Raw genomic sequence first — 144,179 nt, 5'->3', positions numbered from 1 at the left:
AGTCGTGTGCTTACTACTTCCCAAACACATGCATCTTCGTTTAAACCAGTGGGCAACCTCCGGATCTGAAAAGTGAAGCCAATGCGAAAGTGCCTGCTTCACTTTTCAGATCCGGAGTGCCTTAAACTTGCATTCTTTCTAGTGGCCAGCAGGAGGCGACTGCTCTGGTTGCAAAAATAAGTCTGATTTTATAGAAGTCTATGAGAAAATGATCCTACTCCTCACTTGATTCCTCAGTAAACATTGTAAAGATGAGTTTATGGTCTTAATCCCTCATTTAGTAAATTATGGTCCCATTTAGAGTCAAATAGACCATAAAGCAGGGTATGCTTTAGGGCGTGGTTACCTTGTGATTGACAGGTCGCTATCACGGCGTTGTCCGGTCTTGGAGTTGTCCTTGTTTTCGACTTATAACTTTAACCCTTTCACAGTGTGTTTTCAGCTCATGAAAGTTAATTGTAATAATTGTTTTGCTACATTCTGGTAGCAAAAAAAACCAAGATGCAACGACCAAAAACCAAGATGGCCAAAATGCCGAACTCGAGGCTTCAAAACAGCAGTCCACAAACCAATGGGCGATGTCACGGTGACTACATCCACTTCTTATATACAGTCTATGGCTAAGCCTTACTATTTAAAACACCACTTCATCAAGACTTTTCTGTGTTTTGGAATTCTTCGTTCACCGTGGAGGCATGCAAGAAAAACGTTTTCTTCAAGAATCCAAGATAACAGGAGGATTAAATGAAATGCAAATTGTCATTTTGGGGCTGACGTATTCCTTTGAATATGAATTTTGGATGTGAAAACCAAGGCAGCTTGTAGATTTTCAGACTAATACCTTTTTTGAAGGAAAAATCTTGAAAGCTGAGGTTCAAAGTTAATTCCTGACCTTGGGAAGTTGAGAAACCACCACAAGGTCAATTTAGAAGCTGTTCTGATGCTTTTGATCATATCACATGACCTACAGAAGCAGAAATCTACACTGCTGTCCAGTGTATCAAAGGGGATCCTTTCTTTTTCTGGTGTACAAACTTGGATTCAACTGTCCTGACTCTTTTACTGACTGAGACTTCATGATTTTGCTTGAGGTAGACCTGTAGTTAGTCAAATCAAATTAAGGAAGCTATAATTCCAGTGTGCAAGTACTCCTTGTATTGCAATATTGATTTGTAATATCCACTGAGATTTTGTGGATGAGTGCACTACTGCTCTAACTAAATGATGGCAATAACACAGTAAGTGTTTCTACATAAAAAGGAGTGCATTAAGAGGATAATGTAGTGGTTTGGGTGAATGACAAAACCTTTTTGAAAAAAAAAAGAAAAAAGTTTTGAATGGATAATGAGGGGAGCTACACGTTTGTATTTTGAGCTGTTATTTAATGTGGGTTAAGAATACATGATTGCATGTGTGATCTCACTTGAGTGCTTTGGAGAGACTATGGAGATTTGTATACAAGTGCAACTCTGTCTTTTTCTTTAGCTGACCACTGGGGTTCGCTGTCATCTGCTGCCCCCCAGTGTTCAACATTAGAAATAACATCAGCTCGTTGGTGTGATTTTCAATACTATCATATACTGTTGTATTAGCTACTTTAACCTTCACAGTCACAATATCTATTTTTTTTTACATAGGTCGATACAGGATCTTTGTCTTGAAGTGTTTCAATGATCTTTTGACCGCTGACTCATCATCAAAATGGAGAAGATGGCAATAAAATATCAGTGAACATTTCTAAAGGAAAAGTCACATTATGTGTAGATAGAAAAAAAATAGTCATAACAACAATTAGAGTTTGTTTTTTCACTTTATCGCTATAAGAAAGGCAGTGCTGGCATCATGAGGAAATAAAAACAAACAGCAAACAAATGTGATGGTTGGACATACAAAGAAACATTTCCATAAACATATAACGTAAACACGGCTAGACCTCAATCTACTCAACATGTTGGTTTAACACAAAGCAAATACAATGATCCAACTAATTGTGAAGTTTCAGAATGTTTTAAGTGAACATCAGAAAGAACAGAAAGTGCTGTTTGTTGCTGTTTAAGTTTAGTTTAACTGGTTCTTATAGTCTAATGAGTCTTTAAACCGGTCTATAACAAGGCTGGTATATGACAGTGAACATGCTGCTCTCAACCACAATGAGGGAAACAAGACAAGCGGTTACCTAACCCTAACCTAAATCTCTCAGATTTCCCCCTACAGTTGGAAATGAAAACGACTGAGTGAATAAATCTGAGCACTCAGACAACCTTTAAACAAAGATCACTTAACTACTCATGAGGCAGGTCTTGTCAGTGGAGCCAACTATCCCATTTGGTCCATTAAGCCAGTAGGGCAGCAGCAAAATATTGATTAATAATAAATATATCACTTTTTTTCATTCATAATTACTCATTTAGTCTACCTGAGTGCTGACTGACATCATCAAAAAACTTAACAGGTGTTAAATTTACAATGATGTAAAACAGAAAAACATCAAATTCTCATATTTTGAGAAACCGGAACCAGCCATGTTTTGTCTTGATAAATCACCACCAAACTGACAAACTGCATTATGGGAATGTCACAGCATTGTGTAGAATCAGCATTTCCTCCAACCCATACAAACACATTGATCATTTGTTCCTTCCCTCTAATAAGGCGTTTCCTAAGTTAGTGCCCCTAATGGTGACAGGAGATCAATACGTCCTCATACCTAAACGTAACGGTAGCAGTTTTAAACACGTGGTTAACGTTGTGAAGCGGTCACAGTTTGGTTAGGTTTAGGAAACAAAACTACTTGGTTAGGTTTAGGTAAAAATAAGCATGTTTTCTATGTAACTTATGTTACGTACGTAAGTTAAAATAACTCAACGTTGACTTTTTCACATGGGACACAAACAGCGGTCTCATGAGTCAACGTGGACTTTGTTGCTCTTTGAATTACGTCACCTGACTTCTTCCTTTGCTCCCGTCATCATTACTACGGCCTCTAGAGGTCGCCGCCTAACAATATAAGCAAACATGGGTCGTAATAAGCTGCTTGTACAAACGACCTATGGGGTCATTTTGTAGTATAGTTGTAGACAACAGGGCACTGATTTTGGCGTATGCTGGTTTAAGTTGTGCTTGGTCTAACTAGCTCCAAAGATATATTGTACTGTTAAAAATGTGTTTAACTATGTTAAATGGTCACAGCATAATGAAAGCAGCAGACTGGTGTATCAAACTTCCTTTGCTAAGGCAGGGAAATATAGCAATGAACTGTCTGTACCTATACAGTACACATATATAGCTGACTTAAGATGTATTAGAAATACATGCAAATTTTCAGAATGCATGGAATGTGGTGTTAAAATGATCAGTGTGGTGTATTCTTGATACGTATAAAACACAAACACACCCCTCATGTTTCTAACCCTAACCTTAACCCTTTACCCCACCCTACCTCTCATTCTCCCTCCTCCCTCTCCTTTCCCCCCCACTAAAACACCCCAGGAATTAGTCGGTAAGGCACAGCGTCGGTGTAGCGCTTCCAGTCCTTGCCGTACTTGCTGCCGCAGCGGTGCTCGTCGCGCACGCAGCGGTGGACCAGCAGGATGGTCATGTAAATGATGTAGAAGTACGGGAGTATGTGGCCGAAGCCACAGGCGGCGCAGTAGGCCAGCGAACCCATCAGGTCACCGGTGTAGTTGAGGTGCCGGGCCACTCCCCAGAAGCCTGAGGTCATGAGCTTGCTGCGGTGCATGCCACCATCGGCGGAGCGGTACGAGCACTCGATGTACGCCGGCTTCCGGCCCCAGATGGAGCAGGCGCCCTCGGTGCGCCGGAACAGGTCCTTCTGGTGGTTGGTGGAGCGGAAGATGTAATAGCCGACCAGGCCGAATGTGAGGACGGCCAGGGCGTGGGCGTTGGAGAGCTGGACTGGGTGGTACACCAGGTACAGACCCTGGAGAGACAACAACACATTTTATACTATTGCTTAATATAACGGATTATTTGAATGTCCGGAGTGAGAGCTAGAGTGTCACAGGATGTGTTAACACACATGTATGTGTTTGTTACCTGCAGTGTGTAGAGGTATGGCAGCCAGACACAGTCTCCCCAGCCCAGATACCATCCAAAGTGGTCATGGCAGATATCGATGGTCTTCAGGTACCAAGCCTCGTTCCAGAAGAAGTCCAACACATAAATGGCCTATAAGAAAGCACAAAAGACCTTCATTATTATGACTCAACGAGCAGTGTTTAAAAAAAGAATGATGGTCTCACATTTCACTCAAACTGCAGCTTCAGAGTCGAGAAGTTTAAACTTAATGATGAACACTTATGTTTAATAGGGCTGTATAATATAATAGACTTGTTACACTGGCCTCCACTCGCCCCGTTTTCTGTAGTTGTGTGATCATCTCTTGCCTCTCTTCTGTATATTTTCTGCATCTAATTAGAATATGCTCCACTATCTCTTTTTTGTGAAACTCATGGACCTGTTGGATATTTTCCAACATAAAGAAAAGTGTACTGTTAAGGTTGTTGTATCCAGTTCTCAATCTGGTGTTACTCGCTCTTTCCTGTTTGTCCCCCTACTTCTTACTATTCCTGTTTTATTTTGGATTGAGTGAAGATGTCAGCTTTCTAGGGTTATACGTCATTTAGGTAAAATAATCGAAAGGAAAAATGAGACACGAGAAAGTTGAGTTTCACATTACTCTCCAGATATGTTTCCATTCTGCAGCACTTTTGCATCCACAGGATCAGTACATTGGTTTAAAATACATCTTTATTACACCTCACCTGCAGTACGTTGACCAGGATCATGGAGTTGGTGACATGGCCGTACAGTTCTTGCTGCTTGGCCATGTAGGACAGATTGATGAGAGTCCAGGCTACGATGCCGGGCCGACCGTTGAAGAAGAGCTTGAAGTCAAACCACTTGCCAATGCGTGGGTTGAACTCGATGCCCATCATGTAGTTGTAGAAGACGTTCCCTGTGAACTTGCTGCAGAAAAAGAAAGGAGGGGGGAGAAAACAAGTTGATACTAATACCTACTACATAACTAGTTTACCTTTAAGATATTAAAAGCAGACATGGAAAACATTTTTGTTGTAGAAATCTGCTCCAACAACGTGTGCATCAGTACCCACCAGTCTTCAGAGTTCGTGGGGAAGAAGTAGGCCTTTATGAAAGCAAAGCTGGATACGGAGTAGCCCAGTATGTTTGTACACCACATCAGGGGGATCCAGTTGTCGAAGATGATGGTGGGAGAAAACCAGTGGAAATAGTGGGCATTTGCATACCACAGAGCATGAGTGATCAGCCAACACTGCAGCCCGTTGATCTCATACTTGTTAATCAGGCCTGCAATAGTGAACGGGGAGACAACATGGGGAGAGGTTGGATTAGAGATACTCTCTGGTTTGATAATGACTGAGAAATAAGTGTTATAAATAGGAACCATTGAAGGTATGTGTGTTAATTACCAGCAGGAGTTCGTGCTCCGTCCTGCACTCCACCAACATAGCCAGGGATAAACTTATGAGTAACATCAGGAACACACATGTACAGGAACACCTGAGGGACAAAACAACCTGTTTTAACATTTGCCAAGATCCCTCTCCGTTAAGCAAGAGCTTAAAGCTCAAATTCTCCCGCTTTCCTCTTCTTCTTCTTCTTCTTCTTACCTGGAAGGCCACCCAGATGACGTATATCTTGGCAGCTGACCAGGTGAAGGAGGGTGCCCGGGCCCAGATGGAGAGCAGCGTGGTCTCTCCTTGGTACAGCTCAAGCAGAGGCTGGCTGACGGAGCACTGGTACTGATCGCAGGCCATCACGAAGTAGAAGACAATGAAGGGCGCAAAGCAAAGGAGGCCAATCACGCTGCTCAGGGAGAACCAGTCCACCTCCCTGAGAATCAATCACATATGTATACACATACAGTATGAGAGCAGTTGAACATGATTGAGGATATCACGTATTTTATGGAAAAATACATTATTCACATGAACTCACAACTCATATTTCTCTAAATCTATACTGTGTGAGGTCCCAAGGTTTCAAATAGGGATGCACCGATCAAACTTTTTCAGTCCCGATACCGAGTACCGATCCGATACCAGTGTTTAATTAATAAGCTGTATTAAGCTGTATTTCTTATGTTCTTTTATGTGTAAGGCAACATCAGGCTTGATTTAAATATTGCTTTTTAACTCTGTAAAACAAAATGTAACAAATAAATACAGGGTCATACATTTAGTGAATTGTTATTTATCATTAAAATAATAAATTGTACTCCAGCAACTTGGTAAAAAATCTTCAAAATGAACAGGAATTACAATCCAAGTGTGAACCTTTTTAATGCTGCAACAGATTGGTCAAAACTTAAACAGAAATTAAAATGCCAGTATATAATGTATATAGTATATAAACATAGAACTGTATTTTTATTTCTTCTTTTTTACATATGTAACTACAGTGATTGTGTATTGGTTCTGCCAAAATGTGAGTGACATACATTCAATACTGTGCCTGAACGCATCTTGTGTAGTCACATGTGGAGCACTGAAACTGATGCTGCTACTCTCTTAATGTGCCTGCTCACGATACGCCTCTACAGTTACAGTGAACATCTCAACTCTAGTAACAGGAAAAGCACAGGTGTAACTAATTAACGCTGTCCCAGTGAGGCAGCCTGCTGAACACCAGAGCCCTTTAATCAAGGTGATTAGTTACACCTGTTTGTCAAATTAACATGTCCAAAATGAACCCCTGATTTACACCACTAGGTTGTCAGATTAAAAAGGAAAAAAAAACTTCAACCACAAACTTCAAGTGAAGGATGCTGTTTATGCACTATACTGCAATATACAAGCAACTAGTAAGAAACAGGAGAAATACAATATAATGTACAATCTGCCATGCTTGTTAGAGACTGACCTGCTCCAAGGAAACTATGCATTAAACCCTGTGCTGACATCTCTGAGTGGTAACCAACCCAGGGCCTGATATATAGCACCTAGTTCATAAGGACATGAGGTTACCAGTCAATCATCATCACCACCTTTCAGCTGTGTGAGGACACTACCTAGGTTTTCTTTTATTTAGTAAGTAACCACAATGAAATACAGAGCAAAACATTGAAGTTTTGGTTTCTGTTTAGTTTTGTCTTTCTCTCTCTCTTCAGGTATCAAGGCTTCTTTTATGTGTTTGGTGGTGTTGGATTTATTATGTACAAAAGTGCTTACAATAACCTGACTGTTGGATTTGTTATGAATGGAGTGATTGCGAGGAAAGGGAGGAGGCAGGTGCTGTTTTTCTTTTGCAAGGTCAAAGAGAGGAAGGAGCCAGAAGGAGATAACAAAGAAGAAGACATGCAGCAGAAACATCACGTGCCATAAGCTCATGAATATTAATATTGTGTAAACCATGAATAGGCTGGATCAGGGATAGCTCGGGGTTCAGACTTCGCAAACTGACCCATGCACTGTATGTTGTCAGGGACACGTTGATTGGATCCAGATATCTGTAAACTCTTTTATTTTACTTATGCAACATTGATTGTTCGGAATAAATTGTATTATTATGCTTTAACCCGTCTGTTTGGAAAATCTCTTTGTCACACAAGATTAACCAACACGTAACTGGGCCTTGACCTCTCGGAGGTAGAAGGCCAGTTCCTTCAGTGGATAAATAGATGGAGATCATAACATTGTTGAATACAAGTATGACTATGTAGTAATCGGTAATTATGCCATAATCCCAAAGGACCAGATGATATTGAGTCTGCTGAGTCTACCACTTAGCAAGTTGTTCCAATATACTGACAAATACTGCGTCAGAGCTTTAATTGTGTGCAGTAATCTAAGTCATGCCCTTCAATCTCAATTTATGCTTTAACAAGGTTTTTTTGTGAGACTAGATTTGAAGGTGAGCTTAACTTTGTGATGAACTTGTGGTGAAGTATATTAGATGCCAAAATGGCCTTAACATCAACTCACCATGCTCTCCCCCACTGTGCTGGCTGCTCCCCCTGCTCAGATGGTTTCCCATTGGCGCTGTGCTGCTGGTTGCGTTTCCTGGTGGCCTCCATGGCCACTGCACCGTTCATTTCTGGTGAAGGATCAGCAGGTAATCAGGTTAAAATCAGTTATGCAGTGGCACACTGTACTTTGTACACACACCTACAGACCCTTTAAGACAGTGCAACATGCAGTGGCATTCACCAAAGCGCCGGTTGTTGATGCCACGCAAAACCTCCATAATTAATGTTATTAATTACACCTGCAATAACATGTCAGAATGGCTGCTGTGAAAAGCACCTATGGATAGGTAATAGCACCTGGTTATTTTCACCTGGTCTTTGTGTGTGTGTCTCTTTTAACAAAGTGAAAATGTTATGACACATGAAGGCATGTTTAGTTCCTCAAGCCAATCATTTATAAACAGATAATGAGGTAATCAGGTGAACAATATTGCCAAAGCGTCAATTCAATATTAAATAAAAATTAAAAAAAGAACAAAATAAAAACAAAAACATATATATACATATATACAATTCATTAAGCAAATTACAATATATTGATATTCAAAAATAACATGCATGCAAATGGAAGAAAACAATAAAGAAGTAATTCATGTTTGTTCTGTCAATAAAACAAAGAAACAAATAAAAAACAATTAATAACAATATATTGCAATATCAAAGGATAAATGTAAAAAAAAAAAAAACATTAAGTTGAGGAGTAAATAAAAGGCAGAGTGTGAGTTACATCTATTATGTGTTGTTGTTGTTGTGGTTTTCTCTTAAGCTGTGACATGCACTGACATATCCTGCAGCTTCTATGGCGATGACACTATTTTCTCCAAGTAGATGTATTTTATTTTTATTTTAAAAAAATGGATCAGACAGCTGCAGCTGATTCCTCTGCTAGAGTCCTCACTAAGACCAAGAAAGTCTCTCTAAGAGTTTACATTTCATTTTGGTAAAGAATTGTATCCTAATTTCTTCACATGTGCTACATTGTAGCAGGAAATGTCTCTCTCTCTCTCACACACACACACACACACACACACACACACTCTCTCGCTCTCTCTCTTCTGGAGCAAAGGTAATGGCAGGTCTGCCGGTTACACGAACAATGTAACTAACGTGCTGGATGAAAGGACTTGCTGTTGTGTCCAACATGCTCCATTATGAGCTTGTTTTTCAGCAGTTTGACCCACAAACAGAGGACACAGGCTAGTGAAGAGGGAGGGAGGACAACCCACTGTTGCATAACATGAACAAAAACACCATATCTCAGTCTTTTTTTCAATATGTGTCCAATAAAATGAATTTGAGCACTTTCTCTGACTCCAGATTAGCAGTAAACTCGAATAACTGTGGTTAACGTCGTTTTCTACCCTGAACAGTGACAAATAAATAGATACAGAGATGAAGTGACGTTAAAACACACGTTATACCGGATAATAAACCCCGTTACTCACCCGTAGATCACAGAGAGACAGAGAGGGGAGATGCAGGTACAGCTCGTCTCTTCTTTCCTCCTCGGTGGACCAGGTAGGTGGTGGTTATCATGTAACAACTGGACACTAAACTCACCGTCAGGCTCCGCCCATAACGCCACTGCATATTAACATTCAACCAATCAGATCCACGCAGAGGCGGGCCCTGGGAGGTGAGCTGGCCTCTGATTGGCTAATACTAACTGGAGCCACCAGCACCTGACAGATGAACCAGTGGTTGAATGGTGAAGCCAGAGTACAAACAAAGAGCTGGCAACATTATGAAATAGCTGTCATTATTATCTTCGTCGCTGGCCTTTGGCATCCTAGATTTTTTTTTATAGGTATAACTATGATACCAATGATTAATGCACAAAGATATAAACTGCCAACATTTGCTTAGATCAATTTTATCATGGTTATTCTCCTTAATGCATTTAATAGATAATAATAATCAATTTATTCATAGCACTTTTGAAAACAGATGTTATAAAGTGCTTCACAAAACAATAAAAGCAGATAAATAAAGTAAAAAATATGGTACCTGTTAAAACAGAACATTACAGAACATATCGATAATAAGAAAGTGGTAAAATGGTAGAACAAGGTGATAAAAACAAATATATATACTGTACATAAATGTGTATAAATGTACACACGCATACACAAACATATGTATACATACATATATACCCATACACACATGTTCTGTACACATACTTCACCACACATAAGCACATAAAAGAAATGCATCTAGGGACAATGAAAATCCTATTTTATTTTCCATTACAGGATATCATGGTTGTCACAGGTGGATGCAGTGGGCAGTTACCTCTAACTGTCCTTCCTTGACAAGTTATTTACCCTTCATATTTATTTTCCAATATTTTTTTTCAAAACAAAAGTCACTCCATATGCCCTATGCAATGGTTACTAAATGTTAATAGTAAAATCTGTAGCACTTGTGATGAAGTGGTCCTGTGTTTCCAGGTGCATGTACATAAACTAACCACTAGAGAGTGGTACTCAGCTGTGACATAAACAGGCACCAGGTTAAAATGAAAAATGTAACAGCAGCTGTAGGTTGAGTAGACAAAAGTCATGAAATGCTGTACAACCACCACCCCCTGCATATGGGGGGGGGAAGTGCACAGTTGAATTGGATGTCTATTTTCCAGCCTCTTAAAAAAAATCAAACCAATTTAAATGTGGAAAGTTGTGCTAGATCAGGGACTGCACATAACTTGCTCTTCATGTATGATTACAGCATTCTCTGAACTCTGATCATTCTGCTGGAGAACTCATGTTAGTTCTCCCAGCTGGATCTTCATTGTTCCTGATCATTTTTCAAAGCCCTTCGAAGGGGCAGAGCATTTTCTGCAGCCAGCCTCCAACCATCACTTGCTTAATTGTCATGTTTTATCCGCATTGCTCGCAAAACTTGTAGCAAACTGTGCAATACAAGTTGTAGTTTCGCCCACATCATGGGGTTACACATCGAGTTAAAATAACACTGGAAGTGGCGTGACTAAAGCACATAAGTTATGTGACAAAAACTACTTAGTTAGGTTTAGGAAAAGATCAATTTGGTTAGGTTTAGGCAACAAAACTTCTTAGTACAGTTTAGGCAACAAAACCAAATAACCATTTTTCCTTCATTATTATGACTCAACGAGCACTCTTTAAAAAAATAATGATGGTGTCACAATTCACTCAAACTGCAGTTTCATAGTCATCTTCTTAGTTAGGTTTAGGCAACAAAAACTACTTAGTTAGATTTAGGAAAAGATCAACTTGGTTAGATTTATGCAACAAAACTACTCAGTTAGGTTTAGGAAAATATCAATTTGGTTAGGTTAAGGCAACAAAACTACTCAGTTAGGTTTAGGAAAAGATCACCTTGGTTAAGATTAGGCACCAAAACATCTTAGTTAGGTTTAGGAAAAGATCAATTTTCCATCCTGACCTCCTCCCTGTGTGGCGTTTGCTGCTCTTTATACTTCCTGGTTCACAATTATGTGCATTACATACAAACTGATTTCGTAGGATAAATACAAGTATAGTGCAGTAAAGTGCATTACTTTTCGTAGGTATAGCTACAAACGGTGTATGAGAACAGCCTGACAAATAACTGAGTCCCCCTACCTTTGAAATCTAAATTCTGCCTCTGGCCAGCCAACAACAAAGAGCAGAAGAAAACCACCAGGGAGAGAAAATAAAATGACCCACTTCCCACATTTGAATGTTATATCATATCTGAGTCTAAAAAAAAATGATGGAGAGGAGGGAGGAGGAGAGAATCCTGTTTATTTTTCTATCCACTTTTGGAATGTGTTGAAATGTGAACAGTTGATTAGGGCTATTTTCTCTGCTCTACTGGCTCTGATATCAGGAGTGAGGATAAATTCCTGTCTCAATACTTGTGGCTTTTTGTGCCACGTTAGACATTCCACATTCATGTAATCAGCACCAAACACACTCCTTCTGAATCTCTTCAAGACCCTGCTGGTAAGAAATGTATGCTCATTGGACAGTATCCAGACGGTTTTAAGTTTCTTTCAGTAATGTTGGAAGGATACTGCTAATTTTTTAAACTGAGATAAGACAAAAGGTCGTAGTCCTGATTTGGTTCTTCTCCAGGTATACTGGTTTCCTCCTCCTGCAGCATCATCTTGCATCATCAAATGACCTCCATCTTTCTCTGTTACTGTCTTTTCATTACTGCTCTTTCAAACATTCTTCTACGTCTATTAATCCCCTTCCTATTTCCCTCTGCGACTCCCCTTGTTTTTGTTTTCTAGCAGTTTTCTCTAGCTGTCTGTGTTTCTAGTCCTTATTCGGTTTCCCTCTCTTCTTCTCTCTTCTATACTCTTTGATCCGATGCTGTGTTGCTATGCTGTATCCAGACAGTATGATGTATCTGGGCCAAGCAGCAGACAACACTGTTTCACAATGTGTCTGAGACAAAGAGGAGATTTTGTGCTGTTGGTACCTTTTGTTATCTTGTGAAATTTAATGAAAAAATGCACCAGTCTCAAGGAGCTCATTGCTAGCAATCCCAGAATGCAATATGTCGGAATTTATAGATGCAAAAATTAGTGAGACTCTATGTTTCTCAGTGTCCTGCTCTCACTGTTTCTTTATCAAAACACAACAGCAGCCATATTCACAGTTCGCAGTTACTTTGTATTGTCCTAACAGGAAGATCACAGGTTTAACTAATAACATTAAAGTGTCCCCCAGTTGGCCATACTATAGCCAGCATGCCCGATACCGGGGCCGTGGAAGTGGCTATACTAAATAAATCAGTATTAATGCTATTATTTAATGTTATTAATTTATTTATTATTGCAATAAAAAAAGCCCTATTAAAGGTATAGTGTGTAGGATTTGGCGGCATCTGGTGTGGTTGCAGATTGCAACCAACTGAGTACCCCTCCACTCACTCCTCTCTTTCCAAGACTGCGGTAACGTGAGCAGCCGAGTGCAAAACCATGGCAACGCCATTCACCTTGCTCAGAGGCCATCCTTACCATAATAACACTACTTCAGGAGCGACGGAAGTCAGACATCGGCTGGCGGTACCACGGTTTTTGCACTCTGCTGCTCACATTACCGCAGTTTCACAAGCGTGTCGGAGAACTACGGTGGCCTTCAGGTAACGTAAAAAGGTGAAAGGCTCTCTCTAGAGTCAGTGTTTGCTTTGTCCGTTCTGGGCTGCTGTAGAAACATGGCGGTGCAACATGGTGGAGTCTGTGAAGAGGACCCGCTCCCTATGTAGATAGGAAGGGCTCATTCTAAACTAATGTGATAATACACTAATGAAAACATAGTTATGGATATTATATTACATTTCTGCTAATAGATCCCCGAAAAGCTACACACTGATTCGACATGAAGACGTGTTCTCTGCGGGTTGTCAATGCTTTGTGCAGTCAGAGGTAAAAGGTTTGGGTTTAGTAAATTAGTACAGGATGTGTGTGGTGAAAAGTGCAAAATATCTGTATCACAATACAGTTATAGATTTGTAGAATAGTAGTAAATCAGATAAAAATATGTTTTTCGCTTGGATAACAGTACAAATCTTCTTTCTGGAATTTGGGGTCTCTAGTTACATAAAGGTTAAATAAAATAGTGAGGAATGTATAAGGGACATTTTATGTATGGATGTTGGTCAGAACAGAAGCTGTAGAAGGGGATACTATTAAGATAAATTTGTGCACATTATTTTCACTATGCATATACGTCTGTTTTTTTGTGATAAGCAGGACTCTTTTTTCCTCACAGTTCATGGGTTATTCAACAAACTGAATGGGTCGATACAAAAGAATACAATAATATTACCAAGTCCAGGGAGGAAGGTCTGTTTGTGTGTGTGTGTGTGTGTGTGTGCGTGTGTGTGTGTGTGTGTGTGCATGGCACATATGTGGGTGGGGGGGCAGGTTGCTTGACAAATCTTACCCTAATCAGCTCCCCTGGGATACTGCACGTGTGTCTGTATGCATAACAGTGTGTGTATGTACGTATATTCTGAATTTATGAATATTGTGTATACATGTGCTGCCATATTGTGTGCATTGGTGTGTGTGTGTGTGTATGTGTCTCTTTGTTGGTGTTTAAGTGTCTTATGAATACGAGGGCGCTGCTGTATCAGAGACGCAGTGCAACGCGGCTCTTAAATAATTTACTATAAATGAAAGTGAAAAATTAATGAGAGCAGATCTTCTCTCCTGTTGTCCTGATGTAAATGTCCTCCTCCTCCACCATCAGGCATCAGCGTTGTCATCCGACGTTAAAAATCAAGAATCTGCAGGGTTTTTTTTAGGTCTTGCACGTGTCCACGTGTCCCCACATTTTGAATAGACTGTGTTGCCATTCTGTGATCTCACCTCCTCAGAATAGCTGTTAGCATCGAGGCTGAGGTGTTAGAGAGGGAAATGTGAAACGGCCTGCGTACTGACTGAGAGTGTGATGTATGAGGAAAGAATATATCAGATACATTTTACTGCTTTCTGATTTCAGTCGATTTCAGAGAAGCTTTCAGAATTCAATTAAACATTTTCAGTCCTCCGAGGATGTTCCCGGCTAGTTGTCTTTGTTGTGATGTTGCTGTTGTCCTTCCTTTTCACAGGTTCTCTGCCTTCTCCTCTGACTGACCTCTGAGGTTTTCTCAGAAATCTCTACATTATCAGTCAGTCAGTAAAAGTCTTACCCCTGTAACTAGATTGTTCATGGTTCTGAACAATGGAAACACAGAATCACCCAACCTTAATACAACGTCATGTATCAGTAGGACCTGGAACAACAGGATCAATCATATCATGGGAAATTCATATTTACTTGTACAAAAATGAATCTCATGCACTTAAATTTGAACTCAATACATAAATACATGTAAAATAATAATTGGAACATTTCCATGCTCATTAGACATAAATACGTATTCATAGTAATTTTACAAAATACAACACAGGTCACTTTTTATACCGCACGATAAAAAAAATATGTGTTTTATAGAATATAGAGGTAATGTGTGTGAGACCATGTTGACAGGATGTAATGAAACAAAAACACACACCATCTCATGGGACCTTTAAAAAGCAGCCCAGATGAGTCACCTCACAATGATTTATTTAGAGAAATTCCAACAGTGAGGACCTTTAATTACAGCTCAGGATGTTTGGGGAAAAAGTGTGTCATATATAAGCACAGATGACCTGTTTTTTTAATTTAGGGAACCGATGCTACACCGATGTTCGTGTTGGGTTTCGGTAAGGAGAGCAGAACAGAGGATGTTTGGCAGATGAAGAAAGGTTTATTGAGTGATTTGGTACTCATTAATATGCCCTGAATAACTAAGGTAGTGGGAGTACACCATGTTTTGTCTGTCCTCAGCATGTCCTATGTGCTATTAGTGCAATCCTACACATAGCTGAAGAAAAATCTGTCTCAAGTGGCACAATAAAATGCATTTATAGATGTACTGTATTTTCCTTTAATGAGAAGGGAAAGGTCAGAAGTTTAAGGAGGACCATATGTAGCATCCGCCCTTGTCCAAGAACTGACCTGGAAGCGGTGCTGAGTTCATTTCCTTTAACGTAATGAATGGACTGTATAGCTGGTCCTTGTGCCCTTTGGGGCATTCTCATGAAGAAAATTAGACCAACATAATAAGTGAACCAACAAACTGTTTTTAAATGCCTGCAGCCTCAACGGAAACAAGTAATATGCAGTGGCAAAAGTCAGTTAAATTAAAGTCTGTGAAATGTTTCTTTTTCCAGTGTAACCACAATACTGGCAGCTTGATCAAATCTTGAAAAAAAAAAAACATTCAACAATAAAACAACATTATTAGTAACAAACTCTGTGTTCTCATCCATGACACTTCCTGTAGCTGCTTCACAAAATCTTCCCACCATTCAACAATTCTAGTGTTAGAAAGCGTTGACATGTCAGCGATAACCCTGATGAGCTCAGAGAGGAACCACAGGCAAACCTGTGCTGTTTAGAGGCAACTAGGCACAGGTGAGCTCAATCTGCACACAATCAGTGCTCCTACAGGAGGGGAGGAGGAAGAATATTTCTCTGTTTGTCCTGCTACCAGCCAAATCTGTTCCCATGTCTTCACCCAGTGTGTCTAAAATAATTTACTTAATTTGATTAATTTAAAGCGGAAGTTCATCCAAGTCTAAAGTCCCTTTTTGATGGAAATATCTGGTCCATAATTCTGGTTACCTCCTGTTTGATACTTGAGTGTCCCTAGACTTCATCCATTGCCAATTAGGTCACCAAAACATTGAGATATTTCCTTTTCCTTCTTCCCAGATCATGTGTCACACTGTCAGCTAGGGCTGGAACCAGAATACCGGGAGGTTGATAAGTTCTGCTATCATCAATGCTTTTTTTCTCTTTGCGGTCAATTCCGAGACAAGCCCGAGACCTTCAAAAAGTGGTGCTGTGACCAAGACCGATCTTGAGTACTACAGCTCTGCTAGCTGGTGAGCATAGTGGAGCATTCAGCAGCTTAAGAGACAGATATTTCCCTCAGGAGGTGGTGGAGACCAAAAACAGAGCTAAAAGAGAGTGAATATTGGACTTACCTTCGCCAGGTGGCCAGAAACACGACTCCAAATGAATGATAATGTTGCTCCTTAACTGCTGGATGTGTTAATAAACAAATGTTTGCTAACTTGCAACTGGAAAGATGATAATATGTCCGTGTTTTGTTCACAGCTTGTTTATGCTGCCCCCAAGTGGCTAAAAAAAAATCTGTTATTGCGGATTTAAACCTTACAATTGCGTGCATAATGCTGTTTGATACTGTTTTGTTCATGACAAACAATGTTAAACACTGAAATCAAAAGAAGCAGCTGTTGTTGGTCTATTTGTGTTTGTGTGTCTTTCGCACTGACTTGCTCATAATAAAATGACACTTGAAGAGGCTGTGGTTTAATTGCACTGACACAAAGGATAGACTGGTTTGCTTATATATGTCAGGCTGATATTAGCCTCTTTCTAAAAAGCTGGCATCGATCAGTCAGTGTCTATAACCCTCTCTGATATAACTAGTAACACACTGGAAGAGAACATTTATTTTTATGCTAATTTTGGGAGAAAAGAGGACAAAAAAATATTTTCGGAGTGGTAACATTTAAAGATACAGTACTTACTTTAAAGGCATACATTATGTTGGCTGTCATAATTGCAATATAAACACATTTATATCTGAGTGTGCGTGTGTGTGTGTCTGCATCACATAAATATGCACAATAATAACATTATCTTAATTAGAAATATCAAACTTGTTCATCCAAATATCCTTTCTCTCTATTAAAGCATGAGACATGTTCAAATGTTTGCATACGTGTGTGCAGGTGTGTTGCAGATCATGCCAGCGTGTGTGTGTGCATGTGTGTGTTCCTCTGAGAACTGCTCCCTTTGTGTGTGTTTCTGCGAGCATATTGTAAGTGTGTCTGTTCCCGTGTGCATTTGCGTGTGTATTTCTGCGTGTTGTGACGTACGTGTGTGTGTGTTTAGTCTGTGAGATGCGTCAGTAACTGGGGCAGAACTGATTGTTGCTGATGGCTGTAGGCAAGCGCAGACCTACATTCTGCTCCGCCGTACAGAGGAGATGAAGGAGGAGGAGGAGGAGGGGTGCAGAAGGGTAATCAAAATTGGGGTCTCTCCTGTACTCCTCTCGCTCTTTTATCTCCCCTCTTCCGTGGCAACCCCCCTCACTTCTTTTCTTGAGCTTTCCAATCTGTGTTTCCTCCTCTCTCCTCTTCCCCTCCGTACATCTCTTCAGCTTGTCGGCTCTGACACTTGACAGACACAGATACTTACTCAGCACACAGAGAGGACATGTCTCTGGAAACGAGGGAGAGAAAAGCGTGACCAGAAGAGAAAGAAGAAGGAGGGAGAGAGAGAAAATAAGATGAGATCAAATGAATGACATCGATGGAGGGGGAATATAAGAAAAATATTACACCAGTCTCAGTATATTTTGCCTTCCAACACCCCAGGATTATGGGGAAAGACATGCCGCGTTGCTCCAACTGCAGATCATAAATGCACTGCCTTAATGAGCATTTAATACTGTACTGTATCATTTTGTCAGCAGCAGTTAAAATGTACACATTTTCTTCGGTTTAGGATTCAGAATTTGCTTTTTTCTTTGTACTTTTCTACCGAGACTTATTCCAGGCAGTGTAGAAGGAGCTTTGACAGCATCTAGACCTTCATGTTATGCAGTTGGGGGATTTCCTAATACAGTATTTTCCTAGGAAGTTCCCTGGAAAAGCTAGTGTAGGGAATACAGTTATTTTAGTTTCTGTTTAGTTTGTTTTATTGAGTTGGAAGCAGTAGTTCACCTCCTCTAAAATACTAACTGAAACCTTAAAGCCTCGGTTGGTAGTATTGTTTAAATATTTTTTTGTTATATTAAATTACACTATAGTTACTCATTATATCCCGACAACAATCAATAAATCTAATGCTCTGACAAAAACAGAAAAATAAATCCGGTATCTGTGCCTGTCGCAGGACTGTAATAGAGAGGCTAAGTCCCGCCCTTTCCGGTGGACATCATGTGACCTTATTTCGGACAAAATATAAACTGTAGTCAACGGTGAGAGACAAATATTTGTTTGATCCCGTTTGAATTATGCCATGAGTTAAACATATGATGTTTGTCAATTTAAAAGATAATTCTGCAAGTCAATACAGTTGCAGTTTGTCGTAGTATAATTTACTTTTGTGTTTGTTTAGCTATTTTCCACACACAGATGAAATGTCATCTTACCTGATGTGTTTTATCCAGCGACTCTTGGTTTTTATATCATCCAGGAAGAGAAAGAACGAGCGAGACCCGTTGCTCATGTGAGATCCCGGTACGAAACACACAGGCATCGTAGCTTCAGCGATAGAGACGTCACTACGCGACTTGATTACTACGCGTAATCAACAGTTTTACAACAAATTGCGACTTTCTTGTCTTGCAAAATTATATTTTAAATTGACAAACATCATCTGTGTGATTCATGGCTCAGTTCAAACAGGATCAAAAGATTATTTGTCTCCCCCCGTTGACTACCGTTCATATTTTTTCCGTTATAGTGTCCCATATGGTGGTCCACTAAGCCTGTCAAATCATTTCATTCGGGCTGAATGTAATGATTGGATGGTATACCTGTCTGTCTACCTGTGTGCACTCTGCCTATGCATTCATTGTGCATCACCGGAGTCTTATTTAGATTATATCAGATCATATTTGTTGTTGACGTTCATAATGAAAATTTTGGGGGAGTGGCTTTGGAGGGAGGTCTGAAGGGATGGGCTGTCATGGTGACTTTCTCACTAGATTTAGGGACTTTTGGAGTTAGTGCTGCTAGCTACCTTTACTGGAAAAAGGTTGGTAACTCTGGACTGGGTTTTTTGGTTGGATCATTTTTAATGTCTAGTCTAATCTTGCTGGTTACTCCAATGTTACCTAACCGTACCCAAGCTTTAAGGTATGGGGAGGTTAGGTATCTAAAACACTTAGTTAACGTTAGAGAGAGATTGTGGTTATGGTTTAATAAAAAGGAAAACTGAAACAGGTCTCTTGCAAGAAGATCTGACTTGCTACACACCCACATCCTGACTCTCCGTACCGCTACATGAAAGGGTCACTTTCTGCATTGGCAGTGGATGTTGGCAGTGGATGTAAAGCATGAGGTGCGGTTCCTACAGTAGGATACTGAGCTGTGATTAGAATCACAAGTTGCTTCTTTTCATTTGCCAACAGGAAGAGTTGAATCAACAAAATGTTTGGGACTGTATACTGTGTTCATGGTGTGTCCATTTTATATTACTTTGCTTGATCCAATTGAGGAACCAAAGTTGTGACTATCCAGTCACCAGTCAAAGTCACATACAAAAATAAAAGACTATGGGAGGTTAAATGTGGTTTTGAAAATCTGCTTTTTGTGATTACATATTGCTGACAAATACTGCAGTAGCAAGGGTCACTGCCGGTCTTAGATCATCTTTGGCCAAAACAAAACAAAAACTCCTTATTAGTTGTCTTTCAAAAGAACTTCCAGTTGATAATTAAATCAGCAACTCCCCCGATGACGCCGACACATATTGCTGCACACTGTTGTGTTGAGAACTGCTCACATCTGCTTTCAGTAGGCAACATCAGTTGCTCAAGTTCTGCTGCTTCCTCTCAAAAGAAACGCCTAGCCAGCAGATTCTACTGTCAGCTGACATCTGACCCCTGACCCCACCCAGGGACACGGATCTGAGTCCACCACAACACACAGCTTGAACCTGCTTTCACTCCAAAATGCATTGAGTTATGACATGAATTCTAAAAATATTAAACGAGAACTCCATCTCAGATTTTTCTAATGCTTGAATGGTTTGTTTACATAATGGATGCATCTGGATGTGACTCAGCCTCTTTTATTGGACGTACATCTTTTGAAACAGAAACATGTTCATCCCACACTGACTCTATATAAGCTCAGCTTTGTTATTATGTGATTCATTGCAGCATCTGAATCATCTAAATGTCATTTTAAAACCCACTCACTAATCTACCATGCAATTTTACCAAAATGCTCCCTTTTTCTTATTTTATTTCTCATACTCATATTTACATAATCAGACCTCCACTTTAAGATGGAAGCGGACAAATATTTTGATGCCACAATGATGGAAATGTAGAATAGAAACATTCATACTGTACGACCTGTCAATGTTTGAGAGACTGAAAGTTTGACCATCTAAGAAATACCAAAAAAGGGCACATTGCGTTGCGTTGCGTTGTGTTGCGTTGCGTTGCGTTGCGTTATGCTACACTACTTACGCTACATTACGCACGCTACGCTACACTACGCTACACTACGCTACACTACGCTACACTATGCTGCGCGTTGCACATTACACATTGCGCTACACTGTGCGTTACGCGTTAGGCGTTAAATGTTACACGTTATGTTTTACATGTTTCGTGTTATGTTACGGTAAATGTTACATTACATTATGTTACGCTATGTTACGTGTTACATTACGCGTTATGTTACGTTACGCGTTACGGTACATTACATTACCTAACCTAAGTAGCCCACTTAACTACATAACAAACATACTTATTTTAACCCAAACCATAATCTTTTCCTAAATCTTACCAAGTAATTATGTTGCTTAAACGTAACAAAGTTGTTTCCAAGGGCTCAGGAAGAGCGCCAGGCATTGAAACCATTTTTAGATAGCAACCAAACGGTGGAATTTTAACTTCCGGGTCCGTCATGTGATGCCATTGGGCCCAAAAATACTTTTTCCCATAGACTTACATTGGGACCGAGACGTCTGTAAATCAATGTATTTTGAGGTAAATCAACTTTGCAGTACGAACACTTGAATAAACCCTTAGTTAAATCATTAGGTCCTAAAATAGCCAAGTACAGATATTTCCTTAGGCATAATGAACTGACGTTCATGTGAGTGAGCAGAGACCTAGTGGTTGGGAGGCGGGGTTAAAGGAAACGCTAGTGAACTTGCTCTTTGGGCCCCATGGATGAGGAAGATCACTGTAAAATAATTGTATACCCGGCAGTCAAACTTTCAAGAAGAAATTAAAATATACAGATACATGAATTGTGTAGAAAAAGATGTGCCTATCATGCATAGTGTAAATTGGTCACAGATATCTGAACATGAAATCAAACCCTGAATGTTTGAACACCACAACAGTGACGATGACAAAAAAAACAGTTGGTGGTAGATTTTTGCTTAGACTTGTTGGATTTTAAGTCCAATACCAAGAGAATAACAGATGAGAAAATGTAATCAGAGTTTTCATTTGTATGAAGAGAAACAAACAGGCCTGTCTGGCCCTCCAGTAGCTGTGTGTGAGACACCTTTAAATAGAAACCAGGTCCACAGTTAGGAATGCAGTAAAACCTTGTCAAATTGATTTAACCTGGCTGGAATCTGTCACTTCACCGTACACAGCTGTTAATACACACGGACTGTTTTCATGACTCTTTGAAGTGTGTTTAACTTCAACGCTGATCGGACCATTTTCAGGAAAAGGCCTCGTGGGAGATAAATGAGAGCCAAAGGAGGATTTTGTTGCGACTGGACACGCGCTCTTCAGTCTTCTTGCCAAGTCCAAGGGAACCGGTAAATCCGCCGGGTGTTACGGTGGCTGCAGAGTGTGTGAACCAACTGTACACAGGAAGGGTTAGGCTACGACAAGAAAAGCACTGGCTGTGTGATATCTATTACATCCTTCCCTCTGTCAAGGTCACCACAGAGGGCCATCGGAGCCACATGAATGCTCACAAACATATAGAGTGCACATATGGTGTTCACACACACATACGAGATGCTCACTGGGGCGTGTTCTCTCCTGTATCCATATGATGTCTCTCTCAGGATGCGGAAAATTTGGCATGAGTTTAGAGATTAGCATGTGTGTGTCGTCACCTGCTCACTATAGATACAAGGACTACTAAATGGTAATAAATGTCTCAGTTCTTTAGGGATATTAAAGAAAAAACAAGTTGGACTTGCATTTTTTAAATGTTTCTACTTCTTTCGAAGAGTTCATGACTTCCGGGGTTAATTTCCGCTCGACACAAAGGCTTTTCCAATAAAAATATAATATTGAAGACACCACATTCTGAAATCATCATGAGATTATCATGTGACAATAACATCACACTGCCTGAAACCGATACAAGAGAAAGATCCCATCTACCACACTCCATTGATGTGTAATTCCCGAGCACTTCTCCCTGACATGATCCATCTGCAGTCACAGGAATATCCAGGGCTCTGTGACCTTTCACCTTTGAACCATCACTCTAGTTGCTTCCAGTATCGTGTTACTTGAGTGCTCTGTAAGTACAGTAGCCTAAATGTTGCATACAGACACAAAATACCTGCACTTTTACTCCAGATTTATGTAGAAACGCAACTGTGTACTTCCCATTATTCACTTTTTTATCCAAACCAAATATTATTATCTAAATGATGATGTTTAAAGCAGGAGCTCTGTTCAGGAGGAGGGACAGTGAAAACAGATCCACATTGGGCAACCCACACTGGAAGGATTTCTACCCATGCAGCCAAGAACTGCTTCGAGAAACATGTTTGTAGTTAGTTGAGGCTTTTAAAGAATTGCATAACTTTCTACACTACAGGCATGGTGATATTAATGGGAGTTATTATGAGACTTATGACCACAGTCCACTAAATATCTTTTCTCAGGGTCATCCATGAAATTCTTCATAGCAAAATCAGTAAAAACAAATGGTCATAAAAACATGCATTTGTCATATAAAAGACATGCAGATTCTACGTGTTTTAAAGTGGCAATACTAAATTTTTTTATAATAACAAAGTCTCAAATGACAACGTGACGATATGAAAGGGGTCTGGGGCCTGAATGTGCAGCTCCCCTCTGCTTTACAGAGCTTTATAGCAGGTTTCAGCTCACTGTTTTCCTTGCAGGTTTAAGCCTAGGTCAATGCAGTTTTTGTGACATACTGTAACTGTTTTATATTAGAAACATCTTGTGTGTTGAATTCACTCCGTGTTAACTTCAACATTCTGCAGTCCAACAAACACAACTTCTGCCAGAGCCCTGTTTGCATTAGAGTGAATTTAGGGGGTAGCTATCGTCTCATATTGATACAGGAAATAGTGAGAATAGCTGACAGGAGCCAATAGCTATCTCACAAGATATAACTTACCACGGGAGTTGCAAAGGGGGGTACCAGACTGTTGTGCTTCTGCTAAGGATAATATAGGTAAGCACTGAAAAATGGCATTTCTGCATGCTTAAAGAGAGTGAGGTTTTCATACCAACTGATTGAAAAGTTATAATGTCAAAATACCCAATGTAGAGTTCAACTAATCAAAGTAATTGGAAAATAGATTGGAATCCAAAGATTAAAGGGAGCAATGTGCAACATTTTGTTGGATCTATTAGCAGTAATAGAATATAATATTCTTAACTATGTTTTCATTAGTGTATAATCACTTCATTGAATCTCTATAATCAGTTTTAATTAGCTTAGAATGAGCCCTTCATATCTACATAGGGAGCAGGTCTACCATGTTTCTACAGTAGCCCAGAACGGACAAAGCAAACAATGACTCTAGAGAGAGCCTTTCACGTTTTTACGTCACCTGAAGGCCACAGTACTTCTCCTATATGCTTGTGAAACTGCGGTAACGTGAGCCACAGAGTGCAAAACCGTGGTACTGCCAGCCGCCGTCTGACTTTCGTGTTATTATGGTCAGGATGGCCTCTGATCGACTCGGCGGCCCACGTTAACGCAGTCTTGGAAAGCAAGGAGTGAGCAGAGGGGTACTCAGCTGGTTGCAATCTGCAACCACAGCACTAGATGTCGACAAATCCTACACACTGGTCCTTTAAGTGTGTCCTGTGGTTACATTTCATTATATTTTGTTTCATGGTGAGGGGCTGGGTAAGTTAAAAACTCTATATAGAAGGAGATTTGTGAATTTATCAACACCAAAAATGTCCTCAGTTTGCTGTGTTGCATCCCAACTCGCTGCCATATGAATCTTATTAAACTGTTTTCAATAAGCCAGGCAGATTATGCCTTATAGGAAGTCAATACCACCTAATTTGTAAAGAATGATCCTATAATAGCACCTCAAATAAGAAAGTCATATTTTTAAAAGTGATTAATCAGGGTCATCAGGACACATTCCTACACACACACACACACACACACACACACACACACACACACACTGTCCTGGTCGCTAAATCTATTTGACATTCACCCCCCTGCTGAATTTTTCTCTGGTGGTCTACACAGTGTGTGTGTGTGTGTGTGTGTGTCTGCGCGTGCGTGTGGCCATGTGACAGGTCCGTCCAGGGTTTGTCCAGCCTCCTGTTTTTTTTTTTTGGGGGGCTCCTTTTGCAGTTTGCATGGATCGTGTTACTGGCTGCTCTCCGCGCACCGCTGAGCCCACTACCACCACCACCACCACCTCCTCTGCGCCAATCACAGCCTTGCCTGCACTTCACCTACGCGCACGTGCACGCAGACACGGACCCCCGACACACACACGGCGATCAGTCGCTCCGGTTCTCCTCCGCTGCTGCCTTCACATGCGACTCCACGCCGACTCCGCAGCGTAGCTCTGGCTGCGCCAAGATGAGCGGTCCTCCCGGTGCCATCTGAACGTCTCACCGCCTCACTGACCCAGAGACAGAGAGACAGAGAGAGAGAGACAGAGAGACACAGAGAGAGAGAGAGAGAGAGAGAGAGAGACCATCGTTCCTCTCACAGTCACAACCCATCCTCCTCCGTTCGTTTGGAAGAGACCGCAGCGCAAAGATCTTTTCTTTTTTTCCACCCTCTGTTTCCTCCTCCTCCTCCTCCTCTTCTTCTTATTACTGCATCCCTCCGTTATTGTCGCTCTCTCGGTTTTAAAAGGAGAAAACCGGAGAGCCCGGCTGTGATTTTGTGGAAATACATTTTTTTTTTCCTGCTGAGTGTTGGTAGCGCGCAGTCGGTGCGCGCTTTTAGCAAATTCCGGTGAATGGTGGATTTGGCAAACATGGAGACCGTGGAGAAGGAATGCGGGGCCCTCGGGGGTCTGTTCCAGGCGATAGTCAACGACATGAAGGTAAATAAAAGATTGTTCTTTTCACATTTCAATGGATCTGTGCAGTTAAACACATGTGCTCCCACTATACAGCCTAATAATCAGAATGGAGCTCTCGGTTTCAAATACAATATCTGGACACCTCCAGGCTGCTAATAAAACGGGATTTTGATTGTAGACCTATTTAATATTAACATGGAGAGATGGCACCGTTATACAGACTAGTGATGCTGCAGCCCAGTATAGGTTGTCGGTGCAAAACCCCCCATCCTCCTCCTCCTCCTCCTCCTCCTCTTCCTCAGAATACTGGCTGCGCATGTAAACGTCGATGCATCCATTATCGGACATGCTTGATGTGACGCTCATCCACCTTTCCCCCCTGCAAAAAAACAGGACTGCCACACACACACACACACACACAACAGCTGTGTTCACAAAGGTTTCTCAATGCGTCTGGCACATTTTGCTACGATAAATATGGATTGTGTGTGGATTTGAATAGCCTGCAGCCTATATAAGAGCACTGGGGCCCTTATAAAAGCTGTCTGGTGCCTAAATGAAGCAGGAACTCCATCCACCTCGATGGGTTTATGGAGCAAATAGGCACATTAGAGAGGCCTTTTGGATGTGTGTCCGATAATGGAGCCATATGTTGGTTAGTTAGGCTACAGCTTGGACACATTCCATTACACATGTGAACCTGGGTGCATCATCATCATCATCATCATCATCATCATCATCATCATCATCACCATCTCCATCGTGTTGTATGAGGAAAAAGATGAAGACATGATGAGCATTGCATATTCTCGCCTTTTTTCAGTGGTTACTGTGTGTCTCCATGAGAGTGCAGCGTCATTGATTTTCTGTCAGGCTGATCTGGCAGCAAAACATGAAGGCGTGAGAAGCCGTGCAGCCGTCAGACACCCAGCCTCCCAGCCTGCCTGCCTGCCTGTCTGTCTGTATGTCTGATCAGTCTGTCCGTCAGCCCAGTGGTTCTGCAGCTTGATGGCACTAACAGTGGCTGCTGCCAGGCTTCAGTGGTTCAGTACCCACCCATGCACCCAGCATGCTGCTGCTGCACGATGCTTTGGATGAAAGCACCCATCAATTGGTGCACGGCAGCCTCCAGTCTCTGTCAATATGTCTGCCTGTCAGACAGACGCCCATATGCAGCTCTGCATGCCTCTTCTGTCTGCTCGTCATTCTCTCCTCTCTTTCTCTCTCTTTGTCTCTCCCATTCTAAATATCAAGGCTGTTCTCTTCCACACTATGCATGTTTGTTTGACCCCAAATGGTAGAGGTCACAGCCAGCGCTTCACTTTTATTGCTCCATAAGGAGAGCTTATTGGCTTTCTGTTGTGCAGTGAGACGTGTGGGTGTAGGAGAAAGTGATACACACAAGTATGATCCTGGATATCAAGTCAATGCTAATCCAACACATGATACATGGATCAAAGAATATCTCCAATAGTTCAATTTAATTCAGCATTTCAAGTGCATGGTGGAATGACTGAATAAACAAATTAATGTGGGTAATTTAAAGGGGTATTCCAGTGATTTACTATTTCACCTCCATCGAGTTTGGGAACTGAATAAAGCACGATTTAAAAAAAAAAGAATGGTCAATATTGAAGCAGCGGAGGCCAAGATGACTGATTCTTAGTCCCTAGTGTGGGGTCAAGCTCCAAAACCACTGGATCCTACATTTCCCACAATGCACCCATGATAAAATCTTTTGTTAAACCATCTTTCAGACTCCCCCAGTTTGTAATAGGGATGCACCGATACCGATACCAGATCGGATATCGGGCCGATACTGACTCAAATAGCTGGATCGGATATCGGTGACAATGGGGCCGATCTATTCAATTCAATTCTATGTTTATATACTATATACATTATATACTGGAATTTTAATTCCTGTTCAAGTTTTGACCAATTTGTTGCTGCATTAAAACGGTTTACACTTAAATTAGAATTCCTGTTAATTTTGAAGATTTTTTACCAAATTGCAGGTGTATGATTTACTATTTTAATAATAAATACAAATTCAATAAATTTATATTCATGTATTTGTTATATTTTGTTATACAAAGTTAGTCAAGCCTGTAGTTGCCTTACACATAAAAGAATGATCCCAGTTACTTCCACACCCTACATTTAGTTGGTTGCAATCTGTAACCTCACCGCTAGATGCCACTAAATCGTACACACTGCACCTTTAAGAGTTGAAGCAATTTCCAAGCCAAATTGTCTAACCTTCCATAGTTCCAGATTCCAAATTGTTTTGGAGGATTTGCTGCCTCCCTGCTCACTCGGGGAAATTGTGAAGGGAGTTTTCTGACATTACAAGAAATCAGTTTATCCTAAAATTACACGATAGGAGTGATTTATTGTGGTGTAACACCAAATTAAAATGTCTAAATTAAGTCTAAATGAATGGCAGGTTCTGTAGCATGGGTGTCAGGCTTATTGTCTACAGAGCCTGGACTGTAGACACGGCAGTGATGAATTTAAAAGCATTTCCCATCCTCTGATAGGACATTAGCAGTTCCCACTACAAAGGCCATTCATCTGTGCTTTGGAGGGGATTCTTCTGAGAGCTGTAGAACGGGACGCACCAACCATGCAGATCATAATTTAAGGCAGTTTCAAGGGTCCCTGCTAATGGGAAATCATTATTCCACCAAATGCAACCATTTGGAGACGATAACAGACTTGTTACAATGTTCATCCCTCTGAAAACCATTCGGGTTGGTTGCATAGCAACATCAGCACCTATGACACAGCATCTGTACTGTTCCTTAACAGAGTACAGCACGTAGGTATAAAGTGAGAGGTATTGCAGCACAGTGAGATGTCAGTGAGTTGCTTGAGCACGTGTTTCTATTGGGACAGTGAGTTACATCTCCATTGGTTCTTGTCAGATGACCCCATAACACGCAGTGGTGGTCTTTTCTTATTAGTAGTAATATTTTGGATAGGTAAGATTTTGCATGGAGACCATAGACTCTAGATAAGAGGCGGACGTAGTCACCGTCGTTGGTTTGTGGACTGCGGTTTTGAAACCTCGAGTTCTGCATTTTTGGCTGTTGCCATCTTGTTTTTTTGCAACCAGAAGTTACACAAGGGGGTAGAGCAACCGAACAATGGATATGACATTTTTAGGCGACCAATTCACTTTCATGAACTGAAAACAAACTGTGAAAGGGTTAAAATTTCTAAGACGAAAACACGGTTGTGTCTAGAAAGTAACCCACAAGTTGCGAAACTCTTGCAAGATGGTTGAGGTTAGGCATTGACCTCGAATGGTTAAGTGTAGTATTAGGTCGTCGGGCAGCGAGTCTGGCTTGAGTTTTTGCAACTTGTGGGTTACCTTCTAGACACGACCAGAAAACGTGGACAACTCCCACACCGGACTACGCCGTGGTAGTGACCTGTCAATCACAATGTAGCCAAGCTCTAAGGCATAACCTGCTTTATGGTCTATTTGACTCTAAATGGAACCATAATTTACTAAATGAGCATCATGCTGTATTGAAGAAGACTTGAAACAAGCGGTTGAGACCATAAACTCATATTTACTATGTTTAATGAGGTAATAAATCAAATGAAAAGTAGCCTCATTTTCTCATAGACTTCTATACAATCAGACTTCTTTTTGCAACCAAAGGAGTCGCCCCGTGCTGGCTATTAGATAGAATGCGAGTTTAAGGCATTGGCTTCACTTTTCAGACCCTGGAGGTCGCCCTCTGTTGTAGACATGGCTGAATTGCCCCCCGGGCTACAGAGCAGTATGGTGTCACACTGTTGTTTGAAGAAAGCTGTGGTTTCTGCTGACACTTTGACTTTCTCAGAATTAGCATTGTCATGGCTAGGCCTTCTCAAAATAAGTCTGCTCAATTGAATACATTTCATAGACAGAAACATCAAGAACAATACCACCACCACCTTGCACTTCTCTTGTTCTCTCAGGCACTGATGCTCAAACACAAACACACACAATACAGAACAAGGCTGGGTAATCAATGTTCAAGGAATACCACTTTAAAGGCATCTCCTTGTTTTCTCCTTTTCTTACACAGTCTCTGTCTTCATCTATTATTCATTTGGTTCCTAATGGTCCTCTTGTTTATGTCATCTCGCTCACTCTGATATATGTGGGTCACTACAACCTGGGCCAAAAACCACTACTGGCCTGTCTCGATTCCTGAATCCCCGAGGAGGCACTGAGTGAGCATCAGTGAGAGGATGTTGAGACTCATTGAGTCATCAGCCCACTTTGACTCAACAGGAAACAATGTGGCTTTAATCAGTGTTTATCAAAGAGAAGCCATTTGTCAAGAGGAACAAATGGATTAATAGTTTTTTCTTCATTGGTTCTGGGAAACAGGCTGGTTTTGACAGCTTTGGTTATTAAGTGGATGCAAGACTCGGGCAGTGACACAGTAACTGCAGAGGAGACATCTTTAAAATACCAATGCAGGCCTTCTGCCAATGCAGCTGTTCTACATGGTCCTTGTTCAGATGCACTATGTACACGTAAAGACCACTAAAGGAATGCAGAGCATGCGGGATTGATTTGTTGCTGTATACAAATGACTAGATTAGTGATGTGACTGTTCAAATATCTATCATCCAAACTGTTATTAAACTCTATAGGTCTTAGTTGGAGTTTCCATTTAGTCGCAAGTTTCATTTTTATGTAAATTGCATGCAAGTAAGGTAAGTAAATAAAGTAAATAAAATTGAAACAATGATTTGATTGACTGATGAGTCAATTGACCGAAAATTAACGAGGCAACTATTTTGGTAATCGATGAATCATTTTGATTAGTCATTTTTTTCAAGCAAAATGCTACTAACACTCACTGGTTGCAGTTGCTCAAATGGGATCATCAGAGTCAGACTCTGATGAAGACGCAGTTGGCGTCGAAATGTTAGTATTTAATAAAGTTGTGTGCCTTAAATCCGTGTGCTCCAGTATGCTTTGGAACTGCTCTCTGAAGTCTCTCCTGTCAACAGCCAACTACAGATGTCTGGTAAACAGACTTCTTTCTAACTCTATATTCCCAGATTTTCCTTCGCACTTGAGTAGACTCAAGTGAAATCACTTGAGGCAATTTGTCAGATTTTGCTCAGCTCCCTCTGGAGCCACACAAAGCTTTATATCGCTTTATACAGAAAGGATCTACTTCCAAACACCTGAATTTACAAGATTCAGCAAGAACTATCAATATACTGTAATATCAAGACCAGTTTTGCCCTGTAGGTGGGATGCAGGTCAGCCAGCTATAATGCAACATTCAGTTGGAGTCGTACCTTTGTCTTGAGTTTGTGGACAACCTCTGTAGCCAGTCTGCCATCCTAAGTTTATTATATGGTTTCATCTTTGTTAATGGACCTGATACTGTACTTGGTGGTTTTAGGTGTCATGCGTGCTCACATTCCCGACAAGAGCCAAGCTAAACTCTTGCTGTCTGCCAATGTCAGCAGATTAAATTCATGCTGTTTAGAAAGCACTTTTTCTTCCTCTTTCTGCATCATCTTCCTCTTCCTCCTCCTGCTCCTCCCGGGGTCCTCCCTTCCTCTTTCTATCCTCAGCAGAACCTCCACCCAAAGCAACCCGTTACTCTTTGTGTGTCTGCTTTATGTGTATAATCTGTGTGTGTGTGTGTGTGTGTGTGTGCATGCTATATGCAAATTAGCTTTGGTCTCTTTTGTGTTGCATAAACCTGAATAATGGTGTACAGTCACGATAACAAAACATAAAGTAATAGTTGGTGGTTCTGATTTTTACATGTCTTTAAAAATGAGGATGTTTAGTATTTGAAATATACAATACAGTGTGAAACCTTCCCATATGCTCATTATTGCAGATTGTGTGTATGTGTGTGTGTGTGTGTGTGTGTAAGGGCATTATGTTGTTGTCTGCCAATGTGCATCCCTGGAGGCTATGTCTCGCAACTTTCTAGTGAATTACACACACACACGCCCACGCACACTCACAGGTCACAGAGGGGTAATATGATGAGACACAGAGGTCATGTTCACGGTCAGCTGGCTATATGGACCAGTGCTTACTGGCCACATGGAATATTTAGTTGACAGTCGCAGTACGATGGAATAAAGAAGAATACATTTTTTTTTTTTTCACCTTGTTAGTCCTGTTGCGTTTTGCATATTATTAGCTCATGCATTTGTGCTTAGTCCTAAAATGCTGCGTACAATATATAAAAAAAGGATGTAGTTAGATACACATAAAATATACAATGCTTTGTCCAGCATCACTGTTATTTTTCATGTAATCCCTTACCATTACATCCTCTTTTTTTAGGGGTGGTGGACAGTGGATGTTCGGGGGTAGATAAAGCACTGTGTGTCAAGTTGTTATAGTCTTTAATAAGAAATGAAAATTAATTAATAAATGAATTTGTCAATTAAAATAAATTGTGAAAGTGTATCAGGGCCTAGAACACGCTGATATAAGTTTGTGTTTTCACTTCAGTTCTGGAAACATCATCAGTATCAACCTCAAAGAGTACATGCACATGCAAACATGCAAATGCAAATCTGTTATATTGCAGTTATGTAGGCAACCACTTATTTTCCAAAAAAATTCCATTTATATAGACTCGCATACAGCCATAGAATTATACATGTAGTATCAGTTGAAATCTGAAACATATATATGTTTATATTTTCCTACATACTTATATTGTAACCTATATTAAGTGGTGTGAAGAACATTATGCTAAGTCGTGCTATGTTATGCTTTACATTTCATATAATTGTAAACTGAATCCATTTTGTAGATTGTTGTTCTGTTGAGTTTTGAAGACATTATTTTTAGCTCTGGGAATTTGTGATATGACATGTATAGACTCAATTAATGGCTAAATTAAAAATAGTTAGTTGCAGCCCTACTTTCAAACATGAGAATAGTGTCAGCAGACCGAGACGGTTTCCCTAAAATCAAAAAGGCCCAACATACTTTTGTTTCCATTCTGGAATTCAGTAGAATTACTGCTTTATGTTATTGTATATGTTCACTGATTGATTCATAGAAAGGACTGCTATAAAACTGTGGGATACAAGGATTTCAACAATTCCATGAACACATATCAGCCATAAATCGAGGCCTTGTTTTGCTTTGAAGAAGACTTGTTTCCGTGCAGAGATGCTTCCTCGTGCAGAGTTAAGTCCTCAGCTCAGTTCTGGTGGGAACCAGGAAGAGGCTGCGGCTTGTGTTGGCCAGCCACATCTGCTTTGCTTATATTCTCTGGCCATGACCATGCTTCACACCGCAGCGTGTGTAGTCTACCACATAACACCAAACATACACAAATCCTCACATGTGCATGTGTCTCTACAGCCTTGTAGCAGTGCTTTCATGTAGATGACTGCCTTGTGGCAGGACTTGTGTTAAATGTTGGCTTTAAAATGACTGTATATGACGAGGTCAATTCCAAAAACACTGGTGCTGGAGTGTCCTGGTGGATGAGTGGTTAAGACTCCTACCCCCATGCCTGGAAAGTCTCTGCTTCGATTCCAGCCAGAGATCTTTGTTGAATGTCATACCCCTCTCAACCCATCATTTCCTGTCTATGTCAACTATCTGTCTAAGAAAGGCAAAATGCCAAAACATTTTCTAAAACGTTTTTGGTCTTGTAGATTGAAAGGTATTAAAGTAATTTACCTACTGTGTGTATTCAGACCACTAACCCCACTGGCAGCGAGCTCTCTTTAAGCTTTCTTTATGGCTGGATGTACTCCAGGAGATGTGAGCACGGACAGTGGATGTGCAGGTGGTTCTGTTTTTACTGCTTCAAGTGTCTGCACCGGCAGATGTGTTCACACATGTGCAGTCGGCATTTTGGTCAGTGCGTTCAGTCCGTCTTCAATTTTGGGCTGCAAGTGAGTGGATGGGGTCGACCCATTCTCGTGAATGCGATATTTCAGGAACGCCTGGAGGGAATTTCTTCAGATTTGGCACAAACGTCCACTTGACCTAAAGGAAGAACTGATTAGATTTTAGGGGTCAAAGGTCAAGGTCACGGAGACCTTACTTCCGGCCCATTCTTGTGAAAGTGATATCTCAGGAATGAATGGAGGGAATTGTATTAAATCTGACACATACATCTTGTTCGACTCAGAGATGATCTGATTAGATTTTGGTGATTAAAGGTCAACGTCATTGTGACCTCACAAAACACATTTTTGGCCATAACTCAAGAATTCATATGCTAAATATGATAATTTCACACAGATTTCTAATAGGAAAAAAGGATGAAGTGATGACATTTTGGACAGACATGGATGTAACTTGACTGGTTGGTAGAGGCATACAACCACAAGGTTGTAATTCTAGTTTTATCATTTAATCAACTAATAATTTGGTCTACGAAATGTCAATGAAAATGCCAATTACAATGTCCTAAAGCCCAAGCTGACATATTCAAACTATTTGTTTTGTTCGAACAGTCCAAAGTTCAACGTCAAGTATCATAGAGGGTTAAGAAATCCAGCAAATATTCATTTTTGGAAGCTGGAGCCAGGTATGTTTTTGGCATTTTTGCTTAAAATATGACTTACACAATTAATTGATGATAAGTGGCACCTATTTCTATAGATTTGCAGTTCAGTAGCACCTGGCATTCAGGCCATAAAGGTCACATTTAGTCTCAACAGAGCAAACCTTTTGCTTGATGCCCTCAAAATCTACAGTCTGACAAACTCCATGTGAGTTTTCACGCTATCGTACAGGCTTCACAGCTGTACAGTTGCCCTGGTTGTCACATTACTCTGGAGTTTACAAATATGTACCTACAAGTTATCCAAACAACAATGTAGAAAATGAGACTCAATACTCGCTGTATAATGCGTTAAAAGCCTTCATTTTGCAATCGATTCTAAGAATGTTGAATTCTGTTTTTCTACAACTTGGGAACAAAATCCCGTCAGTGTGAGTCTTGTCTGTCTCCTCATTAAAGTAGTAAGCTGGAAACAACATCAACAGACCAGGAGAAGTGGAAGTAAACTGGTCAGTATCGTCACAGAGATGGCCCATTGTTTTCCAGCCCTTTAAAAGCCTGCGACAATTATGTCCTATGACTGTGGGTCATGCTGCAGAACTGAAGATGCTCTGTGGAAGCATATCATTAGTCCAATCTGTGGTGTGTTTGTGTCTGTGTGGTCCAGGGAACTTCCCACCGCAACGCTGTCGTAAAACAGAGACCCGGGGTGCGTGTTGGTGGAAAGACAGAGGAAAAAAACAGAGACTGTTCTCTCGTTCTTGTGGCTCTTGTATGTCCATGCAGCCTTAGTTCCGTCAGACCAATTGGTCCTTTTCACAGCAGACAGTTTGACTTGTCATGAGTACAGTTGTTACTAATAACATTAACCGTGACTTAGTTCTATTGTCAGGCAGCATGTACACTACCAGAAACCAAATCAGCTAAATAAAATTCAGCTATCAATCATTTTTTATTTTGACATGTCTTCCACCAAAAATGACTGTTCCTCCAGAAACTGTTGTTTTTTTGCAGAGAAGCAAAGTCAGACAGATGGATTCAAGGGGGGGAGCTTATTTTGCTGGACATTCATAGGACAACGCATGAAAAATAACAAAATAACTTTTTGCAAGATGTCATACGAACCGTTGTATGAGAATATGTTGCTCAGTCATGCCCTATCAGAATGTGACCCAGTCGTTTGTGAATCCTTGCGGAATTACTGGTGGTGGACGTTTGGTGATGTAGTGACTTATTGCATAGTTTGCATGGTACTGTAGCTGGCGAGCCAACCAGTAACATGCTAGCTAGTTGATACCACACTAGAACTAGCCAGCCACAAATGCCCGACAAGCCAGCTGGCCTTGTTTACTGCAAGCCAGCTAGATTGGTTGCTAAACAGACAATTGGTAGTTGGTTGGTAGTGTGTCACAGCTTATATGATAGCTAGTTTGCAATTGTCAACTGCACAAATTTGAGAGTGAAATTTAATCTATGCAAAAACACTGCACAGATTTGCTTCATTCCCCTTAGCAATTACCCTTATCACAGCAACATCCATTTAAATGAATTGATTTCGGCCTGACATTTCGCTACTATAAGAGCTGCGGTTTTGGGATCTTAGGATATTTTGACTCTGACATCCATGTATCTCAATAATTTATTCAGCAACTTCATATTGAAGGCGAACATTGGATGAAAAAGATGTAAGACAAGGTGAAGAAGGAATCTAGTTTGTGGAGAAGCTGATTTATAAAGTCACAGAAGAAGCAGAAGCGAGTTGAGGGCAGGTTTTGTGTGTGTCTTGCAGCTTAAGGGGAAATCATCTCATTGGCATGCACAGTTTTGTTTTTAAATGACTCAGATGACCTTGAAACTTCCTCATTGCGAAAAACAATCATGTAAAAATATTCAGTTCAGTTTCATAAATAAAAGGTGCCGAAGTGCGAGCCGAATCACAGGATGACTAAAGGAGCATCTCCCTCGTTAGAACTCGTTAAAATCTCCGTGGTCGTCAGGGCCCTGGGGCTCGTTAGCGCCGGTAGAGATGAATGAGGAGGACTGGTTCGTGGGAGGCGTGGAGGCTGCTGGGAGCCTGCCAAGACAGCCCCTCTCACTGAGCCCTTTGTCAGGCCTGTCAAAGCCTTCTCATCACACTCAGCTGTTCACTGTAAAACACACTGATCATTATGAACAGGCCAGAGACACAGAATAACAATGACTATGGCAAATCAATATTCTCTTGTTCATTTCAAAAAGAAACTACTGAATGAACACAAAGTTCTCTTCATGCTCTAAATATCACATCTTCATTTTAGAGAGAGATATGTTTGATTTAACTCTGTATGTTGCATGATTGCGGTATCAGACTTCAGATTGAGTTAATTTATCAGCATATGCAATTCAATGCTCATTTCGTCTTTCATGCCAGAAGCTGCAGAGTCGAGTAGAATGGTACAGCTGTAGAGAAATTACAGTGCAGCATCTGCATTCAGCCATAAAGACGCTCCGCCCCTCCTCTCCATCAGCACTGACAGCCTCTTCATCTCACAGCATACTGTAGCTGCTGCTGTGCAGCTCTGCCTTGCTTCCTGTCATGTGTTTATATGCTTTACATTAGAACATCTTCTAATGCATTGCACGGTAGCCAAGGATAACCCAACATTAGCAAAATATTGACATTATGCAACAGTAAATTCATATCAAAGCTACGGTTGGTAGTGCTGTTTAAATACATAAATGTTTTGTTATTTGTTGAAATTCTCTTTACATCCCAACAGCAATCAATGAATCAAACGCTCTGACAAAAAAAGAAAAAAAATCTGTGACTGTCGTAGGACTGTAATAAACCCGTTCAATCATTTCATCCAATCTTCAAGTCATGGTGCCACACCCATCTACACACCTGCCTCCATTTCCCTCATCTGCTCAGCAATCACCTGGCCTTCCCCGCTCACTTCCTCACCTGCATGTCATCATCTAATCAGTCACTCACTATCAGTTCACTTCCTTTGTTCCTTTGTCGGTTCATCATTGCTACGCAGTTCCTTGTTGCCTGCCTGCTGTCCTGTCTGCCTGTTATCTGTCTGCCGGATCCACTGCCATTTGGACTTTGAGCACTGTAAGTCTTTTGAAATTATATCACTGAATTCGTCCTGCTGCTTCGTCATCTGTCTGCATTTGGGCCCAAACCTGTTTCCCAAACTGTCAGTTTGATTAAAGTGGTGAGACCGAACCGAAACAGCTAAGTTGCAGGTCGCAAAACCAACACATTCTCACTCCCAACTTGTCAAATACCGCCGCTTGGTCAGTGCCCGTCGACATCTTAGACCAATGCACAGGGTACCCTTCTTGCGTTAATTTTGGACGAACCATGGACGGTGTGTCAATATACGCTCGTTACATGCATAGCGTCCTTTCAAAATAAACATTTTCACAGGAAGGTTGAAAGTCTTGTGTTTGTTTGACCCATCCTTCACCACTCCCGCCCGCCCTGAACGGACTCTCATGCAATTAATACTACGTCACTTGCTCCGACCATCAAATAACGCTGCGGGTGGGTTTACATTGGAGTTGGTTGAAAGCCAGGTTCATCATGTACTGTTGCTAAATCCGTGCTTTGGTTTCCGATGCCAAAGGGCACTGACCAAACGGCGGTATTTGACAAGTTGGGAGTGAGAACGGGTTTGCAAAACCAAAACAATGAGCTAAAAATTGCTCCACAGAGCTGAGGGGAACCACAGAGTCGGTTGAAAGTTCTCTGTGGGTTCGGAATTTACGAGCGACCCCGTACACATTGCACATAATCATTTGATTTATTGGTAATATAAAAGCATTAACAAGTGCAGCTTTAATGTTTTTTCCTTTGATTTGAATTCTTCCTGGTTTGAAACTAATATTCCAGTCCACAACACAGGCTAATGCTGGAGTTCAACAGTAACTCTTCTAAAGCCACAAATTGTTGCAACCTTTATTAAAATAGGCTCAACTAATGATATACTTCCTCATATGTCTTTATGTCTAACTTTAACCAAATTTGCTCACAGTGTTGAGATTTTGGGACCAACTCGGTCTCATCTGTTTGGCTTTCATCAGGTCAGCCATCAAAGTCAAGTTCTCTCTCTGCTCCTTATCTCTACATTCGTATCTCTGTAAGCGCTGAGGGTCACAGTAACGGTTGCCGTCACTTACTCTAAGTGGTCTGACGGACGCACCTTCAGCGAGCATCAACAGCCCTTTCACGCGATTGGAGCGGTGCAGATAATAATGATTTTCAGCCCAACAAAGGAGGGGGAAGAAAAAGCTAAGTGACATCTTTATACCTATAAGAGCCCTTGATGATGGACGGCTGCTTGTGAACATACCGTCCAATGACAGATAATGTTCCCGCATCGGCCTTGTCTTTTATCAGTGTGCTGTCTGTCCTGTATGTAAATTTCTCTCTGCATTACATAATTCATGCCTGAATATTTACGACAAACTGGAGGCATGGAGAATTTACCAGGCAGGTAGCATTATGGGAAGTGTAGTATCTAGTGTTTTTGGAGTTCAACACATGCTAGGGACCAAAGTGATGATATCTCAGCCTCTCCTGCTTTGGCTTTGACCTTTTTTTTCTCTTTGATTCCATTTTTGCAACGTTGCAACTTAATGGAAGTGCAAAACTAAATTGCTGGAGTACTCTTTTCCATAAACCGCTTCTCTAAGTTGCAGCCACGATCCTAGTTCAATTTGGGTCAAAATCCAAATGATTGTAGTAGCGTCTGAAACTAATGCTACTATCTTTTCCTCCTCATCTCTCATCTTTCATGCCTGCTGTGATACAGTAGCATGACACGCAGCAACTGATTAAGCGTGTACATTCATGGCAACCCCCCCCAGTCTGCCGTATTGTTTTTCCCAAAACGTGGCGCAGACATCCCATTGGGCAGATGTTTCACTGATAGGGCGTCTATGATCCCTGGCCTTGCCGCGCAGAGACACAACAACACACAGATGGTTTCCTTTTCCCCCTCATCACTGTGTTTAGATTGGAATTAGCTGCTGCACTTCATCAATTATGCAGCGAGGCAGCCTCTGTCTGCTCATCTGCATGCTGATCCCTTTCCCTTTGATACAAAGTGCCAGCCGATGTGCTGGGAGAAGTGTTTTACTCAGCATGGTGGAGGAAAACATGACTCCACTTATCTTACATGATGCTTTTTTGGTTGCATGTTAGTTCTTCTTCAGCTACTTTTTTTTTTAATCGATCTTCTCTATGATGTTTTGTACACCCACTGTCCAATTTCTGAACGTTACATGCATTACGTTACATGCGTTACAGTCTTTTAAAAGTATACTTCCATCTTCACAGGAAACAACTTGGTTAGGTTTAGGAAAAGGTCGTGGTTTGAGTTAGAATAACTACCGAAGTGGAGTTACTTAAGTAGGAAAAGTTACGTGACAAATAAGTCAACGTTGACTCCTGGTTTCATACGGGACATGAACAGCGATCTCCTGGGCGGAAGTCTGGTATTTTTTGACCCACCCATCCACTCCGACCTCCTCCCTACGTGGCGTTTGGCACTTTTTACACTTGGGTCATGATTACGTGGATTACATACAAATAGATTTTGTGGGATATACACAAATTACAGTGCATTACTTTTTGTAGGTATAGCTACAAACAGTGTATGAGCGCAGCCTGGTACAGTAAGTGAATCTAATACACTGTAATGGTGCAGTTGACTATAGAGCAGAGCAGACAAAAGACACCATTCTGTCTGGGAGACGTGCTGATAGATAATATGTAGTATTTTCCTCTGTGGGTTATACATCCTTTATAAAAAAATGAGTGTGATCCTCCCAGCCTGTCGATTATGCATATGAAGCACTGTGAAATTAGCCCCTTTTGTTTGGTTCTTGCATTTCTCTTTTAACGTGTGAATTGGCTCGATTATACAACAAAAAAATCGGGCTAATCCTCACATCCCTCTCTGCCTGCCTCCACCCCGTCCTCTCTCTCCCCTCTGTCTCTCTTGCTGGATTTCCTCTGTTTTTCTGTCTTGCTGTGGGGGAAACAAAGGGAACAAAAGAACGAGAGGAGACAGTAAGCTTCTCATCCACTGTAGTGGACTGGTGGAGTGGAGCTCTCAATGGAGTGCTGGGCAGACTGGGTGGACTGGTGGTGCTCTGAGAACTAGGCCAGAGGACTGTTGACAGCACCCCAGAGTCCAGAGTCAGGACCAGATGAAACGGAGGATTACCGGAAGAAAGACCGTCAGGGGAAAAGGGAAAAATTAGTCAATATATTGCTCGGTATCAGGGATGAGGGATTATTATGGGAGGGATAGGGGAAGATGGAAGGGTCCCAGTACACTGTTGGATTTAAGACAGGGATCAAGTGGAGGGTAAAGCACAGTTTACTGACTTTTATTTGTATACACACACAAAAAGACAAAGTTTGAACCTGATTGTATAGAATTTCAATTCGCACCCATTTTCTCAGTCATAACTCCATTAAATCAGAAAATTGTCATATACATACTGATTGCAGATAAACGTCCATAAATCTGCTTGGAAATCATGTAAAACTGACAATCCCCGTAACTGATCAGATCTTACCTCATAATCATCATGTTTAGATGTTTTCTTCAGTATCAGAAGTAATCAAGTTAATCGTTGTCTGTACAGTCCTGGTTACAGTGCAAACAGAAACTGCTAGTAGCGATTGCAGTATGACTTTTCTTGGTGCAGATTCTACAAAATGCAAACAAACATAGTAGTCCGATAAGACTGAATTGCCAATTTGTGTTAACTTCATTCATTTAGCTGACTGTGTTGAAGTTGGCTGATTTTGTGTTGTGTGGAGTTTTTATTTTATTGTGTTTGGCCCGTGGCCGGAGGCCTTATGTTTTTGGGTTGTCTGTTCGTCCGTATGTACGTACGTACGTACGTCCCATTCTCGTGATCGCGATATCTCAGGAACGCCTTATGGGAATTTCTTCAAATTTGGCACAAATGTCCACTTGGACTCGAGAATGAACTGATTATATTTTGGTGGTCATTGGTCAAGGTCACTATGACCTCACAAAACACGTTTTTGGCCATAATAGTTGTGACTATTTCACACAAATGTCTTTAATAGGATAAAATGATGAAGTGATGACAATTAAGACAGACGTGGATGTAAACTGTAACTTGACTTTCTAGTCTTCAGTATTGAAAGTAACCCAAGTGATTGTTCTCTGTACGCATCTGGTTACAGTGCAAACAAAAACTGCTGGTAGCAAATGCAGCATTACTTTTCTTGCCGTGGATTCCCCAAAATGCAGACAAACATAGTAGCTTTCTGTTCTCTTCATTCATTTAGCCTGAAACTGTGTTCATCTTAGCCGATTTCTTGTTGGGAATTTTTCGTTTTGTTTTGCCCTAACCTATCCGTAGCGAGTGACACATCTGATATCCTTTTCTGCGGTAACGGTTGCGTGTTGACTTACAGCTGTGTCAATCTCATGCATGCTTGTTCCATCTTTATGCCTCCACGCCGGCGACAGCCATGGCCGGAAGCATTATGTTTTGGGGTTTTCCGTCCATCTCATCACTTGGACTCAAGGATGAACTGATTAGAATTTGGTGGTCAAAGGTCACTGTGACATCAAAACATGTTGTGGGCCATAACAAAAAAATTCACATGCTAATTATGACAATTTCACACAATTGTCTAACCGGATCAAATTATGTAGTGTTGACGTTTTGGACAGACATGCATATAAACTACAGCGTCACTGGTTGGTGGAGGCCTACAACCACAAAGCCATAATTCCAGTTCATGGATGTAGCTAAGTGCGAAGATGACGTCCCATTCTCGATCCTGCCTATTAAACTCTGATTGGTTTCTCCAACTGGCAGAAACAGCAGCCAATGAGCACAACACCATTTCTATTTCAATCACTTCGGCCGTCTGGCGCTCATTTGTCGCCCACAGGAAACTCATTGTCTCCATGGCAACATTAAACTTCTTGTTAATGTCATGCAAAGCATGGTGGTTTCCCTGTTGGCAGAGTGGAGTGACAAAATTCATTAAAAATGTTCTTTTTTGGTTTCACACTATCGATCCATTTTTATACATCATTAAAGCCCATAAAGCTTAAAGACTTCTTACTGTATATCGCTGGAACACTGACACTCCAGTCAATCCATTCATATACAGATATCTACTGTATAACTGTTTACTGTAAAACAATTTAAAATTGCATTAAACATCTTTCCATAAGAACTGTACTAGATCTATAGTACCACTGACAACTTATTCTGAAATGTCAGTGTTGTAGTACTCAAGATCAGTCTTGGTCCCGAGACCGGTCTCAAGACCACTTTTTGAAGGTCTCGGTCTCGTCTAGGAATCACATTTTTACTCCGTCTTGTCTCGGTCTCAGACAAAGAGGATTTTTATTTCAAGACCAGTCAAGACCACAACTGCTGGGCTATCTTTAAATTGTTATTATATGGCAATAAAAGAGGTGAATGAGGAGAAATCTGTGGGTGTTTTAATGGGAATATGGATATTTCAGATCAATTTGACGAGTCTCTGTGGTGTGCATGTTTCACATTTTATCGTGAGTGCGTCATGCAGCGTGGGACTATAGTCTGGTCTTGGTCTTGACTCGGTCTTACCCTGCCTTGGACTTGGTTGTAACTCGATCGCACCCTGCCCTGGACTTAGTCTTGACTTGGTCTCAAGCCCTCAAAGTTTTGGTCTTGTCTCGGTCTTGATACACTCTGGTTTTGGTCATTACTTGTTCTTGGTTTAGGTGGTCTTGCCTACAACACTGTTAAATGTACACAATATGGCGGCATTCCCTACTAAGACATGTAGTCAGTGACTATGCCATAAGTATGTAAATAATGGAAGTGAAAAGCAAGTAAACAGTTAAAGGGTTCCATTGCTGATTGCCAGTGATCATTAGCTGGGAGTCAGAGCTTATAAACTTTTTTATTTGACACCACTAAGGGTGGAGAGCAGCAGGGACAGAGGAACGAAGGAGTAATGGAGGAAAGGAAATGAAATCTATCAATCCAAGATAGTTATGTGAAGATCAGCGACTGTCACTGGAAGAAAAGAAGGAAGGAAGAACGGAGGGAGGGGGAGTCTTAAACAGTTTCAGGGGTTAGGACTAAAGTTACAGCTGGACTTTAAGTGTTGATGCTGCCAGGCGCCTCATACATCCTACGGTTGGATCCATCGTGCTGTCCAAATGCACTTTGCTGCTTGCCTTTATGGTTGTTTAAGTTTTAGTTTCTTGGGTGAAATGGAAGCCAGATCTCAGGAGTGATTGGTTATCGCTCTAAAATTGTCAAAGCTCTCTGATTTCGCCACCTTCAGTGTTGTTTCATGCTGACAGAGGCAGCGATAAAGAAAGGGGAAGGAAGGAAGGGAGGGTATAAAGGAAGAAGGAAAGGTGAAGTATCAAGGTGAAGTGTACAACGCTGGAAATTTCCCCTGATATTATCCCATAAATGTAAGACAAAAACATTGTGCACCCTTAGCTACAACACACTGAGTGCTTAGAGAGTGATATGGAAAAGTAGGGCAGGAAGAAGTTGGATATATTTTTAGTTGTGATATGTTTACACAGGGATAAATCGGGTAGTATGTGTGTGTGTGTGTGTGTGTGTGTGTGAGCGTAGGAGGTAATCATGCATGCCCCGCTGACTTTTTTGGTGACACAGGAAATGGTGATGTAATAGTATACAATCCAAAAGCTCTTTCTCACACTCGCTGTCTCCTGCTCTGTGTCTGTCTCTCACACGCTGATGATGTATTTGCCCCTCGGCCACCGTGATGTTCCAAGTCCTACAATCATGTGAGCGCAGTGGTTCTGGTCGCGGTCTTTGAGCTCTCTGGTCGAGACAAACACACACTCACGGACACATTTATGGAGCGTGGAGCTCGCTGGCTGAGAGTTTTGTGACCTCCTTAAAACGCAAAACTGATTTCAGAAGAATTCACGAATCAGATCTTTGACCTTGAACAGACAGGCTTTGTAAGATTATTCCCCAGTTTCACCACACGGACCTTTAAAGTTTCATCAAAGAAAAGTATCTAATGTATAATAACTATGTTTTTGTTGTGCACCAGAGCTGCAACCCTGTCTCCCACACAATTACGTTCCCATAAAGCCAAACTGCATCCTCAATTACGTTTTGAGGGAAACATATTTTTTCCTGGAATACAGTTGTAGTTTTAAACACGTGGTTAACGTTATTTAAGTTAGACGTAAATTTAAAATAAGTCAACACTGACTTTTGGTTTCCTCGGACACAAACAGCAGTCTCCTGGGTGAAAGTCCTGTGTTTCTTTGACCCACCCATCCACCCTCACTTAAAGTCTGCATAGGGAGGATGGGTGAGTCTAAAAACATCAGACTTTCACCAAGGAGACGGCTGTTTGTGTCCCATGTAAAACCAGAAGTCAACAATGATTTATAATTAATATAACTTCCGTACTTAACACAACTTCTGTACTTATTTTAACTCAAACCACGACCTTTTCCTAAACCTAACCAAGAATTTCAAACCGTTATACGTAAGCTATAAGCTTCCGAAACCTAAACAAGTAGTTTTGTTGTATAATAATAACACAACAACCGATTTTTCACCCAGGAGACCGCTGTTCGTGTCCCGTGTGAAACAAGAAGTCAGCGTTGACTTATTTGTCGCGTAACTTCCATACTTAAGTATCTCCACTTCCATACTTGTTTTAACCCCAAACCATGACCTTTTCCTAAACCTAACGAAGTATTTCAGTTATTGTTATTGTTGTGATTCTGCAATATTACCAACATGTAAGGGACAGCAAGCCGGTCTTTAATGTGAAATAAACCCAGGCAGGGCGATGCAGATTCCCGTCTGAAGGGGTTTATTTCACAACAACGACCCGCTCGCTGTACATTATCCCACTTATTACACGGCTACTTACTTAAGAAATCAATAATTTGACACAAAAATGGTCCGCCAGAGTCTGACATCAGAACTGCACCCATAGCAACGGTCTGTTATACATAGCAACGGTATGTTATAAAGAAATAACAGACCGTAGAATGACGAGATTGACCAATCAGAATCAAGTATTCAACATAGCTGTGTAATATTTACACTACTGTACAGTACACCAATGCCTATACACATTCAGAGTGCTGCTGCATTTATTCTCTACTCAAACATTAAAGTGAGTTTAGCATGTGACTGTTAACTTCAAAGTCAAAGTGAAATGTTTCAGGTAGTCATCTATTAATGTACTGTACCTCAGCAGAATACTAACACAGTGTGTGTGTGTGTGGGGGGGGGAGACCTGCATGGTAAGGAACAGGAAGCAATCACACACATACTCAATCATCACTTGGTCACTTGCCACCAGGCTCTTTTGGATTGAAATGCCCGAAATATGCTAATGAGAATTAAGGCTGCTCGTGTATGTCTGTGTATGAGCGTGTGTGCGTGTGTGTGTGTGTGTGTGTGTAGGGCACTTCAAACAGCCTGTAAGGGGAGGGAGCAGGGTGAATGTGTGAGTGTGTGTGAGCGTGTGTGGATGGTGGAGGGGGTAGCTTTTGGTACCAAGGGGAAATAGGACTGAGATTTCAGACCAAATTAAACCACATCAAACAGGCCAGATCAAAGAGTATACAGCCCTTACTGTCTGTGCCAGTCTGACATCACGACAGGATGCCCCACCCCCCCAGCTCACACACACACACACACACACACACACACACACACACACACACACACACACACTTCCTTCCTACTGTCCTCCTTCGCTTTCATTTGTCGTTATTCTCTGCATTTCCTTAAGTTTCATTTTTTCATATTGGCAGATTTCCCGTATCTTTCTGTTCCTGTATATGGATACCATTCATACTGATATAAATACAACCCCCCCACCCCCCCAATGCACACAATTCACAGGCATTTAACAGGGTTATAGGTTAACCTGGATCAAGTATAATGTAATATGTGCTGAGGCTGGGGGCGCGTGATAGAGCACTCATCCAGTCTACAGGCGGGGTGGGAGGATGGGGGAGCAGCATCCATTAGAGACGCAGCTTCATCCTGGCTGCTCTACTCAGAGCCTTTGATGCTGCCTGATGCCAGTGTGGCTGTCAAGTCATCGGTGTATATATGTGTGTGTGTGTGTGTGTCTTGGTGGATGGATTAGGTAGCTGCGTAGGGAGGACAGGTGGGGTAGCTGCTGTTTTGGGGGATAAAGGTGGAGAAAGGGTGAAAAAGGGGGCGATACAGGGTACCGATGGAGCAGGGAGGGGTGTGTGTGTGTGTCTGTGTGTCTGTGTGTGGGGGGTGGTACTGTGGAAAGATAATAGGGAATTGGATTGATGACAGAAGCCGAAAAGGGTAAAAAGATATGTTATAAGAACAAAGACAGGGATCTGCAGTAATGTATTTATTATGTGTCTGTTTTAATTAGATTAATAAAAAGAGAAAAATGAAAAAAGACAGAATATTTCCTCATCTAAATACTGATTATTGTAATTATTATTATTCAGTATTGAGCCATTAACTGTTCAGTGCAATTACAATTTTTACTTAAGTAAAAGTTAGAGCTGTCAAAGTTAACATGATAATGCAAATTTGTTCATTTTCACTAATTTCTTTAACGCATTAACGCAACTTGCGATTTTTAGTATGTAGTGGGCTCAGTTTTAGAGATAGAGTAAAGATACTGGTATCATATGAGACTAGCAAACCTAAGGAATCCATTGGTAGCAACCACCATCATACTAGCTTATCGCAAAGGGTGCTAAATAACGCTCCAAACTTACGCTAAATCTTAGTGAGGATCATGGCCATTTTCAAAGGGGTCCCTTGACCTCTGACCTCAAGATATGTGAATGAAAATGGGTTCTATGGGTACCCACGAGTCTCCCCTTTACAGACATGCCCACTTTATGATAATCACATGCAGTATGGGCAAGTCATAGTCAAGTCAGCACACTGACACACTGACAGCTCTTGTTGCCTGTTGGGCTGCAAGAGCTGTCATGTTTGCCATATCTTTTATGCTAAATGCAGTACCTGTGAGGGTTTCTTGACAATATTTGTCATTGTTTTGTGTTAATTGATTTCCAATATAAAAATATACATACATTTGCATAAAGCAGTATATTTACCCATTCCCATGTTGATGAGAGTATTAAATACTTGGCAAATATCCCAATTAAGGCATTTTGAACAGATGGAAAAATTGGCAATTATTTGAAATTAATTGCAATTAAATATTTTAACCGATTGACCGCCCAAGAAAAAGTTAAAAAAAATTAGCAAAATATACTATAATTATCAAGACTCATAATAGTATTTTCATAGTGCTGTATTGTTATACTGTACATTATTATATTGTCTTATTACTGCTGCCTTAACATATAAGCAGTATTTACATGTAGCAACTGGATGTGATAGAGCACATTTTTATGGCTGTGACTTATCGATCTGTTGTTTCATTTTTCAATGAATCACTCCACGGTCTGTGGATAAAATGTCAGAGAAAAGTGAAAAATGCCAATCACACTTTTCCAGAGCCCATGGGTGACATTATGAAATCGCTTGTTCAGTCTGACCAGCTGTCCTAGAAAAACCCCAAAGCTATTTCATTTTTAATGAAAAACAGAAAAGCATCAAATCCTCTCATTTAAGAAGGTGGAACCAGAGAATGACATTTTTGCTAATAGATCCCTCAGAGACCTCTAAAATTAGTAGTTTGGGTCTAATATGGTTTATCCACAAAAAGGTTCAATGACCTCATTAAAAAAATCCTAAAATTACATCTACTTCTTCTCCCTCATTGGAGAATCCAGAATTGAAACTGCTGAACACAAGATGTCTCCTGTTTCACGGTATAGTCCATTTCAGTTTGTATTTGCACTGGAGGCTTCAAGTTTCCACATCACATTTGTATAAGTTGCATGTTGAGCCGTGATTGGTTCCAAATCGTGCTCGGACGTACTCATCTTAAACTGAGATTTAAGGTGAGCACAGAGAAACTTTCCACCTTCAGCAGGTAAACCTGCCTAAATGTGCCTTCTAGTGTCAAATTCTGCACACACATCATTCTGCACAGTAAAGCTCAAACATCAAGTAACAAGAACAAAAACAAACTTTTTCATTGGAGGGGGACTGTTGATCAACTAATCAATCAACTGATTGATCTAATTGACTACAGTAACGGTTCAGCTCTACAGATTTAAACTACTTTACAGTATTTACTCTTTGGCAGTTCCATCTATAACAATGCATCATATTGTAATGAAATCTTAATCTGCAAATTAACTAATAAATTCAGCTGTCAGATCAATGTAGTGGAGTAAAAAGGACATTGTTTGCCTCTGAACCGAGTAGGATAAAGAGAAGTATAAAGTAGCATAACTGGAAAATCTCATATAAAGTATAAAGTATTGTACTTAAACAGTACTTGGTGCCCGTCCGGAACACATGCCCATTAGGAGCGGGCTGATTGCTTGGCCCCTGGAATTGCTGCTTGCAGCGTTGTCGAGTAGCTCATTGCTCCTTGACTGCAGGAAATTGAAGAAGAGTTTGATTGTAACGTTAGTATATCAGCATCCAGCTGCAAGAGTAAACTGCAATCAATGAGCCGCGGCCTGTAAAGGTCCGCTGCAGACGACATGCTCGACTCAGTGCGCAGAATACTAATATTGAACGTATCACATTTCCGAATTGCACTAAATTTGACACTGCACGTTCTTGGGTCCCCAGCAATACACCCGCCAAGTCTAAACTAGATTGGATGAGCGGTTGTTGAGATATGCAAAGGACACTCACACACATACAGCTAGACAGACAGAGATTCCTTGCTTTATATTTAGATATATCTCTCTCTGCTGGCACTCGCTGTAAAGTGCAGAGTGAGTTGGGGGCATTCCTGATACGTTAAATGTATCAATATGTAATAACTGTCGATATTAATGTATATTTTTGTCTGTGTGTTGCCAGTGCTCCTATCCTGTGTGGGAGGACTTCAGCGCCAAGGCCACCAAGCTGCATTCCCAGCTCCGGTAAGTTACTTTGACAACATAACAAAATAAAACAATTACTACATAAATAGTCCTTCCAAAATGTTACACGGCTTTTTGACTATTGAGCAAAAATAACCATTTTATGCTAAATTGGATGAAAGAATTTTGGCAAAAGAAAATCAGACTGCCTGTATCAGATTTTTTTCTGTTGGCTGATATTGATGCCAATATAGACATAAATGTTTGCCTAAAGGAGAAAAGCATTACATCATGTAAATGCAGTAATGTCATGGGTTTTTCCTCTTTGAATTATATACAAATTATGGGATGCATGGCTGCTTTTAATGTGACTTCAATTACAAAAAACTAAATTGAAAAAAATATGTTTCCAAATAAATAATGCAAAAAAAAATATGTTTGTTACCGTAGATGTGGGCAGGGTTACCATCTACAGAGGTGTATAACACAGATATCAACGTAGCAACATGCATGCATTTTCAAATGAATTGACCAAATCAAATATGCCATCGTTACATTTCCAGTGCAAAATCTGACCATTGAAAATGCAAATTATAGTTACAAAACCATTTTATCTGACGTAATGAATGTTTTCTGTTCATCTAGAACCACTGTTCTGGCTGCTGTGGCCTTCCTGGATGCCTTTCAGAAGGTGGCAGACATGGCGACCAACACCAGAGGTAGGACAGCAGCTGTGTGTGTGTGTGTGTGTGTGATTGTGCATGTCAAAGAGAGCTATAATCTGTGTGCATCGGTATGTGTCCCTTTGCCAGTGCTGTGGTGTGTTTTGGTCCTCTGAAGCGCCCTCCACATGGCAGCACTATTAGGAATCTCATTATGTTGTTGAGATATTATCAACCAGCTAAATTCTCCTTTTACTGATGAAAGTGTTTCCAGCTGCCTGAAAGTACACGTTGTCCCAAACTTCAAAGCAGTGGCGCTACATTGTTTACAGAGGCAAAAAAAATTACGGAAGTATCTGGGAGAGGTCAATAAAAGCTATTTGTGTAGCAGGATATATTTTGTTAGACTTCCGGATGCAATAGGGCGATCATTTTTCCATTCTGTGTTGTAAACAACATACTATGGGTTATTTGAGGCGGATACCAGTGGTTTTTGGTAGATGCGGCTGTTTGTGGACAGTTTTTGCTAGTCTATCATATGTTTAAATTTGATTTAAATGTGTGAAGTATAAAACTCCTGATTTATGTCTTTCTATCAGAGTTGAATTATTATCAGGATTCTATGCTTTTAACCTGTGGTTGATGTTTTGGGACACTCATAGTTAATTTCTCACTACCTAGCTAAGTTTGTGTAAAGTCTCAGTTACCATTATAAAATCTTTTCATCTTCTTAAAACTGCACAGCTCTTTCATTTTAATTCAGATATATTGTACGTATTTTTATAGTTTTTTCATTGCAATTTTTATTCAGATATTTTATACATATTTATATAGTATTTTCTTATAATTTTATTGTTTTTATTTAGCGAATGCAAAGTCCTTGAGCCATGCAGTTGCCTCCTGGTCTGCTGTATGGAGGGTGTCTAACCCTCCTTTTAGACTGTGGAGCGGGCAAGCTTCAATGATGTGTTCCATTGTTTGCACCTCTCCACAGGCACACAATGGGCTTGGGCTACTGCCCCATTTGTGAAGGCTGGCCAAGCAGGGGCCATGTCCGGACCTGAATCTATTAAGAGTTGACCACTGTATCCTTGGCAGGTTGGTGCCAGGGACCTGTTGGGTGGGGGCTGACACCAGATGTTTGTTTGGGACATCCTTGGACTCCCATTCCTTTTCCCAAGCTGATTGGGTGGTGAAGTCGGCTGGTGGGGTATTCTTCCATATCGGTCGTCTAGATGGAAGACGGGCAGTGGGTGGGTTGAAGATGTCTGCATGGATTGGTAGATGGGGAGAGTCTTCGACCTTTTGAAGCATCCTTTAAGTAGATGCTACTCGCCGGATATGTGGGGGGGTTATATTGGATAGGACAGGGAGCCAGGGGAGTGGTGTTGAACGAATAGTCCCGCTTATGATTCGCATGGTTGTGTTGAGCTGGGTGTCCACATGGTGTGTATGGGGTGACCTGGACCAAACAGGGGCACAGTATTCTGCTGCAGAGTAAGCAAGGGCCAGTGCCGAGGTGCGCAATGTGGGGGCTGCTGCCCCCCATTTTGAGCCAGCGAGCTTACAGAGCAGGTTGTTTCTAGTCTTCACCTTAGCTGCCGTTCCTTTCAGGTGTTCCTTGAAGGATAGGGTCCTGTCAAGTGTCACTCCCAGGTAAGTTGGGTTGAGGGCGTGCTTCAGCTTAAGTCCGCTGAGTTGGATATTTAGCTCTGAAGCAGCTTTTGCGTTGTTGAGGTGGAATACACTGGAGACTGTTTTAGCGGGGCTTGGTTTTAGGCGCCAGGTTTTGCAGTACTGGTCCAGCTTTGCGAGGTCTTCCGTGAGCACCTGTTCCAGAGAGTCAAAGTCTGGTGCTTGGGTTGCCAGACAGATGTCATCAGCGTAGATGAATTTACGGGATTTAGTGGTGGGTAGATCATTTGTGTAAAGGTTAAACAGGGTTGGGGCGAGGACTGACCCTTGTGGGAGCCCGTTTGACTGTTTTCTCCATGCACTCTTATTCTGTCCAAGGTGAACTCTGAACCTCCGGTTAGTTAGCAGAGTTTTAATTGTTGCTGTTGCCCAGGCAGGGAGTGCTTTTGTGAGTTTTAGCAGGAGGCCTTTGTGCCAAACAGTATCGTAGGCAGCTGTGAGGTCGAGGAATACTGTTCCTGTCTTCAGTTTGCGCTCGAAACCATTTTCGATGAAGGTGGTTAGGGCCAGTACTTGTTCTCCTGTGCTGCGGCCCTTGCGGAAACCGACCTGGTCTACGCAAAGAATCTCTTCTACTCCTGGAGATATGCGTTGTAATATAAGGCGTTCTAGGATTTTGAAAGGGACGCAGAGTAGAGAGATTGGGCGGTAGCTTGCTGGTAGTTTGTGGTCTTTACCAGGTTTTGGTATGGCAATTACTTTTGCTGACCGCCATTTCTTTGGGATTGAGTTTGACTGTATTATCCTGGTATAGAATTGGGTCAGCCAGGTTAGAGCTCGGGGGCCCAGATGTTTCATGAACTCTGGAGAGATGTTATCATATCCTGCTGCCTTTCCACATTTCAGGCCCTGCAGGACTTTCTCCAGTTCAGCGACCTCAAAAGGCTCAGGGTTGCTTTCCTCTCTGAGCTTTTTTCTGTGTGCCTTTAGCTCAGTTGTAATTGATCTTCTGGTGTTTTTGTCTTGGGCTGCTTTTGCAATAGTCAGTAGGTGGGACGCAACTTGATTGGGTGTGACAGGTGGTCGGCTTTGGGTAGGTGGTTTCTGTGCAGCTCCAAGGCGGCGGATGAGGCTCCAGCATTTTCTGCTTGAGCGGGTGAAATTCTGGTCTGCTACAGTCTCCTCCCATTTTTTCCGCCGAGCTGTAGATAGTGATTCAATGAGATGGTCTGCCATCTCGGGGTCCCCTGATGTTTTGTAGGCTTGTAGGAGGGCAGCACTTTCTCCGTCCAGGCATGGGACATAGAGGGGTCGGTAGCCTCGTGGAATTGCTGTGTGGGTAGCTTTGTAGATGGCGCTGCAAAAGCGATTGTATGCTTCATCTACAGTGATGGTTTGGAGTGGGATGGTGACGATACTCCGGTCCAGAGTTTCACTGAATTTCGTCCAGTTGGCTTTTCGGAAGTTCCAACGCATCTTCCTTGGGCTGTTTATGATTGGGAGTTGTAGGCCAATGTGTATAAGTGAGGGCCGGTGTTGGCTGTGTGGAAAGTCGTCAAGGATGAGGGTCTGTGCAGGATAGGGGGTTCCATTCAAAGAGCTGACCCAGCACAGGTCAGGGGAGTAGTCCTTATTCCACCTGGCTGAGTGGAATGTTCCTCTTTGTTTGGGGTCATGAATCAGAACAAGGTCGTTTCTGGATGCCCAGGCTGAAAGTGCCTCACCATCACCATCTACTGCTGGGTATCCCCAGTCTGGGTGGTGGCAGTTAAAGTCCCCCACATAGATGGCAGGGTGGGGGAAAGTGGGTAGGACTTGCTGATCCCAGTTGGCACTCGGGGGCTTGTATACATTAACGATGTGAAAACCGCCAATGGTTATGGTTTCAGAGAAATTGATTGTTGTCAAATGGTTAGCTTCAACTATGTCAGAGCGCACATAGGTGGCAAGTCCGTGTTTGGTATGGGGCGTGTAGCACAGAAGATCAAAGCCATTGATGGAGTAGCGGCCTGCTTCCTCTGTGCCAACGTGAGTCTCTTGGAGGCAGATAACGTCAATGGAATGTTGGGAAGCGAGGACTTCGATGAGGCTCCGCTTGGCTGCAGACAGGCCTTCAACATTAAGTTGAATATTGTAATTTTCTTCTATACAGCTTTCATTTTAATTCAGATATATTGTACATATTTTTATATTTTTTTCATTGCAATTTTATTCAGATATTTTATATATATTTATATAGAATTGTCTCGTAATTTTATTATGATTTTCTTCCATTCAACTTTCATTTAATTTCCGATATATTTTACATATTTTTATAGTATTTTTTTCATTTTTTCATTGCAATTTTCTTCTATACAGCTTTCATTTTAATTCAGATATATTGTACATATTTTTATCTTATTTTTTTGTATTTTTATTGTAATTTTCTCCTATTCTATATTAATATTTCTTGATTTTTGTACTTGGCTGTTTTTTAGCAAGTTGCTTCATTTCTAGATACATAAATTGATCATAATTAAGCTATCATGACATTCTGGCAATGTTTTGTTGTCGTTTTATACCCCCCTATTGCGTACACATCCTGTATTGTTTGATCATTTGAATGCAAGTTGCATTACACTCCGTTAGCTGACAAACTCACTGAACTTTATAGAATTATGGTCAATGGATTCTGTTTTGTGTTTTTGGCTTGACACTCGATATTCCCTGCGTAGGCTTAAATCTGGCCGCTAGTTTTAATAGAGAGTGGGCTGAGAGCTGAGAGGGTCAGACAAACACTCGCCGCCCACTGATGGCCATCTGAATACTATAGTAGCGCTGAGAGAAGACACCACTGTGGATGTAACACAGGGGATGTCTCCTCCTGTTGCGACTTATTAGGTGCAGCTGGCAGACAGTGTGTGTGATGCCGATGTGTGTGTGCGGCCCCAGGTGGGATCCTACAGAGGAGGATACAGGAAGACTGCTCGTACTGCTTTTACAGGCCAGACAGGAAATCACCAAAGCTCCGTCAGCTCATTTACACGTGCCGCCTCCGAGAGAGAGGCAAAAAATATAACATAAATGATGTTGGCACGAAGACGCAGGCTGTGCATCAGAGGCTCTTTGTACTTTCTGTACTGATGAGTCACTCCTGCTGGAGTCCATTCGTCACATTGCCGTACAATCGCTGCTCTTTCTCAGTGTGTGATGTTCTCTAATAGATTTGTTAAATAGATGGAGGCTGAAGACGGCACCAATAATGACGTTCTCTGTCTTCCTGCCATCCGCTATATCAATGTGCCACTTATTACAGCGTGCGTGTATGCGTGTGTGAATGAAGCCCAAAGGGTACTGATGATCCTGTGCTCCGCTTGTACCGACGCTCCCATTTATGAGCCTGCATGCGTTGGTTGTTTCCATTCAGCGTGACAGCCGACTGTTATGTGAACTGAAGTGTTTTCATCAGCTGGGTGGAAATTAAAAAAAAAAATGTCTCCCCTTATACATTTTTATACACTGATCAGCCATGACATTAACAACATTATGACCACTGACAGGTGAAGTGAATAATTGATTATCTCGTTACAATGGCACCTGGCAGGGAGGGGGGGGGGTATATTAGGCAGCAAGTGAACATTTTGTCCTTGAAGTTGATGTGTTGGAAGCAGAACAAATGGGCAAGCATAAGGATGTGAGTGACTTTGACAAGTGCCAAACTGTGATGGCTAGACAACTGGGTCAGAGCATCTCCAAAACTGCAGCTCTTGTGGGATGTTCCCAGTCTGCAGTGGTCAGGACCTACCAAAAGTGGTCCGGGGAAGGAAAACCGGTGAACCGGGTCAGACCCAAGGATCCCTGATGCACGTGGGGAGCGAAGGCTGGCCCGTGTTGTCCGATCCATTAGAAAAGCTGTAGCTCAAATTGCTGAAAAGGTTAATGCTGGTTCTGATAGAAAGGTGTCAGAACACACAGCGCATCGCAGTTTGTGGTGTATGGGGCTGCATAGCCGCAGACCGGTCAGGGCGCCCATGCTGTCCTAATGTTATGGCTGATCGGAGTATATATACATGTAGTATTTACTTAAACTCTTTTCTGTATGATTATTCAAAATGCTGTACAAGTGGTATCACACATATTGAACAAAGCTTTATTCTACATCACATAGTGTGTCAGGTGGCCAATGGGAAATAGTACAAAAGTGCGATTTGTGCTTTCATCCTGCTGGATCGTGGCCATGCTTTGTTTTCTGCTGGTTCCCTAATGTTTAGGCACCAGTTGTTCTCTCAAGCTGATAAAGTTAAAGAAGGCAGCATTGAGGGTGAGAGAAACACGTTTTTCTTGTGTTTCTGATGGTGTGTGAGAGAGAGAGAGAGAGAGAGAGAGAGAGAGAGAGATAACGTTAGAGAACAGACTGTTTAAAGAGGCTCATTGGTATTCTCTGGGAAAGCAACAGTATACGACAGCATATACATTTATGTGTGTTTGTAATTGTAATGGTAATCATACAGTAAAGTACCTGTAATCAATCCAGGATATTAAGAGAGATTTAGCAAGTGGGTAAAATCCAGCAGGAGGAAATGTGCAAGTGTTTGTGAATTCCCTGGTGAGCGGTGAATTTGAGTGCACTTTCAGATGTGTTCTCCACTCCCCTCTTATAGCCCAAACATTCACTTTCCCCAGGGCGGACTCGCTCTATATGTGTGTGTGTGTGTGTGTGTGTGTGTGTGTGTGTGTGACAGCATACCACAGTAAAATGGAAGCACATAAACAAACACACAACACGCCTCTGATTCCCTGATGTGGGTTGATGGAAGCCCTGTGTGTGTCATGTGTGTTCTTCATCCTTCAGCTTCTGTATCAGTGAGGAGACACATACACAGACACACTCAGGCATAGACACACATACAGCTTTATTTGTTCGTTCTATGCTAAGTGATTTATTGTCTCTTTCCTTCATGATGGAATCAGTTTGAGAAATGTCTGCTAAGAAGCTGAAACCACATTTAAGAGTGCGTCCATATTCGGCTGCTGTTTATTGGCCTTACTGGCCTTCTTGATGAGTCATGATTGAGTTAGACCACAGACTCTGTTTTGTCTCTCTGCTCAGATGATCTTGTATTAATCTGAAACAGGCACATTCATAATGAAAACACAGACATTTTAGCTTCGGTTGAAGTTTGTTTGACCATTTGAGAGCAGATCAGTCAGACTGAGATCTTGCAGTTTGTGTGGCTTCGTTCAGCACGACAACGTGACGCATCTGTGATGCAAACAAAGCACAGGGACCGCAGACTAGTGCGTACTGTCTGGATGAAAGACATGTCTTAGATCAGACCTGCAGGTAAAGATATTGAGAAGCAAACCACAGTTTTCCTTTTTAAAGATAACTTTATCAAATTGTTCATTTGTACCACACTAGCCATCTGTTGTGCATTCTTTAGCTGATTTCTATCTGCTACTTTCTGTCACCACCCTCTTCCTTTTCAGTCATGTAAGGGTGGCACAGCAATGACATCCAGCTTATCTTTCAAGGCGTGGACTACATGCCAATCCAATGATGTGTGAGTGATGAATATTTCACAACATCATCGTACACTTTCAGCTTTTCCTTATTTGTCCCTGCATATAACATTTTTAGTAAGAGGTAATTGACTTTCAGACTAAAACAAAGATAGCAGAGCATCCACAGTCCCTCTTCTTGTTGTATATGTACACATATATCAAGTCGAATGAAAGTGTCCACTAGGAAAAAAAACTAACTTTATTGGTGGTCAGCAAGAATGTAACATGTTGCTGCTCAGATAAATATGATATATGAACAAAAATAAGTTACAGGTTTCAGCTAGTTGAGTCAGCACCATGGATAGCCCACGCTCAGAGGTCCTATAGCCATGTGTCTGGTTTTTAAGTGCTGTTTAGGGAAACATGTAGAAATGAATGTCTGTAGAAAAACCGTACCGCTTTCCTGTTTTTACTGTTTAACTCATCAACTCTTCATTCTGTATTCCCATGATGACAATAATGATGCTGTCAGTGATGATGGTGCATCTCGTTATGTCCCCCTCCTCCCTCTGCCTCTCTCTTCATCTCCTCACACTCTCTCTGCAGTAGCAGCAATACAACCTGGGTCAATCCCACGACTCTCACTATGCACAAGGAGCTGTAAAGTGCCACTGTGTGTGTGTGAATGTGTGTGTGTGTGTGTGTGTGTGTGTGTGTGTGTGTGTGTGTGTGTGTGATAAGGATGATGATCTGATGGTACAGAATGTCTGGCGTTTTTTATTGCCTGGCTGCTTTGGAATGCAAGGTTTCATAATGAATATCATAAATCGTATTAATACACACACACACACACACACACACACACACACACACACACACACACACACACACACGCATACATGCTACCATGCATATAGACACAGACAACCCCCCTTCATTATTTAGACTTGTAAAATGGCAGTTGGTAAGAAGAGGTATACCATCTGAGGGTCTATTCTCCGGCACAGATTCTGTTGTATTTTAAACATGGATTGAAATAATTAAATTCAGGGACCTTGATCAGAGCATGTCCAAAAGGGTACTCGGACAACAAAAACGACAACAAATTAACAGTTAATATTAACCATTACTACGAGTTTCCCCAGTGAAAGTTTGTAACACATGTTATAGCTGTTTCTGACACTTCTCCAGCTTTACCGTGGAAGCATTGTCAAATAATGCTTATTAGGACATGATCACCCCTCTAACCTCTAATGTTTTATCTGTAACACAATGGCAACAGACATCGACTGCATTTTTAAGGATAAAATGAGAATGAAAGGTTTTGCAGCTAAGGTCATGGCCACCCTGGGGAAAGTAAATCTGACAACACTGTTGACTACTGGTGACAGCAACTTGCATTCTCAGGTCATCTTCCAAACACTTCAAAGAAATGCATAAGCCAAGTGCTCAGTCCATTTTATGTTAGGTAAATCTTGCCCATTCTCTCTTGTCAAATACGTCAGCATGGTCAGTGGTCCTAAGATTCAAACTATGACACTTTACATGGCTGGTCAAATGACGTGGGACTTTCACCCAGGAGACCGGAAGTCACTTGCATAAGTTAAGTTATGTAACGTACTTAACTTGCATAAAAAACATACTTATTTTAACCCAAAACATGATCTCATCCTAAACCTAACCAAGCAGCCTAACCAAGCCTAAATCTAACAAAGTTGTTTTCTATGAACATGAGCCACTGACCAAGCTGCTGTATTTGATGTCTTGGGAGTGAGAACGTGTCGAAAGGTCAAAAGACACTGCTCACAAACTCTTTAGGCAAGGAGAACATGTTTATTAAAATCCATTTGGGCATATTGATGTTGTCTTCTCTGTCCACCTTCAAATGCCAAAACAAGGAAAACAGATACATCTCTTACTCTTCCCCCTCTTTCGTAATCAAAGATGGACTAGGTTTAAAATAGTGATTTGATTGTAGCTCAGTAATGCTACTTTTTAGCAAGATGCACTGTGATGACAATCAGATCCCCATTCAGTGATTACAGAGCCATCTGACTAAAGTACAGTCAATGACAACACCTGTATTGTGCAACTGACTATTGTCTTTCATTTGCATTTCATCCAGTCTTTAGAGCGTTTTAGAAAAGCACAAGTCTTTGGGTGTAAAAACTTCACGTTTGTGCTTAAGAACGCCCAAATCTAAGAGTGCTTCACTGGATTACATGCAGACACGTTGCTCCATAGATTTATAGTTTTCTGGCTGATGATGCCAAACAGACTGGCACTGTCTTGATACTTTTTCTATTGCACCCTATACACTTGGTGTGAAATGATCTCCAACTGAACATAAAATGAAGAAGAGTGATTGTTTTTCTACTAAACAAGAAGTGGGCAGAAACAACTGCAGATGGTGGAGTGGAGAGAAACTAGGCTGGAAAACTCATTTCCAACATGTTTATCTTCTTCAGTGAAGCCAAAGGAAGGGAGCTGGGGGGCAGGAAGCAGTGAAGTTTATGGGAAATGTGGTCTTGATTTTGAGAAACATTACCACTAATAATACTGCTGGTGTGACAAAGAGGCAGCCAGCGAGCCCGGCCGTGGTCTCATGCATTTACAGTCATTTTACCATTTTTTAATCTGAGAACGGTTTATTTGTGTTTTAAACTGCTGCACACAGCACATTTAAAAGTTGACAAAAAGAAGAAGAGCACACTGATTTCCTGTAAGTAGAGAACCTCAGATTTGAGGCACAGTGGAGCTGTGTGGAGAAGGATAGTTAATGTGTTTAAATGGCAGTGAAATGATGCAGAGCAACAGTTGAGGATTGTTCCAGACCTCCGAGGAATGGATGGAGGACTGTATGAAGAGACAGAGAGAGTCCGTGCTTGAGAGAGAATTGAGTGTAGCGAGTAATAAAGACAGAAAACGGACAGAGGACTGTTGTGAGGAATTGAGAGGGAGTCTTCAACGGCAGGCCTGTGCCGTCACTGTGGATACGAGCATCAGCTAAGTCTGTGGCTTTATTCAGAAGCATCCCCACAGCCCTGTCAGATTCATCAACACCATGATTTTGTACTGGACGTTGTTAAACACTATTAACTGTATAAAGTGGACACATTGTACATTTTACATACAGTTTAATTGTAAATGTTTAGGTGGGTTTGGTCAGGTTTGCATTTTGTTACTATGGCAGAGGCTAGATGCTTCAACCATGTGTCCTTTATGTTACGTTACATTAAGTAACCATTTAAGATTTGTTAATCTCTATAAACAGATATTTGAATATGAATGCAGAATCCTTAGGCAACGGGACAAGAGTTTGGAATCGTAAGCGTTCTGGTGTCCGTCTGTAGTCATTTTGTAGTCCTAGATAGTATTGACCAATCACATTTGAGCAGGCTTTGGTTGTGTGCAGGTAAACAGTCCATTTGGAGAGCAAAAGAGGTGGAACGCATTGGCCAAAACACAATCTCGGAACTCACCCGCTATCGTCTGACGGCGATTTAGATTTTTATAGCTTCCTTGCAACCGCAAGGAGGTAATTCTAGTTTAAGCATGTATCTATTACTTTTAGCTAATATTTAAACTTTTTTATTCATCACTTATTTCAACAAATTACTTTTAGTGAGCTAGTTAATTTAGATTTCTCTGCACATATTAGTTTTCAATCATTCTCACTCGCACTGTTGTGTGCAGGTGTTACAGCTGACTCAGTATGTGGATACATAATTGTTAATCAAATTGTAATTTGAGAGACAGAGAAGGTGCGGCGAAATATTGTTGCAGAGGGGGTAAGTGAAAAAAAAAACTATTTAATAACTAAACACAATAAAAGAAACAAAAGTTGCTGCTTGTTTGCCTTTGCTTCAAAGCGTATCTGCTGAGTGTGTGTGTGTGTGTGTGTGTGTGTTCTTCAGTATAATGAAAAAGTATTCAGCACTCCCTCATTAACTAGCTGGCTGCCTGGCAGGCCCGTTCCATGCTGGCTGCACTGATGACTCCCTGGGTGGGAGGAAGAGAGGTAACACTCAGATGTGAGGCCACTTAAGTTAATACAGCTACACACACACACACACACACACACACACACACACACACACATAGTACATACAAACACATACAGCTCAGCAAGAGTGGTTCCCCTTATTCAGCTCGCAGCATGGCACCCCTCCGCAAGGACCACCTGCTTGTTAATACCACTACACACACACACACACACACACACACACACACGCTCACCCCTACACATGCAATTCTGACATGCATGCATAATAGCTCAGAGGCATGTGTGTGTAAACATGTAGGCACTGCACAAGCAATAGTGACCACACACTTACACGCATGCATGTTCCAGCCTGTTGAAATGACATGCAATGGGAACAATGGTTCAGTGCCCTAGAAGAGCATGCGTGAGGTTTATTACTCATTTGTGTTGTGTGATATTTGTCATTTCATACCTCCTGTGTGTGATGTATGCGTGTCTCCCCCTTTTCTCGCTCTGACTCTGACATGGATCTGCCATCCCCTCAGCCAATCACAGACAAGTGGGATCACATTTACGAGCGCGGTTGCCAAGCAACAAGGAGAAAGAGAGAGAGTGAGTGTGTGTGAGAAAGAGAAGGAAGTGGTGGCAGAGAAAAAATAGCCATGTTGTTGCCAAGAGGAGAGGAGAAATGTGAGCAAGATGGCTTAATTGCTTTTCACAGATAGCATGCCATTCACGGTCAACTGGAGATGCATTTGATCTGATACGGGGGGATCATGCAACCAAAGAGGTTGGACTGAGGAATGCAGTCTACATGGCCGGGTTAGTATGAGGATTAGTCAGCTACCGGCCTCACCTTAACCCCACTGAATACATTATCATCTATAATCTATATAATCTAAATCTATAATTTAATTGTCTGCCTTTCTTCAACTTTGTCTCTCTCCGATATCCAGTTGGGCAGTCAGAGAATCAGCCAACAAGCCAACAGTTTAGCTAGATTAGAACCATGTTATTTGGAGATAAATACAAGTGCCATTGTTAACATGTTACTATTGGAAATTGTGTAAAAGTTCCCACATCCCAAGTTGGTCCATTACTATTGCTTGTTTTATTCAACCAACAGTCCAAAACTCAAAGATATTCAGTTTTCTGTCATATATGACAAACAAAAGTATCAAATCCTGAGATTTGAGAAGCACGTTTTCCATTTTTGCTTGAAAAATGACAAAAAGGGTTGATCGATTATCGGTCAGACCTATCTCCACAGCGATGTGTCAGAGCTAAAGAAAGGTCTGGCTGCTAGAGATGCTCCGAAACCATTTTCTTCCTTCCTGATACTGATTCCGATACCTGAACTTACCGATCCGATACCAGCATGATAAAAAAATATATAGTTATTATCATAATTATTTAACAGCTGTTTGCTACTAACCATTTATGGATAGTGGACAGTAGTTGCCCGTGGCAGCCATGAGACATCCAGGGTGACAGCATAGTGAAGGCTGCTGTTTTGGAGCAAAATCATTTTTTTCCGGTTAAACAAGTTTATTTTTTTCTGGGTTAATAAATTATGTTATCGGACGGTGCATAGACTTGCCGATACCCGATGCCGAATTCTGGGCAGTGTTGGACGCATTTCCGATACTGGTAAGGGTATCGGAACAACTCTACTGGCTGCACCCATTATCATTCTGCTATAGGGGGAAGAAAACAATTTAGCTTTGACCTCCACTAGTTAAGGTCAGGCACTGACCTCAAATAGTTAAGGTTAGGCATTGACTTCCATTGGTTAAGGTTAGGCATTGACCTCAAATGATTCTTCTTTCTTTCTTCTTAGTCCTCTTGACCCCCTTGGGAGCATAGGGCGTCCACCATGGATCTCCACCTCACTCTCTTCTGTGCAGTGGTCTTTGCTTCTTGCCAGGAGGTCCAGATCTTGTCTTGAATGATTAAGGTCAGGCATTGACCTCCAATAGTTAAGGTTAAGATAGATCGTTGGGCAGCGAGTCTCGCAAGAGGTTTTGCAGCTCTCAGATCAGATTTTGCATTTTGTGTGTTACTTTCTAAACACGACCTATGTAGATATGAAGGGCTCATTTTAAGCTAACAAAAACCCAACTATTTTTAGTTTCACGGTGATTATACACTAAAGAAAACAGTTATAAATATTATATTCCATTTCTGCCAATCCCCTAAATACTAGACTTCAATTCTCTTCCATCTTTCTTTCTTTCTTTCTTCTTTCTTTCCTCTCTGTAAGTAGGCCATGGCTGAGAGGCCTGTTGTTGTGGAAGGATACAAAAAACAACATTATTGTCTTTAATTAAGCCTCGACCACAGTGTTCATCTATTACCCTCCTATCATCCCTCCTCCTCTTTCTCTCTCTCCCTCCTCCATGGAGCTTTTCTCTCACTCAACTCTTCATTGCTTCCTCTCCCCTCGTCGTTCACCCCGAATGCCACTCCTCTCTCCCCTCCTCTCTTGTTCCCCTCTGCTCCATCTTACTTCCCAACACGTTTCTCCCATCAAATCCTGCCTCCCATCATTCCCATTCCTCCTTCCCTCCATGCCTCTCTCTTCTCTGGCAGCTCTCTAAGGACATTTCCTGATGTCACAGTGCACTATTGTCCCAGAGGTCAACAACACAAGACACGCTCTGTCGCACACGCACACACGCACACACACACTCACACACATATGCAGTGCACTCGCTCGGTAAGCATGGGAAGCTGAGCTCAGTGAGTCTTGCTGCTCTGAGGCCAAGTCCTGTCTAATGAGACAAGAGGCTGAAGTGAGGAGTGCATGTACGAGTGTGTGTGTGTGTGTGTGTGTTATGGTGCATAGTCAGTGATGCCCTCCCTAAATGTGCTGTTTACTGCAGCATTGAGTTCTTTTGAAATTTAGATTTTCAGTTTTCTTGGGTGTTATGATTGAAGAGTTGTACTGAATTTGTCAAAAATACTGAAGCAACACTTGCAGAACTTAAACAGAACCGTGTGTGTGTGTGTGTGTGTATGTATGTGTGTGCGCATGTGTGTGCTCAGAGTTAGTGAGAGTTAGGTGTTAATCCGCAGCATTAACAGCCATCAGCCAGGCGTGATAACTGGTGTGGCTGCTGCTGGCTCAGCTGTACGCACACGCACACACCCATGTCCTGCTATCCCTCTGAGGACCCTCCATTGAATACATCTGACTACATTATTCTGTAAACCCCACGCCGCAATCAGAACTACACACCTAATCTCAGCCTTTTCTCGAACCTTAAAGGGATTCTCCACCCATCACTGCATCAGTCATTTGATCTTTTGCTTCACCATCGCGAGGTAAACAGTAGAACTATGCAGTAAAGTAATTATATGAGGAATATATGCTTGCATGTATTTGACATGCACCTCAGGGCCTTGCAGGATGACATTGCATTGCCTTCCAGCAATGCTGGACAACCCTGCATTTTTTGTTGTGTTTCTGCAGCCCATTCACACAAAAAAGCATATAAATATCACGATAACATGCAAGGCGTTTAACGTGCAATAAGTCTGCCTTTCTTGATTTCTGTGTGTCATTTGTATGCAAGGTATTCTGTACTGACTGCAATGTAAACGCATCTGCGTACAAAATGCTATTGTAAGAGTTATTGACGTAGTATAAAAAGCGAGAAAGACCACTTTTGGTGGGCGGGTGGATGGGAAGTTTTGGAAGTTGTCACATGACGATTGTCTCATGTTATTTATTGACATTTGTGACGAGTTTTTTGTAGTTGTGTTACATTGTTTCCATACGTGTTTTACTTAGTTCAATTACTTATTTTAAGCCCAGCCATGATGTTTTCCCTTTCTCTAACTAAGTGGTATTCTTGCCTGAACCAAAGTTAGCGTTTCTTTTACCTAAATCTAACTGCGGGCATTAGTGTGGGGTACAAATGACACGGGAAAAGGCTTAAATGTGTACTTGTGACACGTGGAATGTCCGTGAAATGTCATGGTGTTTATACGCCTTCCCGTGAGACCGGGTTCCACTGCGCCCGCACCTTCCATTGTGTCAACACAGTGGTCTCCTTCAATAGATGAGGGCCATAGCTATTGATTACTTTCATCAATTTGTCTAATGTCTAATTTACATTTACAAGTCCCAGTGAAACGGACGGGCTAGAATGGAGCGCTATACGGAGCTACAGAGGAATGTTGCTTCTCCTTTGTCGCTAAAAGTGTCAGACTGATCGATGGATGGATGTCATGATATTATTGGTTGAAATTGGTTGGCACTAGTAAGCACACGTCATATTTTGTTTTACGGGAAGAAAACATCATTGGATTTTGATATAAAAATAATAGGAAATTTATTTTGTTGTAATTTGTTTTTGCATACATTGTTAAATAGGTACACAATATGACTATAGGGATGTGATCTAAAAGGGTTAAAAGAGGTATTTTTCATTTCATCTAGACTCCATTAATTGTTTTGTCATTGAAATGTTAAAAAGATGTGGAAAATGTCCTCAAGGCCTAAGGTAACGTCTTCAAATGTCTTATTTTGTCTGACCAATAGTCCAAAACCAAAGATATCCAATATACAAAGATCAAATTATCACATGAGAAGCTGGAACCAGCAAATGTTTCAAGCATTTCTTGCTTGACAAATGAGTTTTAGTCGTGATGGCTCAACATTGCCTCTGTGTTCCTGCTCAAAGCCCTGAAGCTACGGAGCAAAATCTGAATATTCTCACATGTTCTTTCCTGATTGTGTCATGTTCGATAAGTAGTGCTTCCATTTGTCCTTCATGAAGCACACGTGTGTCTATTTGCGTACAGGTAGGCACATGTATACTTCACCTTTATCCATTCATTTTTATTTCCCTCTACCCTTCAGCACGTCTCTCTGCTGCGACTCTGCCACTGGGTGCATTGCCATGGCAACAGTGGCACACACAGATGCCAGTGTGTGTTATGTTTTTAGGGCTCTCTGTCTAATGAGCGGTTAGACATTCCTCCGCATGCTAATCATATTCCATTAACAATTATGATATCTTTGGACATGGAAATTCATTCATGACCTTGTGTGATTTAAAAAAAGAAAAACTCAACTCAAGGTCATCATGTGTGATGCAGTTGAAAGCAAGCTCATTGGAGTTGATATCACACCGTTCTAATATAGACACTGTGTATATGTCATCTATGGCAACACATTCTCGCTCCCAACTCGTCAAATACCACCTCTTGGTCAGCGCCCCTCAGCATCGGAGACCGACGTACAAGGTACCCCTCTTGCGTTACTTTTGGACGGACCGGGGACGGCGTGTCAATATACACTCGTTACATGCATAGTAACCTTTCAAAATAAACTTCCTTTTTCACAGGATGTTAGGTTTAGGCAACGCAACCACTTAGTTAGGGTTAGGAAATGGTCATTTAGTTTCACACGGTACATGAACACCAGTCTCCTGGTTAATAATAATAACCCCGCGGTCGGGGTTTACATTGGAGTTAGTTGAAAGCCGTACACGTACTGTTCACGTACTGTCGCTAAAAGGTAATTCCATGTGTCGGTTTCCGATGCCGATGGGCACTTAACCAATGGCGGTATTTGACGAGTTGGGAGTGAGAAGGGATTGTCTCTGTGCACAGGAAGCCTGTTTATTCACTGATGGGAACGCTCCTAACTAGTTAGTCGTTATTTGTTGTGGTGTGTCGACAGTTCTCTTGAAAATCACTGGAGGCTGGAAGTATTGTTAGAGAGAGACTCAGTGAGAGAGACAGACGTTTCCCACAGCTACCTGACCTCCTGCCAGCCAGTCCGCTCAAAACTAAAGTGTTCTCAGGGACACGCTGTCACCTCCTGACTGTGTGTGTGTGTGTGTGTGTGTGTGAGTTAGTGAGAGAGAGAGAGGGCTTACTTGATGTTTCTCTGACTTTGCTGTATGTGTGTCTGTAAAAATGTGTGTTACTGTCGGTATCGTGACCCAGCGCTCTCTCTCATTCTGCTAATTTTCCTCCAATCCGGTTCTCTGTGATGCCTTTATCTGTGGGGGTCAGGAGTGCGCAGAGAGGCAGAGGAGCACACATGATGCTCAGACTACATTACCCACAATGCTATATTTAGTCCACTGCAGTATGTGACTCAGCACAGCCGAGCCTAAAGCTCTGGTCTGACAGCACAGCTCTTTACTGATTATGCCGCTACACTATATGAACATTTATGTATGCATATTTAATTTGTATTTCTCATCAGAAAAACTGCATCATAACCACCATAATTGCTGGAAGCCACATGTTATGACAATGTATGATGGTTGCTGCGGCATTCAGTGGTTCTTATCCATGTGTTAATTTAAATCATACTGGTTTGTCAGACACGGAGGGATTTATTAGTGTGAGATTAAACGGGCATTATAATTACAATAAGGGTTAATATGCATTCATAAGCGTATGTGTGTGTGTGTGTGTGTGTGTATAATCCTCTTTCTGCTACCCTGACACACCCAGACGCACATCTCTTGCCCTGAAGCAGCTCATATGATGCATCCACGCAGATGTCATGCTGCATGTTACAGTGGATAAACCATCTGTAGAACGCACCGTTACCGTTGTGCGTATTTGACGTGTGAGATCTGGTAAGACTGTGTGAGAATGTGTGCTCATATTAGCATGTGTGAAGCTGTGTGGTAGGTATGTAGGGAGGAATGTGTGCGTCGGTGCAGTAATTGGCGACATGAAGTGTGGATGAGCAGTGAATTCCAAACACCTTTTTTTCCACGCAGGGCATGATCATGTATGTTAGTCATGTTTCCAAACCTCTGCTTCAGCTCTACATGCAAACCAATGTGTAAGGTAGCCGTGACGAGCAGTCGCCCTGAGGGCTTCGTGTAACGTGTGTGTGGGAGAGAGTTTCTTTCCTAGTTGCTCTTCTCTTCAGGTTGGCCCACAACGGATTTTGACAATGTGAGAGACCCCACACATAACGACATGTTATGTTCAATTTAACAGTTTTGTTCCTGTAGTGTGTGGAGAGCAACGATTTGGCCAAAACAGCACACCACCAACTAACAGATTTATTCATGAACAACAAGAGTCCCGACTAAAAAAAAACAAAATCTTGCAAAATCTCTCACGATCAAAAGTGACTTTAGTGTAAACAAACATGGTAGGCGACGGGCAGGAAGAATTAGCGATCCTTTTTTGCACTATTTTGTTCTGAAAATTCACGAAGGATGGATGGATGAAGTCATGGAGACACGTTAAATAAATACTTCTGTTGTTGCCACAAATCAACAAGTTGGTCCTCCATTTCTGAGATCCATCTTACTACTACTTTATGCTTTGCATTTTTCATTAGCTCATGCATTAGCCACGGCCGCCATGACGACGGTTGTTGCCCTTCTTCGGTCAGCTTGGTTCTCAATTGGCTATCGTTCTTTCCCACGTGACTGCGTTATCGGCTGTCCTAAGGTTCCCACACACAACAGGATATCCAATCATAAATATTTACGATTTGAAATTGGCGCGGCCAGGATGGACTTTTGAACTGATCGGGAATTTAAAAAGCACTCTTATAACACCTCGCACCTCTTAAGAAATACCATTTAACCTGACTGTAGCTTCGTCATTCCCTCATCGCTGTCAAAAAATACTAAAAGAAAAAATATGTTGGACCAGTCTGATCAAAGCCCTCATTTTGGCGAGTATCAACCTAGCAAAGTGTCCTTGAGCAAGATACTGATTCTCTACCACCTCCAGGGTAGATTTCCTGACCCCTGACCTCCCTGTGTATTTCTTGTTTTGCTCAATAAAACGTCGCCTGACAAGAGCACATGATTGCAGGTCAACATCTTAAATTTGAGGTCATAACTGCTGCATCGGGAACGGACATATCGGCTTGTTTGGGACCAACCAAAAGGATGCTTGCATCCTTCTTGGGAGAAACATGTTTTATAGCTCCAGCTGCTGGCTCAAGCTACATATTTACCATGTAAGGATACACTATGAGATTGGTATCAATCATATGTATGAAATACTCCTTAAATGAAACAATACTCCTTAAATGTGATTTTCTTGAAGACGTGCCGCATAGAGGGAGATCATCTGGATACGACTGCTCTGATATTCCTTGTTTCAAGACCATTTTTGGAGATTTTGGTTATGGTTAAACTGCAGATTAGAACAAGCCAAATTATCTCACTCATACTGGCAAAAGTGTTTTGTTATTTTAAGGGAACAATCACAAGACTCTGGACTGCATTGCGTGACTCATTTGACAGATATTTCAACAGTGTCTCCAGTGGTAACCCTCTGTTCTTCGTGTGCATGAATGTTTAATCCTTGTTGAACCGTTGCAAGTGCAACGTGAGGATATTGCCCAGTGGCTACAATATTGTTCAGCTGACCATCTCAATGTGACACCAGAGAATGCATACACACACACACACCAACAGAGTGACAAAAATATATTACGGAGATAAGCTTTCACTTGCAAGAGCAGCGAGAGCTCTTTAAGATCATGTGTCACGTAGCCTTGAGATGTTAGGAAGTCCAGACGGTGCAGAGAATCAGAGAGAAGCACCGCCGTCTACACCGGCATCAAACTGTGGCTTTGTGTTCAGTATTCCAGATTACAATAATTGGATTAAATTTTCAGGTCTGGATGTATATTGTTTTTGGTATTATAATTAGTGAATAAAAGGGTGACGTAGGACTGATATTAGACCTCAAACTGAAATTCAAACTTCAACATTTCTGTCGATGAGAGAGGAAAGATGTCAGATCAATATCAGGTTGCTAAGGTGCACAAATGTATTTTCAATTGATTTTCCTTTCCATTGATTCCAGTTCAGTGTCAGGTTGCTGGATCAGAGTAAAGGGAGTTTGAAACTGTAATGTAGGCTACTGTATAATGATGTTGTGATATTGTTTTTCCATGATAAAGGCTAGGATGTTTTTTAAATGCATTAGTAAGGTCATCATCCACCATGGAGCTCGTAGGGATTCAGTTTCTTGCTCAAGAGCACTTCACTAGGGTGGCAGTCTTCCTTTACAATGCAATTCTTTAATGCAGTTTTAATCAATTTTGACATAATTTTAAGGGCTTTCCTATCTCCTTCCTACCACACACATCCATCTATGGTGCCCCGAAACTGACAAAATGTAGTAAAATGTTATCATATAAGTCACAAGTATAACTGGTTATAAAGCAATATATACAGTGTTATATATAAAGTATTATTAAGTAGTGTATTATAAAGTCCTTTTTTTTTTTTCATTTCCCCAATATCAGTTCATAAAATAAATTAAGACTACAAATTTTTATTTACTCTTCTATTTATTTTTCATTTTCTCCTTTTTGCTAGTTTTCAGCTTCTTCATTTTCTTTTTTTTTTTTGTCTTGGCACACATTTGGCCTAATCTATTTTCTATTTTCAGCACACAACATTTCCCATTTCCCTCATCACTTTTCCAGTTTTCTTAATGCTTATCTGATAATGAGATGGACATGTCTGTGTATATCCAGGGCATAACTGTGTTGCTAGCTAGCTTAACTGAAAACACTTGTAGCTAAACACACACAGCACTATAGCCGTTTTAGCTAGCTATCTTTTGCCATAAAACACTGCTAAGGGCATATTTTGTTAATGTTCCATATACTGTCCTGCAAAACATCTAACAGTTTAATAATAGTAGTTAAAGCATTATATGTAGAGGCGAGGGGTAGGGCTGGGCAATATATCAATATTATATAGATATTGTGATATCGAGTATCACATAGATATTAGATATTAGACATTAGATTTTGGATATTGTAATATTGTTATATGGCATAAGCGTTGTCTTCCTGGTGTTAAAGGCTACATTACAGTAAAGTGATGTAATTTTCTGAATTTACCAGACTGTTCTAACTGTTCTATTATTTCCCTTTACCCACTTAGTCATTATATCCACATTACTGATGATTATTTATCAAATATCTCATTGTCTAAATATTTTGTAAAAGCACCGATAGTCAACCCTGCAATATTGTGGCAATATTGATATTGAGGTATTTGGTCAAAAATATTGTCATATTTGATTTTCTGCCCAACCCTAGTGAGAGGTCAATTAGGGCAAGTGGGGGAAAGCCCCACATATTTGATGCCATATGGGGCTGATTGCTTATTGCCCCTGTGCAATATGTTTGGCTTTTTTCCAAGTCAATCGTAGTAGAAGCTTGCAACTGCGGCCACCATGAACGATGTGGATTAGCCTATTTTCTAGACGGTGCCCACCAGGCACAGGATATTATTATAATATAAACCAAACCCCTGGTAAAAAAAATAATCAGATTTAACGTGAAGTGGTTCTCCTGGGAAAAAAAACAAAAAACAGCTAACTGCTAGCCTGTCAGTGTGTGTTATTTGGAGTGGATGGTACATGGTCAAGAACAGGCTTTCAGGATCTCTCCAGCATCTTTCTGAGAGGATTACCAAACATGAAAGCAGCAGGACAGTAAAATTGGGCAGCAGAGCAAACATAGCTTCCCAAATTGACAGCGCATACAAACGGGGATCTGAGCAGGTGAATGTGCTCAGTGCGGGAAAAGTGAAATAGCGCCTTATGTCGAATTGTAAAATGATCCAAAGTAGTTGTACTTCTTTTCAACCTAAAAACGCCACTGATTGTATCGATGTATTCAGTTATGTTTTTGACTTTTACTTAAACTTTTACTTTTTTTTTTTTTCAGTTTTGGGGCTCCATATTAGCGTACTCATCTGAATTTATGGTAGAAAAACAATAGGCCATGTACAGCACCTCAATCAAAGACACAGACGTTATTTCACTCTGGAAGACCAAAGGGCCAAACCTCCCAGCTAGCAAGTCTTTCATTCACACAGTAGCCTATGATTTGTGCTCATGGTTAGAGGCTACAGGTAAGATCAGGACAGAATTGTTTATATCCTGCCTTTTGCTTTACAACACACATTTCTCTCCTCACTGGTAAACATAGACCAGGAGACAGATCCAGCGGAACGCCTTTTAAGTCCCTTTTTTTCTTCCTCTCTGTTTTTTCCATGTTTCCACAGTTTCTTGTGTAACGTCAGTGCAATCTGGCCTGGCTGGTTTCACTTTCTGCGTTGCTATTTTTAGCAGCAGCAACTGTCCTTCGCTAACAACCCCCCCATTTTTGAGTAAATATGCCCTGTCTGGAGGCCTGTAGTTCAGCCCTGCCCTGGGTCTCTGGGGAGTGTGTTGAGTGTGTATCTGTACTACACATTGTATATTTGTGTGTGTGTGTGTTAGTGTGTATGAGAGATTTAAAGCCTCTGTAATCAAAGCCAGAGAATGTGCATGCTTTCCCAGGCCCAGCTGACTCCACTCTAAAGCATTACACCAGCACACTCAATGGTCTATGGTATCCTGCGTCTTAATGGGTCCAAGGCGCTGAGTATTTGTGCGTACATCTGTGCATGTGTGTGTGGAGGGTGAGGAAGTTGTCTGGCAGTGGGCTTCCTCTATGATGTTAAAGCAAACTCTATGATGTTAACACTGTTTGCCAAATGGTCTCTGCACTCCTGGAGCATTGATTCTGTCTTGCAGTTACACTGCACATGATCTCAGGGTTTGATGATGGACCCTAATTATGGATGTCCTGATCAAACGGTGATGGAATTCATTCAAAAGTAGAAGAAACAACATGAACATGTTCTATTACATAGGCCATTTAGCCAGCTCTTAAAGGGTCAGGGCAGGAAACAGATACTCTGGATTTTTTATTTGTGGCTGACATTGGGGTGACCGTTGGTTTTTGTGATGTTAAAAACAGAAAGTGTTTGAAGTGCATCAGACAGTAAGCGGATGTAAGAGGAAACAGAAAACTCCTATCATGCAGTTTTAGGGCTTCTACTCTTTCAAGTCAGTGCTTTGAGCTGTCAAGTTGTTTGGGTGGTTATTCCCATGAGACAGGAACGCAACACATCTCTCCCTTAGACAGGGATCTCTGAGAATTAAAGAGAGACAGAGAGGAAGAGAGGGAGCAAGACTAAATCTACAGACATAGATAGAGCTGGCAGAGTTTAACATGCTGTCATCCCTAAAACAACAATGCACACACATAAAGTCAGGTGTCTCCAATAACTTTGGCCCTGACCAAAGTCATCAGTCCAATGATGGCATCATTGGACAAAAAATCCATATTCACCTTTCAGCATATTGTAATTCAAGTGTTCTGAGAAAAAAATAGACTCCTGCACCTCCTCATGCCTCTGTTTTCAGGCTTTAAAAGATCTAGCCCGTGACGGGAAATATTGCCCAATCACAGGTCATTTCAGAGAGAGAAATGTTTCTGAAAACATTTGAGTTGCGAAATAGGCATTACAGTAACAGAATCTTTGGTTGGAGTTTGCGAGTGATTGGCAGCTGCTAAGAGACGACAGACTCCAAATCAGCTTTTTCTCCGGTCTGTGAAATCATCCAGATGCCATTAGGAGCACCAGAGGACAAAGAGGCACACAACTTCTTTTAGATTACCTGTCTCATGCACTACTGTCAGGATACAGGGACCGTTTTAAAATCGATCGATCGATCATCATTTGTTAAAGAAGAAATGTGTGTCAAAATACCATCGTAAATTAAATATTGTTGTGCTGCAGAGATGTCCTGGCCTAAACATCGTATTCTACAGACTTAAGAAAGCATCTTTGTTTGGTACAGATCCCTGCAAAAAATCACACCATAATCAATTTAGTATGTTTTTCAATGAAAATGAGAATAATTATGTAAAATTGATCATTCCCTCTAATACCTCAAATCTTACTGCAATTGCAATATCAGTCAAAACAATCAGAATTAGATATTGTTTTTCAAAATTGTGCAGTCTTATACCTAATAACAGATTGCATGAAGAAAAAGCTTGAAGTGCTGATTACCATAAAGGGTAATTTGGGTACTCTGAGGCAATAATAGTAGATAATCAGGGCTGAATAAGCTATAATCACATCACAGTTCACAGTAGCTCAGTTTAAGCTACTGTACACTGACACTGACAAGGTATTTAGACTCAGCTCTTATAAGACCAATGAACAGAAAGTGTCTGAAAACCATCATGCTGTGATCAAGTTAAACACATTTCATAGGTGAATTTCATTTAGATGCATGCGACTGGATTTCTTCTGAAAATATGAGTTGAATTATATGTGAAAGTAGAAGACAGACACTTTTAGTTCTGGCCTGTTCAGTATGACTGTTGCGTCTTTCAGTCCAGACATCAGACGACTTCGCCGAGAGCGAAATGTAACTCACATGGTCTGTTTTTCTTTAATGTGTGAAATCAATAAGTCAGAAGGCTCTGTCATAAATCTTTTACATTTTCTGTCTGTTTTGTGAGAGCAGCCCAGTAGACTGAACACACAGTGTACTTGATTATTTCAAAAATAGATTGGACAGATGAAGAGATTATTGTTGTTTTTTTTGTCATGGCCACACCACTTTATAATGATTTATTAATGCTGTTTGAGGAGACTGGGGATGGAACTGACTGGCCGTGGAAATCAACCAGACTGGACCAGAACAGCGATTATTCAGGTTCATCACAGTGGACCCTTATCTGGGTGACACTATCCAGCGTGATGGGTCGCTGAGGACAGTTTCTGATAAGCAGCAGCAGTAGCAATAAATAGCAGCTGGGCATATTGCCAAGAATTTAGATGCAAAATATGATAGATAGAAAAACAAATGCTACTTTCTTCTCAAAATTGTTGAAAGATTTCTGTGCTAACTGGAAGAAGATAAGAACATTTTACAGACAGAAAGGGGAAAAAAGGGGCAAACTGTAACACTAACTTTCAACATCCATAATATTAAATTGACGAATAAAGTATGAACGAAAAAGATACAAAAGTTCAAGGGAAACAGCTAATTTGAGTTATCACCTTTTAAGCCTTGAGAGTATGTCAGTTCTGCTGTCATTGGCAGTTTTATCCTCCTGTCACCATGGCAACAACAGTTTGTTTGGAGAGATGTGTTTTGACAGGAAGTGACCTCGCCGTGACCTTCTGATGTCATGGGTCCAGAGACGAGGTCGGAGGCCAAGGCTGGCATGTTGTGGTGTGTGTGTGTGTGTGTGTGTGTGTGTGTGAATGTCAATATCTGTCGACTAGAAGAATGTCTGACTGGCAGGACAACTTGTAGTTCCAGTCCTGTCGAAGCTTGAAATATTATAGATGAATTTTGGTTCACAAAATGTCCAGTTTGAGTTTGAACAAAACCATTTGGAGGTATTATTTGCTGTTGAGTTAAGCTGTGCAATGAACCGTAACAGTCCAACAATTTACAATGTTTACTGAGGTAATAAATCAAGTGAGAAGTAGCCTCATTTTCTCATAGACTTCTATACAATCAGACTTCTTTTTGCAACCAGAGGACTCGCCCCCTGCTGGCTGTTAGGAATAATGTAGATCTATAAGACAAAGATGATAGTAGCACTGTTTTGTATACTGTCACATGACTGATCAAAGGACCGTGTGTATGAAAACCAGAAACAACCTCAAACACCACCCTCACGAAGGTAAAATAGCCAAAAAACATTTGGTTAATGAAGAGATGTGATAATTGTGATGCAGTGTTGTATTGCCATATAGGATATAATGGTCACAATACACAGTATATGGTTCAGGTTCACTTGGACATTGTTTTAACAATCCATTAATCTTGTAAGATTTGTTGACTTGTTCCTAATAGCTGCTGATCACAGCAGCCCAGGTAAATATTTTACATTTGTTTCAAGCATACCCTGACCTTATTGCAATACTCCTCTTGCCTCTGATCTAAGCAGAAGGCAGACAGATAAACAGACTCCCCATGAGTTCATTTAAAATGGATGTACTGGCTGTAACAACACACAAGTCAACCGCTATAGCTGTGATATGTTGCAACAAGGTTCAGGTTAGCTGTGTAAACTATTATAAGATGTTCTCTTTCTGACTTCTGATTGGACAAAGCTGCTTATATTACCTTATATTTCATCACGTCATTAAGTCACCTCCAAATATCATCACTCACAATATAACTTGGCCACCGCATTGTTAAGCTACGTTATTGATTAGCAAACCCAATGAGCCTTTACACTGTTGCCACTCATTTTCTCCTCAATCAAAATCTTTCCAAACCACGGCCTCTTGTGGCTTATTGCTTAAGTGTAATGTTTCATGCTGTAATGCATTCCTCCAGCATGCGGTATTTGATGTTTGCTGCGCAGGATTTACCCTGGAACACACTTCAGTGTGCTTAGATGGTGTTGTATCAGAGACTGGTGGCTTGTTTTGGCCGGGATGACGACTGGCTGCCGGGTTGTCTGGGAAGCACGATCTCTGACTCGGTTTCATAGTGAGGGGAGAATGTAGGCCTCATGAATTATTCTGCTTTATCTGGCTCTGCTACTACTGCAGTCTCTCTGCTGCCTCTGCCCGTCTCGCCCTCTTTAATCTGTCTCCTCGTCACCTCCTTCTTTGCCTCCTCTTTTTGTCTCTCCCAGCCATGTCTTTCTTTTGGTCTAACTCTCTCCCGTCTTCGTATTGTTGCTGTGTCACCGCAGAGATGCTGGTGTCACCACGGGAGCAGATGGGCGGTTGCTGCAGACGTCTGTAACCTTGGCAACCGCAGCCTCACCTGCTCTGGCATTAAGCCTCCCTCCTTGTTATGCCACCCGAGACACAAAAGCACCGTCATCCCCGACTCCATCTTCCTCTTCTTCCTTATATCACCTACTACATCCTTTTCCTCTTCCTCTTTCTATTATCGTCTTCCTCATTCCATTCCTCTTTCTTTCTTCCATCTACTTCTAAACACTGCCTTATTGCCAGTATTCAATAGCTATGATATCGGTCAGTGAGTGGCAGTGAGTGTATGTGTTAATATAATCTATCCACTTAACACACACAATGCCAAATCGGGCCAGAGGCGTAAAGTGTGTGGGGGCAATGGTCGCTTCCTACCCTTCTACTTTCAGCTTGGACCACATCCATCTTCAAACTCAGCCTTCATTTTGATCAACTACACACCCGTAATGTTCCGTGTCTTCATCTTGCACGGTTATGACGCTATCACGTTGACATAACCTGTCCACAAACAGACACAGACATATAAACACCTGGCAAAGTACTCGTCGCTGGTAGTTCCTGCTACAGTAGGTGTCTCCAGGACCACATTTTGCCACGCTGACACACACACAGACTCACAGCTGTAAACAACAGCACCTGACTACCTGTTTTTGAGATATTTAAGAACTATGCAATCAATTAGGATATTACAATCAAAAATATGTACTTTTTTGTCCCCTTGGGGTTTAATTATGTTATTTTAATTTATTTTACACAATTTATGCATCTATGTGTTGGACTTGAACCGGTTACCCTCCGCTTCCCAAGTCAGGTCCCTACGGACTGAGCTACTGCCAACACTTTATGTTTTTTTTACAGTTTCAGCAAGAATACAGAAGGCTCCCAACAAATGCAACGTTTCTCTCTAATATAATATAATAGTAGGTTTCGTCATTGCATGCTCTTACAAACCTGTAACTGAATCTTTGTCATATTTTCTGAATGGTTGCTATACAAACTCCATGCATAAAGAACAATATGACATCATTGTTGATATGCTAATAGAGGACATATGGTCATGAGAGCTCATAAAACATTTGGGTTTTCCTTTTTGATGTGCTTTCAAACCTTACAGCTAAAACAGCAGATGCTGTCTTAGTTAATGAGAGCAGCAGACAGGTGTTTGTTTTTGAAAGTGTGCTCTACTTGTGACTAAAATTTAGAGGAGCTGCTGCTCATTAGGTTACAATGTATGTGCTTTTAGCTGACTCTGTCTCACGGTTTGTATTTATATTTAACAGTCTAGGTTAAGTCCATTATAGGGCTAGACCAATAAATCGGCCAGGCAGACATATCGGATGATATTAGCTTGTTACAGATACATGTACATATATCGGTATTGGTGCATGTCGTCTGATAAATGATAAGAGATTGCAGTACAGAAATGCCAAACTAGGTTTGAAGCTTTAGAAAGAGTGTCACCAGTGCATAGTTGTTTTGTCCAACAGAAAGCAATGACAAGTTAATCTTTCAACTGTACAATGTTTCACTCAGTTTGTAAAGAAAACAAGAGCAAAAAACAAACAGTATAAAGACTGTTTGTTAATTTTATGTATTTATGTAAAAAAAAAAAAAAAAAGAAAAAGACTGACCAAGTCAAATTGGAGTCTGGTCGTCACCACCATTCACTTCTGCAGTTGCATGCTTGCTTGCATTGCGCAGCAAATAGAGAGACAGAGGCCGACGAGTCCCTCTGCAAGATTATAGATAATAGTTGCCATGGAGATGCACTGGTGGGAAGGCCACAGATGCCCCAGGCAAAGAAAGAAAAGAGAGAGAGAGAGAGAGAGAGAGAGAGAGAGAGAGAGAGAGAGAGAGAGAGAGAGAGAGAGAGAGAGAGAGAGAGAGAGAGAGAGAGAGAGAGAGAGAGAGAGAGAGAGAGAGAGAGAGAGAGAGAGAGAGAGAGAGAGAGTTAACGTTAGAGAGCAGACTGTTTAAAGAGGCTCATTGGTATTCTCTGGGAAAGCAACAGTATACGACAGCATATACATTTATGTGTGTTTGTAATTGTAATGGTAATCATACAGTAAAGTACCTGTAATCAATCCAGGATATTAAGTGAATGAAGTGTGGCAGGGGGTCCCTGGGCAGTCCTGCTAGACTATTAGAAGATCATTTGATGGTAAAATCTCTCCAAAAACCTCTTAATTTTTAGTCCAGTGTGTAAGATCTGGCGGTATCTAGCGGTGAAGTGAGGAGATTGCAACCAACTGAAGTCTCTCCCGTGTGCCACTGGCTACTCATACGACAGCCAGTTGTTGTAAGAGTGTAGGTCAGTTGGAGCAGAGCCAGTTTGTGGAGTGTGTGTGTATATGTGGGAAGTGAGTAGTGAAGCAAGAGAGAGAGCGGCGGCGACAGGAGCGAGTAACGTTATCAACTCCGGCCCAAGTGGGGAAAGTTAACAGAGTTGGTTTGTCTGTTCTGGGCTACTGTAGAAACATGGCGGTACAACATGACGGACTCTGTAGAGAGGGGACCCGCTCCCTATGTACTGTAGATATAAATGGCTCATTCCAAGGTAACGAAGAAACGATTGTTATTATCAGGTGATTATACACTAAAGAAAACATACTCCCTAATCCCCCTTAATTGTTACACACTGACCCTTTAAAAACCAGCCTGGTCTCCCAAAAATTACGTTCCCATACAATGAATCTGCGTTGTCAATTATGTTTCTAGGCAAACACATTTTGTCCTGGATTACATTTATATTTGACATATCACAAATACGCTTCTATTCAAAGTCCGTGGAAGTCTGCATAGGGAGGAGGTCAATGTTGGATGGATGGATCAAACAAACATCCCCAAGGAGATCGCTGTTTGTGTCCCGTGTAAAACAAAAAGTCAACGTCAAATTATTTTAACGCTATATTAAACATTGCATAAGCAAACAGCTATTAGAAATGTTTCTTGCATTTCTATATCCTATGTGGTATGCAACAGTTGAATGGCTGCTGGCTGTATAACACTGTCATTGTAAATGTAATATAATAAAACAGTAATCTAGATAATAGAGTTATGTAATTATTTCCAGAATGGTGTGTAATGGTGTTTGTGTGTGTGTTATCTGTTCCTGTTCCCACTCTCTCTCTGCTCTCTGAGCTCTCTTCCGGTTTTCACAGTGAGGTTACTGTGTGTGTGTGTGTGTGTGTGTGTGTGTGTGTGTGTCTGTGTGTGGTATTCCCTCTCTGTCCTTCAGTCTCTCTCTGTCTCTCTCTCTCTCTCTCTCTCTTGCAGTGAAGTTCAGACATTCATTTCCGTAACAGCAGACAATTTGACCTTAGCAACAAACCTCCGGATTCTCACCTTAGCAACAGGCCAAGATCTGCGCTGTCATGGAAACCGTAACAAACCTGTCAGTTAAGTCAGTTGCTAGGTGACGACAAAGAATAGTTACTTTGCCATTCACTGCATGGGCAGATGAACACTTTGCCCGGTCTACATTTAAACATGACTAAACATGATCAAATCTGTATATATATATGTATATATATATACATATATATATACTGTATATAGCCTCTAGAATTTACAATTTTTTTTAGACATTACTCTGCATACACACAGGTCTTGTCATATCATGATTAAATTTCCATCAGGTAATTTTGTAACTAACAGGCGTGTTATGTTTGGTACTCATTGAATGTATCTGCAGCAGTAGCCTATATTAATACTCTAGATGGCACTTCTTTTGGTTTGACCAAAGTTGATGCTAAACTAACTCAGATGACACAAAGTAGCCAATGCAAAGTAGCAAAAATGTGCTGCATAAAATACATTACTACAATTTTCATGATAGATTATTATTAAGTAGAAATAATACAAAATCATACATGATACTACACTCTTTGAAAGTAAAGTACAAGGGTAGTATTCAGCACCTTGTCTGGGTGGGTCCATCTCACAAACACATAAATAAGCACACATGTATTTTCACTGGAGGCTTTGCAGCCAGGAAGCAGATCAAAAGCAGGAAAGGGAGAGTGAGGGGGAGAGGAAGGAAAAAGAATAAAGTCACATTTCCCGGGAGGGAGTCCCTCCTTCTCTCTGCAGGCTGGACAGACAGACAGACAGAGAGACAGACAGACAGACATAAAGGGGGTGGAGGGTAGAGGGTTGATCTCAGTATACTGGTACACGTTATTTACCCAAAATATATGTTTATTTAGGGTGAAAAAGGTCCCATAGGCTCTGCCCTTTTCCCTTGAACTTGACATTCACATCCAAACAGACTGGATAGGGAAGCTGCTTTACATGTTTTACGACTCTGTATGTTTTTGCAATGTCTTTGCATTTTGTGGGATAGTAAGTAAATTGCACATACTGTACACTCTAGACTATTACTGTTGTTTTCCTAAGGTTCATTGAAGACCAGCCTCAAATCAGTTCACTTAAGTGTCACCAGAATAAAACTCACCAAAACCGCCTGGGTTAGTCTTACCAACAATCACCAACTCTGGTTTGGTCGAAATCATCATCATTTTAATACTATATTGTATATTATTTTCCGTAAACCTATATTAATTTGGGGGCACTGAAAAAAATACTGATAACTGTAAATTGATATAGTGATTTTGTTAGCAAACATTTTAACACACGCTTATTTGCTTGTACACATCCAGCAGACACAAAGCAACATTATCATTCATTTGAAGTCATGTTGCTACTCGAAGAACGAAAGTCCAATATTCTCCGTCCACTCCTCAGGGAAATATCTGCTGCTAAATGCTCCAATATGTTCACCAACTAGTCGTTAGCTTGGTCTGTCTGTTGTTTCTTGCTGGGCAGTTAGTGTACAGTGGGTTTATCAGAGCTTTTTCACTGAAAACAGCTGCCTGCTGCTTCTGCTTCTAGTGATCAAAAAAAGTAAAAAAAAAAAAAAAAAAGAGCTGAAAGATACAAAGATGCTCCGTAGAGCTGAGGAAGCAACAGAGTTGGTGATAATTCTCTCTGGGTACATCAGTACGTGTGACCACCTTCAGTTACTTAAAGTCATTTGATCCACTGTTAATAAAACAATATTGATTAGTGCAGCTTTAAATAACAACAGTCACATAATGTTAAAGTGCTTCAACTAAAAGAATATCAATTACATTACAGATTTTGTTTTGATGATCTGCAAAAAGGCATGGCTTAAAACAGAGTTGCTATTACAACAGAGTTCCACGACTATAACTTGTAAACTTGATGATTGCGGCTGTGATGATGTGTCAATTAGTGGACTAATCGGTCGTTTTGGTCTTAGTTGACTATGATTTCTTTAGTCTATTAGTCATTTATTTATGATTTTTTTTACTGAATTGCTTATTTCCAAGAAACGTATGAGTACATCTCTGATAAACACAAGATTTAAAGTGGTCCTTTTGTGTGATTGTTTTTGGAGAAACTCCAACATAACTTTACAAATTGTATGAGTGTTAGTCAACTAAGAATGTCTTTGATGAGGACAGCCCTAGCGATGATTGATGAATAAGCAGATATATGAAGAATGTTTTTTTTCTCTCTCTTTGAGACTACACTAGACCGCACAAGTACAACCCATTTTTTTATGATGAGAACATAGCAAATTGTGTTACAGATTTAAAGTGCTTTGGACGTTCATATTTTTTTGATTTGTCAGCCTCTCAGCTGTGGTAGTTTATTTTCCCTGTGTTCACTCTCAGTTTCTTTTTTTGGTCTTTCTTCCCGCCAAATCATCATTACAACATCACCGACCTACAGCATGTGAACAGCTAACCCTCATAGACATACAATAAGACAGTATTAAATCAACATTAAAAATGCAGGTTTCCTTGTTTACAGGGGATTTTTCATGAAACAACAAGCCGGAATATGCGTGGTTCGAGACACTGCCAGGCCTCTTTTAGTTAAAAAAAAGTGCTGAAACATGTTGATTTGCATTAGAAGCACAAACACTGACATACACACACACACAGTAGCTGTATTCCAGATGTGAGTAGTGTGTGTTCTGTGCCGCCCCTCATCTAGTTGTTGATCTCCTGTGGAGTCTGAGAGGCCTGGTAATAACAGACAAACAGGAAGAGGACCATCATAAATGTAGAGATCAAACACACACACACACGCACACACACACACTTGGCTGTAACTGCAGTCCCATGTTTCCCTCGCCAGCAGTGAGCTCATTAAAATGTGCAAGGCGACCCCTCTCGTCTTCATCCTCTCTCATCTCTCCTCCATCTCTTCCTCTCTCATTTCTTTCCCGATATTCCTTTCCCTCCGATACAAAATATCACACGCTCTCTCTCCTCATCAGTCATGTGACTGTTTGCTTCACTCTCTCCTCACGTCAGTTTCAAGTTACACTTATCGATTAGGGATTAGATCACACTGTCAACACGCAGTTCAAAATACCGCTTCAGTCGGACAACTGATCGGCATGCATGGTGTAAACTTGTGTTTGTGTGTGCGTGCGTGTGTGTGTGTGTGTGTGTGTGTTTGGGGGAGGGTGGCTCTGCTTTAATGAATGGTTGCCGGGTAGAACAGGAGGCGTGAGGGAGGAATTTGTTAATTATGAATGGAGCACTTCTCTCTGGATGTGAACAACACACAGTGCAAGTGTGTGTACGTGTATGTGTGTGTGGTTTGGCATTTGCGAGTGTATGGGTATGTGGTAACATGTGTGAGTACCATGTGATTGTTTTGATCAGGAGGTTGCTGGTGATAATCTACAGACTGGCTGGTGAGGAAATGAAACAAGTAATATTAATTACCATTAAGGTGCTCAGGAGCAAGGCATTCTGGGTTTATTAGACCAGGGCAGTGCGGGGCCACTCATTTTTAAATTACAACTACAATAAATTCCACATTAGAGCTGAGTTTTATGAAATCTAAAATAGGAGATAATGCATTTTTTAAAACACACTGCATATGAACTCTCAACCTGTAATTGTGGTGCTTCATATTAGTTCATTTTTTAATGTGAAATAAAAAGCAGTTCTATCCTTGTATGACATAAACATAAATCCCAAAGAACAACAATGTTCAGTGCAGGAAGTCCCTTTTACAGTATGCAGCAAGGCAGACTTCATGCAGCAAACTGGAGTTTGTGTTCTGTCTTGGACGTAAAATGAAAGTTTAACCTTTATATAACCTGTAAACTGATTTTTCCCAACCATAGTTTATTACCCATAACCATGATCGTTCCCTAACCTTGGCCACATAATTGCAAAGTGCAGTTATTGTAAAAAAAAAGTGAGAATTTAAAATAATTTTAAATGGTATATGCCTTCCATGATTTTAGGTTTACATTCCCTGTTCATGCCACCAGATGGTTGAGGTCGACTGACACTCCACTTCATCCCTGGTTACACCTTTAGAACTAAGCTAAATGCTATTGCTAAGATGCTCACATTGACAGTGTCAGCTTGCCGTGTTTAACAGGAGACATTTGCCATGTTCCCCATCTTAGCTTATCATATTAACATGTTAAACAAGTAAAGCCGAGGATGATGGATTGGTAATGCCATTATTGTGTACTAGGCTTATAGTAAGTAGGCCTATTTGGTCATGAACAACCATATGGTCTGCTAATGGCATTAGATGAAGTCACCAAAGTTCTTATATTTAATCCTGTGTGGACTTTAAATGTCTGCACCGAACTTTACCGACAATGCATTTTAAAGTAATCAAGATAGTTTGCTCCTAACCAAAATTGTTAAACTTCAATTGGTGTCCATCAAATAGTTCAGTCTATGCCTAAGTGGTGGACCGTCTGACCGACCATCTGACATTACCAATCACTAACATGTTACTAGCGTGGCTACAAATCTTCTGTGTGCACGTCTTATATCGGGGAAATTAGAGTCCTGAAAAAAAGAAAATCATAACTCAATAACTTTATTTGCAATTTGAATATTGTCACACAACTAAAGTGTATAAAGAGAGTTGGCTGTTTAGTTCATTTCCTCAACAATGTGGTCACTTTACATGTATGGTGTTGCTAAAAAAATCATCATATTCATTCTGAAATTGTTGACATAATCAACCCCCCCTTTTTTTCCCAAACACTGAATTTTTCAGTTTGGGATGAAAATATTAATCTGATGCATCATAACATTTTGGAATAACAACCTTCCTCCCTCTGCATTTCACTGTGTAAGCCTGTCTAAGCCCTTATGATAAACAGTGTCTCTCGAGGAAATCCCATTTGGCTGCTGTTTAATCTGAATTTTCCAGTGTGTACATTTCCGTGGCAGCAGTGATTATGGTATTCTCGAGGCACCGTATACTATATAAGCCATACCTCTGCTGGAAAGGCTTTAGCATGAGAGTGAAGCTCTAATCACATTCTTTCTTGTCGGCTCTCCACCTGTACAGCGGCGATGGCGGCGGCAGCTCTGAGCACCTTGTTTGGAAGTTAGCGGTGTCTGCCATCAGTTAAACTGACTTTAACTCCGGGGTCAGCTTTTTCCACATGGACCTACTCTGCCTTAAAATAGACTGCTGTTTACAGTTGCAGGTTAGCCGCTCACCAAACTGGGTCCCTGAGCGGTTGGCTCTCACACAAACACACACTCACGAGACACTGCTTTATTTGGACGAAGCAGGGAGTGTGTAGTATCTACGAGAGGCAGATCGGGGTCTTGTGTAAATACTGGCTGAATGTAAAAGGATACAAAAAAGCTTGGTAGTTGCTCATCTCTTTGAAGAATACAATGCTTTTACCAGCATTTACTTTACACAGCACATTAATAGCTGTAATGTAAATATTGATCACAGTTTCGCGTAGTTTCCTTGGAGCAAAAAAAGGGCCTTCGGTGGTGAATGTGCAATGAGACTATTTTGGTAGCATCTGTATGTCTTTGTGTTTCATCATATGAACCTGGCTGTTTTGTGTTTCCAGGGGCAACCAGAGATATCGGTTCGGCTCTGACCAGGATGTGCATGAGGCATCGCAGCATTGAGGCCAAACTTCGCCAGTTCACCAAGTAAGATACAAGTCTTTCCTATTTTCCTTCTCACTGTTTCGATACTTCTTGACCTCCTTCCTTTGCTTCCTTTCCTTCCTTTGTTGACCTTACTGTGTAGCCCCTTCAGGGATTTTCAGAAGTCAAACCTCATATGTGTTTTCATCTAAAGCTGACCTCGTTTTTAGTGTTACGCTGGGACTTGGTGAGGTTTTCTTGTCCGCTGTATGGATTCCATTAGGAACATTGCTCCGTCTGTACATATTGAAATGACTGTAAATGAATACAACCATTGGCACACAGCACAGACCACTATGGAAACCTTACCAAGAGTCTATTTTCAACCGCTGTTTGCCTTTTCCTTCGTTCCCCATAGTCTCTAATGACTTTTCCATGGCACAAGCTATTACATTGATGGTGATGATAATGATGATGGGGGTCCCTTTGAAGACTGAGTCGATCCAAAAGCTATTGTGTGTCTGTGTGTATGTGTTCCAATAATCCTACATTTACTGTAAGTATGCACATTTGTGTCACATATGTATGTATGTGTAGATAGGGAGGGGGGGGGCAGTGTTCCCGATACTAAAATCACAAAGTGGAACGACACATGGAGGGAAATATATGTAAGGGTCTCATTACAGACACTTCTCATTTTCAGTGGGTCTTGGTGGTCGGAATATGTGGGTCTAAGTCAGTCGTTTGTCAAGACATCACACAATGAAAATATGTGTCCGAGGATTGATTTTGATTGAAACAAAGCAGCAGTTCTTGGCGTTGCGTCTGAGCTGTCTCTAAATTTATGGAACTTCCTCTTCAATCTCTCCCACAGTGCTTTGATGGAGAGTCTGGTCACTCCTCTCCAGGACAAGATTGAGGACTGGAAGAAGACAGCCACCCAGCTGGATAAGGACCATGCCAAAGGTACACACACACACACACATCGCAGCATATGATGCTAATACATGAAACCACTGCATTACTAAGTTCAGCTCTGTGGCTTATTGACCACTGTGATGGTTGGATCAAAGAAAAGTGCAATCACACCGTAGATCCCTTAACTGTCAATTATCCGGAACAATCACTTAACTAAACTCTAAAGATGTATTCGTATCATGTCCTATTCGCAGGTTTTCAAATCAAAAAAGCATTGCGCCTTTGTTTCTACAAGTACCAGTGAGACAATTAAATATGATCCAAGAAGTCCAGCTTGATTAATATGTTCATGAGTGTGAAGGCTCATCAGCCCCCAAAACCACGCACAGCTGTTTCTAATACTATGAGAGAGGATTTACTATTGTTGATCGTCTCAACAATCGCAAAGTAAACTGCAGATTTTCACCATTACAAAGTAAACAAATTTACGCTTGCAAATATTTGCTATGCCAACGCAGGTTAATCCCTGATGACGTTGCAAAATCTGAACCAGGGTTTTCGGGTGGAGCCCTTTGTGTCAGGTTCTTTGATATCAACCTAGTGGCTGAAATGAATAAAAAAGTTTTTTTTTTAATGCAGTCTGATTACTGCCTGAGGGTGCTTTCACCCCTGAGGTTGGTCCAGACCAAGTTAAAAAGTGTTTTTTACGGTTGTTTAAGTCCATTTTTATTATCACACTGACTTTTAAAAAAACTAGGAGGGCTGTTTCTATAAGTGAAAAATAATACGTGATTTCGCCTTGTGATTTGGATCCCCTCCAACATTTAATGGGTTCGTCCTTGGCCCTTGTTATACCCTCCCACTAAGTTTCATGAAAATAGGGCCAGTAGTTCTTCCGTAATCCTGCTGACAAACAGACAAACAAACAAACCGAACCAAATAACCTTGTTGGCGGAGGTAAAAAAAAGAGCTGTAAGCGTGAGGTCATGTGGACTGACTGCAACTCAATCATTGGACAGTTTTGGGACTGTCATCCTGAACCATCATCATGAAATTAAATTCCGCTGACTGACTGCATGTCATGCTGCACTTTTTTTTATACTAATGTGTGTATTTATGTTCTGTGTTACAAAAGGCTCAAAATAAATAACTGATTATGAGCATATTAGTCAAGTTTGTAACTGGACCTCATATTTCATAGTGACAGAGGGTGACATTGTAGCTTCTGCATCATTATTACAGGGGAAAAGTTAGTGTGTTTTATGCTTGATCAGGGAAAATCCCCTGATTTGCTGTGCTAATGCATACACTATACATAACCAACCGTTACAGATTGCATTCAAAACTGCTTTATGGCAGTTTCTCACGCTTTTCTATAAATCTTACTGGTTTCAGATCTACTATACTGATAGCCTGGACTGGCTGACTCAAATATATTGTTCAATACTGACTGTATTCATTAAGGATTAGTGTTTTCTTCCAATCCAATGTCAAGTCTTTATCAGTGAGCTCTTGGTTTCATAGCTTCTGGAAGCATTTCTATCCAAGTTAATATTGGAAATGCAACATAATATGAGTTCACACAGAGAGGGATTTACATTCCTGTTACTAAAGCATCTCTGTTCATCCCGTTTCAAGAGTACAAGAGGTCACGCCACGAGATCAAGAAGAAGTCATCTGACACCATGAAACTGCAGAAGAAGGCTCGTAAAGGTAACGGTCAGCCGTCGAGCTCAGGCTCCTCTCACGTTTGACAGAACAAGACAGAAAAGTCACGTTGTAGAGGTCAAATAGTGTTTTTGCAAGGACACAAAGACAACATCAGTTCTACTGATATCAATGGTTTTTCCTGTGTAGATCATGTGCTGTAGCTGTGGAGATTTGGACATTCGGTCCATTTTTACCTCTGTTATCTCTATGATATCCTCGTAGTGCTAGTGGATTGTAAATCATCACCAACAACAATACTCCCTGGGCCCAAACTGGATCAAATGTTGATTTATGGTTTGTATCTGATTCGGATGTTTGATCATTAAAGAGCAGACTCAAAATACAGTGGTTGCATTCAGTGCCAACATGCACATACAGAAAATTTAGTCATTCACCGAGGTCAAGAACCATGACTCTGTACAGTCTAGGTCAAAAGAATTGCAGGTTTATATCGTCATCTTGTGGTGCTCGACGGTATTTCAGGTCTTTTTCTCATTTGTCCTCAAACACTTCACTCAGTGATGCAGCAACCAATAATTAGTGCCTTCTTTCTGGAGCAGCTTCCGTTCAGTTGCCAGGCAGATGAATACATAAATGAAAGATGTCTGTAAAGTAAATTTCAAAATGACATCCTTTTTCATGTATATTCTGTATTTTGTTAAAGACAACTGTATGACTGTAACTCTGAGTACATGTTATGTACTCATAATTGTCATTAATGAAATGTGATACATGCATTAAATTAAATAATTAAAGTAAACAACATTATTTACAATAGAAAAACATTAAAGAGGACCTATTATGCTTATTTTCAGCTGCGTACTTGTAAATGGGTTTCTACTAGATGATGTTAACATGATTTAATGTCCAATGTCTGCTCCAGTTCCTCTCTAACTAGCTTTGTTTGAGGGGGGTGCCAAACTAGCCGTTATGCAAATGTGTTACTTGGTGACATCACCACATTACAGAGGTAAAGGCATGACTTTGAGCAAGGCAGTTCAGGAGCAGAGTAACTCCCTTTGGGGTGGACCTTGGGCTTTGTAACTTTGCAGACCTTTTACATGCACACAAAACAACACACTTACGGAAAGGGGAAAAGCATGATAGGTCCCCTTTAAATAATTCAACATGGGGTAAAACAGTGTAGTGTCCCTTGCCGTTATGTTTGCTAGCGTCTGGTTAACGCTGTCAATGCTGATGCTTGGCGGTATTATTATTTCTGGGTTTTGGTTGCAGCCGTGTTATTTTGCGCTAACCTGTGGCACTGTGATGGCTTCCTTGTACTAACCTTAACAATGAGTTCTGCTATTTCTGCTCTCTCTCCCCTTCTTTCTCTCTCTCTGTCCCCCCTTTTTCCTTCCTTATTTTGCTTCCTTTTTGCGGTCTCCCCTCCTCACTGCTGCTATTTGTCCCCCTGTAATAGAGATCCAGGGTAAGTATCAGCCTATCGCTCGCTACAGCTCTGCCGTATCACCTCCTTTTTTTTTACTCCCATTCGCAACCTTCTCCTGCAGATTAGCATACAGTACAAGCATGTGTGTACAGTACAAGCTGAACTCAGTTTATCCTTCATATTACTTAGTGGTTATTACTATATTTGTGAGGCAAGGGTCCCCAGTGATCATGGAAAAGTTTATTAGGGAATTGTTTTATACTGGATTGGATTAACCCATCAGGGGGGCCCAACGAAATTAGTTTGTGGTAACTTGATTAAGCATACATTTATATGGTGAAATGCACCACATAAGCACAATGTAAACCATAATAACAAAAGCCTTGAATCTAGATTTTTATCTCAGCTCCCCTATACAACATGGGGCCTCAAAATCAGGTAACATTGCAAATATAAGCTGATATAGTTTAACCCTTAAACACATATCTTGGTCTTCAGAGGACCATAGCAAACCCTGTCTGATTCTTCATTTTATTCAGTTAAACCATTGAATCCCATCATGATTGCTTAAAAATCATTGTTTTTCTATCGTTTTTCTCTAAAAAAGTTGGGTTTTAGAAACACAATATGGAGGAGGGTCTTTTTGCCAAGGTATGCAGGTAGCATTGTGTTTTCCTGTTTGGCCTCATTTTGTGTCACTCGTTATTATGTTACTACAGGTTCACTGCAGAACAGCACTTTCTTTGATACTGGAGGGTTTCGATGACAATCACTCAGAAAATAAAGACGTGCCTGTTGCAACTGATGATGAGGATTATATGTTTATGCCAAGTGAACAGTCAGATATTTCAGAAGTAGAATTCGAGCATGAGTATGACAATTGTAGCTTGGTTGTAAAATTGTGGACAGATATGTGCACTGCACACAACCATGTTGTAATGACCATATTACGGTGATTGTGACTTGTGATTACTCATCTTTGATTAGATCAAACATTAATATTATGTTCTGAAAAATTTAGAAGTAATGCTATTTAAATTTGGTGCTCAATCTGTGTTACCTAAGGAATGGGTCTCTAAAGACCGAGGTATGTAGGAATGTTTCAGGAATTATTTTAATTTTGTCATTTAAGGGGTTGAATTCTGCTTCTGTGCACATTCAATGTGATCAAATTTATTTGCCATTAATTGTATTACCACAAACTAATTAACTAATGTTGAACCAGGAGCTTTGGGGATCCATTTAATGAACCAAAATGTTTAATTTTTTTGTCTCATTATCACTGACAGGAGGTCATAGATATCAAAATGATTTCATCTTTTTTCTCCGTAGAAAAATATGTGAAACCAGCTACCATGACTGTTTTAGAAAACTAGTTACAACACTGCAGTTATTGAAAAAGCTTCACTTAAGGTTTTATTTCCTGGTGACAGATTAGAGTTCAGCTTCTGTAGTTGTTTGAGAAGTTGGAGTCGTGCAGTTTCACCCCCGACAATGCCTGATGTAATTCGACTTCTCCTTCCTTGACTTCTGGATGACTTGTGTAGCTGCTACTATTAGCTTTGTAGTCACACCGCAGGCTCTCATTCTGCTCTCATGCTACCCCTCCTCCCTTGTCCTCTCCTTCATTCTATCTCCGTTACTGCAGACAACTCCGCTGACTTTTTTGCATGCTGTAACACTACAAAGAGTTATTTCATGTCTTGCTTTCTTTTCATTGCATTTCATGGTTTATTTTCTGTTAACAGTAGACAGTAAGCACCTATGTCTTACGTTTAGTCATCAAGTGATTGCTGTACAATTACAGCACGTAAAGCCAAGTTTTAAGGTAACTCATTATTTGTGTTTTGGCTCTATACTCAGTTTTTTAATGAAGCAGTCTGACCACTTTATTATTTAAAGCTGCTATGACGAATATAAAAATATAGTACCAGATGACTGTGTAATGTGAAATGGGTTGCTCATAGAGAGCCCACTGATAATTATCACCTGACTCTGTAGTTCCCCCCCGCCCTACGGAGCTTTTTTCGTGTCTTTTATGTTTTGGTTTAACGACTTGCAACTTTACTGTTTTGGTTCACTCTCGCAGCTCTCATGAGGCGTGTGCCGCTCTAAAAACCCACTGTACACTACCTGCACCGCCAAACAAACAGACAGACAATGTTAGCAGCTACCTGGTGAACATAGTGGAGCATTCACAGCTAAAGAGTCAGCTATTTCCCTCAGGAGTTGGTGGAGACCAAAAACAAAGCAAAAAGAGAGTGAATATTGGATATACGTTTTGTTAGGTGGACGCAAACATGACTCCAAATAATAAATGCTAATATTGCCATGTCCAATACAAGATTCGGTCAAAACCGAGTATATGGCTGGGCCGTGTACGGTCAGTCTGTGAATTTGTGGCTGAATTGTTCAGTGGTCATGTCTATAATGTTAAATCCAGCAGTACATGTCTACCAGGTCCAGCGAAATTGACAAGAGACGAGCCAGGGACAAGGAAGACAAGAGGAGTGAGGAACACTGGGAAACACAAGGCCGTGGCCGTGACACATGGTTTTTTATGTCCCTCCATACATAATATACAGAACATTGTGTCATTAGGGTGGCTGCTGTCTGTCTAAGATGATAACATATAATATAATATGACACACCATGATGCACTTGCAGTACGGTTTCCACATAAAAATTAAAACGAGAACCGAGCCAAAACATCAAACAAGGTGTTGCTGCTTACTTGGTCTTACTCAGTCTGAGTTTCATCATGTATGTTAGTGGTGGAGAGATATCTCATCAAGCCCACATCTTGTTAATGTTTTGTTTTCTACTGCCGTACCCACACACAGTTTCTCCCTTACACTTTCACACTATCTGCACCTCCATCTTTCTTTCCACCTCCTCTGGTGAAAACCACTCTTCTTTCCTTCATACTTGTCTACCATCATCTTCTCCCTGACCTTCCCTGACCCCTCTCTCTCCTCTATCTCATATTTGTTTTCTCTCACCTCCACCACTCCACCCTCCCCACCCCAGGGCGAGTGGACCTGCAGCCTCAGCTGGACAGCGCCATGCAGGATGTGACTGACATGTGTCTGCTGATGGAGGAGACGGAGAAGCAGGCGGTGCGCCGGGCCCTCGTGGAGGAGAGGGGTCGCTTCTGCACCTTCATCGGCTTCCTTCAGCCCGTCGTGGTGAGGAGACGGATGAGGAGGGGTGGTGGCTGAGTGGCGGGAAGGGAGGAGGGAACGATGGGTAGACGGGTACATGGGGGGGAGGGCAAGCACTTTCTGACCTGCGGCACAGTATGAGCATAGTTTTCTTCTGTTGCTGAGTAGCTCCACTGATAAAGATCCGGGTTCAGTGCCTTGCTCAACGTGACTCAAAGGATGTTGTTTGTGTGATCCCTAAATACAAAAAAGGACACTATCACTGCACTTGATTTCCACTAGGAGGCAACATACTGCAATGTAACTGACTAATACTACTATTAGAGCTGACACATTACAGTACAATGTACTGTAAATCCAGTGGTGGAAGAAGTACTGAGATGTTTTACTTAAGTAAAAGTAGCAATATAGCAATGTAAATATTCTACATTAAAACAAAAGTCCTAAAACAAAAGCAGCATTTTAAATTTGTCTTGACAATTTAACTATACTTTTGGGTAGTCAAATCTATTACAATGCTATTGTATATGTTTTAAATTGAAAATTGAAAATTAGAGTAGTTAGGAAAAATATATTAGCAGTTAGCTGTGAAATGAATGTAAAAGAGTGAAAAGTACAATATTTCCCTCTAATTTGTAGTGGAGTTTAAGTACAAAGAAGCATACAATTGAAATACTCAAGTAAAGTACCTCAAAATTGTACTTTGTACAGTCCTGAGTAAATGTACTTAGTTACTTTTCACCGCTGAAATGACCTCGCACCATGTTTGCCTTGGAGTTTATCAAACAAAACAAAAGTAGAAAGTAGAACCCCAACACTAATGTTATGTTATTTATTATAATTAATTAACCATGAGGAATGACAGAAGATTGTATATAGGGCTGAGCAATATGGCTGAAATTAATATCACAATATCTATGACAATGTTTATTTTATATCAGCGTATATCATGATATATTCAATACAATGAATATGGTCCAGTTATTATGCATAACTCATGTGTAAAAGACAAATAAACTCAAGTCCTATTGTTTTCTATTCAAATGTACACAACAACACCAGTATCCGTTTTTCTGATGTTGCAAAATAATTCTAATTTAATTTTGAGATGTTAAGATTCCCTCTCTTGATTGACACATCCCCCCTACTGTGCCTTGACATCTAGTTTGGTGACAGCATGTCATCCTGTTCCGTCGTAGCTGTCACAGTGAACCAGGAGAAACACATTGTTGATGTATAAATATATCTACAAGTGACAGTCTAAATATTATTAAATTATACTAAAAGACATTTGGTAAGGAATCTGGTAAAATAATACACTCCTGATTATAATACAGCTCTCCATATAGTCTAACATTTGCAACAGGAGTTGTCACCTGACATGTAATCACACTTGTTGTAATCTATAAACAGAGAATCTGTTGGCAACGGGACAAGATTTTGGTATCTGAAGCGATCTGGTTTCCGTTAGTGGTCCGAGTAGTATTGACCAATCACGTTTGAGCAGGCTTTGGCTGAATTCAGGTAAACAGCAAAAGAGGCAGAACACATTGACCAAAATGCATCCGGGAACCCATCGGCTATCGTCTGACAATGATTTACCATTTCATTGGTTTAAAATTAGCTTGTAACTGGCTACATGTGAAACAATCCGGTCGTACACATCGTCTCACAACTCCAACTCCAGTCTCGCATCTGAAGTTGCTAATCGGACTGTCAACAACAAGCAGTGTACGGAAAATTAAGTCTTGGCCCGGGATATCCGCTGGCTATACTGGAACCCCAGAAATATAGCCCCTTGCCCTCAGAGTCTTATTCATCGATACCCAATGGGCACATTCGATTGCCTGACATGCCAACGCACAAATCTGATGTGTTTTTGACTTTGATTGGAGGAGGTCAGCAGGAAATTAGTCCTTGTTTCTCTCTTGTTTTTTTTAGAATGGAGAGATCGCCATGCTGGGAGAGATCACCCACCTCCAGGCCATCATCGATGACCTCACTGTGCTGACAACCGATCCTCACAAACTGCCCCCAGCTAGTGAACAGGTGAAACACACACACACATACCACAACATGCAGAACACAAAAAAAAACACAGAAAGAAAGAATCTAATAAGATATAAACTCACTCTTGTTGTCTCTATCTCACTCAGGTGATTAAGGATCTGAAGGGGTCCGACTACAGCTGGTCCTATCAGACCCCTCCCTCATCCCCAAGCAGCTCTGGCTCCCGCAAGAGCAGCATGTGCAGGTACACACACACACACACACACACACACACGTACACACATGTGCACTCAGACACGACCAACACCTTCTGCTCGCTCTGCAGTGTGCTTTGCAGTGATTTTAAGAAAGAGGAGCTGATGTTCATGTTTCACTGTGACTGTCGGTCCTCCTGTCTGTGTGTCAGTCCATCATTGCTGCTTGTCCAGTCATCTTCAATTTAGTGGGATCTGAACCACGGCCTTCAGACAGAGAAACATTATGTAGATGGATTTTCTTTATGCTTAAGCAGCTGAACAAAGGATGGCTCAAGATATTTAATTTTGGCATAAATAGTAGATATCATCAGCATATGCGCAATTTCTGTGCACATGCTTACAGAATCTTTGAATAACAAAATGAATTCTACAAGAAGAATACTTTAAACTAAAAATGTATTTATGTAGTTCTTTGTCTGAAAAACATCACTTGCGTATGTGTGTGTGAACCAGCCTCTGTCAGTGTATGCATGTAGCAGCAGTCGCCCTCAAGGCGAAGCTCTAAAAGCATGCAAGATCACAGCCTTTTGCCTGCAGTGTTTAGTGTGTGTATGTGTGTGCCCTGGATCCTCATAAGCTTACACACTCTCTGTCTACCCCCCCACCCCCCTCCTCTCCCTCCTGCCTTTTCCCCTAACCATAACCATCATTCTCTGTACTTGTTTGTCTTCTATTTTCTGTGTCTTGTCTGTGTGCCCTTGTGTGATTTGCCCTCTTTCTCTTGGTTTCTTTGGCTACCGGGTATCCTTTCTTTTCCTGGGGTCTCTGCTTTGAACTGTGTGACTTAAATGCGTCATCGCATCGCGTGGTTGTCACTAACCTGATAACTCAACAACTTGCTGTGTGAACTACTCCTGAACTTCACCCCATCACTTAATCCAATCCTCCATCGCAACCTCCAATCATCAATCCATCATCTTCACCAATAACCAACATTTGGTTTGAACTTCCTCTTCCCAAATCGAACCATCACTTTGACACATCCCTCTAATCATGCTCTCTCCCCCTAAATACTGTCCTTACTCCACACTGGCAAACGTCACCTTCATCCTCCCCTCACACTCCTCATCACCCCTCCATCCCTGCTCCTCTGCAACTTTCCCTCCCACCCCCCCCAACCCCCTGCAGCAGCGTCAACAGCGCCCACAGTAGCGCCTCCCGTTCGTCGGGGGGAGGCGGAAGTGGTGGTATCGGTGGAGGCGGTGGAGGCTCCCTGCCCCACTCACCCACCTCATCCTCCTCCTCCTCCTCCTATCGCTACCGCAGCAGCCTGCCGCATCAGCCTCCGCCACCAGGGGGCATCGCTGCCCACCGCCTCAGCAGCGTCTCCTCCCACGATTCGGGCTTCGTGTCCCAGGATGCCAACATCTACTCCAAGCCCCCCTCGCCCATGCCCTCTGACATCACAAGCCAGGTACACCAACATACACACACATATTTATGTGCACAAAACCATAGTTAGTGTGGTATGATCTCACTTAACTGGCATTTTTAGCATGTTTTTGGAAAAATAAATATGGATATTTCGGCAAATCAGTAGACAAAGTTTTGTGTTTTTCTGTTTCCCTGCTGTAGAAGTCATCCAGCTCAGCATCGTCAGAGGCCTCAGAAACATGCCAGTCAGTCAGTGAATGCAGCTCCCCCACCACTGTAAGTACTCTTATTCATACTGTACAATATGGAGTCGTCAACAGTATTAAAACAGTCTGGGTATTGCTTGTTCTTCATTTCAAAATACATAAGGGAAATTAATTAACTCCATCAGCAACATAAGGAGATAACTGTGAAATTAAAGACTTCCAGAAATCCTACAATAATGGCATCAGTAAACTGTACACAGCATGCCTATATTCATCAGCCTAGCAGTTCTGTGATACTGATGCTGTAAAGCAAAGAGTATAGAAAGAAAATTAAACATTGGTGAGCCCAGCTCTAAATGGGGTGCATTCCAAAACTCCTGTTTCATTCTTAACCCTTGGGGCCTCACTAGGGACATTTATGGCTTTTTAGTTTTTAATTTGTTGATCATGTTGGCTTGATATGCATATGGCATACATTTTGGCAACAGTGTGAGTTTTTATTTTTTATTTTGGAAGTTCAACCACAGCTCCTATAATACATCTATAACAAACTGTGTAGCCAAAATACAGACACTCAGACCCTTAAAGACCAAAATGTCCCCATTGAGACCCATCAGGCTTTCAGTGGAGAGCCTTTTAAAAGTGTAATTTTTACTATTTTCCTCCAGATTGAGCCATGTTCTTATGTTTACCCAATGAGCAAATACATGCTATTCTCCTCATGTCCACTAGGGACATTGCTGCTGTATTATGGAGCACTGCAGTGTTTGATGCATCAAAATCATTGTTGTTGCTAATCATTGACATATCCCAGATTGTGAAAAAAAATACAAATCCCCCTAGCATTTAGTATACAGATTGTTTTCATTTAAATGGTAAAAATTCTGAAAATAAATGAATATTTGGTAGTTATGATCGGAGTTATGGCAGTTTTTTGACATTGACATATTTGTTCTCTAAGGATATCAGAGCAACTTTTTTAATGTGAGACACAAGGGTTAAGTTTTGCACGTTTGTGATGGACAGTTGGCTCTGTTGCAGCCCCACTTTGTGACCTAAAGGTTGATGCCAGTTTGGATTTTTATCCCTCCATCCCATCAATGTCCATAGAAAGTCTAACCCCTCTGATGTATTTGCCACTGTCAGAGAATACTGCCATCTGCTCTGCAGTAAGTTTGCTCATCAACCCAAATTGGTCTCTTAGTGGTTTCAGAAATCCATTAAAACAGCCTGCAGATAAAACATTATTCAACAACTTTCTTTTATTTGTATTTTTTTTTTACTAAAACATTTTCATATTTTTTTTCCAATGCTGTTTTCTTGTGACAGTGATGAACAAAACCAAAACTTAATTTCTGGTAAAATGGGACTATTGTTAAATGATGATTGTGGTGGTATAAAGTCATTATAGAACCGAACTATAACACACATGTTGTTTAAAATGATGAGTTGTATTCAACAAGGTAGCAGGAGTTGTATTTTAAGAGTTTAATGGATTTTTGAAAACAGTGGGAGACTTTGACATCTGGGTAGTCAGACAAACCGACAACAGAACAGACAGTAGTAGCTCTCTGTGGGCTAAATGGGCTCTCCAGCAGAGAATGCTTTTTGGTGGTACAAAACCATGCAACATCAAATCAAACAACATCGACCTACGAGAGAACGATGAGTAAAAATGCACCTCGGACATCAGGTTTTTGTTGAATAAATGTATTTCCATGCTTTCTAGATAAACAACTTATTGCAGGAATTAGACTCAAAGCACTATATTTTTTTTTCAGGCACATAGTGCAAATTGCACAAAGGGAATATTTCAATTACCTACTTATGTTTTGTGTTTTGATGTATTTTGGTGGCTCGATGCAGTGGTAGAAGAGGCGCAGAGTGTCACTGGGAATTCACAATTTTGGATTTTACGATTTGCAGCCTTTTGCATCGTCCCCTGCTCACCAACTCAGATCAGGTCAACAGCAAAGTACGCATGGACCGCTTGTATTCTGTGCTGTTTTCACCACTTTAGCTGGTGCAGGCGCACTCACATAAACCTCTCCAAAATCACAGATTCCTTTTATTTATGCTTGAGAGCTTGTCTCTCTCCCATTCATTATACATCCTTTGACCAGTATGCACATCTGTCTGCAACATAAATACAATTCCAATGATGCTCGCGAGGCAAAGTAAATATTCATGTCGGATTTTAAGCAGCATCTGTCATCCACAACAGCTTGCATATATGACTGCCTTCCCTTTCAGTTGATTAACACCCTTTACAACCATCTGATGGCAGCAAGTGTGTGATACATCTCCAAATGGAGTGACATGCATTGTTGAGATGGATTGCGTGCACACAACATACCTTGATTAAATATTGCACAACCACTACGAGGCTGTTGGAAAACAATCACAGAAACTTCTGTTCTCTTATCAAAGAGAAATTTATGCTTTATTGGAAGAGTTTTCAAACAGTATTATACCAAAGAGAAACTACTTCAAGGATGAGGGCTAGACACTTGGTTTTGCACCTCTGGTTAACTTCCCCACCTCTGATAAAGAGCAATGCACAGCCGCTTCCCTCAGCTTTACTGTAGGGACCATCCAAGAGTCATAGTCTTAAGGCTAAGACACACCAAACCAACATCAGAGAACTAGCTGGGATGAAGGCTGACTGTTTCGTCGCCTCAAGTTGCCTGTGTCTTGGCCAAAAACTTGGCACTCGAACACACCGCAAAGACTACAACCAACAGCCAACTAGCACATACGTGAACTCTCCAGACCAGCAAGTGGCGGTAGTCTGTATTCGTCATTCAAAAAGAGAAACCTGAAGAGCCGTTTTCATGATACATACGTGACTGATTCACTTAAGCTGCCGATTCAACATGCTCAATTGGCCAAAAAGCCACAAAGGGTGACAAGACGCTCACCGATGGCCCGACATCGGCCGATGGCCGACCATCAGCTTGGTGTGTCAGGGCCTTTATACGAGCGCATTAGAAACAAGGTTATCATCAAGTTACAATTGGCTATATTCTGTGCTACAATGATGCACTGAAGTAGTAACTGTCAGATCAAATTCTTTTGATTTGAAATGCATGCAGCTTTAACACATCCCATTGTCTTTCTAACATAGACATAATATAAGTAGGTGTGAAATGTAGGCTTTCTAGGCATCACTGACGTAGTTCTTCTAGAAATTTAGATGCATGGATAGCAGCTGCTGAAGGCCTCATCTATTCTAAATCTGCTGCTCATCTGTTCCTCCTCTTCTGTTTCACACTGAGGACTTGGTGTGTGAGTGTCTATAGTACAGTAGGTGTGTGTATACTGTACATGTGTTTGGCCCGGTGATCCTCCACCGCAGCTGGCTGCCTCTGTCTCTCTGGGTCTGTGTCTTTCTCTGATGACGCGACTATGTCTCTCATCCCGCAGTTTGGCCCGTCCTTCGCTACCTTCCGCCCTGCTCTCTCTCACCCTGGCTCCACCAGGCCTCTCTCTGTCATTCTTCCTGTTCCTGCGTCCCCACCCTATAACTGCCCCCCCGGATCCAGCTCCTCCTCTCCCACATCAAAGGTTCCTATCTGGAAGGTTTGTTCTCCATTCGCTTCCATTTCTTCAGTTGCACCTTTTTCTTCTGTTTCTGTTTCACACGTTTCAGTTATGGGGTTTATTTTCGTTTAATTTCCATCACCTGATTAACTCATTCATAACCACATTGCTTTGCTTCCTTAAATTGTTCGTCCCCACTCGCTGTGTGTGCATGTATTATTATTTTTTTTGGCCTCCCCTGTCTCACTCACTGGTTTAGCAATCTACCGACTGGAGATTGGCCAAAACTAAACAGGGTTGGGGAGAGCTGACCAATCGAACTCATCAACATAAACCCATTCAAACGCTCTAAAAGGCCCCTGCCCACACACACCGCACTCTTCCAAGCACCCACGCACAATTCAACCGTAAAGGCCCTCTCTCTGCACTCAGATGAAGGGCTTCAAACTGCTGGATAGCGGACAAGTCTCTCGTGCTAATCCTACCTGCTAGTTCCTGTTTATTAATTTGACTCGCCTCTTCAGGATTGGTCCAAAGCAGGTCAGTATGAGCAGCCGGTGGCTGCAGCAGCAGTTCAGAGGAGAAAGGAACCTCTGGATAGACTGAGGGAGAACGAGATGTCGCCGGGTTCCCAGGGGTACGCCGGGCCATCACACCCTGATGACGCGCAGAGACACAGGATGACCCCGGCTACCATCGCTGCCAAGGTAACGAGGATTACAGTAGGACAAACCAAGGAGATACTGTAGGTTTGTCTAGGTGTGTGGAAGAATATTTCCAAATTTGTGAGTTTGTGTAAAGCAATGGATAAATATATGTAAAGTATTGCCTATGATAAGCCATGCTAGTCATTGTGGTCAATTGGATGCAACAGAAGTGCATCTTCCACTTACTGTATATTAACTTGCCCAGTCTGAGCTACCAAATACTACTAAGTTAATACAAAGAATACGAACATGCTTCCGTTGTCCCCTTCACTCACTGGTGCTCTCTGAGGGGAAAAGAAGTACTTTAAAACATATTGTATACTCAGCAGCAAAACATAATTGTGATTGGCCCCGGTGCAAATCAGACGATTGCCATGCCACCATGGAGAGGCTCACCATGCAACTCCCATCCTGCAAACTACCCTTAGATCAGCACCATGGACAGCAGCCAAAGTGGCATATTAACAGTTTACACTGGACTCAGCAGCCAAATCCTACAGACACAGATTACAGTAGGTGCACATTTTCAAACAAACCAATTACAGTGTTATAGATTTAAATCCCTGATCCCACTCCATAAGAACAAAAAGAAACCAGTACTCACCCATTAGAAGTGTATCCTGCAGGTCTCATGCTCTGCAAAGTCATAAACAACACTGCTTAAGAAACATGTCCTTTTTTTACTGGAATGTCCTGGCCGTGAGTGATGCAGCGCAACGTGACATGCAGTTTTGAGCTGAACTTTCGTCAGATGCCCAGCTGTTTCTATTTATTCCTGTCGCTCGCCTTGAAATTGCCTCAATGAACCAGGAGCGGCTGATTGGTAAAGCTGAAATGAGGAGTTATCTATACAATAACTCCTCATTTCACTAGAAAAACTTTAATAAGGTGGCAGCTGGCTGGAGGGAGATCACCAGAGAGCTGAAAGTTTCCTATTGCTGTTGGCTATATTGTATGTCACTTCCAGTAAATATCACAATATTAAATGTGTGTTTTCTGTTTAAAAAGAACAAACAAAGGAAGATAAGTGGTTAAATCTCCAGTGTGATGTCGAGTTCACAGCTGATAGGTAGCCTGTGTAGTTTGTTTACAAGACGACAGAAGTGCATATAATGGATTCAGTGGGGAAACGGTGTAGGAAGATGATTTTTGGGCCCCTGACAGCTTCTGAGCCCCGGTGCACCGGTTGCACCGTCGATATTTATGCCACTGCATATACTAATAATATTTAAATATAATATTTTCTTTTAAATAATATGCCCTCATGAGTAGGGCTTGCAAATAAAAAAAAATCTTTAATAAATACGGGCTTGCACATTATAAAAATACGCCAGTACACTGGCCTCCCTCAGGGTGTGACCCACAATTAACCAAAACCTATTAGTAGTCTTATTCCACATGACTGTGTACGAGCACATATTAGCCCACTAAGGGTAGGTTTAATGAAGGGATTATTACATACTAATTAACCACTGGAGACAATATGGAGACATACAAAGGTTGGTTGAAAACAACATATCCAGTAAAGTAACTGAACAAAATAATAAAATCTAATGAATTAAAGAGTGGACTGATATGTGCTTGCATGTACAGTAATGTACATTATGTACTGGGTTCAGTTCATATTAGATCAAGATGTGTATCAAGGAAAGTAAAGAACACCCTGAACGAAAGGGAGGCAAATCCAGCCAAGAGCTGGTGGTACAGTTTTGCTTTTTCACTACTTTGTTTTCAGTTGAGGACAACACAAAACATTTCTTACACATCCCACATATGATCAACAAAAGGAAGATATAATTCCCCTGAGTTTGAATAAACACCATTGTCTGTACGTCCTCAGCATGGAGAGGAGGTTTCTCCAGCAGCCAGTGACCTGGCCATGGTGCTGACCAGAGGCCTGAGTATGGATCAGCAGAAAAGCAACAGAGACTCCCTGCAGTACTCCAGTGGCTACAGCACAGAGACCACAACCCCTTCCTGCTCCGAGGACACAATTCCTTCGCAAGGTGAAACTTTAATCTGCTATCCACCTTACTTGACTTTACGAGTTTACCCATTATTCATAGCGGAGGCCTATTTTCCTCTTACTGTTGTCTTTACATATGAGTTGCTGTAATTGTCGCTGTAAAAGCCGAGTTTTAGTACAAATGGCCAAAGGTTTATACAGAGTACAGATGTTTAAAAAAGTCATGAGGACAGTTCTGTACAGTAACAATGCCTCACCCGTCACTTCTGACGGAGTGGGTGACACAAAGCAATGGATGTTAGCTACATCAACATCGTTAATTACTTTGTAAAAGTACTTTTTTCTGGAGGTGTCGATGACTAAGAAGAGGAAGAGGAAGCAGAGCACATAAGTATATACCTACCTGCATAGTGACAAAGTAGGTAAAGTACTGTTCAAGAAACACTTTATATTTCTGAAGGCAGCAGTAGAGCCCAGACAGAGTGCCAATCAAGCTAAACATATGGCGTGGGTGATGCTTAGGGAGAGAGGAGTCGTGGAGACAGTGGGCTGCTCATGCATTGCCGGGTTAGTGAAGTCATGTAGTCATGCAGCAGCTATTCTGAAGGTATCCATAAACCCAACTGTCTCCTCGCATACAAATACACTAATTAATTGGGCTTTTATTGCCAAAAATGATGTCAATAGTAAGAGGAGAAGTGATGAAGATACTATTAATGTCATCATTGCAGGTGTAAAATGCGGTGGTCAGTGGAAAGACCAACCCGTTCTCACTCCCAACGCGTCAAGTACCGCCGCTTGGTCAGTGGCCCTCGACGTCCAATAATGACACATCGAGGCACCCTTTAGTATCTGTGTTTGACACACCAACTAACTCCAATGTAAATCCCACAGTCAGATGGTCAGAGCAACTGAAGTGGATTAAATATTGAGAAAGTCTGTGTAGGGCCAGTGGGAGGGGAGGAAGGACGGGTCAAACAAACATGGACTTTCCACCCAGGAGAACGCTGTTCATGCCCAATGTGAAACCAAGTGAACGTTGACTTATATTAACGTAGTTTTGCTACTTAACTTTCAGACTTTCTAACGGCAGTTATGTAACAAGCCTAGTTATTTTTCGTAAAAAAAAATATTTATATTAACCCCAACCAAGATGCTTTCCTAAACCTAACCAAGTAGTTTTGTTGCCTAAACATAACCAAGTAAATTTCCTGTGAACACAGAAGTTTATTTTGAAAAGACACTATGCATGCAATGAGTAAAAAGTTGACTTGCCTTCCCTGAGTCCAAAACTGACACTAGAAGGGAACCTAGAGTGTTGTTGAAGCGTAAGGCCACTGACCAAGCTGCTGTATTTGACGAGTTGGGAGTGAGACGGGTTTGACAGACAGGGCTTGCATGTACAGATGAGCATCGCTGGTGGAATGCAGGGACATTAAAGAACCTTGATCCTAAATGTCTGAGTCAGATTCACTTCAGTACCATAAGGCAGAACAACAATACTGTCGACAACAATCAGTCCCAAACACACCCCATCGTCTGTCACACAAAGACTTCAGAGACAGTGTGGACAAAGCTCCCATTCAACCACTCTTTGTCCTCAAGAACACCTTACCAGAAAATTGCTATAATGCCTCACCATCGGAAACACTTAGCAGGACAAACGATGTGGGTGATGACAAGATTTTTCAACCAGACCTTGCAGTTATGATCTCAGCTCTGACTCATGCAAGACATTCTACCAGGCGTATGTTGAAGTTTGTGATGCACAAGCAGCTCAGCTAGAATTGGAAACAAGAGAGCAAAGTGCATCTGATTTGTGTCACAATTGTAGGAAAATCAGACTTACAGCAAGCTCTGTAAAAAAAAGTTCCTGTACATGCAGCCATAAGAAGTGACACATTTCTATGCAGGCTGTTCTCAAACACTGTTCGTAGCTATACCTACGAAAAGTAATGCACTGTAATTTGTGTATATCCCACAAAATCAATTTGTGTGTAATTCAAGTAATTGTCAACCAGGACATGTAAAGAGGGGCGAACGCCGCGTATAAAGGAGGTCGGGGTGGATGTGTTGGGTCTAAAAATAACAGACTTTTTTTCAGGAGACCAGCATTCGAAAAGTCAATGTTGATTTATTTGTCACGTAACTTACGTACTTTAAGGGTTAAGCTTACACCACTTATTTTAAGCTAAACCACTACCTTTTCCCAAACTTAACTAAGTAGTTTTGTTGCCTAATCCTAACCAAGTCAATATTTTCCTAAACCTAACTAAGTAGATGTGTTGCCTTATCCTAACTAGGTCCATCTTTTCCTAAACCTAACTAAGTAGATGTGTTGCCGAATCCCAATCAAGTCGATCTTTTCCTAAACCTAACTAAGTAGTTTTGTTTCCAAAACAAACAAAAAAGGAGGAATCACTTTTTCCTAAGATATCATACGAAGCGTTGCATCAGAATATGTTGTTCTGTGTGAGGACATATACTCCTCCTTTCATGTTAAAGAAAATAAAGTCAGAGCTTGCCACCAACTGAAAGAACAGGGCATGAACATTACTCACAAGGGCACTGTTGTAAATGTCCAAGAACCATGGCTCTGTGCAAGTCCTGATGATGATGATGATGGTGGCTGTATCATTCTCTTGAATCAAGGTTTTTGTGGGTTTTGTAAAAGCTTATTTCATAAGCACAGACATTGTAAATTCATTGCAAGCATATCGTTCCAGCGTTGACACAAGGATGTTAAATGTGTCAAGGGCTATACCAGTGTAGAAGAAAAGCACCTGAGTGGTTTTGAAGCATGAAGTAGCCAATCTCATCGCACTCAGTCATCTTATCATGCACATCTTTTTCGCCGGCCGTGTTGCAGTAATCATGATCATGTCATGCATGGTCCTCCCACTGTGTGTGAACTGAGTGGCACTGTGGTGTCAGGAGGATGTGCAGAACATGAGATGCCAGCGTGGTGTGAGACAGTGGAAGTGAAGTCCACCGAGGAGACAAGTAAACTTTTTCGAGATGCCCAACAGCTAACGCTACTCATCATATGCTATCTGATGGAAAAAGTGATGCTAACATATAGCGTAAAACAGGGAATAACTGTATTACAGTTTAAGTTACGAGATCCATCTTCAAAGTCTTGATTAACGTTATTGTTGCTGCTGGAATTAGCTGATTGGGTCACTGTCGCATGGACCAATTTTTCTTGAAACAGCACAAGTTGAACCTGAGCACATTTTAAAAACAATTTAACATTTATGAGATAGCTAATTAATAAAATGTTACTTTTGGCTAGCTCTGTTTGTAGCTCTCATGGGTGGTTGAATCTTGTTCATCCTAAGGAGCCCACATTTATTATTTTTCTCCTGGCCGGATTCATCTTCTTATATTTTGTGAAATCTCAGAAAAGCCAACCTGTCAAAGGATGGTTTCATGATTTTTTTTTTTTTAAGTGAAATATCAATATTTACAAACTTTGCAGAATCTTGACTTTATCACTTCCACTAGAACCCCTGTCTTTGGTTACCACAATCAAACAAAGTGAATAATCCATTTAATCATCCAAGCAGCTGGCGCACTATATGACAGCTCTGACAGTTTCCTTGACAGCAGCTGGGAGATGACAATATAAAGATAAAATTGAATAATATTAAATCTGTTCCTGCACCATAATGCTGTCTGTCAGTTTTGGGCTTCCTTTATCCAAATACCCTTCCCAAATGATGTTGCTATCCCTGTGTTAGGTGACCACAGTTCGTTGTCTTTCCTCTCTTTCCTTTGTGATGGCATTCTCTCCTCAATCACTCGTCTCTTTTCTCCCTTTCCCCCCCATCATCAGGTTCAGATTATGACTGCTACTCAGTGAACGGTGATGCTGAAGGCCCAGATGGACAGACAGAGTTCGACAAGTCCTCCACCATTCCTCGCCACTCTAACATCGCCCAGAACTACCGTCGCATGATCCAGACGAAGAGGCCAGCGAGCACAGCCGGCCTACCCACCGGGGTTCTTGGTCCCGGGGGTCATTTGATACCAGGACAACCTGGTGGGGCGGGTGGAGGCGGGTCAGGTACTCCAGGCACCGCCACCATCCGCCGAACTCCGTCTACCAAACCGGGCGTGAGGCGCACACTGTCCAATGCGGGGCCTATCCCCATCCGACCACCCATTGTGCCTGTCAAGACACCCACTGTTCCCGGAGACTCGCATTCACCTGGCGCAGCTGGCGGCGGTTACGCGGGTGGAGGGCACTCGGGTGGCGTCCCTGTGCGCGTGGGCAGTGAGGAGTGCGTGTTCTACACTGGAGTCGAGGACGCACAGGGATCGCTCGATTACGTGAAGGCGTCACCGAAGCGCCTCAGCCTGCCTAACACCGCCTGGGGGTCGGGGGCGGCGTTAGAGGTCTACGCGCAGCAGCACGGAGGCCTCGCAATGGGAACTGGCTCAGGGGCCGGATCAGAGGAGGATCAGATGATCGCGGCCAATCGGCATAGTCTAGTGGAGAAGATCGGCGAGTTGGTGGCCAGCGCGCACGCCCTCGGTGAGGGGCAGTTTCCTTTCCCCACCCTCCCCGACGACCCGGCCCTGCCACCAACTGGCATCGCCGACGATCAGTTAGGGACAGAGGGTGCGGTAGGGACCGGTGATATGTTGACCACCATCAGGAGAGGAGTCCGCCTTCGCAAGACGGTCTCCAACGACCGCTCGGCGCCACGCATCTTGTGATTGGAGCAGAAGCAGGAAGAGGATGATACTTGTCAGCCAATAGGGAGTCAGGTGTTGGTGTGGTGCAACCCAACCGCCTAGTACATACACAAACACTTAACTATGTAGGGAAAGCTATAATATAACAAGAAGATGAATGAAAACATACACAAAAAAAATAAGTTTAAAGACACCATTAGAGTAAATGATATATAATATAATGATAATAATAACATTAATAATGTTAACTCATGCTGACAATTAAAAGTGAATATTGACAGGCTCCTAGCAGGCCACTATAACTAGTGTGTGTTGGACGCATGTTTGTCTTCTCTACACCTTCACCCAGGGACAAAAAGACTACAGATAAGATTAAAAAAAAAGTGGCAAAGAAAGAGAGAAAGACTGGGTTCTGTTTGTCAATTTACACCCTTTCCCCATCCTCTCCTCCAACTAACCCGACTGTCTAATCCCAGATGAAGGACTGAGGACTGAAGGAGGGCCCTGTGGGGGGCGAGAGAGAGAGGGGTCAGAGTGCCATGTGACCAGCTGGATTGGCTGTCTCAGCAGCAACATACTGTACTTATTTGCCCACTGAACTGAAGCTTTGGTATTAGCACGGGGAGCTAACAAGCCAGAGGGTTCCTCTGGTTCATCCTAATGTAAAAGAGTCTTTAAAAAAAATAGTGTTGGCATTGAACCGTGCTAGTGCCCCCTTCCCCTCTCTCTCTGTGTGTGTTAGTGTGTGCGTGCATTCATGTGTATGCATGTGGGCAAATGTGAAATGTGAGTGCACATGTGATTGACTGTGCGTGTGTGTGTGTGTGTGCGTGTGAGGGGGGTGGGTAGAGCTCTGCTGCAGGACAGCTGGTTACCCAACGAGGGCAGGGCTTTTCTCCTGTGTGTCGTATACGTGTATTTTCTTGTTTCTATCGTGACGTCATTTACCTTGTTACAACTGTACGAGAAGTTGCGAGAAGTAATCCAGGCGTATAGATATATTCATATATATTTTCTAGAACCAGAGAGAAAAAAAAAATGTTAAATCAGAAATGGAGCAATAAATGTGTTTTATTTTCTTGTTTCCAAGAAGAGGATCGATTGGAGGATTTGCAGGTTCTCCTTTGTCACATTCAGGCAATCATCAGGAATGCTAAAATTACACATCGACTGTGAATTCATAGCCTAGCCGCTTTTTTTTGGCGTGCGTCTCTCTCCCTGTCCCTGTCTCTTTCTGGTGGAGGAAATGGATTACAAAAAAAACAAACTGTAAAGCACTTTGATATAGGTGGTAGAGTATGTACAATAGCCACTAGGTGTTGCTGTAGTCATACTGTATGGTAGGGAGAGTGAACGTGAGAGAGATGGTTGCCAATAAGAGGGGAGGACATTATTTAATTCGTAGAAGTGGAAGAAGTAGAAGACAGGGAGGGACAAAGAGGAAGTGATACAGACTGGTGGAATTGGAGTGATTGGTCAAATGAGAGAAGGGATGAGGAAGTAGAGCAAAAAATATTTGTCTAAAAATGGATTGGACGTCAGGGCTCTTCAGGGTTCTACAAGCCATCTCCTGCTGTGGATTGTGAAGCTTTTTATGATGTGGTTGCACTGGTATCTGAACACATAATGCAAAAAAATACACTGCACTGATAGGTCGGACTACTTTTGCATACAGGCTTTAAAGGGTTGGTTGGTGGCAAACATATTTTATAGTCGTAAAGTATGCAAGAAAATGTGTTTATTTGTAATTTGGGTTCAACAACACTTACATCAACAATGGACTTGAAATATATTTGCACATGTATATTATGTTCATTGGATATATATTTGCGTGGCATAAATTCACTGTTTAGTTTTCAACATTGAATGCAGTGGGACTGTATTTCCATTGTCCAAAATACTGTATATAAGAAAGTAGTCTTCACTCATGTTCATGTGCAAATACATATCAGCTCACCAGCTTATCTGCAAATACATTCTTACCTATAAATACTGTATATTTTTTGCATTATGAGAAAACGGAGTTAAACCTTGAACATCGCTGAACAACAGTCTTTGACTCCAGTTAAAACTTTCCTCCTTTATAAAACTTACTTCAAAAATCTCGAGTTTCAAAAACAAAACACAGAGTACAGTGGATTATAGTAGCAATAATGTTACCATAGGAGGCAAAAAATGATGAAAACCATTGAGAGAACACGTTGGTTGCACAGTGTTAGTAGCTTTGTCTGTGCCCAGGCCTTCAGTTGAGGATAGGACTGGGCGTTAACAGTGGTTATCAGCCTCATAGATGTGGGTCAGTAGGGGCCTGCTACACCCACCAGTAGGTTTTATCATCTATTCACATGGTCGATCACCGAAAGAAGGACTAAAGTAGACGACTAGTAATTATCACAGGAGCAAAAGCGGAAGTCAGGCGCTGTACTATGGACATTGTGAACACATGGGAACACGTGTATTCAGTCACAGAAAGTCAATGTAGTTCCAGTAATCAACTTCTTTTACCGAGTGTTGTGTGAATGCTACCCCAACAGGGTTCAGCTCAGTTCAGTCAGTGCAACTAACCCAGTGGAGCTCAGGACACGGCTGTATGAAAGGACTATTTATGGACATTAAGATGTGTGAAAAAGGTGAAGCCTGTTTAATGCGCTCGCTGATGACAAAGAAGCAGGCGGTTTTAAATTAGACTGTTGAAGTGGACAGAGAGAGGGAGATATGTGTGGAATGAGCATTTCACTGCCTCTTCATACAATATGTACTGTATGTGCTGTACTTGTAAATGAGAATCAGGCGCACAGATTTGGTATAAAGGTTTGTTAGAAAATATGACATGGAATATTCAGTTTCAGTATTTTTTTTTTTTTTTCATTCTGCAGTATTGTTTGAATATTTAGTCTTACTTTTAATTAATGTAAAAAAACAACAAGAAGAAACAAAACTCCACTTGTTACGCTGTGTAACATATGGATGTAGGATGCGTGGGCCGAGAGTGAGTGTGTCCTTGTTTGGCTGGTTGAACTTCATCAACATGTCTGTGCGCTCTTCTAGCAGTGACCTGAACATAGCTGGTCATCTCTTAACAAGCCCCTTTTTGTTGACGTATTTCTGAGCACTGTTTTAAACATATTTGTGGCCGTTTAAAAAGAAAATTATGATTTAATTTAAAGAGATAGAGAGGAGAATGTTTGCAATTTTTTAAACATCGTCACCCTCTGCCAGCACTTTTTTTTTGTTGAACTTTGAAACAGTGCTTCGGCAAGGGGACGATTTATTATATTTTATTTGTCCGAGGGGACTACTGTATGTGTGATGTCACATGTGGATGCTGTGTGTTGTATCAGCTGAATCTGACTGGGTGAGAGGGTGGAAAGGGAGAGCAGCGGGCTTGGACTCCATCGCCCCCCCAAAAAAAAAACATTTTGGGTGAGAAAATGTTCATCTGAAGAGTTTGTGTAAGACCGCCCGTCGAGGTCACACTGTACACGAATATACGTACGTATGCTGAATGTACTGCAAGGTGAAGGGGGACATCGAACTGTACATGTTTGACTCGGTTGACCCATTGCAATGTCAGAACTTTGTTCTTGTACAACTGAATGAAGTTTAAACAGTAGGAAAGCAATACAGAGATAGCGTGCATGTACGTACATTCACAATGATGTTCCAGTGTAGGTATGTTAAAGGAAAATACCACTGTTTTGTCCACTCTAGGATACCTGTATTCCCCCATCTAAAAGATATGGCTCTGATGGTATGATTTGGAGTTTAGACACCCTTTACTATACGTCCGAGGACACTGCGAGAGCCGATTCCACTAGTCTGAATGTGTATGTGCTGTATGTTTATTAATTCCAGTGCAAACTGAATTCACTGCCAGTTATCTAAAGTAAGTTATTGCTTGATTAAAGGGTTTATAACGCCCTGCAGGACAGAAACGCTGCTTAATTCCAAATGATGGATAACAACTCAGGACAAGACCATGCAGGACAACATTGTCGGGTTTTCACATCGGATGTGAGACCAAACTGCACACACTGGCTATAGGATGAGTGTGAGATGAGAGTAACAGACAACACTGCTATTTTCCTTTAAAATGCCCTGTTAACAGCACAAAAAGTTATCTAACTAAACAATAATGTCTTTTTTTTAACATGCTGAATTAACTGTGTACTGAACTAACTGTCTGAACAAGCTGAAATAACTACTCTGCTACAGATGTGTCAATATGCCCATTTTTACGAGTGTATGTGTACTGTATGTGGGTAGAAGTAGGCCTACCGGCACGTTGGCAGAGCAGGGGCTACAATGAAAACAGGACACCCTGTAGGAACATACATACATACAGCCAGATTTACATGCGTGCAGGCATGCGTGCGTACACACACATCATAGGACATACACACAAAACAATCCCTTCTTCCTCAACTGAGAAAACTACACAGTCCTAACTACTGTACAGCATGTCCAAAATGAACTAGTTCTGTAAAAAGTAAAATTTTAACATTCATTTCATACATTTATTGAGTTAAAAGGTTAAAAATATCCCAGCTGAACTTTCAGTGATATTTTAATTTCTTTTGCTATAAGCTGTCTTGTTGCCAAGCAAGGCTAGCGTGTGAGCTAGACATCTATATTAGTACAAACGTGGAACATGGTACATTTCTTTCAAGTTACAGGCAGTAACATACAGTATGCACACTTGATTCAAAGTTGAAATAATAACAGAAAATGCTGTGTCTCTTTACATACAGGTAGCCCGACAGACTTAATAGTGCGGTTGAGTATTAGGTATGTACCTATGACTAATATGAGCTCACGGTCAAATGTTAAAATAAGTGTTTGACATTTTGGGAAATATCTGCATGCAGATGGCTAGCTTAGCTTAGCATAAAAACTGGAAGCACAGGGAACCAGCTAGCCTAGCTTTGTCCAAAATTAAAGTGGCAATAAACAAGTTTTTTGCTTTAAAGGGGACATCTCATGAAAAACATACATTTGGGTATCTGGAGTGCCACTGTTGTGTTCTGTGTTGTCGATCGGAAAATGTATAGCGCTGCGGTTGACTTTGCGACAGTGGCGCCAACAATAATACCACTTGGAAACGCTATGGGAGGAAAAGTTAAAAACTTGTCTATTGCCACTTTATATAGTCCATCTCATAACTAATTAACACAAAATATTTGTTTGCGTAATTCGCACAAATTAAGAGGAGTAAAAACGACCCATTGTGGTTTTACGGGGAGTTAATGCGCTGATGTGCAATGACTTCCTGGAGTCTCCGTGACAAGACTTTAGGAAGAAAGAAAACAAATAACTCCTGCTAAAAAGCTAATTTTCCAAAATGTTGAGCTATTCCTTTAACTTAACTTACAGTAGGATTGAGACGTAAACACTCAACAGCACCATTGTCTGAAAAGCCTAGAGGTGTAGGCCTACAAAATCTACCATTTAGACAACATTCAAATTTGTGTTTCAACACTCACGTATATGTATGGAGACTTTTTTTTACACCAATGTATCCCTCTCTTCTTTTTCCTCTCTATCTCTATCCTCCTCTCTTCTCACCTCCATCCACTGGCGCAGTACACCCAGGGATGCCGTCTAGCTGACAAGTTAGAAAACGCCGCTTGTCATGATGAGAGTCCCATCGGCTGTACTCGGTCTCATTGTGCCTCGCAGCCCATCAAAGCTAATGAAACATAATTCTGATGAAGCCTTTATTTACACCACAGTCAATATGAGCACAGCTCTGCCTCTCTCTCTCTCTCTCTGTTCATCCCCCCTTCACTCTCTTCCCTCTCCTCTCCCCTTGTGTGTGTGTGTGTCTGTATGTCGGTATGCATGTGTGCCACGGTTCAGATGTCAGTGTGTGTGTGGTAATGGCTAACGGGTGGTATCGTTATGAGTCTGGGGTGTGTTGTTCCAAGAAGGGCTGGAAGCATTAGCCAGGGTAAACGTCTCCCCGCTGTACGCAGTAACGTGAGCTGGTTTCAAGGCAAGCAGCTGGATGTCTGACACTCCATCTCAGTGCTAGATTACATTTTAATGAATTTTGATCATCTTGTTGGCATCATCTCACAGGCAGCTTATATTACTTTGATGGTTACTTGGTGAGCTTCTAACCAAGAAACCTAAGCACGCAAGAGTGAGCAGTAATCCATCATGCACATTGCCATTACAAGAAATCTGCCGGGGTTTAAAGCACAGGGTTGGTAAATCCATCGACACACTGTATCTTAATCAATATAGAGTGTTGGTGATTCTGTTAAATTGAGATAAACTGGCTAAAATAAAAAAAAAGCATTCAAAGGGAGACTAGGCAACTTTTGATGGACAACTGCCACTGTGACCATAAGTGACAATTACAGCATAATGCTAAATGCTAAGATGTAATGGAACGTTAGCACAAGATGGGAAGAATTGTAAAGTAAAAAAACTGGCTTAGCAATGTCAATAAAATAAAATGAATCTATTAGTTATCGGTAAAACCAGACCAATCAAGGCTGTAGAAGAAAATCCTGAGTCTATTGAACCGAGCAAAAGTTTGTTTCATTGCCCATTAATTTAACTTTTCATAAGTAAGAGGAAAAAATCTTATTTTAATGATGCAGTGTGTAGGATTTGGTGGCATCTAGTGGTGAAGTTGCAGATTGCAACCAACTTCTGCCAATCGTGTAAGAGAACTACGGCGGCTCTGTGAAGCGGTAGGGTCTAGAAGGGAACCAGCAAACTGGGGAAACTCGAAATTGTTAAGTTTAGGTATTGACCTCAAATAGTTAAGGTGTGGGTAGGTCGTCGGGCAGCGAGTCTCGCAATAGATTTTCTACGTTTTTGCAAGTCTCAGATCAGATTCCGCAAATTGCGAATTTCACGACCTTGTGAAGATGATCTGTTTGTAGATATAAACAGCTCATTCTAAGCTAACGAAAACACAATGGTTCTTATATTCCGGTGATTCTACACTAAAGAAAACATGTATTGTTATTATGTTCCAATTCTGCCAATGGATAGGGGGAAATGCTATCACACTGTTCCTTTAAGTAGACATTAAAAACAAGATTATATGTCAAAGTCTTAATTTAATACTATACATTATCAAATCACTTTAAAAGTCAAAGTTTTCAACATATAGGGGGTATTGTAAAAGCGCTCAAAATGCATCTGCATTTTCATAGTACAGAAACTTATCAACCCATGTAGCCATGGTTCTGCTTTTGATTCCACTGTTCTCTCTGTACTAAATTTTGGCACTGCTCAGGATGTGATACTAAATCCATATCTTGCATAACATTCCTTGCAAGCCAGTAAAAACACACATTACTGCTCCAGTAATCGGCAATTCTCCAACCACGGTTTGAGCTATTCCTTCTGTAGACGTTTTTACAATAACGTTATAGAGATCAAGGAAGGTTTGAGCATTCAATACTTGTCATTTTTCTGTTGCCAGATCTGACAGGATGAATTAAAAGTAAGGTAAAACAGAAGCTCGGGCTGCCTGTTGAGTGTTGAGCTGAACGTTCAGCTATGGCCAACTCCTCTCAGCCAGTAAACTTGTTGACCGTCCGCTCCTCGGCTGAGTTTCCCTGGTTACTCAGATTTATAGGAAATTGGCAGACTTCCACTGTGAGCATTTGCTCGCAGCGTGAACACACCGTTACAAATCTATGTGGAAATGTTGTGGATAGCAGCCTTTATTTGTGGTGTGGAATGCTTCCCTTCATAACTTTTATTGCCTCCAAATATACTTACTGTGTGTCTTCAATAAGATTTAAAAATGCCAAACACACTGAAGATCTTTATCGGACCGATTCAAATAAGAATGACCCCCGTGATGGCCATTTAAGGGCAACTTGTGTTGTGTTTATGATAAGTATTGTGAATTTGCATGTATGTACAACCCACTCCTTTAGCCATCTGCCCAGGTTATAATGAATGTGTATGTGTGCATGAATGTGTGCATGCGTGTTGCACAAGGACACTTGGTTAAGACCCCTACTGTTCCTCCCTCCCACCTCCCACACGCAATCTGTCGAATCCTTCCTGCTGTCTAATACTGAAGAAACCCACTACACACACACTCGCACACACACTCGTCTGAAGAAAACATGACTAAGGTAGATTCTACATGATGGTCCGCTAAAGTCCTCCGGGGGATCATGATGAAACACGTCGCAACTTCCTGTCATGCAGCCATGCAGAACAGAGGGGCCAAAGTGGCCTCCTGGTGCCACTGTAACTGAACTGAATGTCTCACCGTCAATACTCTCAGTGGTGTCGCTCGCTCTCTCGCTCGCTCGCTCGCTCTCTGTCTCTTCTTCTTCCTCTCCAGCCTCCAAATGAACTCTACCATGAAATCTCTCCACAGCTCACCATCGAGACGTTGATATAATTTCTATGGGGCAATTTTGTTCAAAGGAGAACATTGTGACAACATCTGCTTTATGTTTCTGTACAAACCCATCTCTTAATCCTCTCCTCCCTCCCGCGTAGCCCTGCAGGCACTGTGGTCTTGTCTTTCTCTCCTCTTTCTCTCCCCTCTTCTTCTTCTTCTTTAATTTATTGTGAGTTGATTTCCAAGGTTGTTTTGCCTCTGTCGCTGATGATACGGTTTTCTTTTTTCCGTCTTCCTTTTTGTAAAATTGACCCTTTTTTGTTAACTTTAGTCACTGCTAATGTAACAAAACGCACTGTGATGATTCCAGTATTAATAAAAGTTGTACTTAAACTGTGCGCTGCTGTGTGTAGCGGGTCTTTTGTAATTGAGAAAGAAGCGAGGTAAATAGGTCCTGAGCCAGCCCGCACAATTCAGGAGATAGTGTGGGCTGAGAGAAGTGAATGAATATGGGTCAGTGGATTGTCTGCATGCCTTCTGAAGGTCAGTAGGGTTCAGAAAGGCTAACTGTAGCCAATGAACCTAAGATTTAATAACAGCATGATACTTTAACAGCGAAGGTTCTGTGATGAAGAGATTATATAACAGCATAGCTGCAATTTCATCAGCAACAATATTATATTAAATCAAATATTGTAAATAAAAAAGCACTTGTTTACACAGTGTTCTTAATGTTGTAGCAGTAAATAAAGACATGACACTGGGTCAGTGATGACAAACCGATGCAAAAATAAATCAATAATATATTTATAAAGGAATTAATTGCTTTATTTTTTACTAAATAACAATTTGGTGAAATGAAAATTGCTGTGACAGATTTAGTACAAGGGTGGTTGTTTCCAGTTTCCTGATCAGTCATGTTACCTGTAGGTCGCCATAGATTCTAAAAATGAATATTATCATCATAACTATTAAAGAAATACTACAAAATACCATATGTACATTTAGATGATACAGAAACGTACAAGAGAAATCTAAATGGTCTGAATGAATGAGTGTGTGTCCACAGTCTTATGAGCGTCTTGTAGCGATTATAGCCTAGTATTGAGATTTTAAGTATCTGGAGACAAAACTTTCTTTTTCAGCTCCATCGTAGATCATAAATCTTTGAAAATAAAAATGAAATTGGTTGAGAAATGAATAAAACGTTATAGTGCTTTTTATCCAGGCCAGTCCTGACCTCCCCAATATGGCGACGACGCTGACATATCGCAGCAACGGGCTGAAGCGGCCAATGCGGTATCTACGTATATACATCTGTGATTGTTAATACTCAGCTGTCAAGCTAGCAGCGTGTGGAAGACTCCAATGATGTGCAATGACTGCACGGGCAGAGTGCACGTAGGTAGGCAGGTAGTCTGTCCAATCATTGCATTTGACCCGAATACAATGATTGAATGATTTTTTTTTTTTTTTTTGTCAGAGCATTTCATTTATGGATTGCTGTCGGGATGTAATGAGAATTTCAACTAATATAACAAAACAATTTTTTAAAGAACATTACCAACCCTAGCTTTAATAGCAAAACGTAGTCACTGTGATAAGAGACACAGAGTGTTGGAAAAGCCCTGTTCAATTATACATTAGAAGTAACCTACTATACAGAGGCGGGTTGAGATGACAATAATAGAGACAGTAAACCAGGTCCTGTTCACACCTTAGTGGACATCACAGTTTCCCTAAGTGAATGCTGAGTGTGCACTTCAATTCATTTGCCTTTTTTCCAGGTCATTGCCCATGACAAAGAGTTGTAGAGTGCTCACAAAGGTGGAAATGAGGAGAGAGAGAGAGGAGAAATGAGATGTGTTGTATTGTGTGCTGGTAGGGGGCGCCCAAGACCTGTAACTTACAGAAGCAGACGGAGCAGTGATGATACAACATGCTGCTGCTTATACACAGACGGGCCATCGCCATGCAGATATGCCAGCAAAGCAGCCAGGATACACTTTCTTTAATTTGTGAGCTTACAGTGTGAACACAGTATTAGATGAGTAAATGTTAGAAAAATACCAAAACTTCATACAAAAGGAGTTAAAGAGCCACTAAAATATTTATTTTCAAGCATGAAGTAGCACTTCATCCATACAACCTGGCAGACTAATTTTCATTATGTAAATTCTATATCTACTTCTGAAGATTTATGTTCAGCTTCCAACAATAAAAGGTCAAGGCCATCATCTCTTGAGAACTATTGAATAGTCTATTGGTTAACTGAACTGAACTCTCATCAGCCTGTCTTGATTAAAACCACACTGACGGAGCAAGGACAGACGTCTTTTACTTAACACCTACTCCCACGTTACCAGCATGGAACGACACACAAAAAAACTTTAATTAAAAATAAGTGGGCCACAATTAATCTGAGACAGGCACGCTTCATTCAAACTCGCAGCAGCTTGAGACTGTAAGCCTGATGTACTGTCTTTTGTGTGTGTGTGTGTGTGTGTGTGCGCGCTCGGCAGAGACAGTAAAGAAGTGAGTGGGAGTGTGTCTCTCTCTGCCTCTCTGTCCTTCTCATGCTGCTACTCTAATTAAATGTTTAAATGGCGAGGCTCGATACTAGCACCACTAGCAGCGAGCTGCTGAATGACACACTGAAAAGACTCGATTGAATTGCAGCACACAGACAAAGTGGCATATGAAGTTCCCCAAGGTTTAAATTCCAGGCCGTGTCTTTTTTCCTTTTTTTTTTCTCTCCAACCTTTACATACTTTTATAGATACAAGTTTTGCAAAGAAAAAAAAGTTGAATACCATGCCTACGCCGATGACACTTACGCACTTGTCACAGAAAAGGAAATTATAAGTGTCTGAATATGCCAAAATGTCCTCCAGACGAACCTGCGATAATTGCGTTTGTTGATGAATAAAGGCTTGAAGTGAGTGCATACCACAACTCTTTGTCTCTTAACTTTTTTTTTTTTTATCAGAAAATCTCCTGAAGATACAAAACCAACAAGAGCTGAATGATGATGTCAGTACCACTTCATTTTACAGGTCTGTAATGTTCATGGCAATGAGGTGATAATTAGCAAGTAACCTATTTGAAATTTCTTTGGAATTACTGCCAAATTACCCCAATATTGAACTCAAAATTTATCAAAAAGAACTTTATTATAAACATTATTTAATAATTATATTCCGCTATTTGACAATAGCTGGTAATTAATTCAATACATTTTCAGGAAAAATGCTAATTATCATCTAAAATGTCTAATAGATGATAATTAGCAAATAACTTATTTGAAATTTCTTTAAAAAATCCCTGAACCATTACATTAGCTACCAGGTTACATTTGTGTAGACAATAAGTCACACAATGGTGAGATTTGTGCCTGATCAGAAGTGTCTTCAATTAGTTTTCCACCTCCGATGAAGAGCAGCCGCTTCTCAAGCCTGAGGGCCCTATTTTAACCATTATATGCTATTTTAGCATATAATTATTAAGTAATGTTTATAATAAAGAATTTTCGATAAATTTTGAGGTAAATATTGGGGTAATTCGGCAGTACTTCCAAAGAAATTTCAAATAGGTTACTTGCTAATTATCACCTAATTAGCGTTATATTTGCGGATCTGTAAAAGGAAGTGTTACCATGATGTTGTTGTTTAATTTTGTTTCGTTTTATTTTGAAACCTCTCCTGTCATTTCAGTTCCTTCCTCTGTGTGTCTTCCCCGCCCCCCGGCTTATACTCACCTGCGCCCAATTACTCACCTGCCCCTGATTTTTCCATTAGTCAAACCTGTTTATATATACTCCCTTGCTTTCAGTGTTCCCCTACCAGATTGTCTTTGTTCATCCTCGTGTGTTCATCTCTTTCCTGCAACTCCTAGTGTTTGGTCCTTTTTGCTATATTGACCTCTTACTTTGCCTCCTGGTTTTTGGATCCCCGCCTGCCCCTTGTCTGATACTGTTTGCCTGTTGGACTGCTCTTCTGACCGGCCTGTTTTGAGTAAAGACTTTGCCTTTTGGAAATTACCCGGTGTTCTCTGCTTCTGAGTCTCTGCTCCCCGCATGCATTCTGACAAAAAGAGCCAGACTGTTACTATATTTCTTCATTATACATGACCACTGTGGCTTATCCTGAAACTACCAGCACCGTGCCAAGCGAACGTCCCTAAGCCTGCTTGGGGAATGTGGTTCAGTGTTTATGTGACAGATGATATAATGTAATCAGGGGGCAAATAGACCAAATCCACCAAATATTGACTTTTGTTTCATTATGTTTTATGATCACAATGGTTTAGTGGCAGCTGCCGTAGTGAGGGTGTCCTTGTGTTTTAATGTCTTTTGACACCCAACACCAGCAGTACTAACATCAGAGGGACCGTATAGCTTTTGAGCAGTATTCTAGAGCAACCCATGATCTAGGGAACCTGGTCTCCTAAAAATAATGCACCCATACAATGAAACTGTTGACAATTACATTTCGAGGGAAAACCTATTTTCTCCCGGATTACGTTTGTTTTTGACATATAATCATAGTCCATGGAAGTCCGCATAGGGCGGAGGTCAGAGTGGATGGGTCAACACAGGACTTCTACCGAGCAGGCCGCTGTTTGTGTCCCGTGTGAAACCAAAACTCAATGTTGACTTATCTTAATTTATGTACTTAACTTAAATAACGTCACAAACGTACTTATTTTGAGCCCAACCATGATGTTTTCACTAAACCTAACCACGTAGTTTTGTTGTGTTCTTTTTTATTTTGTTTAAAATTACAATGTTAACCACGTGTTTAAATCTGCAACCTTAAGGGGACTGCTCATTGTTCCGACGACCCATTATTCCGAAACCCCAATAGGCCCATCACTACGAAAATACACACTCTCCATACAACAAACAGAAGCACATTGCTAATTACTATGCAGAATGTCATCAGACCTTCCCAATCTGTGTCTTATTACTTGTTGTCTTCGTTGGTTGTTTAGGTTTAGGCACAAAGAGTGATATTAGCTAGTGTAAGAATATCAGGGTAAGCCAATCAGAGACAGAATAGGGCTGGTCATACCTTTGCCATTGTAGGAAAAACACTGTCAGGGCTTTGCTCAGAATTTTGCATAATTATTAGCCATGTGCTTCTGTTTGTTGCAGGGAGAGTTTGTATTTTCAGAGCAATAGGCTTCAGAACAATGGGAGTTTGTTTTCAAGATAGCGGGCTGTTGGACAAATGGGTTTTCGGTCCAATGGGACACATTTTTTCACTGTTGGGGTTTCAGAATAATGGACCGTTGAAACAATGGCATGGCACCAACCGTAATCCGGGAGAAAATATGTTTCACTTGAATCGTAACTGAGAATGCAGTTTAGTTGTTTGGGAACTTCACTTTGTAGGAGACAGGGTTGTGAGTATTTGTATTTTTGTTTGTTTTTGTGTTGTGAAGGAATGCAGTTGTTTACACGACGACCTGCTACGTTTATAATTAGCGGTATGTTTGTTGTACCGAAAGGGTATGGTTTATGTGTTTTTAACATTTTGATGGCAGTGTAAATGTATGGCATAGAGATTTTAGGGCCGTTGCATGGTTCTCTGCTGGCCTCTGCTAACACACTCCCATAAGCCTCCAGCTGCACCAACTGCGTGAATCTCCATGTTGACGGTTGAATCGATGTACAGTGGGACCCTCAACCCAGTCACTTCCTCTTCCGTCTCTTTCAAAAAACACACCGATAATCAGAAAACCAACATATTTATAAAGACGAGAAAAACAAGGAAGCAAGTAGAAAACAACACACATGTTGTACAGTGTCAACATACAGTTACTGGCCTACTTTCTTCTTCTATAGTGGCCTTCCTGTGTATTGCTGTAGATTAGTCCACAGTACCGACTACAATGTCAGAGAGGAAAGGCGGTTCCTGCACGGACGAGAGTGCAGCAAATAGATGATACGACTTTAAGGATTCATGTCTAAATAAGTCTTTGAAAAACATATTCTTGCCTTTATCTCCAGAAAGTTTCATCTTCTACTTCTCAGTTCTTCCCAAATAAAAAAAAGCCTGTTAGACAGCTACAGCTGCACACAGTTGTGCTTTAAATGCATCACTGAACTGATTATAAAATAGTGCTGAATGTTTACCCACTGGTTTAGGGCAGAAATACATCTCATAGCTGCTTTTGCAATGTGAACTCGCTCGGTCATCAGAGACTGGCTAAGATAAAACGTGGTGAGTGAGCATTTAGTTACACATGGTTGTAACATCTGACACTCGGTAACGGTTGCTACTTTTTAATCAAGGCAGAAAGATATTATATTTAATGCTACATTTTTCTTAAAAATTGTAACTTGTGTGTTTATTATTTATCTATTTATCTTCCACTCTGCATTTAGCTATTCACATTATGTTTTGATTTTGCACTTTGAAGGGCACAGTGTGTGAAATATGTGTGCAATGTAAATAAACGCCTTCTGCCTCCTTCTCACACACCTCATTGTTCTAGAGATGGTGCAGTAGGTGTGTGATGTCCATTTAGTCTCTTTGATGAAAGATAAAAGGAGGTTTAAAGGCGCCCCTTTATCTGACACACCGCACAATGACAGTGAGGATCAAACTGGAGGAAAGGACTCATGAATAATGCTACGGAGGTTTCCGGCTTTTTAAAATGTACACGCAACATGTGAAGTGAGGAAACCCGCTGACATCATTCAACATGATTACAGTCATATTCAATACTCTGGACCTTCACCCCCCCTTCATTTGTTCTGGTGAACAAAGTAGCATTGGTTGTGTATAATTTCATGCACTGGGGTGTACAGAGTGTGCCCTGTGTCCATGAGTAAAAAGGCAAATTCCACATGGCGTCACACATCATTAGTCACACTAATGATTTTATAATTATTAAAGAAACACCAATTTTCCAGGTTGTTGAGCAGAAGCATTTTACCTCCTGCTGTGCCACAATCCAACAATAAACTATTATTATTATTATTAACATTATTAATGAGAAAAACTAATATTGAAAAGCCTTTTCTGAAATATGGGTCAGTTAACTAATAATGCCGGGTACACACTACACTAGACTCAAGCCGATTTTGGGCCCAACTCTCGACGATGGTCAGCAAAGCCCCAATTTTTCGATGGTTCTAAAGATTATCTTTCCAGATATTCCTGTGGTATTAAGAGTGTTTTTTACATACCTGATCGGCTCCAATGTCCATCCTGGCTCCACCGATCTCAAATCGTAATATTAAACATTTACAATCGGATATCCTGTTGTGTGTGGGGAACCCCGAGGACAGCCGATGACGCAGTCACGTTGGAAAGAAAAAAATGGGCGTAGTTCCCCCTTAAATTTTGGTTTCATAACCAGTTAAAAAAGTTCCATGTGGTAACTTTAAGTTCAGTACTTGAGTAAATGCATTTAGTTAGTATAACCACATCAAATTATGAATACACTTTGATTAAACAATGTCAGGTCAAGTAATTAAATAAAGTCCCAAACAGGTGTTTCAATTAACCTGCTGATTATACCTCCAGTCAGGTGGAAGCTGGGTGGAGCTTTGCTGGGAATTATGTGAGAAGTAGTCTAATGAGAAAAGGATAAGTGAAAAAACCTGTGTGGATGGAGTACGGGTGTATCGGGGCTTTTACAGTAGACCCACATTAGAAAATGGCACAGAAAATGTTCCGTTCTTGGAAATTAGCAGTAATGTTACCTGGGTGCTGCTGGTTGCCGAGGCAGAGCTGGGCCCGGCAGAGTTTAGTCTATTTCGTCCGTGCACCTTTCAGCCATAATCACCACCCACACACAATACAGTACCTCCATCTTCACCAAGTCCAGTCTGAACATAAGCCACTGGCACTTCAATATTTCTCCTTACGTTACTGATTTTCCAGTATATTTAAGCAATAAGCCACGAGAGCGGAACGGCTAAGAGGCGTTGTTAGGCACGATGCGGAGCGGAGCGGACTGTCTAAGTGCTCATTTGGAAAAAGGGCATGTACTGTAACTAGGTCTACTGTGTCAAAAATGCCAAGCTGTAGAGCAGCTGCTTCTGAATGTGGGGCAAGAAGCTGGTTATCACAGCGAGCAGAGAATGATAAAGTACAAGCTGTGTAAATCAATAGACACAATAAAGACAACGATATATCATATTTACAGGTATGTAGCCGCATCACCTGATTTGTATTTATTACCAACTGTTACAGTTTTATTGGAGTCTGTCTATCAGTACACATCCGTCCCAGCTGTTTTTCAGATCATATGAAAGCTGATACAGATTTCGGTCACAGATAGAAGAGACCACCGAGTTCTGGATGGTGCAGTACAAATGGGTGATTTGATGGATGAGATGTAACAAATGTACCACTGTAAGTTAAAGTTTATCTGTACAGCCCAGTCTCACAGAAGAAGTGCTGTACAGAGGGATACATAAATGAAAAAAGAAGATGACTGGCTGCTCATGGGGCATGCACACAATGGTTCAACGATCTTATCAGTCCATACTCTTTACACATTAAACGCCAGTTATTGGTATTCCATTTGCAGTGTTCATTGCTTATATCCTGCCTCTGGTTGGGTTCCCTTGGTAATTTGGTATTGGGAGACCCTCTGTATCTGACTGTGAGAGCATGCAGCCGCATATATTATCAATTGTGTAATCTGATAGATCTGGATATGAATCCGGCTTCTAGAGACGATCATACATTTTCATAGATTGCTTCTCTTTATCCAATACCATCTTGGCACTGTCGCTGAAATTGGCTTCATTCTTTCTTTCTTGCCAACTGTGTTAGGTACTGTGAAATTCTGGACCGATATCGATTATTTAGAATAACAATTTGACCGATAGTCATTGTTTTTGTTCATTATGTTTTTTTATTTTATCCCCTTTGGCACAAGGAGAAACATCTTCAAGACATCTTCATGATAAGAAAATAACTGAGCTGTTTTAAAGTCATTAATTTAATTGCACTGTATTTGAATGAGCACAAATTCAATCATCCACATTTATGAAACAACCTTTAACTTTTAAAAAAACCTTCAACCTTTAACCTCCTTTCACATGAAAAATATTCTTGTTTTAAATAAACTGCTTCAAAAGCCTTTCTGGCTGCTATGCAACTATCTACTCAATGACAATGTTTCAGTACTTGCATAACCCAACAAGAATATTTTTTTTGTGAAATATAAATTAAATGTCATTGCGAAAAATAAGCAGTTTCTTTACTTGGGCAGGCCACCCATATTAACGGCCGACCAAGTATATTTGGCGACCCATTTTAGCATTTTTTATTTTTATTTTTTTGTCGGTTGGAGAGAACGACGCCATCCACGATATAACTAGTGGACTAGTAACGGCAAAATGCCGTGGGGGAGCAGACTTCGCTGATGGACTCACGGCACCGTCGTGGGACTACAATGCGGTGGCCCCGACGTGCTGCTGCACTCTGCAACAGATAAACATCAGCCACTGCCATCTACAAATGTCATCTTATTTGCCGATAGCCTGATGGCAGTCAACAAGTTGTATATCGGCTGATACCGATGTTCAGCCAATAAACAACCCTGTTTCCTCCCCTCATCCCTCTTCCCCTTACCCCTCCTTCCCTCTACCCACAACCCTTCATCCCCTCATCCCTTACCCTTCATCACTTCATCCATCGACCCTCATCCATTCATACCTTACCCTTCATCCCTCAACCCTCATCCCTCATCCTCTTTCCGGACCCTTAATTCATCCCTCCCACATCATCATGGCTCCCCTCCATCTTCTATATGTAATTAACTATTCTAAACCCATATCTTTATTGCCGTGGTCTTTGTTAGTGATTGTTAATTTTAATATAAGATACTGTGATGCATATCAACCATTAAACAGTGGAGACACCAACCTCTTAAAACATCCATTCAAGAACTTTTATTAAGAAAAAAAGTTTGTCTGGACACAGCATGATGATACATGGATAAAAAGAAACAGAGAGAGAGAGAGAGTGAGGCAGAGGAGAGAAAAGAGGAAAATAAAGAGTGATCATTTTGCTTGTGATGAAATAAAATTCTAATCATGGAGCAACAAGGCTACAGAGTGACATGTTTTGATTATCACACTGATGTGTGGCCTACTGTGAGACCTCACAATGAATCAGGCAGATCTCATGTTTAAATGTATATATTATTGAAAATAGAGGGAGTGCGTGGGGGGAAGAGAAAGGGAAGAATCAGCGGAGAGAATAACAAAGCAAGGTTGCTGGAGATGAAAAGGATGTCTGGAGTTTTAGCGTGTGAGTGGATGACAGAAGAATGTCGGTCTTCTCTGCATTTTGTGGCTCTCATCATATCCTAACGCGGCTGTCAGGCTTCAGGCGTCAGCTGCTGAAAGCCAGATCAGGAATCACAGAATACCTCCGCTCACAGCAAAAACCATCAAGAGCGTCTTCATCTGCATACCGAGTGGCCTCGAGAAGAGAAGTTTTGACGGAGGAAAAACCTGTCTGTCTTAGTAAATTACGTGCTGTATGCTCTTGCAGCATGTCCACAACAGAGTGAATGACACAAAACAATACGACGAGAAACTACGTCTGTGAAAAGTAACACTGAGAGATGACAACAAACACAGACGCATGCATAAATTATAACAGAATATAAGCTGTCTAGTGTTCAGTGATAGACTAAAACTGGAATATTCTAACTGGAGTCCCATGTATGGTGGCCTTGGTAGGACATCTCAGGGTCAGCTTGAGAGACTCCACTTTCATCAGCCTAACCAGCACTGTCAGACTCTGTATGAGAAACATATATTTGTCTACTTCAGTTGCGCTTTAAGCTTAAAGGAAAACTAGGGGTTTATTACAGTTTGGATTTTATCTTTGTGGCTTTGAGTCTGTCTTTGTTTTTCTCTTCCAGATCAGTTTGACTATCTTGGGGGGCTTTATCTACAATCTGTCTCATCGTCTGACCGCTGATGTTTCTTCCACTGTAGGACTTATATTTAACAATGTTACTGTTCTGAGCAATTACCACCATTACAACCCTCTGAGAACCATGATCCCGACTGACTTTACTGTCTTTCAGAGGCTCTAGTAGGTTCAGTTTTAGGGATAGAGTGAAGACACAGATATCATATGAAACTAGAAAACCTAAGAGGCTAAATAATAAATGTAATAAATAATAAATGTGTTATTTTCGCCTATTCTAAAATAATGTGTTTGAATATTTCTGCATACTGCAGTCCCTAAACAGTCTATGAATTACATAAACAGGATATCACTGTAAAGCTGAGACTCTTGTGGATCCAATGAGTCCAACTGTATTCATGTGTGATGATGTTAGTCTCCATAGGAGCCATTTCATTGTAGTGAGACCATTTTTGGAAACTTGACCTCATTGTATAAAATGACCTGTGGTGACCTCTATGATAATCACAGCTTCATGAAACTTTACAACCACAAACTAGAGACCTAGAGCATTCAGAGGATGGACGGCTGTCCTAGGTTGATAGACAATAAGGTGGTTTCTGAGCAGTTCCCAGAACAGAAGTGCTTGCCATCAAATTGCCGAAAAATTGCAGATATCTCAAAATGTCAAAGGTTTTCGATCCCAAATCACATGGCTTTTTCTACTGTGTTCCTGAAGGTCTTGGTGTCTAAATTTGGTATTTTGGAGGGTTTATTGGTAACTTTTTATTAATTCTCAAGTGGTAAAAAATTATTAAATTTAGCACTAAATCTGTGTAACAAATGGTATCAACCCAAAAATCGCTGCAAACACTTGAGACATAATAGAGCATGGGAATGACCATCAGATACTTCTATCATAAAGTTCTAAACCTTTATACACTTTTACAATTAATTTTGAATAATTAATTAATTCATTCATTCATTCATGTTTATTTATGATTTATGACTCAACTTGACACACAGTGCTGAGCAGCATCTCAAATTAATTGTCAGTTTCCCAACTTTCAGATGATGTACACCACTTTTATGTGACATCTACTGTTGACCTGCTATCTCCCCCTAAAACCCTCCTGCTCCCTCCCAAAAAACACAAAAACCTCTCAGTTTATTTTTGATTCCCAAGGGGCGTTATCAGCGAGTTATCAATGTGTGCAACCCGTTCTCACTCCCAACTCGTCAAATATTAATACTAATACTAATAATAAATTATTGTTTACTAATGTAACAAGCAGCAAACCTCGGCTTGGTATTCCAGCATTGCTCCAGGCAAAATATAATGAAGCTTGTCATGCTTTGTTTGACATGTGTACTCTATGGGCCCTATTTGCTCTGGGGGCCCCTGAAGGATCATACCAATCATACCATACCATGCCTAGAATCACCACCAAACTCCTGACAAACATGTTTGGGTTATAACATCAGTAGCTGTACTCTGGGTGAGAATCTGTTGTAGTAGTGAAACCGTGCTGTTCGAAGGTGTGGTGGCTACAACTAAAGCTTATTAGAGTTATTACAAAACCCAACGTTTGTGGAGTTAAATTGTCCGTCTTGACTCACATTCACTAATGTGACACAGTACAGCTTTGGACAGCAGCACTAGCCTGTGCCCAGATTTTCCACCCCATCGTCAGTCTGGTTGGGGTCAAACTGAGGGCAGGTATATAAACTTACAAATCACTCGGCCAGCTTTCAGTCCACATGTTTGTAGCACCTGGCACATTGACCATTTCTTTGCACTTATTTACATTAGCAAACATTGGTTGATAAGACTAGACAGGAAGTCAATAACTCAACAGAGTGCAAGTAAAGGTCAGAAATTAGTACGAAATATTAACTATGCTTGAGAGTGTGGTTGTCAATAGTGCATCAATGTTTTGATTGCACCTGGTTGAGAGCCACTGGTTTCTGAAATCAAATGCATAAGACGTGCTTAAAGCAGCAGTGGGTAGAATTGGAGTAAATATGACTAAACAGAATCGCCGTGTTGAGATCAGTTGAGGAAATACCAAGCACCGCCCGCCAGCAGGAGCAAACATTCAACATTTCACAAGAAATAGGTATTACAGTAACAGAATATTGATTCATATTTGATCAGCGCTCCCTAGTTTGATCGTTTGATCGGAGTTTGCAAGTGATTGACAGCTGCCTCCGTTGAATGAACAGCCAATAAGAATGCTCTCTCTCTCTCTCTGAATTGACCTGTGATTGGCCATAGTCTCCCGTCACAGGCTCGATTTTTTAAAGCCTGAAAACAGAGCTATGAGGAGGTGAAGAAGTCTAGTTATCTCTCAAAACACTTGAATTTGCCAATGATACCACAAAACATTCTGCTGCCACATTAATATGCAAAATACTAAAGTTGCTCTGCAACAGATCAAACTGTGCCAAGGATGTGATTGGGTTTCCTATTTACTGAACAAGAGAGAATCATGTTTCATTCTATACCCTGTCATTCCCTTGCAAAATGATTCACTTTTGTTCCTACTCCCTACTCATTCTTTCCAATTTTTCAATATCCCTCTGTCCTCTTTTCACCGAAATTCTTGCCCTCCTCCTCCTCCAACTTGGCTTTTCATCATGGTGTGTGTCTCTTGTCTGTTTGTAAGTGGTTTGGTGTTGGTGGCTGCAGTTAACCAGCAGCACCGCAGCAGCACACCCTCTAATTAAAGGCAACTAATGAACGACAGCATTAGCATATCAATAAAGGCCCCCCGCTCTCTCTGCCCGGCAGCCTGGCTGCTGAGTGGTTACATGACGCTGCGTCCATGGGCCAACCACGCCGAGCCAGGCTGCTAAGGGGAAGAAAAGGGAACATGCAGACTGATGGCAAACATATAGGTTGTAATAGGAGGAGAGCTGACAGCACTGATTGGAACATAATTGGTTCCATAATCAAGTATTACCATCTCTCAAAAAAAAATCCCTTAAACAAAGTAAAATAGCCTACTATGAAATTCCTTCAGGTACTGCAATTATTGTTAGTGGGAGGTGACATGATGTATGACCTCCCTAATCTTTCTCTTACATATTGCTGCTTCATGCATTTGAGTGATATTTAAATACCCTGAATGTCTTATCTGAGATTATTGCCGTTTCTTGTGGCTATGGTAATTAAAGAATTAAGTCTCGTGTTTCATACAGATAATTTATCTCTGTTGGGCAGTGACTTACAAGGCTTAGTTAGGTAACTATAAAACAGGGGGAAAAAAATGGTATCTGCAGATGTGATCTGGATAAAGACATCTGGATTTACACCTGGTATTAATAAGCATTCTCGATATCTTGATTCTGCCCACATTTCAATCTAATCTTAATAATGTAAATTAGGTAGCTGGAGCTGACAGACGGACATGTCTCCGATCAAGCGAGGTGTCGTAGGTTACTCTCTGGGGATCGCTTTAGCATATCAATAAAGGCCCCCCGCTCTCTCTGCCTGGCTGCTGAGACGTCCATGACTCTGCGTCCATGGGCCAACCACGCCGAGCCATGCAGCCTGATAAGAGGAGGAAAAGGGATCATGCAGACTGATGGCATACATATAGGTTGTAATAGGAGGAGAGCTCACAAAACTGATTGGACCATAATTGGTTTCATAATGAAGTATTACCATCAAGGCAAGGCGAGGGTCACGTGACAGACAGAGATGTTTGAAGAGCCGTTTTCTCATATGGACTCAGGACAATGTTTGGTGGATAGGTCCAACAAACACAAGGCTTTAATCCAGCAGACCGCTGTTCCTGTCCTGTGCATTAAGTTTCACTTTTACGTTACAATCAGCTGTTCGTTCGGGGTAACATTTTCACTGTACAAACGTAGTAGTTTTAAGCCCAACCATGTAGTTTTTTCCTAATCCTAACTAAGTGGTTTTGTTGCCTAAACCTAAGCAAGCGTTTTTTTTGTTAAATTCATAACATTAATCACGTGTTTATGACGACCGAAAAGGGGTCTGACAAAGCGTCATTAGAAGAAAGCCGACACCTGTGTAGAGCATACTTGATGCAGGACAAGATGCAAAAACACAGCTGTCACACAGTTGGTTTGTAATTTGGTCAACAACCAAGTCTCTTGATGTCCTTGAATTGACTTTTATCTTCTCTGTACTGTGCATGCATTTACACCTTGAACAAGTATATGTTTTCCTTATTCAGATAAGATACCCAGACATATATTGCATGTAAATACCAGGTGTAAATGGGGTATTTGTGTCTTCACAGTTAAAATGACTACATAATTCAGGACTTAAATAAGCCGTTTGTGTTTGCGAATCAGGTACGGACATTGTCAGGAGTTGCCCTTTCACACATGTAGCATACAACAGGAGATTGTTTGTGTCAGACACATTCTCAACTACTGGAAATACTCTGTTTTGATTATTCAAAGGGTGGCACCTGGGTAGAGCGTGCAGGAGGTGGGACATGATGCAAAAACACTGTGGTTACGTAGTCGGTTTGCAATTTGGTCATAAACAACTGGCAATTCTGGTAAATCTGGCAATTTTGGCATTGGCGCTTACCAACAGAGGTCACTGAATGTCATCGTCTCTCCAGTTAAGCATTTGGTGGCGACCTTACTTCTTCACCCTTTGATGTTTGTATTCTTCTGTTTTCACACTGGCTCGCCATGAATTCTCCAGACAATGACCAGCTCTATTCACACATGAACTCCGTCCGACATTCATACAGACTATGTACTCAGGAGCTGGCAGGGTAAAATCTGTCTCCAACTCCAACTCATTCAGACATTTGCTTTCTCACATACAGCTCCTCCGGGTAATGTCTTGACAAATTCAGGGTTGCAGTGCATGTGTGAAGAGGCTCTACAGACATAGTTTAGAGTGATAATGATCATTATTAATAGAGATTAATTTCCAAACCCAGTATTACATAATTATTACAGCAGGAAGATCTAGACGATGTCTCAGAAAAATGAATAAAATGGGAAGGCTTCACTTGTCTGCAGCGCTTCCTTCCATTGTTGCTTGAAAAAAAAATAATGCAAGAGCTTGCATCAGAGAGTGAGTACAGTCATTCTCTGATGCAAGCTATTTTACTATGCTATTTCACAAAGCCATGGAGACTCATTGACTCACTATGTGATCCACTCCTCTTCACAACGTAATGTCAAGAGCGCGGCTGACACTCTGGGGACTGACACTTTGAACCTGCATTTGTACTGCGCCGGTTTAGCCTCGGCCTACTGCGAATTGTGTATCTGATCTGATGTAAGCCTATTCACAGACATTTGTCGTCTCAGACGGAGACGTTTCCTGCTCAGGAATGTCTGGTGATTATCTCACTCATGCTCACTCAGTCAGTTACTGTACAGTCACATGTATCTTGTAATGATCCAATCAAATTTTAATCAAGTTTTGCTTAATACTGTGTTAACCCATCAGATGTGTTGTACAATTGCAGAGAGGGTTGGCCTGTTTAAAACACTCTAAAGTGACTTCATCCATCCATTAGCTATATCTGCTTATCCTTGAGGGTCATAGTGGGGCTGATATTGACAGCTTACGTTGTCCAGATGCGGGGTACACCCTGGATAGGTCACCACTGTGCCGCCCTCTAAAGTGACTCTGGTAGACTTAAAGGGTAACTTTGGTATTTTGAAACCTGGACCCTATTTCCCCATGATTTTGTCTCCAAGTGACTAATGGTGACAACAATTTTTTAAACTGCTCCAGTATTAAGGGATGACTGTAACCGGCAGTCACAAAACGAGCTGCGGGGGCAAGCGAGCAGTGTCAATGTAACGTTACGTCCATTAAAGGTGCTTGTTTTTGCCACTGTAAAGATGACTAACTTTGCTGATTATACAACTCTAGTTGGACTGATTTCCTGTAATGATGATACAGCTTACAGGAACGAGGTCTCTTCTCTGGTCGACTGGTACAGCAATAGCAATTTGGAACTTAACATCAACAAAACTGAGGAACCTTTGGTGGACTTACATAAAAACCAGGGAGAGCTACTATCGCTGGTCATCAACAACCAGGTGGTAGAGAGAGTGGAAATTCCTGGACACTACAATCTCCTCCTCCTCCCTGAAATGGGAAAACAACTCCACCATCATCCAGAAGAAAGCTCACCAAAGACTGCTCTTTTTGAGACAGCTTAGGGAATTTGGTGTGTCAAAGGTCGCAATGTTACAGTTCTACAGAGCGGTAATAGAAAGTGTGCTCACCTTCTCAATAACTGTATGGTGGGCCATTCTACAGCCCACGAGAAAAAACTGATGGGGTCTGACCTATACCACATCCACATCCAGCGGAAAGGATTGTAAAGGACTCCTCCCACCCTGCCAACCCTCTATTCAGTCTTCTACTTTCGGGTAAAGGTCTACGCAGTATTAAAACTAAAACATCTTGCTTCTATAATAGCACCGATCCTGAAGCAATCTGCATTCTAAATGCTTCACCGGCTGTATAAACAAGCACATGCACTTTGACTTGTCACTTTAAGGGCATAAGCCATCTGGTTGCACTTTTGTATTTATTGCATGGTTACTGTATCGTTATTGTGGCAGTATGTTTGGTTTTGTGTGTTATGTGATTATATGTTTTGTCGTTCAGCGCAGCAAAACACACTCATAATGAACTGCGGTTGATATGGCAGTAAATTATTGAGTCGCTGACAGGCTCAGATTGCTATTATAAGTGTCTGACACCATTATGGAAAGGACCCTACAGAGAAATAAAACCTTTTTCTTACCTTCCGCTAAGTCCGGTCTGTTTGTTATTGTGGCCAAGTCCCGCTCAAGAAGAAGTCTCGTTGTGAAATTTTAATATCCGTATACTCTGGCTCTAATAAATACGGGCGGCCATTGAATTCAAAGACCTCATCTACATTGTGGAAATCATCTAAATATTCATCCATGACATTGAAAATATTTTAGATAACACTAAGCTACGCTTTCTGTACTCCAACACAATAAACTCTGCCCGGCTTGCACTTTTGTTTCCACCATGGATGTATTCCACTATTCTACCGTTGTCTTCCGGCAACACGTCACCTCGCCAGATTTCAGAACGAGACTTCTCCTTCAGCGAGACTCTTTCCATAATGTCACACACTTATAATACCAATCATGGCAAAAACAAGCACTTTTAGTGGATATTAATAACAGTGCCAGCTTGCCCCAATAGGATTACATTGCAGCCTGTGAGCAGCTGCCATCTACAGCGCTCTCCCTCAATACTGGACAAAGTTAAGAAACGGTTGTCCCCATTAGTCAGTTAGACATAAAAACACGGAAAAATAGGGTCCAGGTTGAAAAATACCAAAGTTTCCCTTTAAAGTGATTCCCCACGAGGCCACTCTGACACCTCGTCACCCAGTCCCCAGCATGCTTTGGTGCCCGAGCCTATGTGTTGATAATTCAGTGGAGGCTAAGCATAGTACTGGACTGCTGTGGAGGAGCTCAAAGCCAAAGAAAAGTTTTCCCTAATAGTTTTTTAAGGCTCGTCAAACCCAGTTGATGGTGGCATGAATGCAGAACAGAAGGCAATAAAGGAGAAAAGTAAATATATAGATTTAACTCAAACAAAATTAAACATTGTCAAGTTTGAGAGGATGTATGAGTATAGATTCCCTCAAGCCTGGTGGAGCATTGAAGCCATGTGATGTGATTGGTCTGGTTAGGACAGAGAAATTCAGTGAGTGGCACTTTATATTTTTTTTCTTTTCCGCTGGTCCCCTTTTCTTAAGCCCATAGAGGCCAATGGCTGCCAGGACAGTGATCTACAAAGGCTGACCCAAAGTCCTGTGGAGGGGACGGACGGTTTATTAATCTTTTAGTTGCATGATTCTTGGCGTAAAACGAGAAGGGTAAAAGAAAAAAGAGAAAAACCGCGATGATAAAACACTGAATTAATTAGCCACTTTAATTGTGTGTTCTCCAACTCCTATTCTCTGCGGGCATAATTAAGATGTGTTTATTTGGACACAGTTTGCTCTTCAAGGAGGTAACACAGCTAATTGGTATTATACTCAAGTCACGCGTACATTGCAATTATATCAACTAGCTGCTGCTGCAGGAGCCAGTGTGTAGTGCTGGCACCTCCAATTACTTATTTAAAAGATAAAAATGAGGACATATTTTAATGGATTTGTAAATGCAATAACATTTAAAGGGGGGAAGTTGAGCACGGTCTCTTGGGAGGAGGGAGGGGGTGGAAAATTCAATTGGCTCTTTCACCCACAATGTACTCCCCCAATCAGTTCCACTGATTCTTTCAATGAGCAAGCTTGGGTGGGTGGGATTAGGAGCTGGTTCATGTTCTACCTGATGATGTTGCATAATTATACCCTTCATTAACAGATTAAGGCCAGAACACCACAAGGCAGTAGTTTTTTTTTAGCAGTGCTAAACCTTAGCCACACTGTGATTATTTAAGCCCAGTGTGACACCTCGGCTTCTGTGTTTCTGCAGATAATAGAAGTTCAGTCAGGAGAGACTTCATTTAAGAGTGAAATAAATGTATTGACGTGGTGCACAATAAAGTTTCGAAACGTGGAGAGTCTTTGGCGATTAGACCCCATGGTGGAAGGAACGCTGGGCGCTGGATGTGTTGAGAACTAGAGGTGAACGAGGTGGTGGAGGGTCGCAATTGACAGCAGCAGAGAGGAGAACGGTTTAAAAGTTTGTCGGTAATGATATGATTGGCTCACAGAGATCGTGGCGAAATCTGGTTGGTTTGTTTAAAGGTCCAGTTTGTAAGATCTAGCGGTATCTAGCGGTGAGGTGAGGAGATTGCAACCAACTGAAACCTCTCCCGTGTGCCAATTGTGTTGGAGAGCTACGGTGGCCGATGCGAAAACGCGAATGGCCCACTTGTAAGAATAGCGCAGGTCATTTTTAACAGAGCCAATGCATAAAATGTATGTGTACGTGGGAAGTGAGTGGTGAAGCAAGAGAGAGAGAGCGGCGACGACAGCAGCGACTAACGTTATTGACTCAAGCAGGAAAAGTTTACAGAGTTTGGTTTGTCCGTTCTGGGCTATTATAGAAACTTGGCGGTGCAACATGGCAGACTCCATGAAGAAGATCCACTCCCTTTGTAGATATAAACGGCTCATTCTAAGCTAACGAAAACACAATCATTCTTATTATCAGGTAATTATACACTAAAGGAAACATACTTATAAATGTTATATTCCATATCGCTGAAGGTTTGCGCGTGGTAAACGTTGTGAAACGGTGGTGATTAGGTTTTGGCAACAGAACCACTAAGGTACAGTAGGGTTAGAAAAAACATCATGGTTTGGCTTAAAATAAGTAGGCTTTTAATATAACGTAAGCTACTGATGTTACATCATGTGACTCAGTGGCATAGTGTCACGTGACAGAACGTCATGACATCGTCAGTAAAAATCACTGAACTTTTGTTTTCACACGGGACACGAACGTCGGTCCGCTGAGTAAAAGTCCTGTTTGTTTGTCACGTCCACCACCCCTACCATCTGCCGTGTGAGAACGTTTTGCTCTTTATACTACGCCCATTGCTCTGAGCTTGGGTTTACATTGGAGGTTAATGAAAGCCCGGTGCGTCTCATATAGACACTAAAGGGTGCTTTGTGTGTCAGTATCAAGACGCTGAGACCAGGCTGTTAAGTTGGGAGAGAGAAAGAGACTGAATGAGAAGCAAAAAAAGGTCCTCCTGAATGAAGACTTCCATCTCTTTTCCTGAAATCACAAACATTTCATGCCCCTACGGTTTAATTAAAACCTGGAGTCATTTTGGGTGGGCGACATGTTTTCTGGAATAGCCTGTCAGTCAAAGACAGGAGAGGGTTTATATGTATATGGAGGAAAGAAAAGGAGCACTCGGTGGGACATGCTAGACAGAAGGGGCATTAAAGTCAAAGTGAAACGGCAGGTAGGCGGCGTTCAGATTCTGCAATGTGAAATATTCCTGTGTGAAACGAAAGCAAGTTAGTGAACAGGTCTTTCACTGGTTGTTCTCAAAACTTTAAGTGTGCTCTTGACATTTACTGTCCACATTCAAAGATAAATCTACAACGGTACTTGATATTTAAAGTTGAAACGTTCATGATCTTAACAAAGTTAAACAATGTTGTGTAGATTGTCCAACACTGTAGCTGTCACAGTTCTGCATTACCGGTCACCTGCTCATTCCTGCATGCCCAGTCACCCAGCTCCCATTCAGTCATTTTCCATTCACCCTGGCTTTCCCGCTCCTCAGCTACAGCCACGCCCACCTCATCACAGCAACTCTGTTCACCTGGTCCTCATTGCTCACTGCCAGTATATATACTCCAGCCTCAGAGACTGTCATTGCCACATTGTTCTTTGCCACTCATGCAAGACTCTCCAGCACTTTGTTTCGGACTCATTGTCTGTTTCCTGCGTATACGTCACACATATATACTTGCCAACCCTCCCGATTTTCCCAGGAGACTCCCATTTTTCATTGCCCTCTCCTGGTTTCCTCCCGGGGTCTCAATTCTCCTGTATTTCTCCCTATTTATGGCAAATTTTCACACTTTTCTTAGCCTGTTTCTGGAACTGAACAGTGTGTATAATCTACTGTTCCCACCCATATGACAATAGAACTACACCAACTGTTGTTTCCCGGCGGAAGAGAGCAGTCTACCATGGTCTATGCTCGTGACACAGCGCAGTTTGAGCTCATGTTTTTAAGCTGCTCTTCCCACAGCGTGCAGCGCCCAAAGTTGGGCTTTGCTCGATGCAGTGAAAAGCTGTCGTGGTGCGGCGCAAGCCACTGGAAATAACATGTTTGAGAGTGCATGTGGTGCCGTTGTCACGTTTTGTCTAAAAAGGACCTTCAGTGATTGAGAGAAGGAGAGAGAAATGGAGAGAACTAAGAGAAAAAATACACAACCAGGGGCAAAAAATAAATAAAAAGTGATGAATATTAGTTTATGCCAGAGATTCACACGCCGAGTTCACACCAAAGGGAAAAAATATTCAGTTTTCTTTCCTGGGAGTTAAAGGCAAAATCAAATTGCCACTGTCTGTTGGTTTTACACCTTCAACACCTCCACAGCACACATGACACACCTTCATTCACTGCTTTCATTGCTGACACTGATCCACACTTCATTGTTTCTTTTGTGTTAACCTTAGTGTGATAAATTCTATATTCAAGTAAACCTCTTCCATGAACTCCTTCCCTGAGCCAGTTTGTGACAAATGTCTTTTTTGCTGTAATCTCTGCTTTCTAAAATTGTCTTCATCTATATTTATTGGTAGAGAGTTTTTGAATCAACAGTTCAGATCTCCACCATTGATGTAGAAATGATCAGAACAGAGTAGATGAGAATGTAGACCTTTTGATGCTGCTGTAGTGTTTATTGATGTATATGTGCATGTTACGAATATGGATACTGGTTTTAATATTATCATTATTATTCAGTGGGATTTATTTTCCATTTCATGTTATGCATTCTATGTATTCTATTTTATCTTATTTTATCAAGTGCGTTTTATTTTCTGTCTTATTTTCCCTGTTTCTTATGTTCTTTCTATTTGTAAAGCACTTTGTGCTGAAGCTCTTGAATGAAGGGTGCTATTCAAAAGATATTTATTTTTTGTTTGTCTGCAAAGTATTCCTTTTCTGTGTAGCACTTTACTCTGACAAAGGACAGTTAGATAAAATTTGGATGGTGCAACACTGCCAATAAGCTCTGAAAGCTTCCTCCATTTTGGACTTTCCACCAAAATTCACCAAAGTTAAACTCATCACAGTAAACATGCACGGATTGACCTTGCCACAAATTCAGTAATTGCAGCAATTCCATTGGAATAAACAGATTTTGCAGCATAATTTCTGCATTTTAAATGTGACCAGTTCTTTCTCTCGACATACGGAGGGTACAACACAACGTGCTGTTCCAGGGCTCGATCTGTTTTTTGTCTTTTTTAGGGGAGTACAGGGGTTTTTTAGGGGGAGATAGCAGGTCAAAAGTAGATGCCACATATCTGAAAGCTGGGAACCTGGAGATTAATTTGAGATGCAGCTCAGTTCAAGTTGTTCTAGTCATGAATCAGAAATAAACATCCATCCATCCATCCATTATCTGTAACCGCTTATCCTACTCGGGGTCGGGGGAGGGCTGGAGTGGATCCCAGCTGAGAGTGGGCGAAGGTGGATTACACCCTGGACAGGTCGCCAGACTATCACAGGTCTGACACATAGAGACAGACAACCATTCACGCTCACATTAAAAATGAACATGAATTAATCGATTATTTAAAATAAATTGTGAAAGTGTATAAGGGTTTAGAACATGATGATATAAGTATATGGTCACCACTCCCGTGCTCACTTATGTCTCCGAAGTTGTTGCAGCAATTTTTGGGTTGATACCATTCTTTTACACAGATTTGGTGCTAAATTTAACAATTTTTTACCACTCCATAATTGATAAAAATTATCAATAAGCCCTCCAAAATACCACATTAAGACTCAAAGATCTTGAGTAACACCATAGCAAAAGCCATGCTGTGATTTGGTTTCAAAAGCATTTGACATTTGGAGAATTCTGCAAGAATTGCATTTTTCGGCAATTGGATGGCGAGCGCTTCTGTTCTGGATACTGCTCAGAAATCCCCTTATTGTCAATCTACCTAAGAAAGCCATCCATCCTCTGAATGCTCTCGGTCTGTAGTTTGTGTTTGTAAAGTTTCATGAGGCTGTGATTATCCTAGAGGTCACCACAGGTCATTTTATACAGAGATGTCAAGTTTAAAAAAATGGTCTGACTACAATGAAATGGCTACCATGGGGACTAACTATCGTCAAACATGAATACAGTTGGGCTCATTGGATCCACTAGACTCTCAGCTCTACAGTGAGACCCAATTTATGTAATTACAACACTGTTTAAGGACCTCAGTATGCAGAAATATCCAAATACAACATTTTAGTATAGACGAAAATAACACATTTATACTGCATGCAAAAAGTGCATGGTTTTGCTCCAAACTGCATGTGATTATCATAAAGTGGGCATGTCTGTAAAGGGGAGACTCGTGGGTACCCATATAACCAATTTCATTCACATATCTTGAGGTCAGAGGTCAAGGTAGCCCATTGAAAATGGCCATGACAGTTTTTCCTCACCAAAATTTAGCGTAACTTCATAGCTCTTTTTTTTTTTTACATAGGCCTATATTTGTCAGAAACCCCAGTATAGCTGACCAATTAACACTTGGGACACAAGATTAAAACTTATTTTTTTCTTCTTGTCGCTGATGTTTACATGAACTCAATTGACCTCTATCCACTTTTCCCAGCGACAGCAGCCTTGATCATACACTCCCCACGCACGCACACAGCTCTTTTCTCCTCGAGCTACGGCGGTAATTGACACAAATAATACAGTCACAGCTTCACAATGGAGACAAATAAGCCAACTAATTAGAGCAAAAATTCCAGAGAAATATCTGCTGAAGTGATAATTTGTCAAAACACAAAATACCTCTTGTCATTTGCCGTTTTTGGCTCGAAAACAACTTTTGCAGCTTTTGTTACTGAAATGTGTTTTGACTCCCCCCTTGATCGCCCGTCGCACCATCTTCAATCACCGAGCAGTTAAAAATACAATTAGGTGGAGGTGGGGGAATAGGAAGTAGACGTTCCCGTGCACAGGGAGATTTTCTTTCAAAACTGATTACCGGTCGTGAGATTTGATTTCTGAAAGCCAGAAACCTCGGCGCTCGCCTGCAAAGTGATTGAGCCTTTGGTATTTATAAACAATACTTTCAGCAAACCCCAAAAGATTATATTATGTTAAAAAAAAATGCATGAATCACAGCAATCACATAGATGTATTTTCTGTTGATGTTCATACAGTATGGGTAATTTAGTCTTCTGAGACAATATTAAAAGAAGCATCACGCTGATTTATTATGAGAATTGAAAAAAAAAAAAAACTCTCTCTCGAGTTTAGCCTGTAATGTATCGACAGAATTGCAAGGCTTCCTCTTGAAGAAGGGATTTCTGTTTGATGGATCGTTGCTTTCAAAAGAGTCTGATTTTAACACATTCTTCTAGTTCTGAAGGCTGTTGCAATGAAGGATTCAAAAAGAAAAACGAGGACTTGTTATAATTATTTTCACATGCTTGGAAGTTATTTCTAAACAGATTGCAAGTGCATGAATAACTATAATACAGTAAGTAGCCCACAGAGGTCAATTGAACCAGCAGTATGCTTGGAAGAACACATGGTAAGGGGAGTGGGGTCGCAGCACCACAGAAACAGTGATTCTTTCACTTTAAAAATGGATCTAGTCCTCCTCTTGAGACTGTTTTAATATTTAATGCAAATTTAATATCACAGACTTTATTATTATATATTTTATTTGACTTTCATGCAGATCCAAAAGAAAAAGACAGATTTGAAATGAAACGCCTCGATGGGATGACATCTGGAAAGCGATAGCAACTGTTTAAAGCTTTGAATGCCCAAGTTTGAACATCACAGCTCTCTCTTTGCCTTACATATCTGCTGCTTCATCTCCCCCACAGCCTTTGTCTCGCTGTCTATCCTCGGTTCTTCAGTCGATCCGGCTCCCGCCCCAACCACCACCACCAGCACCGCCACCACCAGCCGCTTTTTTGGAAAAAGAACAGAAATCGCTCCCTCCGATCTGTCTATACGTGATGAAGACCAGACGATACCGCAATGTTTATCACCGTGGTGGAGCCACACTTTGGGGAACGATAGGGATAGAAGAATGATATGTATTGTTGCCATGGAGACTTATCTGTTAGCTAGAAGAGTTAGAAGCAGTTGTAAATCCTTTTTTTTTTTTTTAGGAAATTCATCCGAAAAACAACAGAAGAGGAGAAGGCGCGTTGCTCATTCTATGATTTATTTAGTGGATTTTTTCAAAACGCCTCTTTTATTTTTTCCTCTTCTCAGAATGACAGTATGACATTAATTGTACTTAACTGGGATAGCAGAGTGAACCAGTGTATGTGTGTGCAGAGGCAGCAATGTGGTTAAAGTCCGAAGACTTCCAAGTGAGGGACAATAAAGATCAGCATCAGTCTTCATGCCTGGCCCACTCTGCTCTTAAAGAAGGAGCTTTGCGGGCCCATTGTATGTTTCATTCCTTGCACATAATGCTCTTACTCCTCTTTACAGATAACACCTCTGCTCGTTTTTATCTCCTCCTTTCGTCCTGTTTCACCCCCATCTTGTCCTACCCCGATCCTTTCTCAAACACTCCTACTTTGTCTCCTTTCCTCTGATCACACCTCTCCTCCCATCTCTCATAATCTCCTCTTCTTCTTTTCTCTACTTTCTTCTCTCTCTCTCTCATCTGTTTTCTCTCTTCTTTTTTTATCTCACTCTTTCTCTTCTTCTTCTCCTCTCCTCTTCCCCATTATTGTGAAGCCTCGCCGTGCCACATATACACACTCCTACTTTTTGCTGATCTTTTTAATCTTCTTAACCCATTTGCATATTCACGCTGTAATTTTCCTCCCAGGTTGCATTTAAATAATACAAATCCAGTCTATATTTGTCAGCTGTGAGACTCTCCTATATTTATGAATATAATTGAACACATTCCAGCCGTCAGAAGATGATGCCAAGGGGGGCGTAAGAACAAGGAGTCACATCTGGAGGCCCACTTTTCTCAGCCTCGTTTATTCTCCTCTGAAACCGGAGCATCACAGCGCGAGCCAGAGTTCGACGCCTCAGCGCTCAGGCCCCCATTCATGTCTCTCCTTTCATTTTTCTTGTTGTTTTTTTATGTTTCTTTGAGTGAGTTTACATTTCCATCACTGACAGAAGTATGCCGTCCTTTCTTCCATGGTTTTGTTGATGTGTGACACGCGGCTTCACATCCACAAGGTTCATTAATTTGGTTTCAAGGGTGCTTCGACGTAGCAGCATCCGCTCTGTTTCTGTTTCCTTCTGTCTCTTCCTCTGCAAGTGGGTCAGATTCATAAACTAATGATCCACTTTTAATGCTCCATCTGCCGTCATGAATGACAATATTCATCAGCGTGATTAATCAATCAAATAAGTACCCCTTCTCTGATGACACTGGTGATATCAAATGCGAGGATGTTGAAATTAAATGTTTTCACACCTCACTCGTGTGTGTGTGTGTACTCTCTCTCTGTGTTTGTGTGTTTGTGAAATCCGAGAGGAGGTGGAGAAAGCATAACCCCTCAGAGATTGTGATCTGATATGTATCCTTTGAAGCTGTGTTCTTGTAGTAACTGTGGATAATTGATCCATGCTTTTGATTCCAGCTCCATGTGAAACCGTCATTTCAGGAGTTGTGTGTGTGTGTGTGAATGAAATCCATGAATTGAAGTGAGAGAGGACCTATTAGAAGCTTTGAAGCCGACATGATGATTGCCCTCCAAAGGAGCTTTTTGAGATCATAAATTAAATCTCCGGCGTTCTGAATCACTGGGCTCCTCAAATGTGAAAACACCCCCCAAAATTGCACACACGCGCCAAAACAGACAGATGCAAGCTTTGAGCAGCCCCGTCTCCTACAAAAGTATGTTCCCATACAACTACACTGCATTTTGAGGGAAACATACTTGCTCCCAGATTACGGTGGCAGTTTTAAACAGCTTTAAACTCATAGTTACTATTGCAAATTGAAACAAAACAAAACAAACAATGCAACTAAACTACTAGGTTATGTTTATTCTATCAAAGTTAATGCAATAACAACACGTTAACGTCAATTTGTTTCAAGGCTACTAATTTCTTTAATGCGTTAACGCAACTTGGGATTTTTAGGTGTTTTAGGATGTATCAGGTTCAGTTTTAGAGCTAAAGTGAAGATACTGGCATCATATGAAACTTAAAAAAACTAAGAAATGCATTGGTACAAACCATGTCATACTAGCTTGCCAAGAAGGAGGCTAAATGACGTTACTAACTTACACAAAATTTTGGTGTGGAAAAACTGTCAGCCATTTTCAAAGGGGTCCCTTGACGTCTGACCTCAAGATATGTGAATGAAAATGGGTTCTATGGGTACCCACGAGTCTCCCCTTTACAGACATGCCCACTTTATGATAATCACATGCAGTTTGGAGCAAGTCATAGTCAAGTCAGCACACTGACACAATGACAGCTGTTGTTACCTGTTGGGCTTGAGTTTGCCATGTTATGATTTGAGCATATTTCTTTATGCTAAATGCAGTACCTGTGTCATTGTTTTGTGTTGTTAATTGATTTCTAATAATATATTTGTTCATACATTTGCATAAAGCAAGCATATTTTCCCACTCCCATGTCGATAAGAGTGTTAAATATTTGACAAATGTCCCTTTAAGGTACATTTTAAACAGATATAAAATATGGGATTATTATGATTAATCATGATAGCATAGCATAACATCATGGTTCGGCTGAAAACTACTACGTTTGTTACATTATTAAAGGACCAATATGTAATGTATCTACTGTAATAGATCATAAAATGACCATGATATGTCATCAGAGATTAAGGAAACATGCTGAAATGAAATACTGGCT

The 144,179-nt window shown here is 41.2% G+C and overlaps 2 protein-coding genes across 5 annotated transcripts; one reads left to right on the top strand and one right to left on the bottom strand.

The window, feature by feature from the left end:
* Positions 1 to 1,791: 1,791 nt before the first annotated feature.
* dhcr7 (7-dehydrocholesterol reductase) lies at positions 1,792 to 9,609 on the bottom strand. Its single transcript, XM_074660325.1, has 8 exons — positions 9,475 to 9,609; positions 7,986 to 8,097; positions 5,673 to 5,895; positions 5,472 to 5,562; positions 5,136 to 5,349; positions 4,785 to 4,989; positions 4,057 to 4,188; positions 1,792 to 3,940 (listed from the first exon to the last, which is right to left on the bottom strand). Exons 2-8 carry the CDS (start codon positions 8,093 to 8,095, stop codon positions 3,476 to 3,478), a joined length of 1,440 nt encoding a protein of 479 aa, XP_074516426.1. The 5' UTR covers positions 8,096 to 8,097; positions 9,475 to 9,609; the 3' UTR covers positions 1,792 to 3,475.
* Positions 9,610 to 24,938: 15,329 nt separating this feature from the next.
* On the top strand, positions 24,939 to 116,109 carry mtss1lb (MTSS I-BAR domain containing 2b). 4 transcript variants are annotated; one of them, XM_074660402.1, is made up of 15 exons: positions 24,939 to 25,659; positions 49,158 to 49,219; positions 49,805 to 49,878; positions 85,406 to 85,490; positions 86,302 to 86,393; positions 87,984 to 88,058; positions 89,479 to 89,487; positions 92,479 to 92,636; positions 94,554 to 94,661; positions 94,769 to 94,866; positions 96,146 to 96,293; positions 96,455 to 96,529; positions 100,527 to 100,709; positions 102,550 to 102,715; positions 106,514 to 116,109. In XM_074660402.1, the coding sequence occupies exons 1-15, from the start codon at positions 25,573 to 25,575 to the stop codon at positions 107,398 to 107,400; spliced, it is 2,307 nt and encodes a 768-aa protein (XP_074516503.1). In that variant the 5' UTR covers positions 24,939 to 25,572; the 3' UTR covers positions 107,401 to 116,109. The 4 variants fall into 4 exon arrangements, with proteins under 4 accessions (XP_074516503.1, XP_074516485.1, XP_074516512.1 ...); XM_074660384.1 differs by having other exon boundaries at positions 96,008 to 96,293; XM_074660411.1 differs by lacking the exon at positions 89,479 to 89,487.
* Positions 116,110 to 144,179: the final 28,070 nt, after the last annotated feature.

The sequence above is a fragment of the Sebastes fasciatus genome, chromosome 2 (assembly GCF_043250625.1).
Source record: "Sebastes fasciatus isolate fSebFas1 chromosome 2, fSebFas1.pri, whole genome shotgun sequence".
In the NCBI taxonomy this organism is placed as follows: Eukaryota; Metazoa; Chordata; class Actinopteri; order Perciformes; family Sebastidae; genus Sebastes; species Sebastes fasciatus.
This window is presented reverse-complemented; position numbering and strand designations above follow the sequence as displayed.

Excerpts from the sequence above, each read along its gene's own strand:
- dhcr7 (XM_074660325.1), bottom strand. The coding sequence starts at position 8,095 with ATGAACGGTGCAGTGGCCATGGAGGCCACCAGGAAACGCAACCAGCAG. Across the intron at positions 5,350-5,471 it reads CGGAGCACGAACTCCTGCTG|GCCTGATTAACAAGTATGAG; the intron begins GTAATTAACACA and ends TCACTATTGCAG. Across the intron at positions 3,941-4,056 it reads CATACCTCTACACACTGCAG|GGTCTGTACCTGGTGTACCA; the intron begins GTAACAAACACA and ends TTGTCTCTCCAG.
- mtss1lb (XM_074660384.1), top strand. The coding sequence starts at position 25,573 with ATGGTGGATTTGGCAAACATGGAGACCGTGGAGAAGGAATGCGGGGCC. Across the intron at positions 92,637-94,553 it reads GCTTCCTTCAGCCCGTCGTG|AATGGAGAGATCGCCATGCT; the intron begins GTGAGGAGACGG and ends TGTTTTTTTTAG. Across the intron at positions 94,662-94,768 it reads TGCCCCCAGCTAGTGAACAG|GTGATTAAGGATCTGAAGGG; the intron begins GTGAAACACACA and ends TATCTCACTCAG.